The sequence below is a fragment of the Oenanthe melanoleuca genome, chromosome 23, assembly GCF_029582105.1.
Source record: "Oenanthe melanoleuca isolate GR-GAL-2019-014 chromosome 23, OMel1.0, whole genome shotgun sequence".
In the NCBI taxonomy this organism is placed as follows: domain Eukaryota; kingdom Metazoa; phylum Chordata; class Aves; order Passeriformes; family Muscicapidae; genus Oenanthe; species Oenanthe melanoleuca.
In genome coordinates this window covers 2,588,739-2,725,530 of record NC_079356.1, presented here as the reverse complement: position 1 = coordinate 2,725,530, position 136,792 = coordinate 2,588,739, and the positions used below count along the sequence as shown (strand labels likewise).

General features: G+C 52.3%; 8 protein-coding genes across 14 annotated transcripts; 2 read left to right on the top strand and 6 right to left on the bottom strand.

Annotated features, from left to right (window-relative positions):
• Nucleotides 1-45,078: 45,078 nt before the first annotated feature.
• LOC130262106 (uncharacterized) lies at nucleotides 45,079-50,789 on the bottom strand. Its single transcript, XM_056508907.1, has 3 exons — nucleotides 50,727-50,789; nucleotides 48,574-48,710; nucleotides 45,079-46,483 (listed from the first exon to the last, which is right to left on the bottom strand). Exons 1-3 carry the CDS (start codon nucleotides 50,787-50,789, stop codon nucleotides 45,778-45,780), a joined length of 906 nt encoding a protein of 301 aa, XP_056364882.1. The 3' UTR covers nucleotides 45,079-45,777.
• ZC3H12A (zinc finger CCCH-type containing 12A) lies at nucleotides 50,527-60,162 on the top strand. The gene is made up of 6 exons (XM_056509360.1): nucleotides 50,527-50,612; nucleotides 50,745-51,179; nucleotides 54,039-54,178; nucleotides 56,117-56,351; nucleotides 57,173-57,279; nucleotides 57,384-60,162. Exons 2-6 carry the CDS (start codon nucleotides 50,788-50,790, stop codon nucleotides 58,376-58,378), a joined length of 1,869 nt encoding a protein of 622 aa, XP_056365335.1. The 5' UTR covers nucleotides 50,527-50,612; nucleotides 50,745-50,787; the 3' UTR covers nucleotides 58,379-60,162.
• A 3,121-nt stretch (nucleotides 60,163-63,283) lies between these two features.
• Nucleotides 63,284-67,602, bottom strand: LOC130262331 (uncharacterized). 2 transcript variants are annotated; one of them, XR_008842096.1, is made up of 8 exons: nucleotides 66,081-67,602; nucleotides 65,020-65,150; nucleotides 64,863-64,919; nucleotides 64,635-64,722; nucleotides 64,401-64,558; nucleotides 64,133-64,235; nucleotides 63,689-63,925; nucleotides 63,284-63,599 (listed from the first exon to the last, which is right to left on the bottom strand). XR_008842096.1 is itself a non-coding variant. In XM_056509369.1 (7 exons), the coding sequence occupies exons 2-7, from the start codon at nucleotides 65,143-65,145 to the stop codon at nucleotides 63,855-63,857; spliced, it is 603 nt and encodes a 200-aa protein (XP_056365344.1). In that variant the 5' UTR covers nucleotides 65,146-65,150; nucleotides 66,081-67,602; the 3' UTR covers nucleotides 63,284-63,854. The 2 variants fall into 2 exon arrangements, 1 of the variants encoding a protein (XP_056365344.1); XM_056509369.1 differs by having other exon boundaries at nucleotides 63,284-63,925.
• A 92-nt stretch (nucleotides 67,603-67,694) lies between these two features.
• Nucleotides 67,695-74,126, bottom strand: MEAF6 (MYST/Esa1 associated factor 6). 6 transcript variants are annotated; one of them, XM_056509363.1, is made up of 8 exons: nucleotides 73,981-74,126; nucleotides 73,752-73,867; nucleotides 73,581-73,668; nucleotides 73,107-73,152; nucleotides 72,397-72,589; nucleotides 69,698-69,727; nucleotides 68,907-68,940; nucleotides 67,695-68,454 (listed from the first exon to the last, which is right to left on the bottom strand). In XM_056509363.1, the coding sequence occupies exons 1-8, from the start codon at nucleotides 74,074-74,076 to the stop codon at nucleotides 68,446-68,448; spliced, it is 612 nt and encodes a 203-aa protein (XP_056365338.1). In that variant the 5' UTR covers nucleotides 74,077-74,126; the 3' UTR covers nucleotides 67,695-68,445. The 6 variants fall into 6 exon arrangements, with proteins under 6 accessions (XP_056365338.1, XP_056365339.1, XP_056365341.1 ...); XM_056509365.1 differs by lacking the exon at nucleotides 67,695-68,454 and adding an exon at nucleotides 69,537-69,594 and having other exon boundaries at nucleotides 68,923-68,940; nucleotides 73,981-74,120; XM_056509364.1 differs by lacking the exon at nucleotides 69,698-69,727 and having other exon boundaries at nucleotides 73,981-74,120.
• A 1,011-nt stretch (nucleotides 74,127-75,137) lies between these two features.
• SNIP1 (Smad nuclear interacting protein 1) lies at nucleotides 75,138-78,952 on the bottom strand. Its single transcript, XM_056509361.1, has 4 exons — nucleotides 78,788-78,952; nucleotides 78,613-78,715; nucleotides 77,582-78,171; nucleotides 75,138-77,019 (listed from the first exon to the last, which is right to left on the bottom strand). Exons 1-4 carry the CDS (start codon nucleotides 78,931-78,933, stop codon nucleotides 76,755-76,757), a joined length of 1,104 nt encoding a protein of 367 aa, XP_056365336.1. The 5' UTR covers nucleotides 78,934-78,952; the 3' UTR covers nucleotides 75,138-76,754.
• A 38-nt stretch (nucleotides 78,953-78,990) lies between these two features.
• DNALI1 (dynein axonemal light intermediate chain 1) lies at nucleotides 78,991-84,866 on the top strand. Its single transcript, XM_056509362.1, has 6 exons — nucleotides 78,991-79,186; nucleotides 79,269-79,363; nucleotides 79,443-79,612; nucleotides 81,356-81,534; nucleotides 82,860-83,024; nucleotides 83,944-84,866. Exons 1-6 carry the CDS (start codon nucleotides 79,106-79,108, stop codon nucleotides 83,977-83,979), a joined length of 726 nt encoding a protein of 241 aa, XP_056365337.1. The 5' UTR covers nucleotides 78,991-79,105; the 3' UTR covers nucleotides 83,980-84,866.
• A 64-nt stretch (nucleotides 84,867-84,930) lies between these two features.
• Nucleotides 84,931-94,913, bottom strand: GNL2 (G protein nucleolar 2). Its single transcript, XM_056509359.1, has 16 exons — nucleotides 94,769-94,913; nucleotides 94,597-94,681; nucleotides 93,582-93,676; nucleotides 92,527-92,666; nucleotides 91,155-91,339; nucleotides 90,828-90,894; nucleotides 89,598-89,756; nucleotides 88,958-89,071; nucleotides 88,685-88,813; nucleotides 88,249-88,353; nucleotides 88,003-88,161; nucleotides 87,740-87,856; nucleotides 86,980-87,416; nucleotides 86,270-86,349; nucleotides 85,501-85,595; nucleotides 84,931-85,111 (listed from the first exon to the last, which is right to left on the bottom strand). Exons 1-16 carry the CDS (start codon nucleotides 94,830-94,832, stop codon nucleotides 84,962-84,964), a joined length of 2,181 nt encoding a protein of 726 aa, XP_056365334.1. The 5' UTR covers nucleotides 94,833-94,913; the 3' UTR covers nucleotides 84,931-84,961.
• Nucleotides 94,914-100,953: 6,040 nt separating this feature from the next.
• RSPO1 (R-spondin 1) lies at nucleotides 100,954-106,966 on the bottom strand. Its single transcript, XM_056509339.1, has 5 exons — nucleotides 106,727-106,966; nucleotides 104,258-104,449; nucleotides 103,384-103,533; nucleotides 102,218-102,406; nucleotides 100,954-101,587 (listed from the first exon to the last, which is right to left on the bottom strand). Exons 1-5 carry the CDS (start codon nucleotides 106,818-106,820, stop codon nucleotides 101,436-101,438), a joined length of 777 nt encoding a protein of 258 aa, XP_056365314.1. The 5' UTR covers nucleotides 106,821-106,966; the 3' UTR covers nucleotides 100,954-101,435.
• Nucleotides 106,967-136,792: the final 29,826 nt, after the last annotated feature.

Sequence of the window (136,792 nt, the reverse complement as noted above, 5' to 3'; positions counted from 1 at the left end):
CTCTCTTCTCTCCCCAGTATCTCTTCCCAGCAGCAGGAATGGCACAAACACAAGGCTGCAGCTGGTGTGAGCTGGACTCTTCCCTGCAGAGGGTTTGCTGTCCCAGCTGAGCCCCTCACCTCCTGCAGGAGCTCTGTGTGTGCCCAGGTGTGAGCAGGCCTGGCACAGGGAGCAGTAGGTGTTGTGGCAGCTCATCCAGAAGAAAACACTCCATCCATTCCAAAATAGGAAACATCTCTCCCCCTGTGCTGCTGCATTAAGAGCACAGACAGCAAACAGGACATGAACTGTTCTGGCTGTGGCTGCAGTGATGGGGCAGCAGGAGGAAGAGGAAGGAGCCCAGGCTGCTCCTTGTGAGATTAATGTTGGATTTGTCTTTACAAACAAGCTGTGGGTCTGATGGTAGAGAAAACCAGCACTGAGAGATAAAAGAAACAATGGGATGGATTCCACTGACTGATGAATGGAAAACTATGTTTGCCTTTACAAACAAACTGTAGGTTTGCTGATAAATAAAATTACATATTGGAAGATGAAAGAAGCAATGGGGAAAAAAAACATGAGTTCTATAAGAATTAAAAACTAAAAAGGAGGGTTGTACATTAGGGGGGAATCTCAGGTATCAAGTGTTCTGGGAAGTCTGTACCTCTCAAATACCTCAGCAATGGGGAAAGAGAGAGGGAAATTGGGATAAAAAGTGGCTGCAATTTGAGATATCCCAGGGGATGCCCCATGGCCTCTCCCTTTACTCAAATAAAGCAAAAAGGACTCCTCTGTCTCCTTTTTGGACATAAACCTCAGGTGTTTGTGGATTAATTTATCTGACAATTTGCTGGGAGGCTGAGGTGGAGCAGGATGCTGAGGGTGCTCCTGAGGATGAGGATGAGGTGCTGAGGATGCACCTGCCAGCCTGGAAGTGTTTCATCCCAAGGCAGCCCCCAAGGGCTCCTGAATGAAGGGCTCAGTGGCTGCTGGAGCCACCCTGCTGGCTCTGCCCTCTGGGCTTCCAAACCCAGCTCAGGAAGGGGCAGACAGGGTTGGCTGTACAAACACCTGGAGCCATAAGCAAGGCAGGTAACAGATGTGATTATTTTTATGAATGATGGGCAGGAGCCTTGATTTCCATGGGTGAAACCACAGTCTGCCAGCTCCTTGCCAACCCACCAAATAAATCTGCGTTTTGTGTACAACTTAATTTCAACTTTCCCAGCTCCAATGTCTGTGTTTACTCCTGGCAGTAAGCACTAGTTGTAGTTTCCATACAATGCAGCTCATAATTTTTTCACACCTCTCAACACAGGTGACAGCTGGCGTGCAGAGTGGAATTCATTTCCACACCGAGCACTAAGTTGCAGTTTTTAATGCATCACAAACAGCACATCCAAACAATCCCCCAGACAGATCATTCCCAATCCCTGTGTCCAGCAGCAGGGCAGGTGTGTGTGGCACTGAGGCTGCAGCCAGCCCAGCACTCTGGGGACTCACTGTAATTCCTCTCCTGCCAGGATCCTTTTTGCTGAGTCCCAGGAGGCCTTGTCGTGCTAATTGTTGTTTTGTGCTGAGCTAATTTCACGGTGTTGGGCTCTAAATGAATGTCCCCAGGCCATGAGACACCAGCAGGATGGTTTTTTGGCTCCTGTGACCCCATGGCCTTGGATGCTGCCTCTGAGCATCACCAAGCTTCTCTGTCCCACTGAGGAAGGTGATTTCTCTCCCTCCAAACCAAGGATTCAGGATCCTTGCTGAGAAGTCTTTGAAGCCCCTTAAGCTGTAACATTCTTTGATGTGCCATAATTGTATTTAGTCAAGTTTTAGGTGTATTGTAATGGTAGTGATTGTTAATAATAAAGCTGTGGCTGCTTAATGCCAAAAGATGATTCATTTTCAGTGGGAGCAGAAAGTCCGGGGGCAAAGTATTATTTTTGACATACAGTAATTTCTTCTAGCAGGATTATTTTTCACCTTTTTTTTTTTTGCCTGTGGGGTCCCACTGGTCCCCCATGGGGATTTAACCCTCCAGCTCTAGAAAAGAATTTGTAGCCAGGTGGGGGATCAGTCTCCCCCCAGGCAACCAGCAAGAGGATGTGAGGAAACTGCCTCAAGCTGCTCCAGGTCAGACATCAGGAGGAATTTTTTCATGGAAATGGTGGTCAGGCATTGGAAGGGGCTGCTCAGGGAGGTTTGGAGTCCCCATCCCTGGAGGTGTCCAAGGAACAACTGGACATGGCACTCAAATATTCTGGTCTGGTTGGCAAGGTGGGCTTTGGTCAAAGCTTGGACTTGATGGTCTTGGAGAACTTTTCCAGCCTCAGTGATTCTGGAATTCTGTGAATGGGAAAACATTGCAGAACATGGGTTGTGATGGGAAGGAGAACAGGACAAGCTGCTCCCACCTGGAAAGGGCCTTTGCACATTTTTTGGAAAGCCCCAGGGAGATTTTCTCCATTTCCAAGGGTAGCCCTTGGTTGGGATGCTGGGATGTTGGGGAGGATGTTGGGCTGTGGAGCAGCTTTCAGCCCTTGATGAACTTGGGAGCTCAAGCCTGTGCACCTGTACATCCACAGATGAGAGAGGCCTCGTGGGGACTGTCACATGAATAATAGAGGTGAAAACCCAGTAGTTTCCTCATTCTGAAATTCCCCATGCACAAGTCCTTTATTGGTTAATCCTTGCAGTTAACAAAATAGAAGCTGCTGATTAGCTTTTAGCTCCCAGATTACTTATGTGCAATGCAAAGTGTATTAAAATGTAGTATACTTTTTAAAATTAGATTTTTTTTGGTGATAATCCATTCAGCTGTAAATGCATTTCAGTCACACCAAGAAGATGAAAGAGCCTGAGCCACAGCATTACTGTAAGTAATCAGGCTGGAGGCTAAGGGGAGCTTTCTTTTAGCTGAAAAATGGAAGGAATAAATAACCTGGACACTAAAAGTTGCATTAGGCAAATAAACATTTCCACAAGAATTATGTGTGACATTCAAGGGAAGGCAAATAAACCTTGACTTATGGAAAGCTATCAAACCTCTCAGAGAATTAAATAATGGGATATCATTATGTAGCATTTACAGCAGCTATTGGGGACTGTCTTTTCTTTGGGTACCACTGGAAATTTGGGGTGTTTGTAACCATGGTCGTGGTTCTGAGCAGAATGAATGATTTGGTTTCAACTGAAACACTTCTAATTTGTGAGAAAAGTGGTTTCCTGTACCTGTCTGTGATGTTGGTGCCAGGGGGCACCTGTCCCTGTGGGACCATTACAGGTGTGGAGATTTTCCTGCAGGGCTTGGCACACAGACAGGGCTGATGGCAATGACAATGCTCAGCCCTGCTCTGGGGTGGGAACAGCCTCATTAGGGATTGCATGGGCACAGTGAAAACAGCTTCAGCTTGGAGCTGAGCCCTGCTTCTGAGACCAGCACGAGGAGCTCTGCCAGAGATGCAGCAGCCAACAAGGCAGGAATAGCACCAGCACTGCAGCCAAGCAGACACTGGGGCTCTCAGAGCAAAACCCTCTGTTACACCATGCTCAAACTTTTCTTCAAATGCCCTAGGAGTAAAAACTTGGAAAACCTGTATGCAAAACCTTGGTAGAGGTGGCAGGAGGTTGGGCAGGTGTGGCAGGAGGTTGGGCAGGTGTGTTGGGCAGGTATAGAAGGGTGGGCAGGTGGAACAGGAGGCTGGACAGGTGCAGGGGAGGTTAGGCAGGTGCAGCAGGAGCTGTGCCAAGCTGCAAGTCCACAGGGTCTCACAGAGCACTCCATCACTATCACACTTGATCCAAGAGCCAGTGCAGCTGATGGTTTTTAGCCAGCCTGGTTTGGGGCTGTTTTGTAATACCTGAGTCCTTCCTAGTTAAGCAGCCCCACCTCCCACCAGGAGATGCCCCAGGATCCAGAGGATCCTGCTACAACATCTTGTCAGCATCTCCTGAGCAACAAAGACTTGTTTCAAGGCCTGGGTTTGTTGTTTTTTTCTTTTCTGTGACTTCACTATTTAGAAAAAAAAACCTCCTTGCTTAGTTCAGAATATAAGAAGCTAATCAAATAACTTGGGCACATTAAAAACACTCAGTGCTATGAGCCCTACTAGGTTCAGCTGTGGCTGAAGGCCACAGGAATATTTGGTTCCAGCAGTAAACACTCTGGTTTTCAATTTGGCTGATGCTACTTGTGGTTAGCTGTGTATGGTGTCTGCTGCATGCACTGGGCAGTTGCTCTCACAGCGTTTTGCCAGTTCTAAGAAAAGACCATTTTTCTCTGAGTGTGCTTTCTATTTACTGATCCAGTGAAGCATGTTGGGATCAAACCCATGTTCTGAGAAGTAATTGATATAATCAGCTAGACAGAGCTCTGTGTTTGTGATAGAAGTGTGCTGCAGTGAGAAGCATGAAGTGGTGTTCAGTGAACGGGAGTTTAGCCCCAAATGGGAGGAATTTCCTCTCCACTGCCTTGTCCTGGGGATGATTTTTCCTCTGGCATCTCCAGCTGACATCAGTGCCCTGCAGCCTGTGAGAGTGGTGAAGGAAATCATCCCCTCCTGTGAAGGAGACAGCTCTTTGTGTTCCCAGCATCCCTGAGCTCCAGCCCTGGGCTTGGCAGAACCAGGGCAGCATCCCAAGACCTGGACATGCAGCCCCTTCTCCCTGCTGCCCTGTGGCATGGGCACAAATCCCCCTTTGCTCTGCCAGCCCTGCACAGGCTGTGGTGGCCACAGGCAGGAGCGTCCTGCCGAGTGCCCAGGGACAGAGTGGGACAGCAGGGTGGCTCATCCATCTGCTGGGATACTCTGGAAAAGTTTCACTCTGGATGTGCTTCACTCCTCACACGGCTGGCAAATGATAAACTGAGGCAGTGCTGGGTTCCCTGACACGAAGCAAAGAGGAACATGAGAGCCTGAATCCCAGCAGCACCCAGCAGTGCCCAGAGCCCCAGGCAGGTGGGGTCCCAGGGGTGCTGCAGGCTGCCAGGACCTTCCCTGACCTGGCAGGAAAGAACAAGCAGTTCGCTGAGGATGTCATGGATATGGAGGAGCAAGGAGTGCTGCAGAGCTGCCACCGGTGAGAGCTGCCACCTCTGCCTCCTCCTCAGCACAGCTCAGCTGCGCTGTGTCTGAAGCTGATTTTCCTTCCTCTCCAGAGGTGCCTGGGAAAGGGCAGAGGTCAGCAGGGAGGGTACTTAAAGCGCTATTTTGGTTTTGAAATCCTGCAGGAAAGCACCAGGGGATGGGACAGAGCTGCAGGATGGAAGGAGGGGGCTGCTGCTCCGAGCTGTCCTTGAGCACTGCAGGCTCAGGATCCTCAACATCTTTCCTCCACTCCACACAGCCGTGCTCCTGCTCTGCTCTGCCAGGACCTGAGGAATGTGGAATAGCTGCTGGCTATTTATTTTTCCCCGTGTGTGGGGTGGAGAGGTTCTGTGCCACAGAACTGTGGCTCTGGAGATCGCTTTAAATTAATCAATTAGGGGAAAACGAGCTGTGCGATGTAAAACGTCCTTGCTCCGTGTGAGTCTTTTGAACTCTTCGTTCTCTCGAGGAGATTAATTACGAGCTAATGCCCTCTTAATGGAATCAGTTATTCAGTTTAAGGAGTCCTGTACTGAGCATGCAGGCATTAGATATTCATTGTGTAAGTTCCAGATCAAACAGGAGAGGATCAAGCTGATCAGGGCTCTTTGCTCTGAGCCCCACGTGCTGATCTGAGCCGAGTCACAGACTGGGAGTTGCTCTAATTGTCTCCTCTGGATGTAATTCCAGAAACTGGCTTTTAACCTGCAGTAAAAGGGCTGTTTACAAAGTGCATACATTTGCATCTCAACTACCTCCCCTCGACTTAATGGAAGTTGGAGATGAGCTCTTGGCTTCTCCTGGCTGCTGAGTTGCAGACAAATTCCTCCCCATATCCTGCTCAGCTTTCTCTGCTTCTCATTCTGACCTGAATTATCCATTTTTAGCGTTCCTGCTTTTAGGTGCCCATTTTAAGGTAGCAGAAGCCTGAGCTCACATGGCTCCCAGCAGCCTCGTTAGTAATTGGAACAATTAAGGATGCAATGTGCAGACACTCCAAATTGCAACACCAAGAGCAAATTCACTTACTCAGCAGCAAATTGCAAATGGGGAATTGAAAGCAGCAATTTTTGACAGAATTCTAGAGGAAAAAAGATCTTTCAGAATACCTGAAGTCCCTCTAAGACTCTTTCAGAAAGGCATCTCTGGGACAAAAAGGGTTTGTTAGCTGGGGTGAGGGTGTGAGAGGGCAAGAAGGGATGTGAGCCTGGCAATCTGATTAAAGTGCCATGTTTTTTTAATATCTTCAACCCAGAAAGTTTGTTTGCAGTCTGGCCCCAAACACAGGCTTCCTAGGGAGGCAATATCTATTTTTTGTAGGCCAGTCTTCTCAGACATATCAATTATGGATCTGACTGGTGATGCAGCTCGCTCTCTGTGGCAGCCAGATCCATCTCCAGTGTTATTCCATTTCCATGGTAGAAACAAAACATTTGCTAAACGGAAGAACATTCATTAGCACACAATGGAAACGACCCAGTATTTTGGTTTCCCACTTGTCTAATTAGTTTTTTGCAGATTAGCAACTAGAACAGCTGAACAATCAATTGGACATATTAATCAGGCCTATTTTGGAAGCTTTAAATAGAGAATATGTTTCATCTCTTCTTTCATTTAGGATATAATGGCTGGTAAATGGACACACACAACATAAATTACACCCTCTAACAAGATGAGAGAGAAAATAGTGAAGTTGAAATACAGAAAGCTGGAGCATTTATTGTCAACTCATTGAGTTGCAGCCTCTCAATCTGATGAGCAAGGGGAATAATGAGCCCCAACCCCACCACATGCCCCAGCTCCATCCTCTCTCTTTCCTGCTTGGACCCACCAGTGAGGGCAGTTTTGATGGACCATCCAAGAGCTCCATCCTCCTCCCAGGGCATGTGACAAATACCAGGGAAAAGACTCAGCAGGGACCTGGAGATACCTGATGGATGGGATGGGATGGGGTCCTGGTTTGAGGACAGGTATCTGCCAATAAAGGCAGGAACTTCTCTTTGAAATGGAGAATGTAAACCCCCTCCCTCGAAATTATTATTATAATTTTGAAATTAAGGGGCTTTCAGGCAAAGATATGGGAATTAGGAATAACAGTTCTTTACTAGGAAAATTAAAATAGAAATGCAGTATTACACAGAACAATCCCAAACCCTGCCAGAGTCAGAATCCAAGCTGACACCCGTCAGTCAGTCAGGGTGTTGGCACAGTCCCATTCAATGGTGGCTGCATCCTCCTGCAGGGGCAGATGTGGTTCAGCTGGAGCAGTGCTCCTGGAGAAGGTGCAGTTTCCTCTGAAGCTCCAGGGATGATGTGGAAAGGTCTGGTTTTCCTCTGGGATCCAGTGGAAAGATGGATAACTTGCTGTCCAAAATCTCAGTTTTTCTCTGGGTAGGAAATGTTTGGCTCCTCCCCTGGCTGGAGCATCTCCCAGTGGGATGATGGAATTTTATCAGTCATGCCCTGGGACTCAGTGGCCATGAACAGGAGATATCTCCTGGAGGGAGGATGGGCTGTGGGAAGATAAAGATGATTGCCCAGCTGGTTTAAAGATGGCCCATGAGCAGAGGATATCTCCATGGAGATCAGGGTCACTGCCCCAGCTGGTTTAACAGATGGGGACAGAATCCACATTTCTGGATTGCAACCTAGCAGAGATAGGATGGGAGGCTTGAAAAACCACACCAGGAACCATCCCAGCCAGTGCCTCTAGGAATGAATTTCTGTGTGGAATGCCAGCTAGAGCTACTCCCACCTCCTTCCTTGGATGCTGAGGAATAGGCAGCCATGGCTTAGATTTCTTTGATGCATTCCTTAGCAAAAAGAGGCTGTATCCAGCTGGGATTGCAGGCAGGTACAAGTGGGGAGGAGGTTTGAGGTGCTTTGTTCTCCAGGTGGTCGTGACACTGGCAGAGCCTTCTCTAAGCAGCAGAATGGCTGAGCAGGGTGGCCTGGTGGTCATTGTGCAGGTCAAAGTTAAACTTAAGAGTGAGGTGGGAGGGAGGGAAGCAGACGGTGTCTGTGTGCCCACAGCTGCTGGGAGAGCTCTGGCTATCAAAGGAACAAGGTCAGATGAGAGAGGAATCTTTTGTATCTGCAAACCTCTGCTATCAGATCCTGAACGCTGCAGCTGACTCATACGTGAGCAGTGCTGCTACTGTAGGTGTGAGGCAGACACAGAGATATGTTTGATACATTATTCCTATTTGCAAAGGTTCAATAAAAAAAAATGTGTGGGTTGTTGCAAATTATTTCTCCCATCCTTCTTGCAATGAAGTTAACAGCTGAGTGCATTCAAATGCATCAGTTGTATAAATTCATAGGGCACTTTCATGTTTCAATCTAGTTATGTATTTCTAGTTGACCAAACATGTTCAAATTACCATTAACTGCAATCCTATCACTTGGTTCACTGAGCAGAAAGGCAATATCTGTGTTTTAACCCTTGCAGAGCTGAGGCTGGAGATGGAGACAAAAGAGGGGAAGGAGGAAGGGGAGAGGTACACAAGTGTGATTTCCCCCAGCACAGTGAACTCGTGTTTTGAGACCTGCCTGACTCACCTTGTCCTGTGTCACACCCACGAGCCTGTCCCTTCTCCCTGCCCCACAGGGACTGTTCTCCCACTTCAGTGGAGCCATCCCTGATCCCTGGTGTGACAGGGAAGGTCCCTGGTGTGTTGGGTTGATGTGGCCAGAAATGTATATTCTATTTAGTTATACACTAAAGAATTGCACGGTTACAAACAGATGGAAAATATAAAAGCAAAAATCCTAAGGCATCAGGGTCAGTGCCATGTGCAGCTCCAGAGATTTGGGGACGTCTCCCTGTATTCCCCCAGCTGTGCTGCTGCCTGGATCCCTCCCTGCTGAAGGGCTGTAAGTGCTTTTAGGAGTGGCCTCGTTTCCTAAGGTCCTTCCAAGGGGTCTCACTGCACTGCTGGGTGCTCTGTGAATTATTTAATGTCCCACTTAGGTTTTTAAAGCTGCTGAATCCTGCACGGGGCACAAGCTAAGCTTAAATTGGGCTGTCCCATGAATAAACAGCTCTGCAGAGCCAGGGCTGACCATCAGACTGGTCTAACCCCACCCTCTGCCATCCTGCAGTGTTGTCCTGTGCTCTCCAGCATCCCAATGGATCTGACCAACACCAGGTGTTTAATCTGCCTGTACCCCCACGTCAGCACAGCATGTCAGGCTCCTCACTCAGAATGTCCCTCACAGGGACAGATTAGGCAGGGACTAAATCTCAGGACAGATTGGGTGCAGGAGTTGTGATGTTGCCTCCCTTGGTGCTGCAGCAGCAGCAGCCTGACCCATGTAGGTGTTTCCCAGGGCTGGGATCCAAGTGTCTGTGCTGGTGGAGCCACTGTGGGGGTGTGCACTGCAGCCTGAGACACAGAATAGACATTCCTGGCTCTTTCTAAGCCCCACAAGGCAGAAGAAAAGAAAGAGAAATGGATGGAAATGAATGCTAAAATCCCAGCATGTAGCACATTGGAGATCTGTCTGAATACTGCTGCAAGGAAAATGAGATGTGGCCTGAAGTCAGCATGAATGACACTGGAATTACCTTAAAAATTCCCCATATTTTAATGACTGTGATGCAGGAGAAGTGTTTTTCACCTGCAGTTTGGCACTGCTGCCCTGCTCTGCAGGAGGAGCTCAGTTCTGTTGCTGACAGTGGGGTTCTGTTCTGATGCATGGTGCATCATTCACTCCAGCGAGCAATTTCCGGGCAGATTATAAGTCAAAATTCTCTTTCCATTGATGATGCCATTTGATGCCAAGCAGAAGTGGTCTGCTCCAGCTCGGCCAGGGCTCCCTCAGTGCAAAACAAGCCCCGTTCTTGCAGCATGAGGAACGTGCAGTGTCCAGAGTCTGGCTCTGGCAGAAGAGACAAGAGGGAGCCAGGCTGGGGACAGGAGGGACATCCCTGCTTGCTGAGGGAGGTGCTGGGAGATTTTGGGTGTGGATGACACTGAAGATGATAGCAAAGGTGAGGCAAGGCAGTCATGGCTAAAAGCTTGGGGTATGGGAAACATCAGCAGCCAGGAGCAGGCAGCAGGAACTGATAACAGCCCTGACTACTGCCTGTGTCAGCTGGGACTCTAAAAGCTGGAGCAATAAAAAATAGATAAAGGAGCCATTCCAGGCTGCTGCAAACCCCCCAGATTGCATCCCTGACTTTTAACACCCATCTGCCAGGTGCTAAAAAATCAATTTCGTGCAGGTGGTGACAGGAGGTGAGGCTGGAGGAGCCACTCATGGCTCAGCCCTGCCAGGACACCACGGTCAGGGGGGGCACAGCAGGGCTGCCAAGGGGGCAGGTCTGAGCTGCCAAGCTGCTGGAATCAGGCCAGCCCCACAGCTTGTTCCAGCTACTTTGGAGGAGCAGGAGCAGGCTGATGAGCTCTGGAACAAAACTCATTGTTTGATGTGAGACTTAACCCAGGGTCAGCTGGAAGCTTTCCTGCACCTGGCTGAGACTCTGCAGCACGAAAGATGCTCATCAGAAAGTATTTCACCTTGATGATATTCTCTTGTCTCTCTTCTGGCAACCAGCTAAGACACACCATTATGGTTATTTTGAGAAGTCAGTTTAGCACAGGCTTTTCTCTCACTTGGTGTATTCCTCCCACGAGACACTGCCTGGCTCGCAGGGACCAGCCTCAGACTCTTCATGTATTAGTCATTACCCAGGAAGAAGCCATAAATCTAATAAACATGCCAATGTTTCCTCAAGGTACCTGTAGGTACTTTCAGAAAAAATTAATTCTCTGTAAAAATCAAATCAAATAAATAACATTCACCTGAAATGTCTGATACAATTCATCATTTCAGAGCTTAGGACTGGGGAGGATCACTGGATTATGTCTCTCACCTCATTTATAATGTGAGCCATCACACACTGTGTGTCTGTGAGGATGTGGCCCTTGTCAGCTTGACTAAAGCCAGGTGGGGTTGAGCTGGGCTGGGCTGGGCTGGGCTGGGCTGGGCTGGGTTGGGTTGGGTTGGGTTTGGTTTGGTTGAGCTGGGTTGGATTGGGCTGGGCTGGGTTGGGCTCCTCTCCCAGCCATGGAGGGCACATCCCTTCCCTGGCAGAACACTCATCTGCCATAGGGATGTCTATCTCTTTTCTGCCTGATGTGAACATTTCCTCCAATCCTCCTTCCATCTGTCCACTTGTTTTGCAGTGCTTCCCAGGAGCCCCTGGCCTCATCAGGTGAGTGCTAAACCCAGAGAACAGGTGGAAAAAGCCACTGGGTAGCAGGTGCTCGTAGTGGTCACTGCTCCAGAGTCTCACCTTTGGAGAAAGGGGGAAAAGGCCTCACAGCTTTTTCCTTAATTAGTGTCTAGTCTCTGTGCAACTTGACATCTCCATTTAATTTTGTTTGCAATATACACGCAGAGGAGAATGATAATGTAATACTGTAATGATCGTTCCTGAGACAGTCACTTATTCAAAATATTACTCCTGTTTAATCAGTGCAGCCAAGTGATTTATTGACTTGCATAACCAATCTTGCCTGGCGTCTCGCTGTAATTAAAACAGCGACGTTCCCCGAGTCCATCACACGCAGTAAATTGTAAAGAACCATGTCAGGGCAACATTAACACTGATGATTCACATGGGTGACAGTCCAGTCCCTCTGAGCTGGGCTCATCCTCTTCCCTCTGCCAGGGATGGGAGGTCAGGCAGGAGCTGGAGCTCAGGAATGGAGTCCTGGGAGGGACAAACTGGACACTTTGGGCAGCTGAGCCAGAGAAGGGGCATTCAGGGCTTTTCCCAGGAGAGCTGTGGGGGAATAAATCTGTTTTTATCAGGTGGAGATGTGTGATACCTTCATTTATGGAGGGAGCTCAGTGATGCTTTGTCTGGACCAGAGGAGACCCCAAAGCTGAGGCAGAAAGTGAACTCTGAGTGAGCTGCTTGCTTCTTCCCAGGCCTTGGCAAAGTCAATGAATTTGCAGCCTTGGAGGCAGAAGGCAATGGTGACACAAGTGTTTGAAATGCCATGAGTAAGTCTGCTGCTCCTGGCTGTGAAGAATGGGAAGGTCATGCCCTGTTCCCCATTCCCCTTCCCCTGCCTGAGCTCTCCCACCAGCTCCCAGTGGCCCAACACATTGGCTTGTCCTGACCACTGATAATTTCAGTTCTGGAGAGTTTTTGAAAATCAGTGTCTTTTTTTTCTAACAATCAAAACTCAGATTTTCTTTTAAAAAAATGGTAGTGGAAGATGTCAGCTTATCATTGAGAAAAGAACAACTGTCAAAACCCAAAGATTTTCTGCCAAAACCCACTGAAAAATGTTGGCTGAAAACTGCAGAGCATGAGAAGCCAGTCCAAAAGAGTCAGTCTGGGTGTTGTCAGCCTTTTTTTGACAAAAATTCTAAATATTTTGAAGAAAGGGGCAGCTCCCAGGAATTTCTGTTTTCAGCAGCTCCATATTCTGTAGGTTCTGACCCAGAATTCCCCAATGGGATGTTGCATTTTGGCTGTAGGAGAGCGGCAAAAAGCATAATGCAACATTTTTCTTTTGTAATGAAGTAAGAGAGAGAATTTTTTTAAAGAAACACTGCACATACATAGGGTAGTACATGCAGAACAGAATAGAAAAGACTCATTGGTCCAAGAAGGCAACACCTCTCTGAAAACATGCTTTATGCAAAATATCACCAGACACTCACCTGGCTCTCACACACCCTGAGGTGCATAATCATTGTGATAATTTCTTGTCTTTGTGCAGCCTGAGGAACTCAAGGCTTCAAGGCTGCTTTTCCCCTGGTTCCCAACAACAATGGGAGGCACACTGGTGCCCCCAGCCTGCCACAGCACTGACCACAGAGGTCATGGGGGAGATGACCACGGTTCCAGTGGGGTTTGGTGGCTCCTCACTGCCCCAAGACCCTCCTTCAGAAGGAACAGGTCAGGTGGGGAGCTGGAGAAGAGAAAGTGCCTTCAGTCCTGCTTCTATTGCTGGATTTTGATGGTATGACAATGCCCTGCTCGGGAAGGATGCTCAGAGCTGTACCAGCATTAGCCCCTCGCTCCTGGGCAGGGAGGAGAGATCCGGGAGAGGCAAAGGAATTCCTGTGGTGGAAATGGGAAGCAGAGAGCAGCTGCCTGCAGCGATAGCATTAGCCCGAGGCACTCAGCTCGGAGAGGGCTGGGGGCGAGGCAGGGAAAGGACACGAGGTGCTACAGGGCAGAGAAAACCATCTGGATGACACTTGACTCTCACCCGAGGCTCTTATCCATGTGCTGGATGTTATTAACATCCCAGAAAAGGACTTAACGCTGCCTCCTGCCTTGGCTGCTTCACACTGGGCTCGTCGAGCTGTGGCAGCCTGGGGAGTGAGATCCCCAATTCCAGCACGGACCAGCCCCACGCCATGGCACAGCCCCACGGGGGGGTGTGGGTGTCACACAGAGGGGTGCAGGTGTCACACAGCCCCCATAAAATGTGTGGGTGTCACACAGAGGGGTGCAGGTGTCACACAGACCCCTCAAAACTGTGTGGGTGGCACACAGAGGGGTGCAGGTGTCACACAGACCCCTCAAAACTGTGTGGGTGGCACACAGAGGGGTGCAGGTGTCACACAGACCCCTCAAAACTGTGTGGGTGGCACACAGAGGGGTGCAGGTGTCACACAGACCCCTCAAAAATGTGTGGGTGTCACACAGAGGGGGGAACAGGTGTTACACAGCCCCCATAAAAGTATGTAGGTGTCACACAGCCCCATGGAGGGGTGTGGGTGTCACAAAGACCCCACAAAATTGTGTGGGTGTCACACAGCCAGGGTGCAGCCCCTGGCAGGAGCTGTCACCTGTGCCCCTGGGGCTGCCTCAGCTCCTCTCCAGGGAATTCAGAAGCCGCCCCAGGACAGATTTTAGTGCCCAAATGCCTCCGCAGATCGGGGCTGCTCCAGCTCATCCCTTCTGCAGTTGCTGTCACTCCTGCTCTGCCCCTTCCAGCATTCCTGTCCCTTCCTGAGCAGCTCAGTGCTTGGTGCTCATGGAACGTTTTCCCTTGGAGCTTTTTCAAGCCAATGTTTTCCTTCGCAGCTTCCTCATCTCAGAGATACAGGCTCGAGTGTTTGCTTTTCCCTCGGGTTTGGTGTCAGGTCTTCCTCAGGGTAAGGGAAAGGGGATAAAAAAATTCAGGAAATTTTGCAGGAAATCCTTTCTCCCATTGGGTAGAGGAATGGCATGGGAACCAAAGCTGCTTCCCCAGAGGCAAACCCGGCCTGAGCACAGCAGAGCCAGGTCTGGCTGTGGCAGGAGCTGCCTTTGGCTGCCGGCACAGGCAGAGCCACATCCCACAGCGCCGAGCCTGGCAGCCCTTGGAGCAGCTGAGAGGCTATTTCATGCTTGGGCAGCCTGGCAAGCAGGAGTGATTTATAGCTCTTGTGGCTGGATTTCATCCCTGCCCAGGGCAGTGTGTGCTGCTCCAGCGGTGGGATGACTCAGTGTAAGCCGTGCTCGGAAACACCTGGGGTTTCCTTCTTTAAATTAAAGGTGTGGCTGATGAACTGTGAGGTGAGGGGTGGGAACAGGTGGTTGAAGGGGAGAGAAAGGTGTCAAACCCTGGACGTTGCCCCACAGTGTCTGTCAGGAGCAGCACACGTGCCTGTGCCAGAGCAGAACAGCACCGGTGCCACATGGAGATAAGCAGAGGTGTGAGAGCAGACAGAAATCATCCCCAGGGGCTCTCTGAGCCCTGCTGGGCCAGTGCGTGGCTGCTGGGGGAAGGGGATCACGCTGGGGCACCCAGAGCCGCGGCATGCAGGCTCGGAGGGAAGTGTCACTAAAGCCTGTCACAGCCGGCCGGCTCGCAGGACAGCCCTGACTGCCAGAGCTGCCACGGTGAGGGGGTGGAGATGGCACATCAGCACCAGCCGAGGGTCACTGCAGGAGCACTCAGGCAGAAACAGCCACGGACACGCGTGAGCAGGTCGGGGACAGAGCTGGTGGCACCAAGGCTGTGCTGGAGCCGTGTCAGGCACTGCTCGCACAGCCCTGAGTGTCCTGAGTGTCCCCAGCACTGAGATGCCCTGGCTGTCCCCAGCCCTGAGTGTCCTGAGTGTCCCCAGCCCTGAGATGCCCTGGCTGTCCCCAGCCCTGAGTGTCCTGGCTGTCCCCAGCCCTGAGTGTCCTGAGTGTCCCCAGCACTGAGATGCCCTGGCTGTCCCCAGCCCTGAGTGTCCCGAGTGTCCCCAGCCCTGAGTGTCCTGGCTGTCCCCAGCCCTGCCCAGGCAGGGCACTGAGGTGGCACCTGCTGGGAGGTGGCAGCGAGTGATGCTTCCAGCAGCGCCTGGTGACAGAGAGTTGCCGAAAACTTTGTCACCTCTTCTATGTCCCCTGCACGTGTGTGCACGGCCCCGAGACCAGTCTGCCGCTGGAAAATGGAATCTGCAAGGGCTCAGCAGCCGGAGGGAAAGGTTTTGAAGCCTGGAAATTGTGCCCTGCTCAGAAAGTAACATCGTCTCTTTGTTTGAGCGCAGCAAGCGTGTAGCGATATGAGACCCTTTCCCAGGTGAATGGGGGGCTCTGGGGGCTGTGCAGCCCCTTCCCCAGCTCGCAGTCCTCGGGCAGAGCCTGCGGACGGAGCTCTCGCCTCCCTCATCGCAAGGTGCTATTGCCACCTACAGTTCTGCCAACACCGGCAGCTCCTCAGCTCCGCAGTACCGGCAGTACCGGCAGCTCCGGCAGTACAGGCAGTACCGGCAGTACCGGCAGTACCGGCAGTACCGGCAGTACCGGCAGTACCGGCAGCTCCACAGCTCCGGCAGTACCGGCAGTACCGGCAGTACCGGCAGCTCCTCAGCTCCGCAGTACCGGCAGTACCGGCAGTACCGGCAGCTCCACAGCTCCGGCAGTACCGGCAGTACCGGCAGTACCGGCAGCTCCGGCAGTACCGGCAGTACCGGCATTACCGGCAGCTCCACAGCTCCGGCAGCTCCGGCAGCTCCGGCAGTACCGGCGGCTCCGGCGGCTCCGGCAGTACCGGCAGTACCGGCAGTACCGACAGTACCGGCAGTACCGGCAGTACCGACAGTACCAGCAGCTCCGGCAGTACCGGCAGCTCCGCAGCTCCGGCAGTACCGGCAATACCGGCAGTACCTGCAGTACCTGCAGTACCGGCAGTACCGGCAGTACCGGCAGCTCCACAGCTCCGGCAGTACCGGCAGTACCGGCAGTACCGGCAGCTCCGGCAGTACCGACACTACCGGCAGTACCGGCAGTACCTGCAGTACCGGCAGTACCGGCAGTACCGGCAGCTCCACAGCTCCGGCGGTACCGGCAGTACCGGCAGCACCGACAGTACCGGCAGCTCCACAGCTCCGGCGGTACCGGCAGTACCGGCAGTACCGGCAGCTCCGGCAGTACCGACAGTACCGGCAGTACCGGCAGCTCCACAGCTCCGGCAGTACCGGCAGTACCGGCAGCACCGGCAGTACCGGCAGTACCGGCAGTACCGGCAGTACCGGCAGCTCCGCAGCTCGCCCGCCGGCCTGGGAGCCGCGCACTGCTGCTCTATGCAGCACTTCGGGCAGTATTTCGGCTCCTCCCAAAAGAACCCCCTTCGCCCGGGCTTTGGAATTTTCCTTCCCCCAGCCATGGGAATTTTCCTTCCCCCAGCCATGGGAATTTTCCTTTCCCCGGGCATGGGAATTTTCCTTTCCCCGGGAATAGGAATTTTCCTTCCCTCGGGAATGGGAATTTTCCTCCTGGCGCAATCCCCCGCTCGAGGCTCCGCACGCAGCGCCTGTGCTCCTCCTCCAGCCGCTGTACACTGCCTGACAGCGCAGCCCCATCCCCGTCTGTGATTACAAATTAGCAGCCTAATCCTAAATATCGTTTTTTGCCTGGAGAGCTTGTCTGAATCTGATTTTTAATCTGTCTTTGCCAGCTGCTCCTGCTGCCGCCCTTTTGCAATTTATTTTGCACGTGACTTACGCTGGATAAAGAATATCTGCCTAATTTTCTCCGATGTCAAACATGCTTTTGGCTGGAGATGCTGCTTTATATGTTCTACTGTGCAAGGGGAACTCTGCCAGCGTAGCAGTCTCGGCTTTTCCTTGGGATTTATTGACTACAGAGAGGTCCTACTCTAATCTTCTCCTCTCACACCCTGTTTCTTTCCCTAAGTACCCCTAAGCTCCTTGGGTCTCCCGTATCATCTCTGTGATGGGCAGAGCTCCTCGCTGGCTCATCCCCTGCTCAATCCCATTGAAGTGCAAGGCAGCGCTCCGCATCCCAATCACCACGGATTTTTTTTTTTTTTTTTTTTTTTTTTTTTTTTTTTTTTTTTTTTTTTTTTTTTTTTTTTTCCTTGAATAGCCTGGTTTATACACGCTCTGGGGGAGAGAACCAGCCTCCTAAAGACTAAAATCCTTCCAAAAGGGATTTTAAGTACTTCAGATAAATCTTACTAATGGTAAATGTAGCTATTCACTCCCAGCTCTTCATACGGAGGATTTGACCCTTTTTTATGTTAATACCGCGCTGCGTGGAAGCTGCTGACGATCCCGCTGCCTCTCCCTTTCCCTGCTTCTGCCATCATCCTGAGCTGGAGCTTCCCAAACCCCCAGCCCTGCCTCATACTGGGAAGGGGCGGCCCCCTCGCCTTTTCCTCCGGGATCTCCGGAGGTTTTGAGTGACGGGCAGGAGGTACCTGCAGCACCCGCTCCAGGGGCACAGGCTTTGCTTCACCCATCTGTCGCTGCGGGGATAGGAAGTGGTAAAAGAATACAGCAACACCATTTATTAAATCAGCGATTTATTGAAAAGCCATGGCATTTATATAAGGGAGATCACAAAAAAACAAAGTAGAAAAGACTCATTGGTCAGAGAAGGCAACACCTCTCTGAAAACATGCTTTGTGCAAAATATCACCAGACACTCACACAGCTCTGTGGTCAACACCAGGTGTCTGTCTGTGTTTTCTTTCTACCTTCCCTTGTTTTGTCTCTGAGAAAGATTCCCCAGCCTGGGAAAGATCCAGGCTGGAGCTGAGAAAAGTCAACAACCTGGGAAAAACCAGATTAGGTTCCCCACGAGCCTCCAGCAGTGTCCACAACCATCGAGCATCAATTCCAGCTCACGGGGGGAGCAGGAGGATGCGGCTCCTTTGGGAATGGTTTTGTTGGTGCATTTTTCTCTCCCCCAGCCCCGGGGGCTGTGCCCGGGGTGTGTGTCAGACACTCACACACCTCAGCCCCACAACCTGAGCAAACCGCTGTGCAGCGATACCCTGGGATCCCGAAACGAGCAGAAAATTACACCAGGCTCTTACTAAAGACAGAAAAGGAGGAATGTAAGAAGGCTTCTGAAAATGTTCTGGAGGGATTTCTTGGCACGGCTCCCCCGTGCCTGTCTGGGGCTCGTCAGGAGCTGACGAGCAGTAAATGGATCGGGCACCGCTGTCAGATGCTGGCGGGAGCGCTGGGCTCCTTCTCCCTCTGTCACTCAGTTCTGCCAGCCCGATAAAAGCTGCGAAGTGACAATCTCCAAGCTGCTGCCTGGCCTCCCCTCCCCTCCCCGCAGCTGCAGGTGAGCCCAGGGGAGCACCTGGACACCAATTATTTCCTCTGCCTCGCTCTGCCCGGGGCAGCTGCTGGCAGTGTGAGTCTTGCCTCGGGATGGTCCCGTAGCCACAGCAAAGCCCAGGGACCCTGCGGGGCTCACGGATTTCCCGGAGGAGCCAAGCGCTGAGGATCCTGAGGGAATTCTGCCTCTCTCTGTAGGAAGCGCGTTCCTGCGCAGATGCTGCCCTGGGAGCAGGTCCGGGCCCCAAAAGGACAAAACTTCCCCGAGGCTCAGCAGCGAGCCAGGTGTTTGCAGCTGGTCCCTCCGAGCCAGGGGAGCCCTTGCAATCCCAGCCCCGGCCGTCCCCCGGGCTGGAGCAGCTCGCACTGGAGCAGGGCTGCCTTCCCTGATTGCTAATTTAGATTTTCCTGCCATCCCACACGGTGGAATCAGGGGAAATAAAATTACAGACTTATTCACTCTTTTCGTACAGCTGATGTGCTGATTACCTGTCAATCACAGAATTGCATTAACATCTGACAGTGTGTGCATAACAATTACCCCCATCAAATTAAGGAAACCTTTCACACTCAGAGACACAGAGAGGGAGGAAATTCAATCAGCGTAATTAGTTCAATCAGAAAAGATCTTCTTTTCATCAAGAAGGGGAAGAACGTACAGTGAGAGCAGAGTGGGAGCCAGGTACAGCTCTGGGATGAGACAGTGGCTCACCCACTGCAGCAGTGGCAGAGCTTGGATTCCCGGGGTGCTGAGGGTTTGTCGGGCTCCATGTTCCTTCCCCACCTAAGTTCCTCCTCTCCTGGCTCCCAAAATCTTTTTCTCTGGTTTCTGAGCTCCTTCCCAAAGGCTCTGCTGCCCCAGTTCCTGCAGGGAGGTGAGGCAGGGCTGGTTACCATCACCCCTGCAGCCATCCCTCCTCTCTGCACCCCAAAACTGCAGCTGCAGGAGGGGCTGCAGGGACCAGAGGTTCCCCTGTGGGACTGGAGCAGGGCTCAGTGCACTGGAGGTGGCATGTGCTGGCAGGAGTTTTGGTTTGTATTCCCCCTGTAGGGGACAGACATAATTAATGTTAATTTATAACAGCAAAAGAGAGAGGAGGAAAAGCTCCATCAGCAGCTGGAGTGGGAAGGGCAGGGGAAACCCAGAGTGCTGGAGCCATCCCTTCTGCCATCTCCCTCTGCTCACCCTGAGACTAAAGGTGCCAGGTCAGCCCAGGATGGGAAGGATGTGAAGCTCTGTGACATCTCAGCACAGCCACTGGAGGGACAAAAGGACACTGGCAGCAGTGCATGAGACAGGCACATGTGCCAAGGAACTCCTGAGCTTTTGTTGAGTTAATTACTTTGTAATTCAACTCAAGTTGAAAGGCAGAAGTGTTCGTGCCTCAGCCAGCAGCTCTGGGGGAGTGAGATGGAGCAAGGGCAGGTACTTGGAGAGGTTCCCTCTCTCATCAGCTCTGTGTGGAGGTTTACCCCAACAAGACCCCTGTGGTCTCATGTGAGCAGGTCCTTTTGACACCCACCACGAGCTGTTTGGGGTCACTGCCAGGGCAAACTGCCTGAGAGCCCCTGGGCTGCTCTGGGCTTGGTCCAGCAGCTCCTGCTCTTTTAGGAATACTCCAGTGTTGGAGGGGAGGTTTAAAGTACTTGGGGGTGGGACAGGATTTCCTGTCACTGGGGATGTTTTTGAGGCAGAGAGGAGTTGTGGGATGAGACAGAAGGGTCTCTCATGAGGGCACAAGCAGAGAGGGATGTGAAGATGGGAGAGAGCAGGATCCTCACTCTGAGCACTTGTGTTGGAAGAGGTTGTCAGCCAGGGACAGTGGTGGAGAGCAGGCTGCTGGAGAGGGTGTGGGATTCCTGGTTCCCCACAGGGACAGGAACATCCCTGGGACTGCTGGAGGCAGGCAAGCCCCTCTCTGTGCACGTTGCTGTAGTTCTGATGTGCTCAGTTTTAGTTTTCATATCCCAGCTCTGCACTCAGATAAGCCCAGCCTTGCAGGACTGTGCTGGAGATGAAGCCACTCCCCATCCAGCTGCAGATAAACCTGGAGAGCAGGAGGGGGGCAGGAGGGTGCCCAGGCCTCTCCTCTTTGAGTGCAGATGTACAAAGCCACATTCATTTTCTTTCTCCAAAATATGGTCTATAAATGAATAAGCAAGTAAATAAACCCATCCTCTCTCAGCAGCCTTCTGCCATCTGCTTACCATTACCACCTGGCACCCACCCAGGGGTTTGTATCTGCCTTTTGCTCCAGAGGATACGAAGCATTCTGCAAACTTGGGGCAGTGTTTGGCTCTCACTTGCACCTGTGTACTTGCAGAACAGCTCAGGGCTGGCTTTGCCATTTCAGAAGTTGACATTAAGGTTATTTAATGCCCACTGATATGAGCCAAGCCTGGGCAGCCACACAGCAGCTGCCACCTTGGTGGGCTGGGGTAGGAATTTAGAGGGACCTGTCTTCCCATCCAAGTGCCCTGGTGTCTCACAGGGCACCTGTGATCCCTGATTCACCTTCCAAAAAAATCCACTGGCCCCATGCTGGGCACAGGGGATGGAGTGGGCACCTTCTCCAGCTCCATTGCCCCAGGTCTGTACAAGAATTTAACTCTACATCCAGAGTCAGGCAAGGAGGAGCAGAGAGAGGAATTAGAAACAAATTGTGAACAGATGTTGGGCAGAGTAATCAGGAATGTGTGGGAGGCCTACCAGGATGTATGGATGAAGCAAAACAAGCCCAGGGCTCGCTGCTGGCCTGGAGGGAGCACTGGGGAGGAGAAACTGGAGCTGTGCAGGTTCTGCTCCCCCAGGCACCTCTCCCAGCAGCTCCTGCTCTGCTCTGGTTGCACAGCAACACCGCATTAGGATGCAGGATCTCAGCATCTCTGCTCCCATGCTTCCCTTATCCTGTGAGCTGGAGGATGGAGAAGGCTTTCCCTGCATTCCAGTCTGTGGCTGCAGATGGAGGGAGGGGAGCAAAGTCTGTGAGCAGGACAGCTCAGAAAAGGCACGAAAAAAGCCTTGCATGGTGATAAAATCAGTGATTTGGTTTTCTTGCTTGGCTTGTGTCCCTGACCTAGCTGGAGTGAAAACTTTATTTCAGGAACAGCTTGGGTGAGTCTTGCTTGTATCTGTGTAAAAACTTTTGCAGAGCAGAACAGAGGGACTCCTTGGACATGGGGTGCGAAGAAAAAAAATCCTTTTCAAATACCCAGAAGGGGATTCTCTCTATTTACTCACAAGAGTAAAGATCAAAACATATTTTTTTGTCATTAGCACATTCTAAAATAGCTTGCAATGAGTGAGTCAGAGGAATGCTGGGGAGAGAGCAGGTCCTGTCATTCAGCACATGAAAGGCTGGAAAAGCTCTTTGTCTGTTTTGCAGATTAAAGTATAAATGTTGGAGATTGCTACAGGCTGCAGGTGATGCTGGAGCAGCTACAGCCTTGGAGCAGTGGAAGGATGGGCTCTGGGCTGCTTCCCTTGGGCTGGAACAATATTGGCAGAGGGGCCACAGCCCTGACCCTGTCTGTCTGTCCTGGCTGCCATCTCTGCTCTGAAAATGCAATTTTTTTTTTTTCAAGTAAATACTTAAGTGCTAATATTGATATCCAGGAGTATTTATTTTTAAGCAAAATTGAGTTTTATCTGTGATTCAGCCCAACTTGCCCATCAGGCACAGAGGTGTGTGTGTGTACAAACCACAGGCAGCCATGGCTGTGGCTGCTGGAACTGGAAATCAGTCGATGCTGGGATGTGACAACTGCTCATCACACACCTTTGCTCACCAGGTTGGTTAATTGCTGCACTAACGACACCTCGTGCAGGAGAAAAGCAGGAGAAAATTTTTGAAAAGCTTAACAAATTAAAATGACAATAAATGCAAATTCTGTCTGGACATCTCAGGATGGTTTTAAAAACAGCAGCTGAATTACAGACGAGGAGGCACCAAAAGGAACTTCATTTCCAATTGGAACTTCGTTTCCAGTTCTGTTCTCTTTTTGAGCAGGTCTGAAAATTCAGTAATTTTGTGTCATGAAGAAACTTTCCCAGCAGCTGCTGCCTGGCACTTCTCTGCTCCACCCTCAGTGGCTCAGGGACCCTGTTCAGAAGAAAATTTCATTTTCACTGCTGTGGGTCATGGGAGGGATGGGACCAGGGAAAGGACCTTGGGAACGGGGGGCTCTCCCCAAGGTGGGCAGGGGAACATCTCAGGAAGGATTGGGGTCAGGGCATGGGTGACAGTGAAGGCTGGGGCTGCACTTTTTGGGGTTTTAGGGGCTGGGTGTGTGCAGGAGGTGAGGAGGGAGCTCCTCTGGCCCCTCTCCACCACTAAAGCTGGGGGTGTTCAGCCTGGAGAAAAGGAGACTCAGGGGTGACCTGATCACTCTCTGTAACTCCCTGAAAGGTGACTGTGGTCAGGTGGGGTTGGTCTCTTTCTCCAGGCAGCACTGACAGAATGAGAGGACACAGCCTAAAGCTGCACCAGAGGAAATACAAGTTGGATATTAGGAAAAAGCTTTTCATGTAAAGAGTGATAAAGTACTGGAATGGTCTGCCTGGGGAGATGGTGGGGTCACCATCCCTGGATGTGTTTACAAAAAGTCTGGATGTGGCACTGGGTGCCATGGTCTAGCTGAGGTGTAAGGGCTGGGCTGGACTCCAGGATCTTGAAGGTCTCTTCCAACCTGATGATTCTGTGAGATTAAAGGGTTAATTTCTGCATCATCAAGAGCAGCAGGGCCAGGCTGGAGTCAGGACCTGACTCACCCCACTTGCCACAGGAAGGTTTGGGGTGCAGACCTGGGGCTGTGACTCCTGGTGCTGCCAAGAGTGCAGACAAAGCTCACCAGGACCCAGGTGATTTGATTAGAAATGAGTTAGCCTGAAAAATCCAACAGATCTGCTGCTGATAAAATTAAAATTAGAAACTGAATTGATTAGCCTGTGCCAGCAAACGAACCAAAATGTCAGAGGCACCAGCTGCACATTTGCATTTGGTACTTAACAAAGTTCTCACCAAAGCAAGTGAGAGATGTTTGACATTTCCATGATTTCTGCAACTCTAATGTATGTTTTATTGATATTGATTTCAAAATGCAAGGGAATAATGAAGTGAGGGTGGCAGGAGGGAGATTGGCCATCCCAGCTCAGTGTTTCACACCAGAGTGTGTGTGTGGTTCCTTCTCTGTCATTTTTGGGAGCAATTGGTGCTGGACTGGGCATGTGTCATTTTTATGCTTATCATGCTGGAAAAAAGAAAAGTTGGGGAGTGTAAACCCTGGTGAAGTTTTAATTTGGAACAGTTATTTTGAAACATTTTCTTCTCTGATGTATTTTACCTTGGGGACTTATTACAGTGGGAAAATCTTATCATGTTTATGCAAAGGTTTCTGCCAGAGTCTATTGGGATATTTTAATTTCAGTTTCACTATGAGATATTCAGGAATACTGTGAATAAATTGGAATGATTTTACAATGAGAAATTACGAACATTTTCACCAAAGGGGGAAATCTTTGGTTGTGTTTTTAAAACAAAAAGCTCCAAAAGTGAGTTGTCCCCTCCTCAAATCCAGGGGCATTTCCAGTGTGAAACTGAGCCCATGGAATTCACCAGCTGCCCATTGCTGCCCTGTCACTGCCCACAGGACTCCCCATCCCTCACTCTGCTTGGCTTCCCTTCTGTCCCTGCAGACTGAAATTATAAATATATCAGATGAAAAGCTTTGTGCTCTTAGAGTCAAGGTGAAGGAAAGCCTATAAATTTTGTAGAATCTGAAGGACAGCTAAAAATCCCCTTTTTAAGAATAATCCCTCCTGCTTTATAATTAATTGTAAGTCAGTGGTAATGAGAGACACCAGATCTGCCTGTGATCTGTGATTGTTTGGCTAACACAAGCAACAGTTTAAACATGACAGTTATTTGATATGTCACTAAATTAGAAGTTCCACACTTCATATTAAAGGCTGGTTTATTGAGAGCAGGAGGAATGGGATTCTGCAGGTCAGGGTGATGCTCAGCAGATCTGGACATTAAATTATTGCGTGGGTCAGCAAGGTGCCACCAGGGTGAGGTCCCTGAGCTGTCCCCAGGGAGGAGCAAGGCTGTGCTGGTGCCTTTTCTGGCTACCTAAAAACAGAGGCCAGACAGAATTAAAGGAATAAAAAGCAGTTATATTTATTGAAGTGCCTTCAGGTACATTTCAGGCAGACAAAGCCCCTCCAGGGGCTGCACCCAAAATGGATGATGGATAATGAGTTTACACATTTTTATAAGTTTGGTCCATTTGCATATTGGGGGTTAATCTTCCAATTCCAGCTTCAGGTAATGAATCAATTTACCCCAAGTTTGCTCCCCCAACTCACTTTTGTTTCCATCTCTGAGGCAGTGAGGTGTCCTTGGTTCCCAGCCTGGAGAGGAATTGTTGTGTCTGAAAAAATGGGAAACCAGCAGTGACACTGGATATGGAGTTTGGAGTTACACACTGAAGAATTGCAGGGTTACAAATAGATGAAAAACACAAAAACTAAAATCCTAAGGCATCAGTGCCAGAGCACCCACCCTCTCCAGGAACAGAACTGCCCCTAAATCATGTAACAAGGCACTGAAAATGTGGGAAATGGAATTTCCTTAGGGACTGGGGTCTGTGCAGTGAAGCCTCAGGGGAGGAGCTCAGGGAAGGAGCAGGATGCTGGTCCTTGACTCTCCCTGAGAGCTCCTGTGGCAGCACAGCCAAAAGCAGGTCAGGGTCTGCACAGACCCTCGAGGGGAGGGTGGGCACAGAACCTGGACATTTGGATGATCCAGGCAGAGCTGGAATTCATCCTCTGGTGCATTAACTGGGCAGTACTTGTACCCACCTGCATCACAGGCTTTGGGGAATATGTTTCTTTTTTGTGCCAGCAATTCTCTCAGCTGCTGTTTGTGAGGTGGGTTCAGGTGATGGGTGAGCTGGCAGCTTCCTGCAGTCACACCAACACCACAAACAGCACCAGTCCCAAAGCCTGCCTGGGTGTGAACAGAGTGCTGTGGATCCCTTGGGAACAGCAGTACAAGGAAAAAGCTCAGGATAAACAGAAAAACCTTCCCTGGGCTGCAGGACCTGCTCACATCACTCCCAACTCAAAGCCAGAGCGACCCTGGGTGACTGGGACCATTTGAAGTCTGTGCTATAATGCTGCTAAAATTACCAAAGCTCACAGCACTTAGGAAATGGCCATTATCAGAAGCTACTTTTATTGCCATGGAAACTGAAATAGAGCAGAGTCTGGCCACATCTCCCAGCTGAAGGTGGATGTGTGTGATGTTTATGGATGAGCTGCTGGCCTGGGGGGCACTGCCAGGGACCAGGAGCTGGGGGGTTCATGTGCACATCTGTGTGAGTGCTGGTATCAAAATGGACCTGGGAATATTTGTATCAGACCTCCAGGATTCTCCATTTGTGGCCAAACTCTGAATTCCATTTTTTCTGGACTTGTAGAAGGTTTAAGGCTGATCCAGGCAAAAGCCAGAGTGGGAAAGCCACCACAAAGGGAAGGAAGGTCACCTTGCCAGCCCCTGCCCCTTCTGCACCCCAGATTCCTCCTTGTCCCTCAGATTTGGGGTGTGGAGCAGAGCATGGAGGGATGTGGGGCTGGTCCACAGGAGCAGCTGCTCCTCCAGGGCTCTGGAGGCAGGGCAGTGCCAGCCCCTGCTCTGAGGAAGGAAGAGGTGATGAAATTTTAATCAGAGCTTCCCCAAAGTGCCCAGAGCTGTGAATGAGGGTCTCCATGTGCTGTTCCACCTCCATCTTCCTCCTCCTCCTCTCATCTCAGGCATCATCACCAGCAGAGCCACCTTGGAGTGTTTTGTGCTCAGACTTTCCCCAGGACTTCAAGCCACCCAATTTACGTTCCTTTGAAGCAGGAGACCTGCTCAATCTCTAATTTATATTTTTTAATTAGGACGCCAAAGTCTGAGAGAGCTCAGGGGAGCCATGTCCCTTTTAAAAACAAAGTTATTGCTTTAATAAACATGTGAGGAAGGCAGTAATGGACATGGGAACTTCCCCTGGTTAAAAATTCAGTAATCCAGCCCAGCTCTTAATGAGACTGAGGATTAGTTGCAGGGAACAGGAACCTTTTTCTTGGCAGTGTGGTAAGGATGGATGATGTGACTGTGGGGAATGGGAGTGGCATGGCAGAGTCCCTCTGGCAGGGGCTTTGGAGCTTCCTCACCTGCCAGCATTGTTTGGGGCTCTCCATAAGGGAATTCCTGGCCAGGGAAGTGAAATTCCTGGCACCCAGCTCTGCAGAGAGGGGTCACCCTGATTGCTGGAGATGCTGTGCCCTGTCTAGCTGTGATCTAGGTAATGACTCTGAGCTCCCATTAAATCCCATTTCGTGCCTTTCATTATCCCTGTCATCTTCTTTATTCCCCTGCTCACTTTGAAGAAGCCACAGCTCTGCCCGTGGCCCTGGCTGGCTCTGAGCTGCGGGGCCATTATTTCTGAGCAGCACATTTGCAGAATGACAGCAGAACAAAGGAGCCCAAAACAGCCCGAGGAGCGCCAGGGCAGTGGTGGGAGCTGGGGGGGATCAGCAGAGCCTCGGTGCTGGGGCAGCCCCACAGTGACAGTGACAGTGACAGTGACAGTGACAGTGCCAGCACTGGGGACACCCAGCCTGTGTCACTCTGTGCAGCCCTGGTGACTGGGCTGTGTGTGGGGCAAGTCACCTAAAACCAGCCAAAACACCTTTCTGGAGACAGAATCAGACACAAAGATCCTCCCATCCCTGTCTGTGCTCGGGGCAGCAGTCTGAGTCATTGGAACAGCCCAGTCAGGCAATAGGAGTGTGGCTGCCCCTTTATTCTGCTTTTCAGCTTCTGCCTCCTCTGTTAATAGTTAAAGGCATAATTCTCTGTCATATCTTGCTTGGCAGCCTGTCAGGAGCCAGTGCCAGGCAAAGCTGGAAGTGAGACTAAAGGATTTCCTTTACACATTCACTGAATGGAAAATTTCCTCGGTGTTCACCAGATTGTTTTGTGTTTGCCCTTCAAAATGCCTCTTGTGCAGAAAACTCTCACCCTGTCCACCTGGCCTGAACCTCCTTGAGGCTGGGCAATGTCTGGCTGTTCTCTGCATGGCTCCAGCTCTGTTCCAGTGGAACACTGGAAACCTGAGGGCAGCATCCCATGGAGCACACAAACAATGAGACAAATGAAGGAGGATGTTTTTTTGCAAGGCAAGCCAGTATAAAAGGCATTTATTCCTTCTTAATTCTTCATTACAGATGAAAGAAGATTTTTCTGCTCAGAATTCAGGTGCTTGGGATCCTTCCTAAAAGTGCTGTGAGCTCTTCCATCTAATTTTGGGCGAGATATGTTCATATTGCTCCTGATCTTTGTTGTGTCCCCAAAGGCTGAGAAGCTGCTGGCAGAAACTGCAGGAAAATGCAGATAAACCCAGATATTGGTGATTTCAGTGAGGCAGTGCCCACCACAGACCAAGGCCAGGTGAGCAGTCACTAACCTCTGGCTCTGTGGCTGTGGCACATGCTGAGAGCTGGAGCAGCCCAGGGATGGGGATTCCCACTGCAGAATGTCCCCCCTGCACTGTGAGCCCCTGCTGGTCCCCAGTGCCCTTCACAGGGAGTCCTGGCAAGGCTGGTGCACTCTCTCCTCCACTATTCAGGGATGTTTGCACTCAGGACATCCTTTACCCCAGCTGTAGGGCAGTGTGACACCGCCCTGCCCTGCCAGGGGACAGGAGTTGCCTGATGCTGTCATTGGGGTCGTTCTGGGGGGTGGCTGTGTGTCCTTCTGACATCTGCACTGTGCAGCATCCTCCTGATGCCCTGTGCTCCCTGCTCTGGGGCTCTGATCCCCATGCTCACTGTTCTGGGGTTCTGATCTTTATTATGGGGTTCTGATCCTTATTATGGAGTTCTGATCCCTGTTTTGGGGTTCTGATCCCCTGTGCTCCCTGCTCTGGGGCTCTGATCCCCATGCACACTGTTCTGGGGTTCTGATTCTGTTCTGGGGTTCTGATCCCTGTTCTGGGGTTCTGATCCCCATGCTCACTTTTCTGGAGTTCTGATCCCCTGTGCTCCCTGTTCTGGGGTTCTAATTCCTGTTCTGGGGTTCTGACCTTTATTATGGGGTTCTGATCCTTATTATGGAGTTCTGATCCCTGTTTTGGGGTTCTGATGCCCTGTGCTCCCTTCTCTGGGGCTCTGATCCCCATGCACACTGTTCTGGGGTTCTGATTCTGTTCTGGGGTTCTGATCCCTGTTCTGGGGTTCTGATCCCCATGCTCACTTTTCTGGAGTTCTGATCCCCTGTGCTCCCTGTTCTGGGGTTCTAATTCCTGTTCTGGGGTTCTGATCCCTGTTCTGGGGTTCTGATCCCCTGTGTTTCCTGCTCTGGAGTTCTGATCTGTATTATGGCGTTCTGATCTTTATTATGGGGTTCTGATCTTTATTATGGGGTTCTGATTCCTGTTCTGGGGTTCTGATCCCCTGTGTTTCCTGCTCTGGGGTTCTGATCTTTATTATGGGGTTCTGATTCCTGTTTTGGGGTTCTGATCCCCTGTGCTCCCTGTTATGGGGTTCTGATCCCTAGTATGGCGTTCTGATCCCTCTTTTGGTGTTCTGATCATGCTCTGGGGTTCTGGTACCCTGTTCTCTCTGATTTGGGGTTCTGATTCCTGTTCTGGAGTTCTGATCTCCTGTGCTTCCTGCTCTGGGTTTCTGATGCCTTGTGCTCCCTGTTCTGGGGTTCTGGCCCCTGTTCTGGGGTTCTCATCTCTGTTCTGGGGTTCTGATCCCTTTTTTGGGGTTTTGATCCCTGTTCTGGAGTTCTGATCCCCATGCACACAGCTCTGGGGTTCTGCCTTAATGCCTTTGCACAATATATATGCATTTATTAGTCCTGTGTTAAGCAGTTTAATGAATCCAGGCCTTTGGGGAGAATTAACAGTGAATTAACACTGCATCTGAAAAATTAAAGGAATAGTCAAGCAAATTTCTTTTTATTGACTTTTAGTGAGCCATTTAATCCAAACATCTCGTTAACTGCAGTATAACGATGCACTGTAATGGGTTCTGCAGTAAGAACAATTAGCTTTGCAATTAGCAGAAGAGTGAGCACTCTGCAACCGGCTGCACTTGGCAGGAGCATCCCGTGGAGAGCAAACTGCATTTCCATGGGCAGAGCCAAACCTGCTCCTGACTTCAAACCCCAATATTTCTGACTTTAAACCCCAATATTTCTGACTTTAAACCCCAGTATTTCTGACTTTAAACCCCAGTATTTCTGACACTAACCCCCAATATTTCTGACTTTAAACCCCAGTATTTCCGACTTTAAACCCCAATATTTCTGACTTTAAACCCCAGTATTTCTGACACTAACCCCCAATATTTCTGACTTTAAACCTCAGTATTTCTGACTTTAAACCCCAGTATTTCTGACATTAACCTCCAATATTTCTGACTTTAAACCACAATATTTCTGACTTTAAACCCCAGTATTTCTGACACTAACCCCCAATATTTCTGACTTTAAACCCCAGTATTTCTGACTTAAACCCCAGTATTTCTGACTTAAACCCCAGTATTTCTCCTATTGAGCCAATGACCAGGCTGTGGGGTGGCTGCTCAGGATCATCTTATTTCTCTTCTCCTCTCTCACTGGCATGGCATTGATCACTTATTTTGCAGGGAGACCTGCAGCCATCAGCCTGTTCTGCAGTGCCCAAAGTGGCTACAGGATGGATTTTTGGGAAGCCTGGGCAGGCATGGAGCACCCACTGCTGGATCCCTGCCCACCCCAGGGATGCTCCAGGGCCAGGCAAGCTGCACACTCAGATATTTCTGCTCCAGGAATTCTCTCTGTCAAAGGCAGAGTGTCTCTGTGGCTGCCCTCAAGCCTGTTTCTGGGAGAATATCCACCTGGGATTCTGCTGAGGTGTGGGATGTCACATCTATCCATCACTCCTGCTCTGTCTGGAGCTCCTCTTCCTTGGAAAGCTGAAGACAACAAGGTTTGACATCTCAGGCTATTGAATAAATAATAACCATCAAAATGTCAGCATTTAGGTTTTATTTAAATCTCCTCACCAACACTAAGTTAAACTTTATGATGCACCATTACAGCCTGGGAGAGCGTTCTGCCTGCTGAACAATATGTTCCATGGAAACTGATATAATCTGCTTGTTATCTGCAGCACTGCCTTGTAGTGGGGCTTTATTGATTTTCTGCACAATCACAGTAAAAAGCCTTTTTCACCCTCCCCACTCTGGTATCTTTTCATGATTCTGGAGGATTTGTTTCCGCTCATCTGTCATTTTTCACCCACTCTTATCTTGGCTGGTTTATAATGGTGAAAAGCCACAACTCACTGTTTATTTGCTGAGCCACGTTAACAAACAGAGGCTGGAGTGGAGATGAGGAGGCAGACAGACAGACAGACAGACAGACAGCAGGCAGGGAGCAGCAGACAGCAGCTCACAGAAGCTCTGCCACCCTGGGGATGCTGGTGGTGTCCTGCCCATTCTGGGGGCACCTCAGTGAGGAGGAGAGTGCTGGCACAGGTCTGTGCCTCAGGCACGTGTCCTGGGCAGGGACAGCTCTGCCTGGCACCAGGGAAAGGTGACAATTCTCTCAGGGACCAGGGAAGGGTGACAGCTCTGCCAGGGACCAGGGAAGGGTCACAGCTCTGCCTGGCACCAGGGAAAGGTGACAATTCTCTCAGGGACCAGGGAAGGGTGACAGCTCTGCCAGGCACCAGGGAAGGGTGACAGCTCTGCCAGGGACCAGGGAAGGGTCACAGCTCTGCCAGGGACCAGGGAAGGGTGACAGCTCTGCCAGGGACCAGGGAAAGGTGACAATTCTCTCAGGGACCAGGGAAAGGTCACAGCTCTCCCAGGCACCAGGGAAGGGTCACAGCTCTCCCAAGGACCAGGGAGGGGTGACAGCTCTCTCAGGCACCAGGGAAGGGTCACAGCTCCCTCAGGGATCAGGAAAGGGTCACAGCTCTCCCAGGGACCAGGGAGGGGTGACAGCTCTGTCAGGGGTGTAAGGGAAGCTGTTAAGTCACAGAGGTGTCACTGCAGTGGCTCTGATTTGGCCATCAATGTCTGCAGCCATCCCTCCTGCCAGGTGCATGTCCCCTTGCTCACACCCTGCTCAGGGAGCTGCTGCCCTGTCCTCACTCCATCTCCAGCAATAATCTAAAGTCAATTTGCTATAACAATTGAGACTGTTCCCTTTGATGAATTCCTGTTTGCCTTTAATTTGTTACAAGATGATGAGACTTGGAGGAAATGTTCAGCTGTCAGGGAAGTGCACTCTCAGACACTTAAATTTGTGAACTTTGATATCATCAACTGAATCATTTTCCAGGGACTCTCTTCTAACTCCCAGCATTGTCAGTGCTGGGTTTTCTGTCCTCCTCACATTTTCTATGGCACCAGGCTGAATAATTTATATTAGGAAGCCTACCTGTGCCTTGGTGAGATTTAGATGCTTTGAAATGTCACTTGCCATATGTTGCCATGATTATTATGAATTATGTTCAGATGAAGAGCAGCTTCTCCTGGGTCTGTAGAGCCAGACCTTTGCACTTCACAGGATGCCAAAGAGCCCCTCACAAAATGCCACTAATAAACAAATTTCATCTCTGCCCAACCAAGCACTTGCTTCATTTTAAGCTTTTGAGTTGATTGCCTTTGAGCTGAGGCCCTGGGCTTGCAGGGCTCAGCAGGGACATTCACCCCAGTGGCACCAGGGGCTCTGGATGGTGCCATCAGCTCAGCCCAAGGCACTGTCAGCTCAAGCAAGGGGTGCTGCAGCTCAATGCCAAAACTGGGATGGTTTTCCTGCTCTTCCTGCAGCTTCCCTTTAAAGCAGGCAGGGACACAAATGGGAAAAAAACCCTCTTTGCATTTCTGAGAGTTATGAAATAATCAGGTGGCATTTCCCTTCGTCGCTGCTAATCACAAGAACAAGCTCTCACAAGGAATTAGTTTGCACTAAACCTTCTGGAAATCTTCGAAGGCACAGATGAGAGATTGCAGAACTGGAAATTATGACTTTTAAGTTTAATTCATTACCTCAAATTAGCATCAAACTCCACAGCCCTGCTAGCAGAGCTGATGGCACAGCCCCTGCCCTGAGCTGAGCTGCACAAACCCAGCTGGGTGAGGCAGAGCAGACCTGAGAGCAAGGCTGGAGAGGAGCAGTTCATGCTGCTGTGAGCTCCAAACAGGGTTTTCTCTTGCTGGAAAAAATTATTGCATTATTAGTGCAGAATAGATTTTAGCATTGATTTATTACCCCCTTTGGAGACACCTTTGCTACACTGCTCTGTGTAATCTGAGCTGTTTAATCTGAGTTTAATCTGAGCCTGGCCATGGGAGCTGTGCCCCTGCAGCAGTGAGAGGTGAGGGATGAAGAATCCTGCTCTGAGAACCCCAGCTGGATGAGCTCCCATCTCCCTGGCAGGAACAGAAAAGGGGCAGCAGGTTCTGGGGGGGTGTTAGTGATATTTGTACCTATAAGTCTGAAGACAGGAGATGAGGGAGCTGCTGCTGGGGATGGTGGCTCTGCTCCTCTGCTCCTGGAGGAAAATTAGGGATAAATTATTGCAGCTGCAAGAGCAGTGAAAATTTCAGAAATAGTTTTTGAAACTGATGAGTGTGAAATGTCAATAAATGACTGAGGGGTGCTGGAAGGACCTGGGCAGTGGGAAAGCCAAAGCTGAGCCAGGAGCAGCATGGTCTCCCTGGCCCTTCTCAAGGGTGAGAGAGGAGCAGGCAGGGCACAGGTCTGGCTCCAGAGTCCTGGGAACATGGCCAGAGTGCAGCTGTCCCCTCCCTGTGCCCAGAGCCACCTGTGGAGGCAGCTCATTGCTCAACACCAATCCAGGTTCGTTTATATGTGCACAATGGAGGGAAATGGCTTTGCTGCTGGGATCAATCCTTCAATCTAATGCCTCTCACTCCACTGTAACTGTATTTCATGACCTGCTCGAGGATTTTCAGGCTTTTCACTTGACAGAACAAGAGCTGTGGAGAGAAGGACGTCAGGATAAAGAGCTCTCTGGTTTCCATTCAATGCAGAATGACCTGGGCAGGAAAGGAAAACTCATGAGCTAGGATGATACACTGCTTCTGTCTGTGCAGCACTTGTGATGCTCTGTGTTATGGCTCTGTGGGGTGTTAAAGCAGGGCTCACCACCTACCTGAGCATCTTCTGCTGCTCATGAAAAGTTCCTGCCAGCTCGTGGCACGGGGAGCTGGGCTGGCCAGGCACAGCCAGAGCACCTCTGCCAACCCAAAGGGGCTTTGGCAGTGGCAGAGTGTCACTGTGGGGCTAGGAAGTGATAAAAGAATACAGCAACACCACTCCTATTCCAAGCAGCAGGAAGGAGTGATTTATTGAAAAGCCATGGCATTTATATGAGGGAGGTCACAAAAACAAAGTAGAAAAGACTCATTGGTCAGAGAAGGCAACAACTCTCTGAAAACATGCTTTGTGCAAAATACCACAAAACTCTCACACAGCTCTGTGGTCAACACCAGGTGTCTGTCTGTGTTTTCTTTCTACCTTCCCTTGTTTTGTCTCTGAGAAAAATCCAGGCTGGAGCTGAGAAAAGTCAACAAGCTGGGAAAACCCAGATTAGGTTCCCCAGGAGCCTTCAGCAGAGGGGCACCATGAGGGTGCAGGGGGCTGGGGAGGGACCCTGGTCCCTGCAGCCCACAGCCCCTGGAAGGTTTTTCCAGGGGTTTTTCCTGCCTGGCAGCTGCTGCAGACCCCCAGGCAGCCTCATCACTGCTCACTCTGAGTGCTCACTCAGCCTGAACCGAAGGCTGGGGCAGCGTGGGGATGGCCCAGCCCTTCCTCTGTGCCTTCACTCAGGTGATGCTCCAGTGAGCCAGAAACTGAACTGCAAAATCCATTAGATCCAGCAGCAGCAGAGCCAGGCTCATGCTCACAGCCACGGCGAGCTGTGTCCCTGAACCAACCCACCACTTCTCCTCCCAGGCTTGTTTTCTTTCATTTTTCATCACCCTGGCAGTGCTGGGCAGCAGCTGCACCCTGGTGTCCCAGGAGCAGGGCTGGGGTGGGTTTTCCATCATGGTTTTGGGGCAGATTGGTGTGGGGAGGGCACGACCTGGAGCCCTGGGCACAAGCCAGCAGCTCCTGGCTGTGTCCTGGGGAGAGGACCAGGGGCTCCAAGGGCACCTCACCCCAGAGCTTGTTCCTCCAGCTGTGCCTGGAGCACTGACCCTGTGCCAGGGGGGCAGCAGGGCTCAGGACCTGCCTGCACAAACCCCCACGGCAGCAGCCTGTTAATTACACATTTAATTAGATGACAAATATTCACGTTTCAGTTGTGACTCTGCTCCTGCTGCATTTAGCTCCTTGTGCTGCAGTGACGCAGCTCCCACCCGTTCCTCACTCCTAATGAACAACCACTTAGAATTTTAAAAAGTGGAGAATATCTTTCTGAGTTAATTAGCTTGAAATTAGCTTAATCACAGCTCATTTAAACTTATCTAAACAACAGCATGAGGAACTCTAGGAAAACTTGGGCTCAGCCTTACTCAGCTCTGCACCCAGTGAGCTGGGGGTTTTACACCTCTGTTTCAGGCTGATTTGAATATTAATTGTGTGTGACCTGTTGCATTCAGCTCATGCAGATCCAGTCCACAATTTCTTTATTCACCTGCTCTGCCTCCTGCAATGGCTGTCAGGAGTAATGAATAAACCCTGAATTTGATCCTGAACAGAGAAATGTCATGCTGGAACAAGTTTATTATTTCATGTGCTTTTCAGGGTTCCTGAACATGATGTTAAGATCTGATCAATTGAACATCTGGGTTTCCTGGAGGCTGAGGCAGGATCATGCAATATTTACATCAATATTCTGAGATCAAAGAAGGCTGTGAGCCTTCAAAATAAAACCTCCACGCAGAGGAATAAAATGGAGTGCAAAAAGCACAGCTGAAATGCAAGTCAAGCCCTGTCCTGTGCAGACAGAACCTGGCAGAGAAGGACACAGAAGGTCCCTCAGTGCCATGGGGAACTTTGGGACTTGGCACCACCAGAAGGAAGGGCTCCATGTGATCCTGGGATGCACTTGGCCCAGTGCAGAGAGTGGCAGCACACCTTGAGAGTTTGCTCTCATGTGCTTCTACCCAAACTGACAGGTTTTTAACCTGCTCTTAACTTCAAAGAAGGACCCTTTAATGCTGAATTTCGGTTTCCAGAGCAAATTCTACAGCAGCTGGGAGCTGCCTGGTGGCAGGAGAGGCTGTGGCAGTGCCAGCCCTGCTGCTGCTGCAAATTTGGAGGAGAGCAGAGAAGGGTGGAGGCAGAAACCCTCTGAGATCTCATTAGTGGGAAGCATCCTCCAACTGCTGCCAGATGGTTGTCAAACAGCTCAGGGTTTAACCACAGCCCAGAGAACCATGTCCTGGGCACAGAAGGGAGCAAGGGCTGATGCTGTTACCTCTGGCCACAGAGGAGTGGGCTGGGGGTTGTTCCTGGGCTGTGTCACAGCCAACTGTCCATCTCCTCACTGCAGAGACAGAGACACCCACCCATCTCCTCTGCAGAGCAGTCACTGATGGAATCAGAGGTGGAAGGTGGGAGGCTCCTGTTCAGTTCCACTACACCAGGCTGAGGCTTGTTCTGCTGAGGATGAGGAGCAGAACATTGTGCTGAGGATGAGGAGCTCACACAGAACATTGTGCTGAGGATGAGGAGCAGCTCAGCTCACACAGAACATTGTGCTGAGGATGAGGAGCTCACACAGAACATTGTGTTGAGGATGAGGAGCTCACACAGAACATTGTGCTGAGGATGAGGAGCAGCTCAGCTCACCCAGAACATTGTGTTGAGGATGAGGAGTTCAGCCCAGAACATTGTGATGAGGATGAGCAGCTCACCCAGAACATTGTGATGAGGATGAGGAGCAGAACATTGTGATGAGGATGAGGAGCTCAGCCCAGAACATTGTGCTGAGGATGAGAAGCAGCTCACACAGAACATTGTGCTGAGGATGAGGAGCAGAACATTGTGATGAGGATGAGGAGCTCAGCCAGAACATTGTGATGAGGATGAGGAGCTCAGCCCAGAACATTGTGCTGAGGATGAGCAGCTCACCCAGAACATTGTGCTGAGGATGAGGAGCAGCTCAGCCTGGCATGTTCTGCTGGGGATGGCAGGCAACTCACCCAGGTACCTCTCTAACTGCAGGTTTTCTGCAAGAGCAGATTATTTTCACTGTTGGCACTGCCCAGAAGGAGCTCCCTTCAGGGACACTCCTATTTCCCAGATCATGGGAAATGTAAGCACTATTTAGGGCCTTTCCCCCACTCTGGTCTTTGTGCCACTCTCAGCTGTGTGAGGCAGTGCTGTGCTGCACCACGAGTGGACCAACTCCTGTGTTCTCAAATCAGACACAAAATCAAAATACTTCAAGGCTCCTTCAGCAGAGAAACAAACACCCTCTGCCCACTGCAGTGATACCTGGTCCCTCTGGCTTAGTCATTTACTCTGCAGTTAGCAACAAGGTGAATTTTAATTCCAGGCCATTTTTTCAGTCCTGCTGCTCCTTGTGTGTGTTGTGTCTAATAACAATGTGAGCCATATGGTGCCTCCAGCACTGGGACTGCAGCCATGGGGTAACAGATGCAAAATGGCCCAAGATAATAGATGCAAAAGTTTTTCTTCTCACTTTTGAGGAGTTTGAAGAGCTACCAAAAACAGCAACATGAAATATTCAGCAAATTAAACATGGCTGGAGTACATAAAGTCCATCCCAGCTGGAAATTAGTTCTTCTGGGGACCCTTTCTAGGACACTTTTGAGGCACAGCTCCAGAACCTCTCAGGCAGCATTGTCTGCAGGATGTGCTGCCTGAGAGCTGCTAAAATGTCTCCTTCACTAATCATTTTAGGAACTACCCAAAAAATGTCCGTCAGAGCTGGCTGGGCAGGGCTTGGAGCAGGGAGAGGGATGAGATGTCACCCTGAGGTCCTTCCCTTGCTGGCCTTGCCTACACACACAGCTGAGCTCTGCAAAGTCCTGCCTTACCCATTGTTCAAGAATTTCCAAACTCATGGGTACAAAATAATAGAAGCAAACTGAAAATTAGATTCTAAGGGATAACTTTCACAGCCCCTGCAAAGAGCAGAACTGGTAGAGGACAAGTCAAAGCAGTTCCCAGCCCATGTCAACACTGGGCTGAGACCCCACTGGGGCTTGGCTTTGCTGCCAGCTCTTCCCAGCCCCTCAGCTGCTCTGACAGAGGGAAAGGAGCAGACTGGAAGGCTGGAGTGTATTGAACACCAAGGAAAGCTCCTGATATTGGTGTATTTGTGTTCATTGCTCTCAGTGCACAGCCTGAGTGGTGAGCAGCTGGTGTTGCTCATTAGAAAGGCATTAAAACACTCTTACAAATGACTGTGGAGTTCCACAACTGCCACCTCCCCATCAAACAGTTATTCAGTTATTGATTTGCATTAAACAAGGAGATAAATACTTAATCTGAGTAGCAGCAGCACTCTCATCATAAAGTGAATTAGTGCCTAAAATGTGTCTGGCTCGTTGGCAGACTCAGAGCTGTGTCACTGCTCCCAGGTCAGTTCCCAGAGCTGTTCATGACCTGAATCCCCCCAGACCCCAGGGCTGAGCCTGCCAGGCTGCAGGACAGAAAGTGAACTGAAGAAAGATTCTTTTTCAGGAGTGGTAAACTGGCTGATAATCCCAGGTTTTGTCTCTTTACGCTGTCAGTGGGAAGGAAAGAAGGGCTGGAGGGAGAAAGATGCTCCAAAAGTTTTACTTCTTATCATTCTTCTTTTTATTCTGCTAATGAAGTTTTCTTTATGCCCTTTAAAGTTTTGAGCCTGTTGCCCCTAAAGCATTTTCTCCTAATCCTTATATCAACCCCATGAGCTTTATTTTAACTAGTTTTTTCCCCTCCTCTGCTCCAATTACAGCAGAAGAAGATGAGGAAATTATTTTTGTGAGTGCACTGGCGTTTGGCCAGTGATCAACCCTCTCCATGGAGACACAACCTGCTTTGTCCAGCCCGTCCAGCAGAGCATCCATGGGCAGCAGGAGCAGCTTGGGGGGACACAGTGGGAACTGAGGCACCTCCCAAACTGCCTTTCCTCAGCACCCTGGCCCTGTGGCAGAAATGAGCAGTGATGGAGTGTGGAGTTCCCGTGCAAAGGAACAGCCAGAATCCATCTCCCTGCACAGGGAACCTGCAGCTGCTCCTGCAGCACAGGCTGTGCAGGGGCTGTGCCGGGCACAGGGACCACCCCACTCCCCTCAGTGGCTTGCAGAGGGTGCACTGAGCTCCCCCCAGGGTCACATCCTGCTGGCAGAGGCAGTGTGATATCAGGGCTGCCAGAAAGGCCACAGATGTAGGCAGGACAATTGTAACTAGTTTTAAAAGGTAATTAAGACTTTGGACAACTTTCTTATTACAGGTGGGAATTAATACTGATAACCTTCTTCCTTAGCTATCCTCCTGTGGAAGGATTTGCTGCAGAAAAGCAACTGAGCAACATATTTAAAAAAAAAAAAAAAATCCATTCTCATCATCCCTTTCCCCATCCCGTCTTGCTTCCCAGGGCGCCTCCTCTCCTCCTGTCACCTCTCAGCAAACAAAGAGTTTGGCTCTAATTGCGAAGGACACGCTGCAGAGTCGGACGCAGGGATGGATGGGCGGGATGGGATGTTCTCGGCGCTGACACCGTGTCCCGGCACGGGGCGGGAGCAGTCGGCGCTGATTTACTTCAGATCGGAGCTGCGGGTAAATTGGAAAGCATGAATCATCTTGACGCAGACGCTCCGGAGATGGATTACCTGGTTTGGCAGCTTGCTCCTCTTTTTCCTCAGACACGCTTTTCTCCTCTCACTGAGGTTTCATTTCCCAAACACAGAAGTTTCCTGCTCCATGCCCATGCCCGGGGAACCCTGTGTCACTCTCCAGGTGAGCCATGGGTGATTCCTGCTGGTTGGAGACTGGTGTCCCCTCCAGACCCAGACCTGGAGCTCCTTCCTTTCACCTGGCACCTCCAGACTGTCAGCCACAAACAGAATAGAGCTGAAATAGTGCCACATCAGCTCTGTCTGCTACGTAAAAAAAGCACGATCTCCTTCTGCCCAGGCTGCTACAGATGTTCAGCACATCCCATTCCCACTTTTTACCTCCAAGAATTGTATTTTTAAATTGTATCTTTGTATTTTTAATTGTATCTTTGTAATTTTTTATTGTATCTTTGTAATTTTTTATTGTATCTTTGTAATTTTTATTGTATCTTTTAAATTTTTAATTGTATCTTTGTGTTTTAATTGTATCTTCGTGATTTTTAATTGTATCTTTGTGATTTTTAATTGGATCTCCTTACATATCATTTAAGACACGATGCTGAGCACGTGCAAGGGCTGGTCTGCTGCTGCCCCTCATTGGAAATTGATTTTTGCCTTCTCCATCAGCCACTCTGTGGAAATCAGAGCACAGGGAATAGTGCTGCTCCACATTTCACTCACCAGGCAGATGGACTCTCTGATTTCTGGGGCTCCAGCAAAGGGCAGCACAGCAAAGAGAAATCTCGACTCACTTGTGTGATGAGGCAAGACTCAGCCTTGCTCTGGTCCAGCGGTCCAAATTCCCGGTTAAATATGATCCCAACACCTTCTCACCTTACAGAATTCAGCACTTCACACCACAAATTACGAGCTAAACAGGCAAATAAGCCCCAGCCCCGTTCTGCAGTGATTGCAGCAATCAGAGCCCAGCTCAGGTTGGCTCCCAGGGACTGTAAATTTTGAACTCTGCCGGCACAGCCCCAGTTGATGGTTGATACCAAGTGATTAGCCTTAATTCCACTCTTCCTCTCTTTTAAGATGGTTCATCTGGAGCCCCCGCGGTGTTCCTCTGATCACGGCCCTGCACAGGGGGCTGAGGCTGCCTCTGCTGCTGCTCGGACACCTCCAGCCTCCACTTCGTGGTTTCCTTCTTGTCTCCAGCTTAACTCCTCCTGGAACTGATTTTTCCTTGGTGGGAGAGGATCTGGGAGCAGAGGGAAATGTGGGGATGAAAGCAGCGCTCTCCTAAGGGTCCTTAGAGCAGCCCTGCACCTGGCACAAGCTGCTGCTCCGGGGCAGGTTCATTTTGGGAACCAATTTCTGCTACTCACCGCATCCAAGCCCTGACTTGGGACATCCCCAGCTCTCCCCAAAGCTGACTTTCCCAGACTTTGCCATTCCCCAGTGTGTCCACCTGGCCTGTGGGGCTCTGGAGCCAGTCTGAGCAGCAGGAATTAAGAAGCAAGTTGTCTGCATCTATTTTTAAGAGGTGGTGGATTTTTGATCACAGCCTTGCTTCCACCCTCCTCTCCATCCCCTTCTCCAGCTCTCTTTGAACAAATCATTCCATTTGCAGAGTCCTGTTGTTTAATTTTGCCAATTGCTGAGTCTCAACCTCCCGTTAATTGGTTTTGCCCGTCTTTGTGCATTCCGTTAAATGAGAAAATGCCACACATAAAATTTTAATTTTAAAAGCCGCCTTGTTTGTTTTATATTGAAATTACCCACGCCACGTCGGCCCGCAGAAACAGACGCTTTCTCATTTCATTAAAAACTCTTTGTGATGATAAAAAGCAGCAGAAACGAGATAAAAAAGTGGTGTTTCCTTAAAGGCACATGAAAGTGAGAGAGATAAATCCCATGTATTGTGGGGATCAAATCCCGTGCAAGGCTGCGAAGTGGCGATACCGGGAAGGGGCTGTGCCAGCAGCAGCGCGGCAACAGCTCCTCTCCCAGGACACTGCAGGCTCTGCTGGCCTGGCCTCTGTCACATTAGTGCTCCTGTCCCCTCTGTCACCTGCCAGTGCTCCTGTCCCCTCTGTCACCCTTAGTGCTCCTGTCCCCTCTGTCACCCATTAGTGCTTCTGTCCCCTCTGTACCCACCAGTGCTCCTGTCCCTCTGTACCCACCAGTGCTTCTGTCCCCTCTGTCACCTGCCAGTGCTCCTGTCCCTCTGTACCCACCAGTGCTCCTGTCCCTCTGTACCCACCAGTGCTTCTGTCCCTCAGTCACCCATTAGTGCTTCTGTCCCCTCTGTCACCTGCCAGTGCTCCTGTCCCCTCTGTCACCCACCACTGCTTCTGTCCCTTTTTTACCCACCAGTGTTTCTGTCCCCTCTGTCACCTGCCAGTGCTCCTGTCCCCTCTGTCACCCATTAGTGCTCCTGTCCCCTCTGTACCCACCAGTGCTCCTGTCCCCTCTGTCACCTGCCAGTGCTTCTGTCCCTCTGTTACCCACCAGTGTTTCTGTCCCTCTGTCACCCATTAGTGCTTCTGTCCCCTTTGTCACCTGCCAGTGCTCCTGTCCCCTCTGTCACCTGCCAGTGCTCCTGTCCCCTCTGTACCCACCAGTGCTCCTGTCCCCTCTGTCACCTGCCAGTGCTCCTGTCCCTCTGTCACCCACCACTGTTTCTGTCCCCTCTGTCACCCCTTAGTGTTTCTGTCCCTCTGTCACCCACCAGTGTTTCTGTCCCTTTGTTACCCACCAGTGTTTCTGTCCCCTCTGTCACCCACCAGTGTTTCTGTCCCCTCTGTCACCCATTAGTGTTTCTGTCCCTTTGTCACCCACCAGTGTTTCTGTCCCTCTGTCACCCACCACTGCTTGCTCTGGCTGTAGTGGTGAGGCCCCCAGCCCTGTGTGTCCCCAGCCCTGCTGATGGCTGCACTGTGAAACCAGCAGCACCCAAACAACAAGGGCAGAGGGGCTCTTTGCTGCCTGGCAGGTGGGTACAGGACAGAGGGACCAGCTCCTTCCTCCCCAGCCTTGTCTTTCAGCACACACAGGGATTTAACCAGCTCCTCGTGGGGGATCCTCAGAGGGACCAAAGACCTCAGCAGCTTCAACCACTCTCCAACAGCTGCTGGCAAAGCAAACTTGTCACACTCTGCTGTCCCTTGCTCTGGAGCAGATTTAATCACTGAGCACAGAGGGAGCTGAGGCCTGTGCTCAGTGGGTGCTCAGTGATCCCATATTTGTTCTGCCCAAAATCAGCACAAATGAAGAACAAACTTCCAGCTTCAGACTTGATTGCTTCACTTCCCTTTACATCAAAGTGAGGTTTTTTCTACTTGATTTTCAATGTTCTTCAGCAGTTGCTGAATTGCTATTCAGTTTTGCACAATTTTTCCACCCACTGCAATTTTAAAGGTCATTTAATTATTATTACAGAGAACTACAAAAAACATAGAGAATTTTTTAAATGCTTTAAGCTGCAACAGGTTATTGGCATGGAACTTTTATAGTCATGTTAAATGGATCAGTATTCACTGCTCAGGAGTCTTTCACTGCACTGTCACCTGGTGATGCTCAGAGCACTGCAATGGGAAGTGCTCAACTACTCCCTTCAGAAATAGCCAAAGACACTTGTTTGGAAATTTCAGACCCCCAGTCCCCACAGCATTCCTCTCTGGGGAGCACTGGGCAGCTGTGCAGGACTGTGGGGATATGGCTGTGCAGGAGAAGCCTGAAGCAAAACCCAGAACCTGAGGCTGCTGGTGAGGCACGGCACCTCCTGAGGGGTGAGAACAGGCTGCAGGGTCACTGCTGCTCCAGGTTCTTAGGGAGCTGCTGCATGCACAGGTTTTTCCCTTTATTTCATCAGCACATTAATGTGTCCGTTAAAGCAAACCAAAATGAGAGCCAAAAGCCAGCCTCTCGTTTTCATGAAAACATTTTTTCTACCAAAATGCAATTATTGCTGGTAAATGGGCAACTGTCCACCTTCACAGAATCTCTGCATGGAGAAAAGAAGGAGAGAAGGATGTGCTGCTCTTCCAGGTTTGCAAAGAGGCAGGATTGGAAACAGGGGCAGGGGTGAGGTACACCAGATCCATCTCCTGCTCTGAGCAATTGGAATTTGCTGGTAGTACTGTAGAGGGAATTTTTAATTGTAAACCAAAGGACAAGCTTTAATCTCTGCACATCAAATTGGACAGACAAACCCAGAAAAGAACATGTGTTTATCAGCAGGACTGGAAGTGGCATTAACCAGCCTTGGCCAATTATTAACCTGCTTTCTGCATCTCGTCATCCTTCTCATCCCAAATGCTCGTTCCACAAAGCTGGGAGAGTAAATCAGAACATTTACACTAAACTGTAAAGCCTCCCTTAGGCCTCTAGGTGGGAGGCTGAGAAAGCAAATCTGATCCTCAGGAAAAGGGGTAGCTGTCCCGAAGAGGAAAACAAGCGTGCAATCACTTCTTTGCCCCTTTCCTTGATGTCAGCCGTGAATCAGGTGTGTGGGCTTGGGAGGATGTTAAGACTGGCGAGGTCTTGACTGAAACCGTCTGACAAACAGACCTCGGATCCCACACACCGGGTATTGTGTCTCTTGAGTCTCCACTCCAGAAGCTGTTTTGCAATAAATGCATCACTCCTGCACAGGGTTGTGTAAAAGTGGAAAGACAGGCTGGGGCCGAGCTGGGCTGTCCCGCTGCGGCTCGGGCTGGGGGCAGCGGTGGCCCAGGTGGCAGGCACAGCATCCTGAGTGTCCTGCTGTGCCAGGGGAGCTGCCGTGCCCCAGCGCAAACCCGCAGCGTGTGCCCCGCTCCAGCGGCGCTCAGCACGGCACGGCACGGCACGGGGAAATCCCCAGCCCCGGGCAGCGAAAGCGCGGTCTTGCCTCACTCCGCTGGGCTGTTCCCGGAGCAGAGCCGAGGGGGGGCCGCCGCTGCTCGCTCCTTGCACAACCAGGGATGCGGGAGCGCACAGCTCAGCCCTCGCCCCCGGTCTGCCCACGCCGGGCACTGCGAGCGACCTCTGCCCTGCTTCGTGGGCGGCCAACACCATCTCCAGGGGCAGCCTGAGCAGGTGGGAGCCTCCTCCCAACATCATCTCCAGGAGCAGCCTGAGCAGGTGGGAGCCTCCTCCCAACACCATCTCCAGGGGCAGCCTGAGCAGGTGGGAGCCTCCTCCCAACACCGTCTCCAGGAGCAGCCTGAGAAGGTGGGAGCCACCTCCCAACACCGTCTCCAGGTGCAGCCTGAGCAGGTGGGAGCCTCCTCCCGGCCCCTGCTGCCACCGCGCTGGCACCTCCTGAGTCTCATCGGGGCGGCCGCTGGCGCTGACATCACGGGAGCGGCGAGCGGAGCTGCGGCTGTGTGTGTGTGTGTGTCTGTCTGTCTGTCTGTCTGTGTGTCTGTGTGTGTGTTGCTGACACACATCCGTCCCGTGGGACGGCCGGCACTGCCCCGCATTGCGCAGGCAGGTGGGTGGGGCACGGCCCCATGGCCACACGGACCCCATGGCCACACAGCCCCAGTGACCCCCATGGCCACACAGACCCCATGATCCCAGGGCCCCCATGGCCACACATTCCATGACCACACGACCCCAATGACCAAATGGCCCCCATGACCACTCGTCCCCAATGATCACACGTCCCCAGTGACCCCATGATCTCTGTGACCACACAAACCCATGGCCTGGGTCCGTGCTGACACCACTGGCCCGGTCCCAGAAAGGAGGAAATGAGTTTCCTGACAGGCAATGTGTGATTAGAGCCAGGACCTCCCATTCCTAGCAAAACTGGGGAAACCCAGCCTGTGTCCCCAGAGATTCACAAGCCCACTTTGCAGAGAATGTCCCGAAGTTGTCCAGGAGTTAATCATTGGGACTTCAGAGGGGCTGCCACATCCTTCCCTGACTTCTGGGTGCCCAGAGGAGACACTGCTGCTCTGCTTGCAGCTCCTTGGAACACAAACCACTTCCCAGGGGGATGTGACTTCTTAGGAGGTATTTGCTTAGCAATAGGCATAAATCTTCTGCTCTTCACATCAGTCTGGGCGGGATAAAATATTCTGTGACTTTAATTTTTTTTTTATTTAAACATCTTATGTTAATACCACGAAGTGTTTGTTCAACTTTTATTATTCTTTTAGTTCTGAAGTAGGAAGTGCTCCCAGGCACGTCAGAGTACAGCAAATCCAGAGCTGCAGACACTGCACCCAAACTACACTGGGGCTGAGCAGGCAGGGATATTCCTGGATAAGGGGAGCACTGCCATTTTCTGGCAGAGAGGCCACAGCTGGGAAGAGCTGAGCAAACCAGTAAATGCTGCTGTCACAGCCACTTGCGCAACTGCTGGTTTTCCCCAGCATTACTTGTTACTTGAATCTGTTGCTTCTCTCTGCTCTTGACCCAGCTGCTGGAAACCCGAGGTTGCCTGATGAGCCAGGAGTGCTGCTTCAGAATGGAGAGGGTGCTGCTGGAGTGCAGATGTTCTGATGTTCTGGTGCTGCTGGAGTGCAGATGTTCTGATGTTCTAGTGCTGCTGGAGTGCAGATGCTCTGGGTGCTGCTGGAGTGCAGAGATTCTGGTGCTGCTGGAGTGCAGATGCTCTGGGTGCTGCTGGAGTGCAGATGCTCTGATGTTCTGGGTGCTGCTGGAGTGCAGAGATTCTGGTGCTGCTGGAGTGCAGATGCTCTGGGTGCTGCTGGAGTGCAGATGTTCTGGTGCTGCTGGAGTGCAGATGTTCTGGTGCTGCTGGAGTGCAGATGCTCTGGTGCTGCTGGAGTGCAGATGTTCTGATGTTCTGGTGCTGCTGGAGTGCAGATGCTCTGGGTGCTGCTGCAGTGCAGATGTTCTGATATTCTGGTGCTGCTGGAGTGCAGATGTTCTGGTGCTGCTGGAGTGCAGATGTTCTGGTGCTGCTGGAGTGCAGAGATTCTGGTGCTGCTGGAGTGCAGATGTTCTGGTGCTGCTGGAGTGCAGAGATTCTGGTGCTGCTGGAGTGCAGATGCTCTGGGTGCTGCTGCTAGACACGATGCTGGGATGAGGAGATCAAAAAGGGGAGTATCAGCAGATATTGGATCCCTGATGCATCCTGGGCAGGGACAGTGGGACTGCTTTCCCAGGTCCAGGTAAAAAGCATAATGATGGTGAGGCTTCTGCTGCCTCTGCCACTTCAGCCCTCCACAATGACAGACTTACAGCCCAAAAGCCCCTTGAAGGATGTCTCTTTTCCTTGACAACACTGCATGACAAAAAAATTGTCAGGGTGTGCCCAGTCCATCTGTCATTGAGGAGATAGGCTCATCCTATAACTTCATGCCATCAATCACTAAGACCAAAGGCAGAGATCAAGGCTGCTTACTCAGAGGAGTACCTAAGGCCATGTCTAGTCAGGCACAAAGTGACAGCCAAATAAATTTCTTTGGTGTGGTCCGTTGGGAGCATGCACTCTCCTCCAGAGCTCAGAAACATGCCTGCTCTGCAAGGAGCCCTCAGGCTACTCAGAGAGTAATTACTCTGCAGAGTGCTTATGAGGATCTCCTTAAAGCCCATGGAATAAGTTCAAAATGGAATGTTTCAGAGAAAACCCATCTGTTTGTTTGCAGCTGCATAGGAATCCCATACTTGTGGGTGAAGCAGCACTGAGAGGACCACAAGCAGTGTGACAAGGACTGCAGGTGTACAGGCTCCAAACATGAGTTCTGCACACTCTTCATAAGCTTCTCTTCTAGTCCTCCCTTGCTACATTTTCCTTTTTTTCTGAGAAGACCTGAGCTTCATTTCTCCTCTGGAATCACTACAGCACACAGCACTGGGGTCTGGAGGCCAGGAGCTCTTGCCCAACATACAAGTGGGAGCAACCTTCCCTTGCTGGGAGTGTGTCCAGAAAGGGCTTTGCTCAGCTGGTGGGCTGTCACTCCAGCAACCCATGAGGTGCTGCCATCAGAGACTTCTTTATCAAGGCCAATCAGAGCATCATCTAATCTCTCAAGTAGCATCTCCATGAACTTGAGTGTTGCACTGTAAAAGCAGCCCTAAAGGGATATTTTTCAGCTTTGCTTCCAGCATTACTGCTCAGCTTTCCTCATGAGGCATGGTGACCCTCTTCCAGAGAAAGGGCATAAATCTTCATTTGTTTTTACTTTAATTCCAGAATGTGCTAAGAAAATCCAGAGGCAGCTCTGTGAGCCTCTTGAGTCCCTGAGTTGCAGGTGATGGGAGATACAGTTCATCACCAGAAGCACATGGAGATGAGTGCAGTGAGATGAGCCACCAGGTCACTCCACAGATGAGCAAGGCATTTAGGACACCAAAGCTGTTGGAAACACTTAGATCCCAAGGCAGCCAGTCCCAGCCCTGTCACTTCTCACAAAAGCTCAGGAATGGGATCAGATTGGAGCAGGTGCCTTAGTAGGTACCTCATTGCTCAGGGTTTGTCTATACAGGGTTCTTAAGAAAATTAAATTGAATTAACTAAGTCTAAAGTAGAACATTAAAATTCTGCATAAAATTCTTAGTCAGAATTAAAGTGGCCTTAATCTATTCTAACTTACTCCCAAATGCTACTAAATAAGGCCATTTAAATCGTCTTTAATTAACATAATGGTCCCACATAGGCTTTTATAAATGAGATTTAATTAGGCCTTTTTTAGAAGTGAGTTAGCTGCCTTGAGCTTCCATAGGGAGGCAGCAGGTCCAGGGCCATTTTGCTGACAGGGTCCAGGTTGTGGCTGGTTAGCAGGAGTGGCAAAGTGCTGGCATCACTTCCCAAGGAAATGGCACAAGGCCAGCTGCTTCCCCACCAGCAATAATGGGAGCCTTGAATCTCACCTGCTTTGACTGTGTTAAATGCATGAGTGGGAGATGCCAGAGGATGAGCTCTTCCTTTAAAATCTGGGACATGGGGGTGGGAATGCCTAGAAAAATGTGACATCAGGATTTCATGAGACTTGCTGATGAGCAAGGAACCAGGCTGGAGGAAAGCTTCCACTGAGTCAGCAGAGAAGGGGATAGAGGGGGAGGACATGGAAGGACTGAGCCCATCCATGGGACAGGGCTCCTGATGTCACAGAGCACTTTGGGGTCCCTGCTGCCCCTGGATGCTTTAGTTCCTTTTTTGCATACCACAATTCCCAGCTCTGCAGGGTGAGATGCTGCTGGCTGCTCTTAATGACCACCCTGATGACATCTGCCCTTGCCAGCCCCTGTCCTCCCTTCAGTCTCACAAGTTCCTCCTTGGAACAGCCCAGTGCTCTCTTGTGCTATGATGGGGACTTCCAGCTCTTTTCTGTGGCCACAGATGTGTCACAGAGGGACAGAGGAATGAGCCCTGCTCAGCAGTGGCAGCTGACAGCCCTGACAGCATGTCCCACCACAGAAAGGGGATGATGCTGCCCTGCTCTGGGCATGGCACTGGCCAGAAGAAGCAGAGTCTCTTGCCTTGAGGTGAAGAGCCTTAGTGCATCCATGATCCCAGCAAAGGCTTTGTTCTGTGAATCCTCATATCCTCAGAAGCTGCAGCCTCCACCATAGCCCTTGCAGTATCAAAAAAAAATATATAAGTACTGTTCAAAGCAGTTTGCAAATGTGAAAAAAAAAAAAAAAAAGAAACAGTCAAAATCACCCATGAGGAGCTCTGAGGTGTGGTCAACATGTGACTCCCTCTGAATTTTTGGGTGGAGAAGCCAACAGCCTCCCCCTCTCCTGGCTTCTCTCTCACCAAATTAGAGCCATGAGGCTGCTGCCACTGCTTTGCATCAATCAGGAGATTCAGATTTGTGCCTCTTCCTTGGGGTATGTCCTATAGGAAGTACATCTGTGGCCATCCCTTCTGGTGCAATACACTCTAGCCTGGAAGCAAAAGCACACAAACAATGCTAAATTCGTGCTGACTGGAGTAGATTCCAAGGGAAAGAAGTGTTGGGAAAGCACCTACTTAAGAACTGAGTAAGGATTATCTCTGATCTGAATCTCACTCTGTGTGTGTGTGTTACTGTTGAGCACACAGTGTGGTTTCAGACATGGCCAGAGACAAGGAAAAATGATTGTTTCGGGGTAACCACAAGGAAGATGAATGCAAATGTATTCCTGTAACTGGGAGAGTTCCTTGCTCCTGAGTTAGGCTCTGGTACATGGCCTCGGGGAAGCAAATTTGCAACCACCTTCATTAAATTGTTTAGGCATGATTAATCAGAAGTCAGAGATGTGAAGTTTTTGCACATTTCACAATGCAGATTTTAACCCTTCTAGTTCCACACAGTCCACAGGTGAGGCACAGGTACGGGTGGGTGACAGCTGCTCCCTGCCAGCCTGTACCTGCTCTGCACGGGCTGATAATCCACCACGGGCTGAAATCCCGGCTGCCTGCATCACCGGGACCCAGGAGGCACAAGGGACAGGTGTCAGTCAGTCTGTCCTGTCCGTGTGGCAGGGACAGAACAGGAGAACCAGGGTCCAGGAGGCACAAGGGACAGGTGTCAGTCAGTCTGTCCCTGTCTGTTTGACGGGGACAGAACAGGAGAACCAGGATCCAGGTGGCACAAGGGACAGGTGTCAGTCAGTCTGTCCCTGTCCGTGTGGCAGGGACAGAACAGGAGAACCAGGGTCCAGGTGGCACAAGGGACAGGTGTCAGTCAGTCTGTCCCTGTCTGTGTGACGGGGACAGCACAGGAACATCAGGATCCAGGTGGCACAAGGGACAGGTGTCAGTCAGTCTGTCCTGTCCGTGTGGCAGGGACAGCCCAGGAGCACCAGGATCCAGGAGGCACAAGGGACAGGTGTCAGTCTGTCCCTGTCTGTGTGACAGGGACAGCCCAGGAGCACCAGGATCCAGGTGAATGCACAAGGGACAGGTGTCAGTCAGTCTGTCCCTGTCCGTGTGGCAGGGACAGCCCAGGATCTCCGCGATCCAGGTGAATGCACAAGGGACAGGTGTCGCTCAGTCCGTCCCCCCGCTGTCCCGGTCCGTACCGCGGGGCCAGCCCAGCAGCTCCGCGGGCCGGGCCGGGCCGGGCCGGGCTGGGCGGGCCGGGAAGCGGCGGCCGCTCCACCCCTCGCTCTGCCCTTCCGCCCCGCGCCGCTCTCCGGTATAAATGGGCGGCCGCCGCCCGCCCTGCTCCGGCCCCATGGAGAGGCAGCGGCAGCCCGGCGGCGGCAGCGGCCCGGTGAGCGCGGGGGGGAGCGGGGGCTCGGTTCGGACTGGAGGGCTCGGCCGGGCTGCGGGGGGCACCGGGGGTTCGGATCGCGGGGCTCGGCCGGGCTGCGGGAGCGCTGCTAACGCCGCTGTCGCCCCGCAGGTCCCGGCGGCGAGCGGAGGCCGCGGGTGCCCCGTCGGGAGCCATGAGCGCGGGCAGCGTCGCCCCGGGCCGGCCTGAGGCGCTGGCCCGGCCCGCAGCGGGGATGAGCGGCGCCGAGAGCCCCGAGCGGCCCGGCGACGGCCCCGAGCTGCAGCTCAAGGTGGATTTTTTCCGCAAGCTCGGCTACTCCTCGGAGGAGGTCCGCGTGGTGCTGCAGAAGCTGGGCCTGGGCGCCGACACCAACACGGTGCTGGGGGAGCTGGTGAAGCACGGCCCGGCCGAGCGCGACGGGCCCGAGGCCCCGCCCGAGCCCGGCGAGGCCCCGCTGGTCCCTCGGGGCGGCGCCGCCAACAAACCCCCCGCGCCCGGCCCCGAGGAGACGGAGAGCGACAACCTGAAGCCCATCGTCATCGATGGCAGCAACGTGGCCATGAGGTGTGTGCGCGGGGCTGAGGGTGTGCGGGCTCTGACGCGGAAAGCTGAGGGCGCCTCGCTGCGAGCAGCGCTTCTGGCTGCTTGAAAAGGAATTAGTGATGTTTGCCAGTGCGGGTCTGTGTTGGCACCGCTCTGCCCGCCCAGAGCCGCCACTCACGGGCAGTGATGAGAGCAGCAGTGTTTCCTTTCGAACAGGAATTTCCTCCTGTGCTCTAGCGCTGAGGGGATAACTGCAGAGACGTTGTCCTCTCAGCTAGTGGCTTTGTGTAAGTTTCCGTAGCAGGAAGTTGCTCAATAAATAATTACAGGGTTAATTAGAGTAGGCTTTGCAATATTGGTGACTTGTCTCCAAATTGTGCCTCCTGTGTTTTGGTGAATTTCTGTACGAGGAAGAGAACAATGAGATGTCGCAGGTGTCATCAAGGCAGGGCTGTGCTGTGGCTCATCCTCAGCATTTCGTGTGTCCCGGTGCTGCTGGAGCAGGTCCTGTTGGGCACTGTCACCAGAGCCCCCAATATCCATGAAGCTTCCAGAATCTCAGGGCTGGATGTTTATTGGTGTGATGCCAGTTTTCACCCTGGCTTTTGCTCCCACGATGGTGAGCATTGCTTACCCTCACCCCAACCCCAGCAGTGTGTTCCCCACCTCTGCATAGCAGGGATTCTGGGCTCTTGAAATTTAACACACCAGTTTCTGAACTGGGTTTTGAAATCTTTTTTTATGTTGCAGCTCAGAAGCTGTCTCCTTTGTTGTTTATGTTTGTGAATGCAGATTTTATAGAAAACAACCCTGGGTGCGGGTGGAGCTGCCGTGAGTTGCAGTGGGTTTGTCTGAGGTGAAAGTGCTGTGTGGAGGTTTGTTTGCAGGTGTGGTTTTTGCCAAGCCCTGGCTGACAGTTCTGAGAACAGAACTGAAAAAGATGAGGCACAGGCAAGTCCCAGGGTGAATGAGGAGTGGTGGTGGCAGTGGAGCAGGGCTGGAGAGTGAAAGCTGTGCCTGGTGTTCCTGGAGTGAGCCTGTTCCAGTTCCTACTCCCTCCACAGCTCTGGGAGCACTATTGGCCTGTTGTGAGCCATGGCTGATAAGTGACTCTGGCAGCAAAGTTTGCCTTGGATAAAATGTTTGGGCTCTAACAGCAGGATTGGCTGTGTTTGTTAATGAGGAGCCTCTTACTGGTGAAAGTTACCCCAAAATGCAGAGGGGAAAGCACAGCAGCTGTGAGTCAGGGCAGGCCAGAACACAGGGTCTGACACAAGAGAAGTAGTCTGGCTTTTTTTAAGCAATTTGCTAGAAGGGGAATTCCATTCTGAAACTTCCTGTATTGATGGTGTGATGTTCCCTGCTGATTCATTTGCCGTGTGTACAGCGGCCTCCCTCAACAGCACTTGACAAACTTATGCAAATCATAGTGGAAATTAGCTTTTACTTCCTTCTAAGGGAATTTTTCTTTGGCTGCTGCCAAATCAGATCAGCCCAATTAGCTGCCCTCTGGAGGTTTGAGGTTGGTAGCAGGGACTCAAAAAATAAAGAGCGACCAACAGCTCAAAAGCAAAAAAAAATCCACCAAAAAGGATATGGTTTTCACATTTATCTCTAAAAATTTGTTGTAACCTGTGCCTGGCTACTTATAGCTAAATCTATCTGATATTGGAGAAAACTTTTAGAGCATCTTCTAATGGTGATTGTCAGCCTTCTGTAATTTAGGATTCTTATTGGAAGTATGTTAGGGGTCTCTTTAGGTGTTATTTCTGTTGCCAGGAGTTTAGTTCTTCTAGAATAAATACTTTTGTATAGCTCTTCACCTTTCTTTGTAGTTTCAGAGAAAGGGTGAGGCTGGGAGGGGAAGTGAAACTTCTCTGTAGTGGTGCTGCAGCAGTGCCAGTGCAGGAATGGCTCTGGTGAGGGGCTGCTGAGGGGTGGTGGGAGCTGAAATGTCATTCAGGTACAGATGGAAGGAGTGAGACTGGGACAGGTGGTGCCCAGGAGGGAAAATCTTCCTGAATTTTGGTGTAGTGCATCTTCCCAGAATGCTGCCACAGAACCTGGGCAGTTGGATCCCCACAGTGACATATCAAGCTGGAATAGAAGTGTTGAAAGCTTGCCAAAACCACTATCAGAAGAGCTGATTGCACTGTAAATACTAGTGCTTGTAAAACAGGAGGGGTAGTTTCCTCCTAGAAGTTCTGGAAACTTATCGATATGACCTAATGAATAATTAAGAAGCTTTTTGCATCAGTACATGGCTTCTGACAATATTGTCAAACTTTGTTCTCCAGCTGCCATGAGCTGTTCACTCATGCAGCACTGATCACAGGAGGTGTTGCCATTTTGTGCAAATAGTGCATTTGTGGTTTTGAGCCATCATGGAATGAATCATCTTTCCTTGAGGTGAGAGTGCATATTAAATATCTCGTTTTCCTGAAGTGATCAGAACAAGTTTACAAGCAAACCCCCAGAGAGGGGACAGTGCACCCTGGCAGGAGACAGCCTTAGCATTAGCTGGCAGAGTAGCACAAAGGGGTTTCAGGTCACATTGTGCTCTGGGCTAAAAATAACCATCAGAAGTTCCAGGGTTGAAGCAGAGGCAGTTTCAGAGCAGCTGCAACAGTTCCAGCTGCTGTCTCCCTCCCAGTGAGTATTTGGGTGTTTACTGGTATCTTGAGGTGCTGCAATGAGCAGGGGTGCTGGGCAGGTCTGAGTGAGGGTGTTGTTACACAAGACAAGCATCTGTGTTTGCTGCCTGTTCTCAGCACTTCACTGAAGTGTGTCCTGGTTGCCAGCTCCCTTTGCTCTGTGCATTGCCTGCCTAGCATGTACTGAATCATGAAGGAATTAAAGTCTTAATTTTCTCCTTTGCAGCCATGGAAATAAAGAGGTGTTCTCCTGCCGAGGTATCCTTCTGGCTGTCCAGTGGTTCTGGGACAGGGGACACAAGGATATTACAGTCTTTGTGCCCTCCTGGAGGAAGGAGCAGCCCCGACCAGATGTGCTCATAACAGGTATGAAAACTGAAAGTAGCTTTTCAGGCTGGCTGCTCTGTCACTTAGTGAGCTTGCAGAGTTTTGGCTAAGTCAGTAATTAACTTCAGAACGGAAAGTCTGAGTAGTAGGAGCTGCAATGAGCAGAACTGACCAGGAAGAATTAGTCATTAACTTCTCCCTTAAGCCAGCTTTTGCCTGAATCAGTTGGAATAATTCAGAAAACAAGAAATAAAATACAAAAAGTTAGGAAGCAGAGCAGTATTTTTTTTTTCTTGAATTTTTTCCTCTGTACTTTGTATTTAACTGGAGCCTATTTAGCCAGAATTATTCAAACTGAGGGGAGCTTGCAGAGAGCTGAGATCTGAGTAACTCAGAGCAAGGCTGGCAGCACTCTGGGCTGCAGAGAACCAGAATGCTGTTATGAGAACCTTAGCTGTGAGGGATGTACTGACAGCTGTGCTTGCTCCAGACCAGCACTCAGGGCTAAAGAGAACCAGAGTTACATTATGAGAATTTTACCTGTGAGGGTGTGCTGACAGCTGTGCTTGCTCCAGACCAGCACTCAGGGCTAAAGAGAACCAGAGTTACATTATGAGAATTTTACCTGAGAGGGTGTGCTGACAGCTGTGCTTGCTCCAGACCAGCACATCCTGCACTCTGGGCTGCAGAGAACCAGAGTTACATTATGAGAATTTTACCTGAGAGGGTGTGCTGACAGCTGTGCTTGCTCCAGACCAGCACTCAGGGCTGCAGAGAACCAGAGTTACATTATGAGAATTTTACCTGAGAGGGTGTGCTGACAGCTGTGCTTGCTCCAGACCAGCACATCCTGCACTCTGGGCTGCAGAGAACCAGAATGACATTGAGAATTTTACCTGAGAGGGGTGTGCTGACAGCTGTGCTTGCTCCAGACCAGCACTCAGGGCTAAAGAGAACCAGAGTTACATTATGAGAACCTTAGCTGTGAGAGGGGTGTGCTGACAGACCAGCACATCCTGCACTCTGGGCTGCAGAGAACCAGAGTGACATTATGAGAACCTCACCTGTGAGGTTGTGCTGACAGCTGTGCTTGCTCCAGACCAGCACTCAGGGCTAAAGAGAACCAGAGTTACATTATGAGAATTTTACCTGTGAGGGTGTGCTGACAGCTGTGCTTGCTCCAGACCAGCACATCCTGCACTCTGGGCTGCAGAGAACCAGAGTTACATTATGAGAATTTTACCTGTGAGGGTGTACTGACAGCTGTGCTTGCTCCAGACCAGCACTCAGGGCTAAAGAGAACCAGAGTTACATTATGAGAATTTTACCTGTGAGGGTGTGCTGACAGCTGTGCTTGCTCCAGACCAGCACATCCTGCACTCTGGGCTGCAGAGAACCAGAGTTACATTATGAGAATTTTACCTGTGAGGGGTGTGCTGACAGCTGTGCTTGCTCCAGACCAGCACATCCTGCACTCTGGGCTGCAGAGAACCAGAATGACATTGAGAATTTTACCTGTGAGGGTGTGCTGACAGCTGTGCTTGCTCCAGACCAGCACTCAGGGCTGCAGAGAACCAGAGTTACATTATGAGAACCTTAGCTGTGAGAGGGGTGTGCTGACAGACCAGCACATCCTGCACTCTGGGCTGCAGAGAACCAGAATGACATTGAGAATTTTACCTGTGAGGGTGTGCTGACAGCTGTGCTTGCTCCAGACCAGCACTCAGGGCTAAAGAGAACCAGAGTTACATTGAGAATTTTACCTGTGAGGGTGTGCTGACAGCTGTGCTTGCTCCAGACCAGCACATCCTGCACTCAGGGCTGCAGAGAACCAGAGTTACATTATGAGAATTTTACCTGTGAGGGTGTGCTGACAGCTGTGCTTGCTCCAGACCAGCACTCAGGGCTGCAGAGAACCAGAGTTACATTATGAAAATTTTACCTGTGAGGGTGTGCTGACAGCTGTGCTTGCTCCAGACCAGCACATCCTGCGCGAGCTGGAGAAGAAGAAGATCGTGGTGTTCACGCCGTCGCGGCGCGTGGGCGGCAAGCGCGTGGTGTGCTACGACGATCGCTTCATCGTGAAGCTGGCGCACGAGTCCGACGGCGTGGTGGTGTCCAACGACACCTACCGTGACCTGCAGAGCGAGCGGCCCGAGTGGAAGAAGTTCATCGAGGAGCGCCTGCTGATGTATTCCTTCGTCAATGACAAGTATGGCTCTGCGTGCTGTTTTTAGATCCTCTGCTGGGATCCATACAGAGTGTTAGTAAGCTGTTGGCACAGACAAAACAATCCTTCCAGGCCTGACAGCCGAGGACACCCTCTGCCTCAGACCCTGAGAAACAGCAACAAAAATGAATTAAGGGGAGTGGAGCTTCATTACCTGACTAGACCAAACTTACATCTGCCTGAAAAGCTCGTGACCACCACCCATCATGGGTGTAGCCTCTGGAAAGCTTTTAACTGCCCAAGATGTATCTATTGAAGCCTTTAATAATACCCACTTTACTCTCCTAACTCTGGCCTCTGTTCTAGGTAGCCCCTCCAAGGTATCATGGTCACATTTTCCTGGGCTTTTAAGAAAGATGTGTGTGAACACACTGGCTTGTTCTAAGGAAGTGATAGCAAGTGATGCATGAGAAGAGTAAAATGCTAGTGAAAAAATAAAGAAAAGCTGTAGAATACAAAGGCAAAAGAAGTTGGTGGCATCCCAGTAGTTGCTCCTAATTTGGAGCTAGGAGCTTCAAGGTGAGCTTCAGGGTGCAATTTCCTCACAGGACAATTGTTAGCAGGCTCAGCAGCAGGGATTAATCCTGGTCAGCAACCAAGTGTTGAACCTTTTCTGTGCCTGAAGGGAAGTATTTTGTGCTGCTGTGGACTAGGTAGCAGGAGGGTTATCTCCTCAGGAAATGAGAGAGCTTTGTAAGGCTCAGATAGCTTTTGATCTTCAGTGAAATAGGAGGCTTTGAGAGGAAACCAAACCTCAACTCAAAAAAGTGAGCTGCTTCTGACTGAGATTTGTTTTTCTGTAGGTTTATGCCTCCAGATGATCCCTTAGGGCGTCATGGCCCCAGCCTGGATAATTTCCTCAGGAAGAAACCTGTAGTTCCAGAACACAAGAAACAGCAGTGCCCTTATGGTAAGATCTGCCTTATTTATGTGAAGAACAAGGTGTCTGTGCAAGTGTCATTCATAATCTAGTCAAATCCAACTGGTCATTCCATGCTCTGGCTTTCCTTACAGGGAAAAAATGCACTTATGGCATTAAGTGTAAGTTCTACCATCCTGAAAGGATCAACCAGCCCCAGCGCTCGTTAGCTGATGAGCTCCGTGCCAATGCAAGGCTGTCTCCAACCAGAAGCAGCTGTGCCAAGGAGGAGAAAAAGGGGAAACGGGGTTCCCAGGCAGAGCTCTTGTGCTCTGTGCCCACAGAGAGCGACAAAAGCTCCTTACAGAAGGTCTGTGCAGAGAGGAAGAGCTTGGCCCACAAAGGCAAGCCCAGTGACGTTGTGCTGCAGGCCAAAGGCTGTGTGTCAGGCAGTGTTTCCCCTGACAGGTACCAGCAGCCTCCCATGGACTCTCTGGCTTACACCTCCCAGGAGCGTCTCGACTCGGGCATCGGCTCTCTGGAGAACCAGCTGTCTGACATGTGGCCTCACAGGTGTGCCAGTCACTGTGACCATGCCCATGCAGAGCAGGTGGCTGTCTGCACCTGTGGCAGGCAGAGACCTGTCTACCCACATTCCCCCAGCTTGGAGCAGAACGGTCTGGTCTCTTACAAGCACGCATCCCATAAATCCTCTTCCTCTGGTGCTCGCTTCTTGCAGTACAGCCCTGAGCTGTCTCACTCAGGAGCACCCCACTCTTTCTCAGGCTATGGGGTGCCTGTGCATGCAGGTCCTGCAGGGCAGTACAGCCTGCCTGGTGAGTTCAGTGCTGCCCTGCCCCACTCGAGGGAGTTCTGGTCCGAGCCATACCCGCTGCCACAGGTGAGATCCCCAGGTGTGCCCAGCCCCCACACGGTGCAGAGAGCCCCAGGCCCAGCCTATGGGGACTCGGGGCCCTGGGCTGGCTCAGAGCAGTTTGCTGAGGAGAGGGCCAGCGTGCACGTCAAGCTGTGCGGCATCTTCCACCCGCACCTGGTGGATGCTGTGATGAGCCGCTTCCCCCGGCTGCTGGACCCCCAGCGGCTGGCAGCAGAGATCCTCACCTACAAGGCCCAGAACCCAGGGGTGTGAGGCAGCTGCCAAGGGCAGCCAGGCACTGGGAGAGCTTGAGGGGCTGGTTTTGCCTCTGCTGCTGCCACAGATGCCTTCTGAGTGCTCCTTCTGATTCCTGTGGAAGTACTGGGCTCCAGCTGGAGGCTGGATGCCAGATGTGCTGTTCCCACAGAGATTCTGCTCCAGCTATGACTGCATGCCTGTGGGAGAGGTGAGAACACCCCAGCATCACACCTTCCCCAGGGGCTGCTAAGCAGGAAGGGAGGCTGCAGCTCTAGAGCAGGACTGTTCCTTCAGGGTTCATGGCAGTCTGGCACACCCTGAATCCTGCAGTTATCCTGCCTTTGTAGTGGCCTAGGGCTAGTTTCTGAGGACCCAAATGCCTTGTCAATGCTTTTGTTAGGTCCTGACTAAGCCTCTTTACTAAATCCCACCATTGAGATCTGTGGCAAATGTTGGGTTATTAATGTAATCTGAAGCTGGATTTAGCTGACTGGTTTTACTGGTGTACTTCTTGAATGATGCTTTCCACACCCCTCCCACATCAGCTTATCTTCCTGAGGTGAGGTAATCGTGCCACATGGACCACAAGTGCTCAGTGAGCTGCTCAGCTCCCAGGAGCCCAGCCCTTGCTCAGGAGGAGCAGCTGGACACTGCTCAGAGCTCTGTGAGTTGTGTGGGGCATGTGCTGCCAGCTGCAGTGTCCCAGCAGGTGGGTGAGCTGAACATGCTGTGAGTGCTGCTCTGGAGCTGTCCCTGTCCCAGGCTGGCTCTGTGCAGCACTGACAAGGATTTATTTTGTGCCTTTTGCCTTCAAAGAGCAATAGAACAGCTGCAGTCACATCTGGACTGCTGCCAGGGGCCTTCCTGAGGAGTCTTTAATATTTTGTGCTGTAAAGCTGTTGCTTCATCTTCTTCCTCACCAATATTCCCCTGTCCTTTGGCTGTGCCCAACTACAGCAGCATCCAGAATTGTAGAATGACTTATTTGGCAAGACTGTTCCTGTTTCATTTCCTCTTACTCTGTAAGACACTTTCTATTGTAGGTACTGTAAGAGACTTTAAATATGCAAACCCAATTGCTGTAGTAATTGGTTCTGGCCATGGAATTTTGCTGTGCAAGGGATGCAGAGGTGTTCCTGGCACTTGCAGGCCAGAAGCAGTTGATTTGTTGATACACATTGTATCTGTGTGTGTTGTTGTTTTCTAAATACAATACGCCCTTCTGTGGTTAAACCAAGGTTATTAAGTGGCAAATTGGGAAGGGGAGAGTGGAAGGCAGCTGGTCCTGAAACTCTCCTGGAAGCAGTGTTGTCTATTCCTGCTCTTCCCTCTGATGTCCAAGGAATGACCTGTCCAGACTGGCACCATGTGCCATGAGACCACAGGGACACAGAAACCTGTATACCTGGTTAATAATGATACATTACAAATTAGTAATGTTTCATGTTAGTAAGCAAAATGCTTCTTAATTTTAAGTAACCTGATACTTTGCATATTTGTAAATTACAGGGAAAAAAAAAAGGTTTTTAATGTTATTGTTCAGCACCTTGCTGCTTGCAGTTGTAATCAATGCTGTTCTCACCTCAGCCATATGTTACTTGGTAAGGTGGGTTTGGGTTTCTGGTAGAATGCTGGTATCTGCTGCCTCTCTTGCAGTGAGAAAATTAACATTTTGTACTCCCCAGCTGATACTTGCTGAACTTTCTGTATCACTATGCAGTATAGTCTTGTACTGAATAGCCATGTGACAGCCCTGGCAAAGAAGAACTGTGTTATATAAATAAAAACTGCTGAGTTGACATATTTGGTCTCTGGTGGCTTTGTGGAGGAACAGCCAACATTTTGGTTGGCTTTCCAGGGAAGTCAGAGAAATTATCCTTCTTCCCTGGGGTTCTCTGACAGGCTTTGATGTCTGTGTGCAGTCAGGGCTGGTTATTGACTGGCTGTTAATCGATGGAGTGAGACCAAAACATCCATGTGCCCTGGCAGATAAGGGCATGTGCAGTTCTGCTGTTTGTTTGGCTCCACTGGGCTTGCTCAGTGCCTGGGGCAGGCACTGGCAGGGCAGGTGGGACGAGCAGCAGTGTGGGTGTCACAGGAGCTAAAGCACAGCACACTCCTGGCAGTTCTGGAATCTGTGTGGACTGTGGCTTTAAGGGGCAATTCCACAGTACAGCTTGGAAATAAAGACCTATTTTATCCACTTACAGTGTACATCTGTGTCAGATGTTGAGTGTGGGATATATGAATGGTAACATGTCCCTATTTTGCTCTGAAGATTTGTTATGGCCTGGAAGTGCAGCAGGAGTATCATTGCTCACATTGTGGTGTCAGGATCTTCCCCTCCCATCTGCTCCACTAGCACAGCATGTTCTTATCTCACTGGTTAAATAACTTTATGGTCTGTATTGAAACTTGTGCTCTTCATTTACCACAGGGCAATGACTCTAGTTAATCAGAAACCAGGGAAGCAAGTGCTCCCAGAGACCAGCTGCATTTCAAAACAAACCTGCACCCTCACAGTCTGAAGTCTTTATTGACTGTGGGAGAGGAAGCCTCTGAGGACGTCACTGCAGTGACAGAGCTCGTGTGTGTGTGGTGGGAGGGGATGGAGTGTCAGGGATCTGAGCACACCTGTAACCACGTGAGCACTTTGCTGTCTGTAATGGATCTGCAGTTGAAAAATGCTGCAGGGTTTTACAGGTGTTGCTGTAAAAGACAATAGGTAATTCTAGTTGTACAGGTTGTGTAGAGGGGGTAAGTGTTTGTTTTTGCATCTCTCAAAGCTGCACTGGGACACAATTAAAGGAATCTGTGCAGAGGTTCTTAACCACAACCAGGAGAGGAAGGGCTGGAGCAGGCTGACTTTGGTTGTGATGTTTCTGTTGCAGTGACAGTCCTGGGGACACATGGAGTAGTGTGGGAGGGTCAGGCCCTGGCACAGATCTGGTTGAAGTTACTGCCCCAAGCTGCTGTGTGTGCTGCTGGGGCAGCCAGCAAGCCCAGCCACAGTCCCACTGCTGTGCTCTGAATTTTCTCCTTCATTCACACTAAGTTCTGTGTGCCCATGTGGTACCAGAGGTTTGGGAAATGGAAATGCTGATTGGAACTGTTGCTGCTGCACTTTTTTTCCCCTACACTCCTCAGTGCCAGGGGTGGTGGGGCTGCCTGCCTGCACTCCTTGGCAGCCCTGCTGAGGCTGTTAAGGTGGGGGTTTTGGGGTGCATCACTTGACTCAGAACTTCCTGGGGCTTGGGGGTACAGCCTGCTATGACTGCTGGGTGTTTGCTTTGTGTTCCTGGCGGAGCCAAACTGGGTCAGCTGTCTCAGCTCACTGTGCTGTTGGAGGGAAGGAGGTCACACATGGGCCTGTTGGAGGTTTCCTGTGCTCAGGGGCTTCCCAGCCCTCATCCTGTCAGCTGTGTGCCTCTGCAGCCTCGTGCAGAGCTGGAGGAGAGGCTGGTTCCTCCAGGCAGCCCAGGCTGCTCCCCAGGGCTTGCTTGCCTCTCCCTGGTCCTGCTGCCCTTGCTCCCTGAACTTCCATTTGAACTCAGCTGGTTCTTCCCACTGGGGGTTTCCAGGATGTGGCTAGCTCAGTTCTAACATTTGAAAGCATTTTCAGAGGCAGGAATGGGAAAGGTTCCTGTGGAGGCTGTGGGATGGGGCTGGGGTGTGGTGATGTAGGTGCTATAAATGGGAGCAGATTCAGCATCAACCCCGTGTTCCCCCAGTGCTGAGGCTGCTGGGCTGCTGCTCTCCCCATGAAGAGGAATGGATGTACAGAGCATGGCAGCAGCTCTGCACCCTGCATCCCAAATTGCTGCTGCAGCACAGCCTCCTGAGCCAGGACTGCAGGAGGCAGTCAGTATTACACACAAGAGAAGGGAAAGGAGCTGGGTGCTGCCCCAGAGCAGTGGGGGGAGGCTGGGATGGGATGGGATGGGGTTGTGATGGTGGTGCCACCTGTGCAGATGCTGTCAGCACTTGCCCTCCAGCCAGATGCTTTTCAGTTCCCTCACACACTTTCCTAAGGGCCCTGAATACCCCAGTGCTCCCCAAGGCCAGGGGTGCCCCTGGAAGCCAAAGCCCTTCTGACAAAGCCACTGAGGCTCCTGGCCAGGACTGAGGAGCAGTGTTGCACAAGCTTGTTGGAGTAAATACAGCCTCAGGTTAAGCAATAGGTCAGGAGGCTTTGGCTGGGGTGGTGGCTGGAGAAAGGTTTCTGTGCCTGTGTGGTGGCTCTTGCCTTGCTGCAGGTGCTGTGGTCAGGGGCTGCTCCAGTGGGGGTGCAGAGCTGGTGGCTGCAGCTAATGCTGCTTGAAGTCACCCTCCACTTCCCTGTGGGCTGGCTGGGGATTTCCAGCCCAAGGATTGCCAGGAGAGGTGGATGGTGGCTGCAGCAGGAGCAGGACCTTGTGACATCATTGTCTGGCACTCCCTTGGTCTCAGCAGGGACACTCTGTGGTTCCTGCAGGGAAGGGGGTGCATCATGGGGCTGGGTTTCACTGCAGCAGGGCCCCTGCCCTGAGAGCAGCTCCTTTGCAGACCTGCTTTCCTTTGCTCTTTGTGAGCAGCACGGGGCTGTCCCACCCCCAGCACACCGGGGCCAGGTGGGTCAGGGTGAGTCAGGCTGCTGCTATTCCCATTGCATCAGTTCCCTGCATGTGGGAGCTGCATGGGCACGTCGGGAGGACAGATCCCTGCCTGTCCTGCCTGCTGCTGGAGCCTGGTCTCTGCTCTGCTTCAGCAAGAGCTCACCCTGTCCCCCCACCCCAGAAAGCTGGGGGCTGCTGCAGGGCACTGGTGCAGCTGTGCCAGCTCTGCTGGGAAAGACCAGGCAGACACAGGAGATGAAGAGCAGCTGCCTGTATTAACAGTGGGAGCAGCCCCTGTGCTGGGCCAGGGCTGGGCACGGGGCAGCCCCTCAGCCCAGCTCCCTGTGGGCTGCTGCTCCCAGCCCCAGCCCCTCTGGCCAGCCAGGGGCTGTCAGCCATGCCTGGGGAGCTGCTTGCCCTTGGCCACTGTCTCAAGGAGCTGCCCAGGGTTGCGACATGTGCAGGAGCAGCTCGTGAGAGGATGGATGTGGCCAATCAGGAAGTCAGTGGGTGAGTTTTGCAATCTGTCGCCCCAGTGCAAGGTGATGAAGCCAGTGCTGACCAGACTCCTTGTTCCTGGAGCATCCCAACAACAGCAGAGCAGGAGGATGCTCCTCTGTGGGCTTCATCAGAGCCAGCCCCTGTGGGGCACAGAAACCCGGGGGCAGCCCTGGCAGGGAGGGCTGTGACGTGTCCTGGGGCAGACCCAGGGCCAGTGGCTTGTCCTGACCTGCCTCCAGCTGGTTCCTGCTCCTGGCAAACGGTGCAGTTCTGCTGGATTGGGCTGGGATGGAGGGATACAGCTGGCACTGCAGCAGCCTTGCCTGTGTCCTGCAGGGCCTGGGCAGGAGGAATGTGTGGATCCTTCCTGAACTGCTGAGGCCTTGCTCACACCTTCACTTACTTTTTCTGCCATCAGGCTGGATGGAGCCACGTGGTTGCCGAGGTGCCTCCATCCACTGGCGTCCTGGGAAAGAGCAAAGGAGAGAGAGGGGGCACCATTGGGAGCAGCCAGCCAGGCTCCTGTGGGAACAGATGCAGAGACCTGGGAACCTTTCCCAGCAGTCAGAGGCCAGGTGTAGCTGCTGGATTACCCATTAGCAGAGGTCAGCACATTGCCCTGGTCCCAGCTCTGGTGGCAGGTCCCCCCTCCCCAGCAATTCCCAGCCCTTACCTTCTGGGCTCTCTCCCTCACTCCCACTGGCACTTTGCTCCTCTGCCTCCCCCAGCAGCTCGGGGCTGTCACCACCATTCCAGTGCCAGGGCAGCTCCTGCAGCTGGAGCAGGGTGTGAGGGTGGGGCTGGCAGAGGGGCTGTGGGGCTGGGCTATCAGAGGGGCTGTGGGGCTGGGGTGGCAGATGGGGCTGTGGGTCTGTCAGAGGAGGCTGTGGGGCTGGGGTATCAGAGGGGCCGTGGGGCTGGCACCCCCAGGGCACACTCACCCTTTGCCGCAGGCTTTGCTGCTCCCGCAGCAGCTCCAGGAACCGGCTGCTCCACAGCAGCTTCTCAGCCCCCAGCTCGGTGCAGAGGAAGCGAACATCGGCCTCCAGAGCCTCCAGCCTCCCCAGCACGGCCTCGCTGGCATCGCCACGCCGCTGCCCTGGCACCACAGCTCAGCTCCTGCCACCCCCCATGGCACCTGCAGCCCCAGGGCCACCCCTGGGCCAGGTACCCACCTGTCTGTCCAGGCTGCCATGCAGAATCTGAGTCCGCTTCCTCCTCCTCCTCACTCCTCCCTAGCCTAAGCTGCAGGGCTGTGCCGAGCTGGAAGCCAACAGGACACTGGGGACTCGCAGCTCCATGGGCAGCTCAGCCCAGACGGTCCCTGGCACCAACCCTGTGCGGGGAGCCCCTCCGTGCCCCCCAGCCGGCCGTGTCCCCGCTCTGCCCCACTGAGGCGTTACCTCCTCGGTGACCTGGAAGGCGCCATCCCAGCAGCTCTTGTAGCACAGCAGCAGGACCTGCGGGAGGGCACGGTGACACTGCCCTGCGGAGCGCAGAGCCTGCCCCGGCTCCGGCCGCTTCTGGAGCGCCCTGGGGAAGGGGTTCTGTGGTACCGACCCACGTCAGGCTCCAGAGCCCCCGCAGCCCCCGCAGCGCCGTCCCGCAGAGCCACAGCAGCCAGCAGCCCCCGGCGCGGAGGAGCCGCGTCCAGCAGCGCTCGGGCGGAGCGCGCAGCCGGCCCATGGCACCTGCGGGGTGGAACACGGGGCTGAGAGCCGGGGCTGAGAGCCGGGGCTGCCCCACGGCACCTGCGGACAGGAACACGGGGCTGAGAGCCGGGGCTGAGAGCCGGGGCTGAGAGCCGGGGCTGCCGGCCCATGGCACCTGCGGGGTGGAACACGGGGCTGAGAGCCGGGGCTACCCCACGGCACCTGCGGACAGGAACACGGGGCTGAGAGCCGGGGCTGAGAGCCGGGACTGCCCCATGGCACCTGCGGGGTGGAACACGGGGCTGAGAACCGGGGCTGAGAGCCGGGACTGCCCCACGGCACCTGTGGGGTGGAACACGGGGCTGAGAACCGGGGCTGCCGGCCCATGGCACCAGTGGGGCGGGGAACACGGGGCTGAGAGCCGGGGCTGAGAGCCGGGACTGCCCCATGGCACCTGATGAAAGGAACACGGGGCTGAGAGCCGGGGCTGAGAGCCGGGGCTGCCCCACGGCACCTGCGGACAGGAACACGGGGCTGAGAGCCGGGGCTGAGAGCCGGGACTGCCCCACGGCACCTGTGGGGTGGAACACGGGGCTGAGAGCCGGGGCTGAGAGCCGGGACTGCCCCACGGCACCTGCGGACAGGAACACGGGGCTGAGAGCCGGGGCTGCCCCACGGCACCTGCGGACAGGAACACGGGGCTGAGAGCCGGGGCTGAGAGCCGGGACTGCCCCACGGCACCTGTGGGGTGGAACACGGGGCTGAGAGCCGGGGCTGAGAGCCGGGACTGCCCCACGGCACCTGCGGACAGGAACACGGGGCTGAGAGCCGGGGCTGCCCCACGGCACCTGCGGACAGGAACACGGGGCTGAGAGCCGGGGCTGCCCCGCTCCGCACTGATGCCCGGCGTGCAGGGTCTGTCCCGGCTCGCCATGAAGGGACCCGCTGCCCTCCCCGCTGCCCCCTTACCCCGCCATGCAGCGGCCGCTCCTGCCCCTCGGTGACCGGATGAACTCCTCCCTAATCCTCTTGGTGATGAGGCTCTGCGAGATTAGCGTTTCCCTATCGCTCCACCTTTGGGGTCCATAAGCTCTTCTATGCTTTTCTTTGCTGTGGATTCATCTTTCACAAGCAAAAGATTCAGGATGTATTTGTAACCACTACTTTTAACTTTAATTAGCATGCAGGTAATGTCGGTGCAGCTCCCTATGCCATCCGGGGGTCTTGAGTCACTCAGGCTCTTTAGGAATTAAAACAGAAGTGTTCAGAAGTCAAATGGAAGCTTTAGGCACAACTGCTGGAGTCAGGATCCTTTGACTGCATCAAGTGTTTGCCATTTCTCTTTCTGTCCTGATCAATGTACCCCTCAAGGCTGCTGCCATCAGCCACCGAGCTGGGCAGGACAGGCTGTCCCCTCCTTCGGGGACAGACACAGCCCGAGGCAGGAATGGCTGCATTGCCCCACGGTCCCTGCAGCACCCAGAGTGCCACAGGGGGCACAGAGCCAACCCTGCCACACAACCTGCCAGCACACGGGCTCTGAGCAACAGCAGCTCGTTGCTGCCTCTCCAAAATGTTCTGCCCAAAAACGTCTGAGTTTTCCTTGAGGTCAAAGTGCAGCACACTTCAGCCTCTGGAATCCATCCACAGCCATCCCTGCTTGGAGCAGCAACAGCAGGAGGAATGTTTTCATTCTGAGGCCAGGGAATCAAAACCATCAGCTGACAATTCTTTATTCCAGAACTAAGGAGGAGCAAGGCCCTGTACTTTGTGCTGTTTCCTAGATCTTCCACTCCCCTGTACTTAAACTCTGTCACTTAAAACACAGAAGTAGGCCAGCTTTGCAGCTTGGCCTTTAAGCTGCTCTATCCCGACCCACCCCCGTGGAGAAGCAGCCGCCAGTCCCCGAGCAGACACAGCTCCCTGCAGGATAAGCCAGCTCCTCCAGGGAACAAACACAGATCCCCTTGATCCCCTCAGACTCAGATCAGGCTCAGCCCAAAGGAGAATTCTGCTCCTGCACACTCCTGGTGCCCAGAGAGCTGAGGAAAGGCCCAAAGCCCAAGGAGCAGAGGTGCAGCAGAACACGTGAACTCTCTGCTGTTCCAAGGGCTGGGCACACCCTGGGGACTCAGTGGGACCCTGACCCACAGCCCCTTTCCCACATCTCCCTCCAGCAGCAGGGGTTACACAAACACACCCCAGCACTGATAAAGAAGGCAGCTCCCTGTGCTGAGTGAAGCAAAGCTCAGTTCAACAGCAACACCAAGGTTCTGACCTGGCCCTCACTGTTGTCCTGCTCCAGGGACAATCCAGCCAGCTGCAAGCAATATACCCTCAGCAGCAGAACCACGGACATCTCAAACATGCCTTGCAGCAGGATCAGCCAAACACAGCTGGAGCTCAGAGCCTGGCACTCTCTGCAGAACTTAGTTACAGCCACCCTGAGGAGAGAAAGCACCAAGTGAACCTCCAAGGGCCAAAGGACAAGCTACAGCTCCAGAGACAAAGGAGAATTCCAGCAAAGTCCCCATAAAGCAGGGGAGCACCAGGAGTCAAAGTTTGGACTGAATAAACCATGAGAAGAGATGAACATGGAACTTTTATTGTTTATGTACAAATGACAGAAGTTTGTATTAAAAAGAGAATCCACCCAAAGTCAGCGACAGCAAAGAGCTGGCTCTGAGCTCTGCCCTTCCTGCACCTAACACACTGAGGAATATTGGGAGATGGTGTTTAAAATGAAAGTAAGAGAAAAGGGTTAAACCACCCTCTTCTCTGCTTGAGTAAGAATCAGAAGAGCTGCTCCACAAAATGAAGAACCTTCCACTACATGGACTAAACAAAGAAACCCGAAGTCAACTTGTAACTATACAATTCAGCTTTAAAAAAAGCACAACAAAACCAACAAAATAAAAACAAAAACAGAAAAAAACAAACCTGCAAAGCTAAATATCAGCAACAAAAGTAATCTAAGTCTCACAACATGGATGGGACACACTGAATCCTAGCCCAGTTCCAGTGGAAAAGGAAATGCCTCTCTGTGGGTTTGCAGGTGACAGGGGAGCAGCAGTATCAGTTTTTTCAGGAAGTTCCCGACCAAGGTGGAAGCACAGAACAGTCAGGAATTCAGAACTACTACAACTACTACACCACCTTTGTCTTCCTGCAACTCAGGTGATTTGAAAATGATGCAAAGTACATGGTCCAGGATTTCCTCCCCCCATCCAAGTCCCTTAGAGTGAGTCACTCCTGCTGCAGCTGCCATCCTGCTTCAGGGCTTCTCAGTGGGGAGTCACAGACCTAAATCCCAGGAGCATCAGCACTGATGGCTCTAGTAGTCCTGCAGAGAAAGGACAGCACATGCAAGGTTAACATCTTCCCACCTCTGATTCATCTCTGGAGCAGGGCAGTCTCAGTCCTCTCTCATCTCACACACCACTAGCTGCAGGCAAAACAGATCTTTTTCTTGTAGCTAAACACAGAAAAAGCTGGACCCTTCCAATCTTGAGTATCAACTCAAACCAGATGCTTTTGATGCTCCAGATTATGACAAGATAACAGGATGCAAGGCAGCTTTTTCCATGAGAAGCACACGGGAGTTATCTGTGATCTGAGCCCACCTGGGCTCAGCTGCTGTCACAGCCAGGGGACAATGCTGATCTCACACTGTGACTCCTCAACCACGACAGTAAGAACTCAAATGACAGCAGCAGCAGGAGGGTTTTTAAAGCTTGGGAGTCAGCCAGCCCCTCCAGTGAGCAATGAAAACACACACAGAGCACGGATACTTACAGCTCTTGGCTTTTTGTTTAACTTGAGATCAATCCTGTGGTTGGAAAGACAAGAGAAACGTCCATGTCAATACCTGACCCAGCACCAGAGTTACTGCACAGGGCACAGCTACAACAGAGACTATGGTTAATCCATCCACTCCCAACTGGCTGAGCCAGGGCTGTTCCCAGGGTTACTGGGCATGAGAGCAGAGAGGAGACTGGAGTTATTATTTGCCAAAAAAGCAGATTCCATCCACTCCCAGACAGAGTTAATCAAGGAGCACAATCAATCACAGGGCACTTAGGCAGGTCAACAAGGGGAACTAGGCATGCTCTATGTTAATTTGATCTGCCAGAGGTGTAACTATGCCACAGGTAATTAGCCAGACATAGTGTGAGTTATTTACTTGGATAAAGAGAAGAGTTAGGATGACAGGGATTATATGAGCAAAGTTACTGAGTTTAGTACATTTTTCCAAAAGGAAATATCCAAGTCTATACTTATCTCCTTAAGCAGCAAAGCCAAAAGAATCAGTTTTTAAACTAAGCTTTAAAGTTAAAAAGTTTTATCTATTTAAATATGAAACAGAAAGGTAAAGAAGAGTGAAGTTAATTTACAATTTGCTGAAGTTATTAAATAAAATGTTACCTCCATCACGCTTTTCTGTTTTTAAAAAAAACTTCCCAGCCTAACCTAATATACATACCTACAATTAAACAGATAAACTAGGGGTTAGCAAGGTCTCAAAAGGCACATTGGTGTCTACACACTAACAACACAGCACAAGTACTAATTCAAGTCAAACTTACTCAAAGTCATAATCAAACATGCCAGACGGGCTGAGGGGCAGCATTTGAAAGGAAGAAAGCAATAGAAATTAATATACTAATGAATTAAATCAATTAATTGATTAGCCACCCTAGAGAGATTGCTAAAAAATAAAATAAAATAAAATAAGTAATAAAGCCAGTGTTCAAACACCATCAAGTTTTTCAGATATCTTAACCAGGACTGGACACAAAAAGCACTCTGGGCTGGCAATGCAGAGTCCCCCTCCCCACTGGATTTCTGGGAACAGGAGGTGTTAGCAGAGTGGGTTTGCTTTGTGCAGGGGGTTTAGGAGCTGAAAGAGGGGCAGCTCCAGACCCAGAGAGGGCAGGAGAAGAACCCAAGGGCTTGGAACAGCAAAGTGAGGGGTCAGGAAGCAGGGTGGGATTGGGGAGCTGGGAGGGGCTGGGCTGCCAGGGCAAGGCAAAGCAGGTTCAGGCAGAACTTGGTGCCCAGCCCTGCACTGGGCTGTCCCCCCACACCCCCAGCAGTGGTGGCCCAGGGACATTTGGGCAGAGCTGAGCAGTTTAGTGACTGTCCCACCAGCACAGCCTCCAGACACAGCTCTGCCACAGCTGCCACCAGGGGGGAAGGACTGACCATGGAATCCATTCCAGGACTGCACTAAGAGGAAACAGCACTGGGTTCCCCAAACACTTGTCAGCTGTGCCAACAGCACACAGAAAACACCCACTCTGGCCTTGCTGTGGTGTGGCAGGGAGGGAGCAGAGGGACACACAGCTCTGGCCACACCTGAGGCTCTGTGTGCACCTGCAGCCAGAGCTCCCCATGCTGACACAGCTCCCCAGGAACCCCAGTGAGTGCCCTGCAAGTCCCTTCCCAGCACCTCCCAGTCCTCCAGAACCGGGCAGTGAAACCCAGAGTCGTGCTGGCAAATGGAGGAGCTTCTGAATAAAGAGAGAAGCCAACATTCCTTTTTATTTTTCTCTTTTTCATGCCCCCTCAGGGGACAGACCCAAGCACCTGTGGGGTTGTGGGGCCTGGAACACCCTCCATGCATTATCAGGGACTGGGTTGTTGCTGGGGCTTTTTAGCCTAAATATACCTGAGAATTGTTTGGTCTTGTCTGCCAAAATTTAGGGGATAGTCAGTAACACCAATCACAATTTTAAAAGAGCTTTTATTACAGACAAATTGAATTATCTTTTTATCTTTCTTTATCTATCTGGCTCTGCTAAGCATTACAAACAGTTGGTTCCTGCCTCACTGAGCCCTTCGGAGTGTCTGACCCTGGGAACAGAAGCTGCCACAGTTGAGCAGGGCAGGGCTCCTCTGTCCAACAGCTCAGCCTGGCAGCAGCAGCCAAAGCTGCAGAGGGGGGATGTGAAGGAAGCCAGAGCCACAGAACCTGCTGGGGGGCAGCTTCCCCCAGCTCTGTCCCTAAAGTCCAGGTCAAGGACTGGACCAAAGGGATTTATGTCAGTTCCAGCACCTGCCCTGAACCCCACCATGTTGTTGGCCATGGTTTGTCCAGGGAGAATATTTTATAATTTGTTTGAAATGGCAGTTTTCTTAAGCTGTACTTCAGTTTTACAGGTAGTTTCTCTGGACTTGCTCACGGATGTAGTTTCTTGTGTTATTCCTGAACTTCTTCCAAATATCTACAGGCAAAAAAAGAGATTTGAACTTTTTGGGATTCCCAGCTCATGAGGAACCAAAGGGATATCCAGTCCTTTCTGACATTTGCCCAATTCAGGCTGCTGTAGGAAGGAAATTCTGACCTAAGAATTAAAGACATGCTAATGACTCAACACTTAATAAAGGCAAAAAAAGGAGTTAAGCATTTTTCAACCATTGTACCTACCTCATGTCCCCACCCCAACTGTCCCCAGCCCCCCTTGTAAACTTTTACCACTTTAAACCCTTTCTCTAATTGGATGGCAGGTCCCTTAAAGAGAACAGCCTGTCCCTAGGCACAGCCAACAGACACTAGGGAGTTTTAAAAGCTCCATTATTTCTGTGAAATCCTTAGGCCCCAGCTTCAGCAATCCTTCCAGAGGGGCACAGCTCTGCAGTGTCTCCTCTCCATGGTCTTCCTCCCTCAGGGTCTGACTCACAGGCAATGCCAGCAGCCTGGGCTGAGGGCACAGGGACCAGCTCATCACCCTCATTATGCCTTAGGGGCAGAGCTGGACAGGTAAATCCAACCAGAAAAGAGTTCAAGGCATCTGTTTCACTTGAATTTCAGGTCAGTTTAATAACAAACACTCTGAGGTGAAGGTGACACAGAAACTCCCCTGTGCCAGCACAGAGACTTGGCTGGGATGTGAGAGCTGGAATGGAAATCCAGATACTGGGAGTGTCCCATTTGCTTTCCACCCCCCTTCAAAGAAAGCACTAACATTCCTGTCCTACTGGGCTCTGCAGAAACCAAGCAGCAAGCTCAGGAGGTGCTGGAAGCAATAAGCTTTATCCTGGAGAGATGGGAGAGCTGGAGAAGCTGCCCAGAAGCACAGCTGTGCCACAGCTGGAGTGAGCACCCTGTGCTGCTTGTTTAACTTCCTCAGCACTTTCCCCTCCTCTTCCAAAACCAGGAAAACCACCCAACTGACCCCAGCTATATTATTCCAATGTGTTACTGGTTCCCCTCAGGCAGTAAACTCAATCCATCCCCAGCCAACTGTCCAGGTGTGGCGAGCAGGCTGCTGGTCCCACTGACCTGTGTCTGTTTTTGTTCTTTCTCTTTTTGTGGCTGCTGTGGTGGCTCCCAGAGGAGGTGGAGGAAGCAGCTTTCTGGGGCTTCACACCCTGCATGGAGCCATCCAGCTCTTCAGCATCCTCCTGGTTGGGCTCATTCTCCTGGTTGTGGAAGTCTGGAGAAGTGTCACTCTCTGTGCCACTGCCTGGCTCCCCTAGAGCAGGACAAACCCAGGTGAGCTCCTGGCTGCCCTGGCACAGCCCTGAGTGGGAGAAAAACCCCAGAACAGCAGCAGAGACACCTGAGCCCTGCAGCACCAGCAGCAGAATCACAGAACCTAGGAAACAACTCTGCAGGATGGACAAGAAGATGCTGCTCAGCACTGAGGAAACATTTCCTATTTGGTGCTGAACACAAAAATATTTAGTATTTTGGAGGTGAGTGGTCCCTCCTCATGTCTCCTGTGCCACATCTACAGTGATGCAGTGCTTCAGCTCGTCCAGCCTCTTCCTCCAAAGAGCACCAAACCAATTTCAATCCCTTTCACAAACAACATACTCCTGCTGAGCATGGAAGGAACTTGGGAAGCCAACAGCCAGGAGCAGCCTGAGGGCAGCAACACAGGGACTGGGAGCCCAAGTCCAGCCCACATCTGGGAGGCTGAGACAGGGCTGAATGGTGGGGAGGGTGTAATTCTTCCCAAATTCAAAGAAAATGACAGAGAGACTTACGTTTCTCAATGAGCTGGTCCTGGACTCCAGCTAACGCACTGACAGCCTGGAAAACCAAACGGGATGTCAAGGCAAGCAGGGGTTCAATCCCCAGTGCTCAAAGCATGGAGCCAGGTCACACAGACACCTCCCTCTGAAGTGTCTGTGGCTGCATGTGGCACCAGGTCTGGGGCAGAGACAAACCAGGGGACAGCAGGGACAGCAGGGACAGCAGTGACAGCAGGGACAGGGATCCTCCCACCCCCCAGGAACCGGGGAAAGAGGCTCTGGAAGAGGATGCAGGGTGGGATGGGGATGCTTAGAACAGAGAACCAGGGCAGGATTTCAAATGGGGAAGTCATTCTGTAAGTGATCCCAGCAGGACTGAGGCACCGAGGGACAGGGATGGGATGGGGATAAAACAGGAACAGGAATGGAGACAGGGATGGGGACAGAGATCCGGGTCAGGATGAGCCCTGTGCCCATGGCACTCACCGCTGCTGAGGTGACCGAGGACTTGCTGAAGAGCCTCTCGGCCTCCTTGAACTTGCGGTTCCTGCGGTCGTTTTTGCTGTTGGAGTTCCTGAAACAGAGACAGGCGCGATGGCGGGGCCGGGCGGGCGGTGTGAGGGGCGCGGGCAGGGGGGCAACGCCTCCAGCACTCACTTCTGGTTGGTGAGATAGCGATCCCAGCCGCGGATGATGTTCCCGTACATCTGCGTGTCCTCCAGGTAGCTGCCCTCGAAGGCGTAGATCTGCCGCTCCAGGTTAGCCAGCGTCTCCTGCCGGGAACACCGCGGCGCATGGAGCAGGCCGGGCCGCGCCGCTCCCTCAGCCGCCCCCTCAGCCGCTCAGCCGCCCCCCGCACCGCCACCAGCCCGTCCCCGGGGCTCACCGCCAGCTCCTGTTTGCGTTTCACCAGCTCGGCCAGCTCCCGGCGGGTGTCGGGGATCTGCGGGGGCCCGCCGGCCTTGGCGTGCAGCGCGGCCATGGCGGCGCGGCCTGCGCGGGGCGGGGCGGGCGGGCGGGGAGCGGCCGCTGGGGGCGCTGCGGAGCGGCGGGCGGGGCGGGGCGGGGCGGCACCGGGATGGACAGCCTCGGAAATTGAAATATTCCCTGATTTTACCGGCCTCGGAAATTGAAATATTCCCTGATTTTACTGGAATAAATAATTTAAATATTCCGTGATTTTACTGGCTTTAATAACTTAAATATTCCGTGATTTTACCGGCTTTAATAATTTAAATATTCCGTGATTTTACCGGCCTCAATAATCTAAATATCCTGTGATTTTACTGGCCTCAATAATCTAAATATCCTGTGATTTTACCAGCCTTAATAATTTAAATATTCTGTGATTTTACCAGCCTCAATAATATAAATATCCTGTGTTTTACCAGCTTTAGCAATCTAAATATCCTGTGATTTTACCAGCCTTAATAATTTAAATATTCTGTGATTTTACCAGCCTCAATAATCTAAATATCCTGTGATTTTACTGGCCTCAATAATCTAAATATCCTGTGATTTTACTGGCCCCAATAATTGAGATACCCTGTGACTTTACCAGCCTTAATAATTTAAATATTCTGTGATTTTACCAGCCTCAATAATCTAAATATCCTGTGATTTTACCGGCCTTAATAACTGTGATATTCCATGATTCTGTGGTCTTTGGGGTCCCTCTGAAATGAATGAGGGATTTGTCTTTACAAACAAATTGTGGGTCTGCTAGTAGATAAAAGAAGAATTGAGAGATAAAAAAACAATGGATTCCACTGATTGATAAATAGAATGAGAGATCTGTCTTTACACATCTACTGTATGTCTGCTGATAAATAAAACTGGATACTGAGAGATGAAAGAAACAATGGAGAAAACTATAAATTTCATAGGAAATCCACTGATTGACACAAGGAAAAGATAATGGGGGTTGGGGAGTATAAATTCAAAGGGAATCTGTATTAGGTGTTTGGGAAGTCTGTACCTCTAAAGTATCTCAGCCAATGGAGACAGAGAGAGGGAAATTGGGATAAAAAGGAGTCTGTGCTCTCCAACAACTTGAGAGACCCCATGGGGAATGCCCCATGGCCTCTCCCTTTATTCCAATAAAGTTACAGGGCTCCTCTGTAACATACAACTCAGGTGGCTGTGGAATAATTTTCCTGACACCTCCAACCCAAACCTTTCTACAGTCCTATTAAACGTGACACTGGGGGGCCAGTTTGCACTTTTGCAGTACAGCAATTCTGTCATTTCACATTTCTGTGTGACTGTGACAGGGGACACAGAATGAGCCACCCTGGGCACACCCAGGTGAGAAAGGCCAGGCCAAGGGGAGCAATACAAACCTGCTGTGCTCACAGCCTCTCCAGGATACAACTTGTGCAGTTTTTAACTCATTTGGTTCCTTCACTACAGAAACAAGTACTGAAACTTCATTTCTTTTGAGGGGAGAAAAAAATAAGGACACTAGAAAAATATTACAGCTGAAAGCAATCATGGCTAAATTTACAAATTGTATATTTAAAAACCCTTGGAGTTGATATAAAGGAGCTCCTCCTCCTCAAACCCCACCCTACCCATCTGAAACCCCACAGCAATGCCCCATATTTACACTGTCAATGTGTACAACAAGCACCTTTGTGTACAGTCCATACACAGCAGGGACAAACAGGTGAGACCACAAACACCCAGATGAAGTGTGGGACACACACACTGAACACAAAGCAACGTGGAGGAGACACCAAAGACTCTGCAGCTCCCAGTGAGTGGGACTGGTGCCTCTCTCCCTAAACACTGACTTCTTTACTGTGTTAAACAAGGGACTTGGGTATGTTTTTATAAAAAGAGAACTTAAATAGTGCAAACTGGTTAAAACATGTCACCTTATCAAAGGTGTTTCTGTGTGACACAAACAAATCCTGGGGTGGGGTCAAGAATAACAGCTCCAGCTTTCATAGCAGACACTCCACATCCAGAACAGTTTCAGCATCATGTGTGGGAACAGGAAACTTAGGTCACAGTCTCATCATCTGAAATTCCAGGAACTGTTCAACTTCTGTTTCACATTCCCTTGTGATTTCGAGGGGGAATTCCAGTGAAATGCCTGTCCCTCAGTCAACATGAGGCAAGTGAAACATCCAGAACATACAAATACATGAGGGTCTTTGCCACATTTCTGCCATTTTAGCAGTGATACAGGTAAATTCTCCTGTCAGAACTCCCAACAGGCAGAGGAATTTGGCAAACTAGGGAACAGGATGTGCATCTAACTAACCTTTCAGTCTGTAGCATTTTCAATAGACAAACAAAACAAGTCATAAAAATCATTTTCCAGATGCTGTGTTTGACATGGTTTGCTGGAAGAGTCTGGCAACATCTGTGCAGGGTTTCCAGCATCAGAGCTTTCACGTCCAGGTGCTCTTCAGCTTCTTGGGAAAAAAATAAAATAAAAGTAAAGCTGTATTTCCTGATATGCAAAACTATCAAAAATGAATAACGAGCAAAGCCCCCACAAAACAAACTATGGGAACAGACCAGCAACAGAGAAAGGACTTTAAGGCAACAAGAGGCATCAGTGCTGCAATGCTCCATGTCCACATCCCAGTCCAATTCAACTGCAAGGAGTTTCTCTCCTCTGCCTCTCCCCAGCTTCCTCCTCATCCGTTAACTGTCAGACTCTTCCTCCTTCTCCTCATCCTCATCATCATCCTTTGCATTGGCCTCAGATTTATCTGAGGATTCGTGGAGCAGGACATACTCCCTGCTGCTGAAGCCAAACTTGAGCACGTCCTTCTCCTTGAGTTCGTAGTAGCGCTGGGGCTCGATGCGCTGGTTGTTGAGGAAGGTGCCGTTCCCCGAGCCCAGGTCGATGATGTAGGGCCTCACCCTGCGGCCCACGCTGCCGTCAGCTCGGGTGTACTCCACCAGCCTGCAAAACAGAAACACTGCCTCAACCATCAGAGAGACAGCAAACGTGCTCCAAGAGCAGTGAGACAGAAATTGTGCTCCACAAACAGGTGGGTTTGTGCAGTCAACTTTTATCTGCCCCAAGAGTGGAACAGCCTTATGGGAGTAACAAGAAACTGTGAGACAGAGTGGATTCTGACAGAAGCTGCATCATTCCCTAAACTTCTGGCGATGTACCACAGCAACTCCTGCATTGGGACAGATATTCTCCAAGAGAGCACTGCTGGCAGCAGCAGCAGGAGCCCCTTATGCATCAGAGCACACTGTGAGAGACCAAACCAACAAACCTCTCTTTGAAATGGTTTTTACTGTCAATCACACCTGGTGGGTTATTCCAGCCCAGTGGGTTATTCCAGCCTGGATTCACACCCCATGCTGTGTCTAACCCCACTACGTGATTTCTCTGTGGCTAAGTTACAGGAATCTCAGATATATTTGTCCACCCTGGGATGATGTGCAGCAGGCACACACAGATCCCATTTCTGAGGCGCTGCCAGCACGCTGGCCCCTCCCAGGCTGCTCACCGGTACTGGAAGACGGCGTGCTGCTTGGAGCAGGAGGGGTGGTCGATGGGGATGTCGGCGATGCGGCGGTGCCGGCCCAGCAGGTAGGCGCTCTGCCTGTGGATGTACATCACGGGCAGGAACTCGTCGTTCTTGAAGGGGTAGAGGCGCCAGCGCGTCTTGGGGATGCGCGCCTCGGGGGGCTCGCTGTACTTGATCACCACCCCCCGGAAGGTGTTGGTGTCCTCCAGCAGCGCCCCCGACAGCTCAAAGCTCGGCTTCTCCTTGTTGGCAGCTGCTTTGTCTTTGGCTTTGCTCTCTGGCTGCCAGGGCTCTGCGTTCTGCTCGCCGCTGCCCTGGCGCTGCTCTCGCCGCCTCTCGTTGTAGAACTCCCTCTCTGCCTGCTGCTCCCGCAGGTTCTGTGTGTCCCGCTCGTGGCCCCGAGCTCCCGGCCTCTCACTGGGGTTCTTCCTTCTGTCTGAGTGCTCCTTGTGCCTGTCCCTGTCACCGTTCCTGTCCCTGTCACCGCTCCTGTCCCTGCGCTGCTCCTGCTCTGCCGGGTGCCTCTGCTTCCTCTCCTCGTTCCCCCTGCGACAGTGATCCTCTCGCTCCTGGGAGGGACAATCAGAATCACAGAGCAGCACATCTACCTCGGGCTTTCAGGAAATCCCAATCCCACACACTGAGAAAACACATACTAGGATGTGTGTGCTGCTCTGACACGACATGGAACAGATTTTCTTGCCAAATTACCTGGGTTCCCATAATCGAATAAAGCACCAGAAACAGGCAGTGTGACCTGCTCTTGGCAAAGGACACAGCTCACAAGGACGCCTGTGCTGTGGCACAGGCTGGGCTCGACTAGGAGCTCCAGTCACTGGTGGCACAGCCTGAGCGAGGCATTGAGAGCTCCTGACTCGCCCAGATCCTCCCTCTGCTCATGGGATACGATGCAGGGCCCAGTCTGAACTGACAAGTGAAGAGGCGCCTTCTGTATCCGGCACAGCCGACTGTCCGGGAACTGCGTCCGCTGCACCGCCAGCACCACTCACCTGCTTTACCCTCACGGCGCCGTGGTGCGGGCTGTGGCTGCGGCTCCTCCTGCCTCGCGGGGAGCGGCTCCTCCGCCCGGACCGGCTCCTCCGCCGGGGCGACCTGGGGAACAACGGGAGGGGTTGAGCGGCGGGGCCGGGCCGAGCGTGGGGCCGAGCGGCTGGGCCTCCCTACCTGCTGCCGCGGCTGCCCGCGCGCGGTCCCCGCCGCTCCTCGCCTGGAGGCGACGCGCTGCGCCGGGGACTTCGCCTCTCGGTCTTCACGGCCACCTCCCGCCGCCGCCGCCGCTCTCGCCGCCGCTCCTCCGCCGATACCTCCATGGCGCCCGTCCCGACAGGAAGTGCCGCCACTTCCGGCCCGCGGCCACTTCCGCCCGCGGCTCTTCCGCGCGGGCGTTGCTGCGCCTGCGCGGGGCCGCGCGCGGGGCCGCCATCGCCATGGTGACAGGGCCGCCATCGCCATGGTGACAGGGGCGCCGGGGCCGCGGCCGCCATGGCGGCGCCGCCGGAGTCGCTGCTGCGCTACTGCCCGCCCGTGTTGGTGTCCCGGCGAGGAGACAAGGCCTCCCCGGGGGTGAGCGGGGACGGGGGGCACGCAGGGGGGTACCGCGGTCCCCCGCCCGCTCCTACGGCGCTGTCCTCTCCTGTTCCCGCAGGGTCACCCGCTGAAGGGAACCCCCCCGGGAGCCCCCGGCAGCTTCTCCGCCACGCAGCAGCCGCAGGAGCTCCTGAACGCCATCCTGCCGCCGCGGTGAGCGGGGCCGGGCCGGGGCCGGCAGCGCCCGGGGGGCGCCCGGCGCCTCCGGTAACGGCCCGTGCTTGTCTGGCAGGGAGTGGGAGGAGGCGCACAAGCTCTGGGTGCAGGAGGTGTCCACCGCGCCCAGCACCCGCCGCGATGTCGTGATGCTGCAGGAGCAGCTGGACCGGCAGCTGCAGCAGCGGCAGGCGCGGGAGACCGGGCTGTGCCCCGTGCGCAGGGAGCTCTACACGCAGTGCTTCGGTCAGTGCCCGAGGGACAGGCTGCCGCGGGACCCTGCGCGTAAAAACAGCTCTAAATCATCTTAGTTATCCCCTCAGCTGCACTTAAACCAAGTTTATTTAAAGTGATTTAAAGCTGTGTGTGTCTTACACACTGTAATGACACAGTGCTGGTCTCCCAAAGGTGAGGGGTGGCCCTGGGTTGGAGAGCAGGATCCTCTGAAGGCTCCCCACAACTGCAACACACTTTTAAGTGTTTGCTGTTACAGCTTTAGGGGATCAGCGTCACTGGCATTACTGTGTTTTAACCTGCTGCACTCAATGGTACAGCTGCAATGTAACAAAACAAATCAATTATTATTATCTCTAGTACATGTCATGTCCTAAGTGTGGGCCCATTTACCCCAAAAGCCTGCATTTACCTTTCCAGGACCCTCTTTATTCCCTCAGAACCCTCTTTACCCTTCTACATAAAAGCTAAAGCATCACTTCCAGGACTTCCTTTTCCCCTCAGGGCCCCATTTACCCTTCCAGGACCCCATTTATTCTTTGAAAACCATCTTTATCCTTCCAGGACCCCACTTATTCTCTGACCCTCTTTACTCTTCCAGGACCCCATTTACACCTCAGGACCCCACTGACCCTTTATGGCCACATTTACCTTGCCAGGACCCTATTTTATACCATGTCATAGGACAGAATGATTATCTGTTTTTGGCTGTGTGGTGCAAGGGATGGGTGAGGAGCAGCTGTGGCTCTGTGCCTGTCCCCAGCAGGCTCTGCAGCCTGTGCTGTCCCCAGGCAGGCTCTGCAGCCTGTGTGTGCCTGTCCCCAGCAGGCTCTGCAGCCTGTGCTGTCCCCATCCGGCTCTGCAGCCTGTCCTGTCCCCAGCAGGCTCTGTGCCTGTCCTGTCCCCATCAGGCTCTGCAGCCTGTGCTGTCCCCAGCAGGCTCTGCAGCCTGTCCTGTCCCCAGCAGGCTCTGCAGCCTGTGTGTGCCTGTCCCCAGCAGGTTCTGCAGCCTGTCCTGTCCCCAGCAGGCTCTGCAGCCTGTCCTGTCCCCATCAGGCTCTGCAGCCTGTGCTGTCCCCATCCGGCTCTGCAGCCTGTCCTGTCCCCAGCAGGCTCTGCAGCCTGTCCTGTCCCCAGCAGGCTCTGCAGCCTGTGTGTGCCTGTCCCCAGCAGGCTCTGTGCCTGTCCTGTCCCCATCAGGCTCTGCAGCCTGTCCTGTCCCCAGCAGGCTCTGCAGCCTGTCCTGTCCCCAGCAGGCTCTGCAGCCTGTGTGTGCCTGTCCCCAGCAGGTTCTGCAGCCTGTGCTGTCCCCATCCGGCTCTGCAGCCTGTCCTGTCCCCAGCAGGCTCTGCAGCCTGTGTGTGCCTGTCCCCAGCAGGCTCTGTGCCTGTCCTGTCCCCATCCGGCTCTGCAGCCTGTGCTGTCCCCATCAGGCTCTGCAGCCTGTCCTGTCCCCAGCAGGCTCTGCAGCCTGTGCTGTCCCCATCAGGCTCTGCAGCCTGTGTGTGCCTGTCCCCAGCAGGCTCTGCAGCCTGTCCTGTCCTCAGCAGGCTCTGCAGCCTGTGTGTGCCTGTCCCCAGCAGGCTCTGCAGCCTGTGCTGTCCCCAGCAGGCTCTGCAGTCTGTGTGTGCCTGTCCCCATCCGGCTCTGCAGCCTGTCCTGTCCCCATCCGGCTCTGCAGCCTGTCCTGTCCCCATCAGGCTCTGCAGCCTGTGCTGTCCCCATCCGGCTCTGCAGCCTGTGCTCCCTTTGCAGACGAGCTGATCAGGCAGACCACGGTGAGCTGTGCGGAGCGGGGGCTGCTGCTGCTGCGCGTGCGGGACGAGCTGCAGCTCACCCTCTCTGCCTACCAGGCGCTCTACGAGAGCAGCGTGGCCTTCGGCGTGCGCAAGGCGCTGCAGGCAGAGCAGGGCAAGGCTCACTTGGAGAAAAGGGTGAGTGAGGGAGGGAGGGAGGGAGACCTGTGGCAGTCTGTGAGGTCTCCTGAGCCTGAGATCCCCACAGCAGGACATGTAGGTGGTTTAAAGTTCAGGTTTTCCCAGCTGGTCACTGAAGAAGATTCAGGAGGCTGTTTTCTGAGGTTTTCAAGGTTGTTTATTGTTTCTTAACTAAGAAATTCTTTCTCTAGCTAACAGCAGTCTGTTCAGCTTGAGACCTGAGGCACACTGCCTGTCCTTGGGGCAGGACTTATCCTTTATACTCTAAATTACATACCTAATATTTACAATTACTTTCCAATACATGACAACTTTATTACACTGTCCAACTCTGTCTCAGACCAATCCAATAATGCCAGCCTGGCACTTAACATGGATGGCATGAAGAAGAAGGAAAAGACATACCCCACCCAAAATCCTCCATATAGCTTCAAACCCCCTAATATAAACATTTCTAAAAATTCACTTTTCTATCTTCTAAAAATCTAATTCATAGTCTACTTATTTTTTGTGACTTGTAATTCTTCCTGCAATGACAGTAATTTTTCCCAGGGGCTTCAGTCCAGTCCCCAGGAGTCCTGGGCACCATGCCAGGGCCTCTGAGACCCCTGCTAGGGGGGTCTAGAGGCATCCAGGGGATCACCCTGGACTCCCACAACCTGTGCTACATGTGAGAATAGCAATTTTTATATCCTTAAATCCATTGTTTTCATTTCCACGGGATGGCAGCAGAGACCATTAAATACTCAGCTCGCTGTCCTCAGGCTTAGCTGCACTTCTGAAACTTCTTCTACAGCTTTAAACACTGTACCACACACCACTTGGTCCTGATGCTTTAAATTTTAGCTCTCATATTTTTCAGATTCTGTACTGCATTAGTATATAACTCTGAACTTGATATAAAGTGTTAGCAATTTCTCTTCACAGTTTAGTCAGACAAAACAATCCTTTTCCAGCCCCAGAACCAAGGACACCAGTGCAGCTTCAGGCCCAAAAAGTGCAAACAGCAGTGAATTGAGGAGAGCAATCTGGGAGGATGGGACTGCATAACCTGAAGCTGTTAATTAATCCCAATATGTAAATGGACCAACTTATAAAAGTGTAAAAACTCATCACCTGTAGTGCACCTTGGGTGTAGCCTCAGCCAGGCTCATGTACTGCCCAAGGTGTATCCTTTGAAGGTCTTTTTAATAAATACCTGCTCTATTCCTTTAACTCTGTCTAGCCTCTGTTCTAGGTAGCCTCTCAAGGCATCAGTCCCATCTTAACTGAAAATTGACTATTTGCCAACAAAACCTGAGACATCCATACTGTTTTCCAAGATTTCAGAGCTGGAAGAAGAAAAGAAGGAACTGGAAAAACAAGTGAGCGAAGAGAAAGCGAAATGTGAGGCTATTGAAAAGCAAGAAACAGAACGGCGAGAAATAGAAGAGAAGAAACACAGTGAAGAGGTTCTGTTCCTAAAACGGACAAACCAGCAGCTGAAGGTCAGTAAAAATCCAGAACTGGAAATACTAGTGGTAAAATTCTCATTAAAGCCCTAGTAACACAACACACCATTTAACATTAAATATTACCCAAGAACAAATGTGCAAGGACTGGATAATTATTTGTGCATGTAGCTTTGGGGAGAACTGAACTTCTGTTCTGGACTTTGTTTTTAAAAGGAAAAAAATCCCACATCTTTTAAGTAAGGAAAGAATGTCACCCAGAACAACTTCAAATGTTTCTGGCTACAGGTAAAACCATTTCTCTTAGAATAAGCTGATTTTCCTGCAGATCCTACTTTCTAACTCAACATTTTCAGGCCCTGGAATGTTTTAGGACACAAAATCTTAGATCAGATGTGTGTTGCCCCTGAATCCTTGAAGTACCTGTACTTGACCAGCTGTGTGTGCCACTGCTGTGGGTTATTGTAGTGGCTGCTCCCATCCATCCACTAACTGGCATCAAATTTTCTCAGTAATGACAAAACTTGCTGTTCCCAGGTACTCTTGTCCCAGAGCCAGTTCATGTTCCAAATGCTAGAGAGCCAAATATTTAATTTAGCTCACATAGACCAGCCTGAAATAAGAGACTTCAGACCACTGTTTCAACAGCTTTTATTTAATTTCCCCCTCAATGCTTCAGATTCTAAACCGAGTCTCATCGTACAGAGCCAAGGCCAGCTCTGTTCTCCTCAGAATGCAACAAGTGTGCATGCCAGGAATGACAAACTAATTTATAAAATATGTAGAAATGGAATTGCTGGGGAACAAACCTGGCCTGGCTCTCCTGGCAGCAGCACAGTGTCCCTCAGCTCCTTGCTCTGAACATCAAAGAGAAAATTTAGCCCTTCACAACACTGAAGGTTAATTTTTTAGGTTAGGGAACCTAATTTGTTTCACTGTCTCATTTGTTTTTCAGGCCCAACTTGAAAGCCTCATTGCAGCAAAGAGTTAATTGTTTTGTTGTCCTCAAGGCAGGCTCAGAAGAGCTGTCAGAGCAAGAAGTTTACAATTAGTGACAAAGATTTGTCTTCCTAAAACAATCTTGAGTTTTCACTTACCAGTAACAGCAGGCAGTGTAACTGTGTTCTTTCTTTCTCTCTTGAAGAGTTGAAATTCAAGAGCTTCATTAATTACTGCTCTCTCCTTCAAAGCCATCTCAGCAGTCAGCTCTTTGAACAGTGAACTTGTCTGGGACTTGTCTGTTGGTAATGTGCTAATGACCTTCAAAGCAGTAACTAATAAACATTTTTAAATGCAAACATCTCTCTGACATTATTAATTTGAAAATGTTGCAGAAGATTCAGAAACAATATCAAAGTGCCTACAAGAGAAGTAAGTCACATGCACCAAGAAATGGTAGCTCACTCTTGGACAGGTGTCTCGGGGGTATTTCCTTGAGTACCTGCAAGCTGGGCTCAGCTGTGCACAGAAATCCCTTGTCAGAACCATCAGCTGTAACTGAGCTCACACCAAACTCTGGGTGTGATTGCTTCTAGTGAAATGAAGGGCCACAATGGCAGTCACAGATTCACTTCTCAATGGAAGCCAATGAAATAAATCCCTGCTTGAGGCACCTCTGTGAGCAGCTGGTTACACAGCAAGTTAACATGGGAAAGAGAATTCCCTGTAGTCTGTGAAAACCCCATAAAGCCAGTTTGCAGAAAAAAACCCACCCAAACCCCAGCACTGAGCAACTCTGGAATAGCTGTTTGGCTACTGCAGTGTTTGCTGGCCTGGGACAGAGATGTGGAAATACCATCAACTCCAACTGCACAAAGAACTTTCAGATGATGCAGAAACAAAGGAAGAGATGCTGCTCCTGGGGCCAGGACAGACCGGTCACACTGGGCTTTGAACAGGAACCGCAAGTTTTATAGTAAAAAAAGCCGCCACATACTAGAGCTGTTTTATGTAAAATTTAATAGAATAAGCAGCTATTGCTTATGTTTGTATTTTTTGTGCTTTGATCTTTGTCCCTCCAAGCCAGTTTTTTTCTTGTTCTTATTCTTATTTTTCACGTTGTGAGTTTCATAATACCGGACTCCGACTTTCTTGGAGCGCTGCTGCCTCTCGGCTCGTCTCCTCTGCAAACACAAAACACATTAGCACAGCCCCAGCATCCAGAGCCTCAGTGTCTGCAACTCTCCAATGCTGCTCACTCTGCATTCCACAGGCCTTAAGTAAAAGAAATAATTTCAAACAAAATGTACTGACTCCATACAGAACCCACCCCCCTGCTCTTATGAGAGTAAGCTCCACTTCAGTCTTTACAGAAAGATCAAGATGCAATCTGTGTGCATAGTCATGTAAGAGGGGGGATGACAGAAGTTGTCACAGAACATTCATAACAGAATTCAGTTTTCATTCCCCTTCTGTCCATGCCCAAAGTCTCAAAGCTCTTTAGTGATATCACCAAGGATAAAAAAGCCAGCTTATTTTCCCATTCAGTGGTATTATAGGAAAGCACACTTACTTCTTTGGATGTGAGTTTCTTACAAGGCTGTTTATCCAACTGGTCATCATCATCATCTTCCTCATCTTTCCTCTTCCTTTTCTTCTCTGTGCTGCCTGTGGACAGCAGAAATCATGCACTTGGTATCTTCCAGAACACTCATTTGTTTGAAGAACTTCAGGCTGTTACCATCTCAACTCCTTGAGCAACACATTCCCTTGGCTGTATTTAAGAGCTTCTACCAAAACATGAATGTTGCTCACAAGAGAATCACAGCTATTACTGTGAAAACTGCTCTCAAGAAGCAGGTTGCTTCAGCACCATTCAAGTCCAGGAGAATTCCACAGTCCTGTCAGGACAGGGCTCTCCTACCTGATTGTGCCTTTACTCAAACTGACTACAACAACTGAAGCTGCAGTAAAAACCAATAGCCTGAAGTATCTCTGCTTTTATAACATCCCAAATCCATCCACTCCTTCCTGTAACACCCTAGGGAGCTGCTCTGGCTGTAGCCTGCCCAGAGCCCAGGCTGCTGGAACTCAACATTTGCCTTCCCTGTATCCTCCCTCACGTGTCAGAGGGACATCTCCCATCACACAGCTGCTCTACAGGAAGGCAACACCAGGGTAGCAGCAGCCCTTGGGGCAGCTAAAGGGAGATTTAAGTAGTTTTAGGGGAAAAGAACTTGCACACAGGATCAAGTGGATGCTGCTCCCCTTAACACCATCTTTTTCTCTGGCTCATAGGATTCCCAAATGTAGATTAAGAACATCTACTAATCTTGTTTTACCTCTGTCTTCAGTTTCTTTGGGTTCTTCAGCCTTCTGCATGGATTTTGCAAACACTTTGTCACTCAGTCCCTTGGGGATTCTATGGAAGATAAAACCAGCAATAAAATAGTGTTGTTACACAAACAGTGACCACCTCTGAGAAGCCATCAGACTCCAGCAGATATCAACCCCCTGTCAGCATCAAAGCCAGTCTTTGCACCAGAATACTGCAATACCCTTTCTGCCGGAGTTACTGTGCTTGTGCACCACATGAGAGAAAATGTAGCACTTAAACCTTGAAATCTCAGTCCTCCCAAGGCTAGTGGGTGAGCTTTGCTAAAACTGGGCCTGCTGTGAGGGCCAGGATTCACTGCACATGCACAAAGACCCAGGCATATCCAGCCTTGGCATTACCCAACATCAAGGAGAGATCCAAGGATGCAGTATTGCTGCCCAGAAAACCAAGATAATGGGAACTCTAACCCATAGTTTAAGAGGCAGCTTTCCAAAAGTGAGAACATTTTTAATTTGCTGGTAAATAGCAGCTCTTGAAATAATCTTTCAAAAACTTCATCCAATTTCCAACCCTTATAGCTAAGTCAGATAAGCTGTGGTAACTTGTGTGTGGGAGCATGGGGGAACTTGTCAATCAAGTCAGAAATGGAGTCAAACTACAGCAGAGCCTCATCAATCCTTTCCCCCCTGCAATGTATTGGACAGATTCAGGCACCTTATTGCTGAGAATCTCTTGGCCTTGGCTTTATCCAAAAATTTTTTGTATTTTGCAATCTTGTCCTCCAAAGCCTTAAGAACGGCTTTAGAGCTCTCCTGGGCACCTGGTGCAGCCACCTGCAATTCCTCCTCTCCCAGATCCTGATGTTGCTCATTCTCTTCTTTTTCCTCCTCCTCCTGCTCCTCCTCTCCAGAGGAATCATTGTCTGTGTCATCAAAACCTGGCACATCCACAGGAACCAGGTCTTCTTCTGAGAACTGAGGTGCCACATTAATCCTGCCAAAGTTCTGCCGAACGTGGGACATGAGCTGCCTGATTTCAGTGTTTGTGCTGTTCCCCTCCTCTGCTGGCTCCACATCTGATGCCACCAACTCAGAGACCTTCTCCTCAGTATTATTTTGGCTGGATGTCACAGATTCTTCCAACACAGGAGGCTGCAAGGAAGAGGAGGATACATTAATCCCAAAGTCTGTCCCACCATCTCCAGCAATAACTTCCATTTTCTCCTGTCAGAAAGAGCCTAAGATGACAACATGATTCCTGACATTTCTGGTAGTCAGTAATGACTCAGACATCTCTGTAAAGAGCACTGCTACCTGGGCCTCACCAAATTCAGGTGTTATCTGAAGGACTATGCTTGGGCAGAGCCCAGGACATGCACTGCCCAAGTCTCATGGCACTCTGGGAAAAGCAGCAGTGAATAGCATTAAGAAAATCAAGAATGTGGGAAGAGGAGGCACAAGCATCACATTCTTACCTGGGGACCAGGCTGACCTGGTTCTGCATTTGGTGGCTTCACAAAGAAAGGGATTCTCCCCCTCTGCCAGTCATTGAGAACCATCTTGCTCACAGTCTGCAAGTCAGGCTCACCACCCTGAGAAACAACAGGAACAGTTTATGTCCATGTTTGCAGGGCACACATCCCTCCTATGTCCTGTGAGCAACAGAAACATTGCCAGTTCCCATGTTCACAACAGGACACATGCTCTTCCAGCCCACAAATGCAGGAGGCTGTTGGACCTTTAGCAGTTTTCCAGTCCTAGCAGCAAGTTTCTCCAGGAAGTCTTCTGCATCTGTCCAGGAATCAATTTTGTAAGTCTTCCTGATGTACTCTGCTTTGGCTCTTTCCAGCACAGCACCAATATGGTCCTGGGGGCTCTTAATCTTTTCAACTTGAACCTGAAAAAACACAGCAGAGGATCAACCCTCTGAGACCATCAGAATGACAACAAGCAAAGCCTTCCAGCACCCAGTGCAGACACATACCACTCCCTTCAGCACAATGTCTGTCTCTGAGTCTCCTGATGGATAAACCACCCCAGGGCAGTCGATGAGGAAAATCCGCCGCATCAAGGTGATGTACTGCCACACCTGGAAGAGATCAGCAGTGCCCCATCAGCACCTTCCACACAGCCCTTGTTTCACTCTTGAAGACCAGAGTCAGGGAAACACAGCCTGACCCAGCATCTGGATGAGCAGAGCACAGACAGGGAGTGAGGACAGCTGAGCATTCCCATCCCAGCCCTGCAGTACCGCAGAGTGGGAATTTGGGAATGCTGCCAGAGCAGTGCCTCAGAGCAGGGGCTGGCCATGAGCCCCTCCTGAGTGTCACACAACCTGTGCAGGTCCGTGCAGAACCTGACTAGGTCATTGGGCTGATTTCACATGAACTCATTTGTATCTTTAACAGGCATGTTCCTACCTTTGTTTCCCCTGCAATGGGGGCCACGCTGCAGACCTTCTTGGACCGTAGGGTATTGATCACTGAGCTCTTGCCAACATTGGGGTAACCAATGAACCCCACACTGATCTGCTTCTTGTCAGAATGTAACTGGTGAGAAATAACACATCCTTTTACATCTTGGAGTGAGGGACAGAACTAACACTGCAGTCCTGAACCCCAAATGCTAACAGAGCACAAGACCACACACAGTAAACCCCCAATCAACCACAGATCCCCAAAATTGTTTTGTACCTTTCCAAACTGCCTTAGGAGCTGTATGAATGCACCTTTGCCAAATGGGTTTGTGAGGCTGGCATGGAAAGCCAGTGTTGGATACTCCTGGGACAGGACAGCAACCCAGCGCTTCTGGAGAGGCAAAAGGGACTGGGTTAGAGACCCAGGCTGGACAGTGACACTCTGTGCTCAGAGTGTCACTGGGCTCAAAACTGAAATCAGCCATGAACATTGCTAGGGAAGAACCTTTGATGCACTTCCCCAACCCAACAGCTAAAAGCCCTGAGTATTGTTTGTATAAAAGACAAACAATTTCCCAAAAACGCCTTCACTGCTAGCTAAAACTCATTAGTTTAATGACATAAAGCAAACCAGCTGGGGTGGATATGGATCCTAGGCAGACTAACATTTAGCACACTCTGGAGACAACAGCTGAACTGTTAAATCCAGACAGAGGAAGTAGGGAATTTGTGGCTGGCGTGTGTTGCTCAACTTGGCCAAACTTGGCCAGATTTACATGGTAATTGTTACTTTTACTGCAGGCAAGCAGAGAACTCCCAGTGCCCCAGCTGCAGTACAGCCTTCCAGAGCAGCATGGGGACTGGCACAGAGCTACAGCACAGGAACAAAGAAGAATAACAGGCAGGACTGTGCTTACTGTGGCCCAGGTAGGAACGAGATCACATTTGTTCAGGACAAAAATGAGATGTTTCCAGTGTTTCTCCTTTTTAAGGTAGGATTCCACATGAGGGGAGCGAGTGCCTATGGGATCCCGGGCATCCAGAACTTGAACAACAACATCTGATGAGTCAATCACCTGAAAAATAAAAAAATTCACACAGAAGTAAAGGGTTTTGCAGAAAGCAAGGTATCTGTGCCTCCCAAATGAAAACTAGTCATATTTGAAACTACATCATTAATTTAAAAACCTTTTATCTTTCACAAAGTGCTATTTCCCCACAGACTAGTGAAGTTCAGACTAACATCCATTGATGCTCTACTCTCTCCTCTCCTAAATCCCCTCCAAATTCAGCCAGGACAGCTGAACAACTTTTACCTGTTCTTATGCACCAGAAAAAGAAAACACTACATCCAAATGGGAAAATAAAGTGCTGCAGCACACAAACCCCCACTGTTCCTCATCCATTCAGCAACAACTCCTTTCTACCATTTCATAATGGATCAGGGTATAAAGGATGTTTTCTGGACCAATATGAAACACACAACCAAGCAGGAACCTGCTGTTAGTCCATGAAGCAGCTACAGCAGGGAGCTGTCATTTTATGACTTGCTTCAAGCCAAGTAAATTTGTTTCACAGCTTTTTCCTGCAGTTTTGGCAGCCTCTTACTGAAATCTGTTTTGCTCAACCATTCCCAATGCTTTTAGATCCAAATGAAAAGGTTTTAAGCAACATTCAGAAATTCAGAGGAAAAAGTCAAGCAATTTCACACCTAAGAGTCACTGAGAGCACACAAACTGTTCATGCCACCCCAATTCACTCAGTCTCCATTTCTCTGGCAGTGATGGTGGCTCATGGAGAACTGAGAGTCAGAGCTCTCCCAAGATGACCCCATCACCACGCCAGATGTTTTTACCCTAAAGGAACTTAAGGGAACATGACTCTTTTACTTGTGGTGAAGACCCAGGAATCCAAGAGAAATTTATACCTTCACTCTGCCACTCTTCTTCTACATCAAGTATTTTAACAATTTTTTTTCCTCTAGGACAAGAGCTTAAGAATCAACCTCAGTCAGGCAGAGATTTGGAAATGAAAATCTACTCTTTTTGAGTTTTTCTCATTGTTACAGGATTTCAATGCTGTGCTGAAGCCCCTAATTGGGTAAGGGCTGACAGATGTGACTGCTGCAAATTCCAAGTGCCATTTACCTTGTAGAGCTCACCCCAGATTCTTTTGGACTGTCCTTTCTTAAAGATTTCCTCTTGTGCTTCATCCCTAGAAGACATCACCAGAAACATCAGCAACCACAGACACAGGGTCAGGATCTTCTTCTCTTCTTTTAAGCCATTTACAGACAAAAGGGGGACAAAGCCCAAGTTACACCTGGTATTTAGCCAAAATCCCAAATTCAACTAATGTCTTTTTCCTTCCTCCTCACACAATAACAGCATTGATAGAGGTACCAGATACTTATTTAAAAACAAGGCTGGCTTTTCATCCATGTAAACAATGAATCATTTTTCCTTTCCAGTCACCTTACACCAGTGTCCTCTGTCACCAGGTCTCGGTCCTTGCCCTGGTCATAAGACTCAGACGAGGCCTCAGCATTCTCCACTAGAGACTGCACATCACTTGCAGACAGAGTTGGTCTTTTCCTCTGTGATTTGGGGCCAAACGTGGTTTCAAATGTTTCTGTGTCAAGAATGTGAACTCTGGAGGTCTGAGGAAAAACAGGTTGGTTTAAAACAACAAACCCCAAGCACTGGGTTGTTTTTTGCCATCTCTCCTGACACGCAGGGAAGGAGCCCCAAGCTCTGTAACAAGTGACAGGCACTTCCCTAATGATGTTTGAGTTTTTGAGAAACACAAGAGTGGATACTTAACAAGCAACAAAACATTCTGCACTCACCAACAAACCATGCTTCAGTTCTTCCACCATAAATGGTGTCAAATGCAATTACAACCACCGTGATGAAAATTCAGCTGCTATCTTTGATCATTTCTTGTTTTTCTAACATGAACACAAATCTTGCCAAATTCTCAGATTTTTGTCAGGAATAATTACAACCAAAACTGCAGATTTTAAAGCTTGCAGTGAACTTGGAACAGCAAACAATCCATTGCTGAGAGCAGCAATTTGTTTTTATAATGCACGTTTTAACAGAACTTCTTCCCTAATTTAAATAACATTCTTATGACATGAACTTAGAAAGTTTCCATATGACAAAACAGCTACCAATAATCCAAAACAATGATTTAAAAAATGGCAATAACTAAAACTTGATGTACTAGAAATGAAGGCTGAATGAACAAGAATTTCTGACACAGGATAAAAGTATTTTAGTTCAAATTCATCATATTTGAGCTCAAATTCATCACTTGAGTGTCTGCATGGTGAAGCAGCCTCAAGAAAGGGCCAGGAGGTGTTAGAGGCAGTAGAACATCAGCTGGCACACTAAGCTATCAGAAATCAGACCATAATATAGAATCAGAGAAGGCTTTGGGCTGGAAGGGCCCTCAAAGCCCATCTTGTTCCACACCCTGTCCCCTTCCACTATCCCAGGCTGCTCCATGCCCTGTCCAGCTTGGCCTTGGACACTTCCAGGGATGGGGCAGCCACAGCTTCTCTGGACAGCCTGTGCCAGGCCTCCCCACCCTCACAGAAAAGAATTTTTGGGTTAATTTCCTATTGGAAAATGAGAATTTTTATTAAATAATATATCCTTCTTTGCCCTCACACTTGACACCCACAGTGACAGGCAATCAGAATCATCCTTCCCCCAAGGAATCCACTACAGCTGCCCCTCCCAAGGCTTCCAGAACCAGTATTTCCCCAGGCTGAGCAGAGACAGCACAACTGCTCACAGGTAAATCACTGTGCACACACCTGCACAGAGTGATACCCACGTGTGGTTTGATCCGGTCGTGGAAAAGGGACATGGGCAGCTTCTTCTGCTTCATGATCACCCTGTAAGGATCCTTCATCACTGTCTCCATCTCCTCCTGGAATTTCTGGAGAGATGATTGCTTGATCACACGAGTATTTCCTGAGTGTAAAAAACAAACATCACACCTGGCCATTCCTTATCTTAACTGCTCCAGCTGGGGTCACTAATAAAACATGAACTTCCCATCTAGGAACAAAAATACCAGTGACAAACCCAAAGGGTTTTACTTGAGACCAAGCCCAAATAGGCAGCCAATCCCTTTCTTTCCCACCATCTATGGGAAATTTTAAAAGTATCTCTAGGAAACTTAACTTACACATGGGCAAACCATGGGGAAAAGCCACAGGAGCCAAATAACCACCCTTAGGGGAGAGTGTGGAAAGCAAAGCCCCCAAGCACAGGTACAGGCAAGGGGTGACATTGATGCCTTAGGATTTTAGCTTTTATATTCTTCATCTAGTTTTAATCCTGTAATTCTTTAGTGTGTAACTCCAAACTCCATATCCAGTGTGAGCTGCTGCTCTCCCATTTTGGGCAGACTCAACAATTCCTCTCCAGGCTGGGAATTAAGGACACCTCACTGCCTCAGGCCTGAGAGATGGAAACAAAAGTGAGTTGGGGGGGAGCAAACTTGGGGTAAATGACTTCATTACCTGAAGTTCTAATTGGAAGATTAACCCCCAATATGCAAATTGACCAAACTTATAAAAATATGAAAACTTGTGACCCTTTGTCCATTTTGGGTGTAGCCCCTGGGGAGGCTTCGTCTGCCCAAAATGTACTTGAAGTCCTTTCAATTTCCCTTTTTATTCCCTTAGTTTTTATTCCCTTAGTTTTGTCTGGCCTCTGTTTTTAGGTAGCCCCACAAGATACCAACAACAGCAGGGGTCCCTCACCTTCCTTTCCAGCACCTGTCCCACACAGCTCTGATCACCATTCTGAAAAAAGCACCTTCAACACACAAAGTTCAATAGTTTTGAAGCTTGCTGAGTCTGGAAGTTGGGCAAAACTCACCAAACCATTTAATATTTGGTTCCACTCTTGCAACAGTGCCTGGTGCCACAGTTGACTGATACTGCAGAGGTTTGATCACTTTGCCATGTTTGTTCCTAAAGGACAAATGAAGACATGTCAGTGCAGAGGGGCAGCACTGAGCCCTCCAGCCTTTCTGTGTATCAGGCCAGAAGCAGAGACACAAAATACAGAGAGACCCTTCACCTGCAGCTGGTACTGCTGCACATTCCATGAGGGTGAGTTAATCCAACCCTGAGCAGCAGTCACAGCCCCTGGTCTCCAGCTTGGCCAGACCCTCCCTGCAGCTGCTTGTGTCAGCCCAGGAAGGGCTCAGGGGGCTGCAAAAGGCATCAAGTACCATGTTCCAGCAAATCCCACTGTGTTCTCTCATGAAGCCTTTTAACCAGCTCTGCAGGACTCACCCACACAGGATTCATGAGACCTGGTTTGAATTCAGCAATATTTCTAAATCCCTCCTCCCCATCTGCTCTCCAAACAGTGGGAAATTTGGCTGATGTGAAATAGGATTCTCAGAAGTGCCATGGCACAGACAAGGTGGGTGCTGCTCCCCTGCCAGCAATCCCTGAGTGTGGCACGGGGGGAGCAGGGGGACCCTCCGTGAAGGTGCTGAGGGGAGCTGAGGCTCTTCGGGGGGAGTTCTGAGCTATGCTGCTGTGGGAAATTCGGGAATTCTGTGTGCTTTGGGTCTCGTGACACTCCACATAGACACATCAAGTGTTTCCCAGCTGTATCCCTGGTACACGGCTGGGCTGCTGAGAGCTCGGGATCAGGTTTGGGATCAGGTTTGGCATCAGGCTCGGGATCAGGTTTGGGATCAGGTTTGGCATCAGGCTCGGGATCAGGTTTGGGATAAGGCTCCCCAGCTCACGGGTCACAGAGCACACGATGGAGCCACCCCGTGCCAGTACCGAGGCGTTTTGCCGCCTGTCCCCGGCGCGGTCGGTACCGGGAACCGGACGCAGCTCCCCCGCGGGCAGGGCCGGGCCGCGCTCACCTGCGCTCCTTTTGCCGGTACATGTTGAGGCGCCGGATGGTCGCTCGGTCCCGCATGTTGTTCCCTCCCTCGCCCCCGATGCGATCTGCGGAGACAAGAGAACATCAGCCTCGCTCCGCTCCGCACCGCTCCGCTCCGATCCCACCCATCCCGGGCCGCGGTCCCGCCGTACCGGGGTTGGTGCTGGCGCGGGAGGGGTTGATGGAGCAGCGGCCCTTGTAGCGCGGTTTCACCATGGTGCCGGTGCGTGTGGCGGGACAGGCCCTCAGCGCTCGGGACACGCGCGCGGCACTTCCGGCGCGCGGCGGCGTCTGACGCACTTCCGGGAACCCCCGCGCGGCGGCGCAGGCGCAGTCGGCATCTCCGGGCGCTGTTGCCTTGGCAACGCGTGGGCTCGGCCCGGCCCGGCCCCGGGAGTCACTCGTGTCCCCCGTGTCCCCCGTGTCCCCCCGTGCTCCCTGCCAATGCCCGCCCCGGAGCGCCGCGGTCTGCCCGGCTCCGGCCCCGGGCTGCGGGGAGGTTCGGAGCCCGGCGGGGGCGCTGGCACGGGTGCCCCCATTGTTTGGGAATGGTGTTTGTTCGCTGACACATAATGGAAATGCGTCTCGCTGATGGATGGGGGCTGCTGGTGGGACACTGCGGCAGCAGAGACTGCAGCACAGGGCAGTGCTGGTGGGTGTTTACAGGCGTACGGGGCTGTTCTTTCTGCCTTCCTGGCAAAGAATTTTAAAACTTAGCAATAACAGCACTGAGTGTTTTTATGTGCGTGTAAAGAACTGCACGGATGGTGCGCTAACAAATCAAATCTGTGCGAGTTCTGTGTCCAAAGCTGAGCCCACATTCAGTTCCTGCCAGATTGTAAGAGCGATTTGAAAGCTCCTCACCTTGGGGAAATGAAGAAAGCTGAACTGAAACCGTGTTAATTGATAGCAGAGCTTGGGCCGGGGCCAAGCTCAGCACCTTGGGGGATACTTGCCTAAAACACAGCTCTGGCCCATCCTTCTAAACACTCATTAGCAGCAGAGCGTTCCCAGCCAGTGCAATGTCTTTCTGCTGCTAATGCTCCTTTAAACCCAGAACAATAACAGAGCTGCTGGAATTTTCTTCTTTTAATGATTTTCAGCGTTTTGCTGTGAGGTGTAGAGTCCCTGCTGCACAAAGGGAGCCACGATGAGTCAGGCCTTGGGACATGTTTTGTAAGACTGAGTCTGGAGTTGGAGGCTGTTTGGCTTAAGCCTACACGTTCTGGTTTTTCTCTTAATAGAATTATCTGTGCCTTGGGCATTGAAAAAGTACACATTGATGTGGGCATAAAAAAATCAATTCCAAATTGTAGATAATTGTTTAAGCTATCAGACTCGAGGCTCATGTAGAAGAGTTTTCCCGGGACAAGTGTGTTTTCTATTAGAGTCGATATCAATCTGTCAGAAGAGCCTTTTGATTTTCAAAATTGTAGACTAAATAGTTGAGTAATACTTTTGCTCTGCTCTCCCCAAGTCTTTCTTCCTTTTTTTTTAAGAAAACTCCCTCTTTATTGTTAGCAAGAGATCTTGGGGTGCAGCCAGAAAGTCACAGCCCCAGCCAGCTTTGGGCAGGAGGTTGTGGCAGGGAGAACTTGTCTTGGGGATGCCCCAGAGTTGGGTGCTGAATTCCCAGTTGGAAGCATTTACCCAGCCATGCCTCACCCCACCTTTGGGGTGGGCTAAGAGCCTGGATTTTCTGTCATAAGAAAAGATCCTACTGATAATACATTCAAACTGGCATCTTCCTGCAGCACTTTCCTCACCCTCACATATTCCCTGACCCAAATTCCATCACTGGGACCAGCAGTTTGTGTTGAACTTGCAGCATCCCTGAGGCTGCAGCTGCTTTTGTGTGTCTGATAACGTGCAAGTCAGACATTTTGCTCCACTAAACTGATGTTTTTCTTGCTCTGTGACTCACAGCCTTTCCTTTGCTGTTGATGCATCCCCCCATTTCAATCTTTGGATTTTTCTCGTGCTGTTACCATTGGCTGCAGCAGGACACTGTGTGTGCCACAAGCAGCCAGGACAACAGGAACAGAGATCATTGTCCATTGTCTCTGCCATGTAGCCTCAGCTCCTCAGCACACTGCCCTGACCAGGGCTGAAATGAAACAATTTTGAGTTTTATGTGGCCTCATCTTTGTGAAATCCCAGTGAATGTGGTTACGTGATGCCATGGGAATGACTCATTCCCATAATTACATATGTTCTGAGGGGGTCATTCCCATTGTGTTATTAAAAACTAGTGATGTTGGATTTTTGGCAGGGACTGTCTTCCTCGTATGATCTACAGATTTTGTCAATTAAGTGAAGGAAAAGTAGAGTTCCAAGAGTTCAGAACAAGACCAGACTTGCACTCAGAGCTCTTTCTCAGTGTGGTGATTGAGCTCCTCTGTTTTATTTAACAGGATAAAGCAGCATCAGCCATCTCTCTCTATTGCAGCAGTTCCCTGCAGAGCACAAGGGTGCAAGTGGATTTTGTAGCTCATTTTCACAATCACAGCAGAAGATATTGTAGGCTGTTTATCACCACAGCAGCTGTCCCAGCTCAGTTGCTCAGGCATGGCTTCCCAAGGATCCTGGGATGAGCAGGAGCTTGGGCTCCTTGGCAAAAGGCTCCAGGTGTGACAGCTCTTGATCAGGAAAAACAAAGTGATCCTAGATTGTTGCCTTGGATATGGAGCTCCCAAAATGGTGACTGAAAGCAACAGGGGAATTTGGGAGGGAGGAGAAAACTGAAGTCAAGAAAAAAGGCAAAAAAAGGTGTGAGAGGACTTTGAGAGCCCAGGCTGAGCTGTGCCAGTGGGGTTGAGCCCTTGGGGCTGTGCAGGCTGCAGAGCCCTGGGCTTCACTCTGGGAGCCTCTGCCAGCACCGTGGATCTGGCACCCACCAGCACTCTGGAAGCTAAACCAGTTAAATAGGAATGTTTTGCTGTGGTTTGATTTGAACAGTCATGGAAAGTAACTTCTGCTCTTATGGACTGGGCTCCTGTGGCACAGGAGGGGCTGTGGCTGCTGAGGCCCTGTCAGTGCCTCCAAACCAGTGCTTTACCTCAGGCTGTAAATAACAATACACAACCTTCCTGGCTGCCTCTTCTCATGTTCTTCAAAAATCTGGAAATTCCAGCAAGTAGCTCCATCCAAACTATGGTTTGGCATTCAGTTGGTTGTGATGTATTACCGTGGGCATTAATGCCATCAAGGTGATTTATTTATGGTGACTGATTAAATACACTGGTATTTCTGTAATTTTAATATAGATGTTTTAAATGTGATACCTATCATCTCTCTCTGTGAAGTCTACTGACTTCATAAAATCTGTAAATACATATCTGAATTATCCCTTTTAGTGTTCTCACACTATGTAATCCAAACAAGTTTTGGAGATAACCTGTTTCACTATCCTACTTTGTTTCCTTTAATCAAAGCTAAGATTTCTCCTGAGAGAGAAATCATTTAAACATAAACATGGGCTAAGGAGTATATACATTACCTCCACCTCTCTGGGGGTGGAAAGTCAGTGAATTACTGTCTGAGGAGTGTGTGTGCACACAGTTCATTGACTGTAGATGATGAAAAATACAGATTTATATTACCCAGAGAGGGTTAAGAATGTGATAGAACCAATTTGGTTTTGGTGACATTCATGTGCTTTAGGTTCCAAATAAGAGAGAAATTAAACAGTTCCAAACCCACGACTGCAAGCTGTCCTTTATTCCAGGCCCTTTGCTCCCTCCATGGCATGGGATGTATTGTAGGATGAGGAAACCATCCTGCAGATTCTGAGTTGACAGAATTCCATCCAGTGAATAACACAGGTTTTTCAGCAGGGAAAATGAAGCTGTTTCCTATGCAGTGGTGTTCCTGACAAAGGATCTCTGTCTGTGCATCCAGCAGTTGTTCTCCAGTTCAGCATCAAGCTGATAAAAGCACAGCATAGGAATGCTTGCAGGAGTCAGAGCAGTGATGTTCCCATCCATGATCCATTGGCTCCTTTGGCTCTCAGGGGGAGGCAGAAGGCTCTCAGGAAAGGCTCACTATGTCTGTGGACATTTTTGATTAGTTGGGTTTGATTCCAGTTTTGGTGAATAAACAAATGAAGCTGGTTCAGCAAACCCATTTATTGATTTATTTGTTTAAAGACATGTATTTTACAGTGATGCCATGGAGACAATACCACAACATGGTTATTTAGTGCATGGAAAGAGAGCATTCACATGTGTGTGAATTGAGGTGACATCACCCAGCTAAGGACATCTCAGCTTGGACTGGAGAGCTCAGTGTGCAGTTCATGTTGGTCAAAAGCAAAATGTTCCTAAATTCATAACTGAACCAGCTCTCTAGGAGTGGAAGTAAGCACAATTCTTGAGCTGACTCAAAAAAAAAAAAAAAAAAAAAAAAAAAAAAGAAAAGAAATTGGATTTATTTTTTATACTTTTTCTCCTAATTGCTCTAAAACAATTTAATTTTAAAATCACCCTTCCTGAAAAATCTTGGATATTCTTAATATGCATCTTAAACTTCCTGTTGCCTTTGTCCCTTTTTCTTCCCATTTTGCTCTGAAAAAAGGAAGAAAGTAGGGGAAAGGCTACAACAGAAAGAAGTTTGTCAGTTTTTCTAATAATCCCTAGAGTTCTCTAAAATAGGTTCTTTTGATTTATTACATGCAATTTAGTTTTGAAATAGTTGTGCTAATAGTGCCAGGAGTTACTGTAGGGAATCAAGTCATTACCAGAGCCTCATGCAGAAAACTTTGCTAATGCATTCTCTTAATCTTCACTGAGAACTCGGTGGGGACACGGCACCAGGAGGGAGGCACAGCGAGTGCCAATGGCTCACTGGTGGGTGCTGGTAAAAGTGGAAGGGAAAATGGTTCTGCTTGTGAGCAATGCCATGGCACGAAGAAAATACTTCTCTCACAGGCTAGAAAATAGAGCAAGGTTGGATCATTCCGCTGGAAGGTTTCAGAAATCATATGAACATGATCCCTAAACAACTTAAAGGATGATTTTTAAGAACCTCTTTCTCCCCCTGCTTGGTATGCTGGTCATTTATCATTGTGCTGGAATGGAATCCCCTTTCAAAGATGTAACAGCTTCTTGTTTACTTAACACAAAGTGGACGATAGGCTGAAAGGTTTTTCTGTCAGCAGAGCAGTCACGGAGGGTTTGGTGCAGCTCAGGAGCCAAAACAACTGTGCAGCCTCCAGGTCCTGCAGCGAGCCAAGGCAGCCCTGTGGTGGCTGGGGAAGGGAGTCAGGTCCTGTGCCACAGCTGAGTCTTCAGTGGGCAGCATGAGGCACAGGAGACAGGCAGGGCTGTGGGTGTGGGCAGGTGACCCCTCGGGTGGACAGGGAGCTCTCTCCACGCCTGTTGGCTCGCTCTGCCCTCCAAAACCACAGAGCAGAGGGTGCTATGGAAGCGAGTACAGTGAAGATTGGATTCACCAGGGTTAGTCTGGGGTGAGATTTCCCCTGCCCTTCGCCCCACCAGGGGAGTTGGAGCTCCAGCAGCACATCCCTGCTCCACCCAGGCACATCTCTGTGAGCCATATCACAGAACTCACAGAATGGCCATCACCATCCCTCGGGACCAGAGAGCTTCTGCTGAGCTTTTGAGAAATGAAACGTGTCTCTAAACATATTTATACAGAGAAAGCACATTTGACAATCCCAGGGCAGTGAGTGGTGAGACACCCTGTGGCTCTGCTGAAGGAAGAGCTCCCTGAGCAGAGCAGTCAGAAAGCTGCACATCCCACGCAGGGCTCGCCAGCTCCTGCACAGTCCTTGTCCCAGCTCCTCTGCTCGGTGTCAGCTCTCACAGAGCAGGAGAATCCATCAAATTCCAGCCACTGGGATGCAGACAAGTAGTTTCTACCCAATTAAAAAATTTCTTTCTCTTCTGCAGGACCTGAGCTGTGCCTTCCCTCTCCCACCTGCCTCCCTCCTGCCACACACTGGGGCGGTGGCCAGCAGCAGGACTGGCTGTCCCCAGCTCGGGATTGTCCCACAGCTGAGTCACAATGTTTCAGCAACCTGTGGTTTGTTTTAACCTCTCATTTCCTCAATTTGCTGTGTGTTAAGTGGATCCTTCAGTGGGGAATTCCTCGGGGCTCAGCGGGGTGCAGCTGGGGTCCCTCACAGGAGGGCTGGCAGCATTTCCTGGGATTTTCTTAAAGCTTTGGTGAGTTTCCCTTCCACAAGTGAGTCTCTGTCCTGTGGGACACCAGCCTCCATAGGGGCCAAGGTATGAACCACACACTCAGGAAGCTGGTTGTCATTTTGATTTTGGGTTTTTTTTTTTTTTAATTTGAAATAATTCTTTGAAGCAGATTCAGGGCTGATACCACTGACCTCTTACCACAAACTTTTAACATGTATTCGCAGTGATAAAGTCATACAGCTTAAAACACAAAATAAGGGGTGAGGGAAGAGAAAGAGGCCACTGCTGTGTGTGTCTGGGTGCCAGGTCAGGGAGAGTGGCCATGTGGGTTCAGTCTCATCCCCTGCAGAGTGGGGATGTGCTGGGGCCACGTGCTTGGGCTCCAGTTGAGGCCTCTGATCATGAAATCAATCCCATGTTTGGGTCCTTCACTGGGTTATGCTCCACCTCTCCTCCCTGCAGTGTCCCTGCCAGCCCTGGGGCTGGGGGCTTTGCCTCCATAAGCATGGTGTGCCTCTGTCAGTCGTGGGTCAGCCTGGAGTATATGTCTGTCTCTGGACACGTGTACATGGTGTAGCAGTGCTCTGTTCAGTAAAGCTTTCATATACATAGCAGCAATGGAGTCTTGCCATCAGGTGACACACAGGGCCAGCTACTGGGCAGGGCTAGCGGCTGTCACGGCCACGGTGGCCCCTCTCTGTTTGTTCTTCCTCTTCTTGGTGCCAGACTTAGTGTCTTTGGTGTCTTTCCGATTTCTATTCCCATTATCTTGCTTTCCTTGCTCTTCTTTTTTCTTCCTTTTCCCTGCAGTGAAGCAAAGGGGCAGCGTGAGGTGGAGCAAGGCACTGGGGAACAGACCCTGTCCCCCTCCCCTGCCCTGCTGGTCATTTCCTGGGCATTTAGTCACTGCTCAGAGCCCTTTCCCTTCACAACACTCTGCACAGCTGCAGTCCTTGTCCATTCTGTAACAAGATACCAAACCACCATTCATCCTGAATACACTCTAATTCCTGGGAAAAACAGACCTTCTGGAGGAGAGGGAGAGGGAGAGGGAGAGGGAGAAGGAGAGGGAGAGGGAGAGGGAGAGGGAGAGGGAGAGGGAGAGGGAGAGGGAGAGGGAGAGGGAGAGGGAGAGGGAGAGGGAGAGGGAGAGGGAGAGGGAGAGGGAGAGGGAGAGAAGAACTCCCATCACAGCAGCACACAGGCATGCACCCTTGGCTGCTCTCTGGCCAGGGGATAAATAAATCCATGGCACACATGGCAAGCTGTGCCAAGCATCACCCCCCTGGGGGCTGCGCCATCACATCTGTATCCCCTGCAGCCAGAGGAGGCAGGAGCTGCACAGCACATTTGTGACCCTGGACAATTGGCTGGCTGCTTGTGCCTGACCTCTCTGGGGTGTGGGGGTGCCGTGGTGAGACCCCCCCCGCTCACCTTCGGGGCACTGGCTCTTCTGCACCGTGCAGCGCCGCACCTCTGTGGCTGGAGGACACAGAGACACGTCCCCAGAGGGAGCCTGCAGAATCCGCCGGCTCCGCTCCTCGTTGCCCTTCTTGAAGCCACAGAGCTTCCTTTTCTTGGAGCAGGGCCCCCAGGGCCCCCACTCGCTCATTTCACATTGTGCTGCCAGAAAACGAGAGAGCCCAGCTGTAACTGCTGCTCCTGGGAGCCCAGCACTGCATCTCCCCCCGCCTGAGGCTGCAAGGGAGGGCGTGTTTCCCCAGCAGGTTCCTGAGTCCCCAAGGATCCCTTTCCTTGCCACACCACAGCTCTGGGTCACAGCTCACAAACACCAGGGGCTGCTCCCCGTTCAGAGGTTGTCACCCCCTCGACACGGGCACAATGAGGGGTCCATCACCTAACCCCTGTGTTGGGCTGATGTGGCCAGAAATGTGGATTCTGTCCCCATCTGCTGCAGCCGGGTGGGGCAGTGACCCTGATCTCCATGGAGATATCCTCTGCTCATGGGCCATCTTTAAACCAGCTGGGCAATCATCTTTATCTTCCCACAGCCCATCCTCCCTCCAGGAGATATCTCCTGTTCATGGCCAGTGAGTCCCAGGGCATGACTGATAAAATTCCATCATCCCACTGGGAGATGCTCCAGCCAGGGGAGGAGCCAAGCCTTTCCTACCCAGATAAAAACTGAGATTTGGAACAGCAAGTTATCCATCTTTCCACTGGATTCCAGAGGAAAACCAGACCTTTGCACATCATCCCTGGAGCTTCAGAGGAAACTGCACCTTCTCCAGGAGCACTGCTCCAGCTGAACCACATCTGCCCCTGCAGGAGGATGCAGCCACCATTGAATGGGACTGTGCCAACACCCTGACTGACTGACGGGTGTCAGCTTGGATTCTGACTCTGGCAGGGTTTGGGATTGTTCTGTGTAATACTGTATTTCTATTTTAGTTTTCCTAGTAAAGAACTGTTATTCCTAATTCCCATATCTTTGCCTGAGAGCCCCTTAATTTCAAAATGATGATAATTTGGAGGGAGGGAGTTTACATTCTCCATTTAAAAAAGAGTCTTCTGCCTTTAATGGCAGATATCTGTCCTTCAAAGCAGGACACCCCCTGCAGACATGCAGTGACCCTTACCAGGACTGCTGCACTCCATGGTGCCGTTGGCAGCAGTGAAGCCTTCGGGGCACGTGACGTAACATCTCCCTTTGTGCAAATACAAACCTTCCTTACATTTTGTGCAAAAGTTTCGACTGAAACAGGACTCACAGTTCTCAATTTTGCATTCTGGGAGGGAAAAAACAAACAAACAAACCAAACACCAAAGCCATCATGTAGTCTGATGTGAACAAAAGACTCAAGAAGTTCCACACTGCCAACCAGAGCCCAGCCCTGGCTCCCAGGGCATGCAGCAGCCAGGGCATGTCTCTAGCATCCTGCCAGGCCTGGCTGTGCCACTCACAAGTGACATTTCTTTGCACCATTCCCTGTGCTGCAGCTCTCATGGCCAGCAACAGCCACTGCCAGGACAGAATCAGGTGGGGTGGGAAGGTTTTGGGCTGGTGTTCAGGTGAGCATCAGCCAGCCAGAGGGGACAGTGCAAAGGATAGTCCCAGCTGCAGCTGCAGGACAGGCTGGAAAGGGAGTGAGATGGAAACCTGGCCATGAGGGTGCTGTGCATGGACCTGCCAGGGGAGTGATCGTGTGTTTCCACATCCAGCTCTGGTGCTCTGGCTGCATGATGCAAGCCAAGAATGTCACTCAGAGCTGCCTGAGTCTGCAGAGCAGTAGAGCAGGGAAAGAGGCACTAAATGCCTGAAAGAATTTCCCTTGACCCAAAGGCTGCCAGTCTGGCAACCCATCTAACAAAACTGGCGAGAAGCCCTGCAAGATCCTACATCCAGAGGACGCCCATGCAGTGCTGAGCAGCCGTGCAGGAAGAGCAGGGCTCTTTCCTCTGCCTCACCCCTTCCATGCAGCCACAGCCCCTTCCCTCCCAGCCCACACTCACTGATGCACTTGTTCATGTCCGTGTTGCGAAGGCCGAAGTATCCCAGCGGACAAGAGGGCAGGCAGATCCCGATCTGCCGGATGTCGTTCCGCTCCAGCAGGATGAAGAGTTTGGGGGAGCACCTCAGGCACCCATTGAACTCAGAGCACAGGTCACAGCCCCTGGCACAGCCCTGACTCAGCTCTGTGCTGACTGGAAGAGCAGGACAGAGGCAGTGGTTAGTGCTGGGCTCTGCAGGCACCAGCTGTGACCCCAAACCACTGGGGAAAGGGCAGGAACTGGGACCAGAGCAAGGGCCAGGGTCCTGCAGCACTGACACACTCACAGCACAGCTCTGACCATGACCACATCCCCAAAGGCCACAGGAGCCAGAGCTGTGCCAAGCACAGGCACAAAGTCCCAGCATGGCCATGCTGAGGAGCAGCACCCAGAAGCAGCCACCAAGTGTGCCCAGAGCCCCAGCACTGTGCAGCCAGTGTGCCTGCCAGCCCTGGTGCCTGTGTGGGGCAGCACTAACCATGGGCATGTGCCCAGCACCTCCTGCTGCCTCCCTGCTGGCAGCTGGCACTGCCTCCATGCCAAGGACCAGAGCACATGGCCCTGAGTGAAACTGTTCCACTAATTCCATCCGTGCTGCATGCCAGGCTGGACCTCACTCTGACTCTGCCTATGTTAAATTCTCTCTGGCAGTCGGGAGATGTCACTGCCCCCAAAATAGAGATGTGTTCTCAGCCCCTACACTCAGTCCAAGAAAAATACTCAATCCCATGTCTTGAGAGTTTTCTGCTTTTAATTATCATATAAAATGCTGCTTGTTTTGAAACCAATCGCATTCTTTGCAGACTAGAATGCAGGTTATTTTTATTAGTTTATTATGCAAGCCATGTCCTTGTTTATAGGAAAGCTGTGTATTTAAAAGATGCATTCTTTTAAATACCATGTTTACTACACTTCAAAAGCAAGTGTAGAGCAGCATAGTGCTCACGTGTCAGGACTAGAGGTGAGAAAGCTGCCCTGCCCCCTGCCATGACCCAACAGCTGCCCTGTCCCCCTGCCATGACCCAAGAGCTGTCCTGTCCCCTGCCATGATCCAAGAGCTGCCCTGTCCCCTGCCATGACCCAACAGCTGCCCTGTCCCCCTGCCATGACCCAAGAGCTGTCCTGTCCCCTGCCATGACCCAAGAACTGCCCTGTCCTCCTGCCATGACCCAACAGCTGCCCTGTCCCCCTGCCATGATCCAAGAGCTGCCCTGTCCCCTGCCATGACCCAACAGCTGCCCTGCCCCCTGCCATGACCCAAGAACTGCCCTGTCCCCCTGCCATGATCCAAGAACTTCTGTGTCTTCCTGCCATGACCCAAGAACTGCCCTGCCCCCTGCCATGACCCAAGAACTGCCCTGTCCTCCTGCCATGACCCAACAGCTGCCCTGTCCCCTGCCATGACCCAGGAGCTGCCCTGTCCCCCTGCCATGACCCAGGAGCTGCCCTGTCCCCCTGCCATGACCCAGGAGCTGCCCTGTGCCCTGCCATGACCCAAGAGCTGCCCTGTCCCCTGCCATGACCCAAGAGCTGCCCTGTGCCCTGCCATGACCCAAGAGCTGCCCTGTCCCCCTGCCATGACCCAGGAGCTGCCCTGTCCCCCTGCCATGACCCAAGAGCTGCCCTGTCCCCCTGCCATGACCCAGGAGCTGCCCTGTCCCCTGCCATGACCCAAGAGCTGCCCTGTCCCCTGCCATGACCCAAGAGCTGCCCTGTCCCTCTGCCATGACCCAAGATCCTGGCAGCCCCTGCTGCCTGCCCCAGCCCCGTTGCCATCCCCAGGTCTGTGGGCACAGGTGCTGCCTCAGCCTTGGGAAGAGGCACTGAAGGCAGGGGGGTTCCTCAGCCCCCCAGCTGCCAGGAGGGTTCACTGGTCTGGACTGGGACCCCCCTGGCACTGTGGGTCCTGGCCCCACTGCACAGACACCCCCGGGGATCCAGCCCCATCCCTCCCACAGCGCTGGGCCCTGGTGCCAAGCTCTGCATCCATGACAAAGGTATAAACTGGGCCCTCACTGGAAATTGCCTTTATAGCATTAGCCATTACGTCAGGTTTTCCTTGTTCTCCCAGGGCTCAGCAGTCCCAGTTTCAATATAAAATCAATTTTATATAATTTAATTTGAAGCAGTTTTAATGCAAAACAGTTCTAACATGCACTTACATAAAGGAGGGCAAACTGTGGCTGCTCTGGTGCCAATTCTGCCTGGCTGCCCTGCACAAGCCCCACCAGGGACACCCGGGGCTGGAGGCATGACTGACCCCCACTGTGACCTGCAGCTGGGGTCAGGGGACATGGGGAGTGGAACAGGGGGATCTCTGGTTTTTGGGGCACCACAGGCTCAGCTCCCTGTGTTGCAAACACATTCACACCAGCATGACCTTCATGGCATCACGAGAGGAAGCAGAGAAGAAAAGCATTTCATACATACTTCGTCTTTGCCTCTTGCCCTTCACCACTTTGCTGCTGCCTGTTAGATCCATGGAGCTTAGAAAAACCACCACCACAAGCAGTCCAAGCTGCATAGTAACTCTCCAGCGCTGCAGCCCCTCCGTCCTGGGGTGGTTGGGGGCGTGTGCTCCACAGCTGGGGTCTCTGCTGCTGCTAAATCGTCTCGGGTGGGATCAGAGCTGAGAGTCTGTGCACAGGTCTCGGACCATATCCACCAACCACATCAGCACCAGCCAGGTTAGGTAGCAGGTAACATGGCTCTACCTTCATCCCTGTCAGGAGTGCAGGAGCTCGGCCCCAGTCCCATCGGGGGCTCGGCTGTGGGCGTTAGCTGCTCCCAGTTTCCACATAGGCTGGCAGGAACTGCAAAGGAAAAGGAGAATGGGTTAACCCCACAATGGCTGGGGGTGAGCACGGGGGTTGTGGGGTGCACTGGGGTGCTGGCAGAGAGTGGCACCCAAAATGATGTGGGGAGAACTGTGCTCCAGCCTCATCCATAAGTCCCCGTTGCTAAAAACTCAGCACCCGTCAAAATGCTCAGAGCATCTTTGCCATCTGCCAGTGCTGCAAACAGTAGTTATAGCTGGAATTTGTTTAAAATAGAGCCAGACCCTTCGGCCACCCTCCCCAAGTGGCAGATGGCTGCTGAGGGTGCCAGGCACACAAGATGTTTCCCATCGAGTGGGCACCTCTGGGGCTGGTAGCAGAGTGAGCCTGCAGTGCCCAGCCAGGGCTGGGGCTGTCTGGGGACGGGGTGGATCCTCCACGAGCTGCCCAAAACGCTGCGTTTCTGCTCTGAGGGAATTTCCAAACCTCCCATCTCCCGTTCCCCGGAGCACAGGGCAGGGTCAGCGCTGTCTGCACAGGGCTGAGCGCGGGAGCTGCCGGGCTGTCTGTGCCCCAGGAGCACCGGCAGGGACAGCCCGGGGTGGGGCAGCGAGCCCGGGGTGGGACAATGAGCCCGGAGTGGGACAGCGAGCCCAGGGAGGGACAATGAGCCCGGAGTGGGACAGCGAGCCCGGGGTGGGACAATGAGCCTGGCTGCAATGGGGCACTGAGCTCAGGGTGGGACAGTGAGCTCAGAGTGGGGCAGAGTGCCCAGAGTGGAACAATGAGCCCAGAGAGGGGCAGTGAGCCCGGAGTGGGGAAATGAGCCCAGAGTGGGGAAATGAGCCCGGAGTGGGACAGCCAGCCCAGAGTGGGACAGCGAGCCCGGAGTGGGACAGTGAGCCCGGCTGCATTGGGGCACTGAGCCTAGCATGGGTCAGTGAGCTCAGCTCTCAGTGCTGCACTGCCCTCACCAAGCCCCGGTGCAGAGTGGCCCAATGTGGACGGCAGGACGGAGCAATGAGATGGCAACACCAGCCAGACAGGCTGGGCAGCAAACCAATGTCTCTGCATGAACTCCATGAGGAGAGAGAAGGGAAGCCCAGCTGCCCAAGGGCCAGCCAGCACCCAGGACTCCACATGCACCATCCTTTCCTGAGATGCCCAAGCCCTGCTCCAGCTGGCTGCTGCCAGGGCATTTTCCCTGTCGTTTTCGAGTGCTTTTCCCTGTTCCCGGTGTGAAAGGAGGGCAAGTTCCACACTGCACCAGAGATCTGGCACTGCCAGGCCAGGCCCCCTCCTCTCTGCAGCTGGCAGAGCAAAGCCCTGCCAACGGCGGACATTGTGCTGGAATAAAGGCGACAACATTTGTTCTGTGAAGTCAAATGAAACAGAAAATTGTTTTAATCCCTTTATAATAACTGCGCAATCACCAATGCCCCAAACAACTGGTGGCGACAGTGCTGGAAGTGAGCCCGGGCTCAGCTGGGATGGGCCAGACCCCTCCCTGGCCCACCCTGGGTGGCGACCTGCTGAAGGGCCACTGGCCCTAGCAGCCCCTTGCCCCAGCCCACCTGCGGCCGCACCTGGAGGGAGGGGCAGCCCCAGCAGGGCGATGTGCCCGGTTCCGCCGAGCCTTGCACTGAGCTGTGTTGGTGCACTGTGCACAAACTGGGACCCCCTGACCCGACCCGCTGTCCCCCCGCCCTGGGGGCTCTGAACTTTTCACCGCGTCCCTGCTGCGACTGCCGGGGCAGGAGCGCAGCGCTCCCCATGTGCTTGTCGTTACAGCCCACGGGCCGTCCGCAGGATTTTCAAATAAATAATTAGTCACTTGTGTAAACACCAACTTGTTCTGCACTTCCAAGCCTGTTTGCTGCGAGCTGCTTTATAAACACTGTCAAGTGCTTAAGCCGGGCAGCGGGAGTGTTTAGGGAGCTGCGCAGAGCGGGGATCCCGCAGCTCCTCGGCACGGAGCTGGGCACAGCAGGTCGGGCCAGGGGGTCCCTCCAGGTGCTGGGGGACAGTCCGGCCATGCCCAGCTCGGCCACAGAGCCCTGGGGATGCGAGCGGCTGTGAGCAGCTCAGCACAGCCCAAACCGCGCTGCCGGCTCCCGGTTTTTAATGACGGCGGCTTTGCGGGTGAAGCGCGTTCGCAGGAAGCACACGCCGTGTTTGCACAACACTCGCAGATTGGGCACAGTCCTCCGGCGTGGGGACAGCAGCAGGGATGGATGTCCGGAGGGAGCAAACACAGCCCCGTGTGCCAAGAGCCAGCGCGAAGCTCGTGCCGCCCCGCACACCCCATTTCTGAGGGCAGGGAAGTGCCGTGGAAAACCTTGGGACCGTAGCACAAACCAAGGCAGCACACGCTTTTTTCCTCCTTGCTTTCTAAAGCAGAGCCCGGGCTTGGCACAGCTGCTGCCTCAGCACAGAAAGGCCACCGGCACTTTGGTGCTGCAGGGTCAGTGTCTTGGCAGGTCACACATGATCCACAGGTCCCCAAATCCCCCCAGGAGCACCTGGGGGTCTGTGGGGAGCTGGCTGGATGGACTCCCAGCTCTTCCCACCCTCACTGCAGGACACGAGTTATGATTCTTTCTGTTACTGCAGCCATCAGTCAAGCTCAGGTTGCTACAAACAATTTCCAGTCTAAACATTAGCAGGATTTATGCCATTATCCCATCTACAGGAAGAATTTGGGGTAACCTGAATTGCTCTGAATTCATTTATGGAGAGACCTGGCCCCTGAATCTGAGATGGCACTAAGCCTTGTTTGCAATTCAATCAGGATAAATTGGTCCTTGGGAGCTCCAATACAAACCAGAAAATGTAAACCATCCAGATAATTTGCCATTAGTCCTCCTACACACAAGGTGAGAAAGACCAACATTATATCCCAAGGATATTTGAGACCTAATCCACAATAACTAAATTGCTGATATATTGCCTCTTGCTGAATGTACCAGGGTTCTGAAATGTAAACAGGCTCTCCAAAGGTTTACTGAGCCTTGGAGAGAAGGACCAGATGCTAGAGGCAGGACAAATCTGGTTAGAGCAGCAGTAGGAATGAACCCCTGGGAACTGCCAGGTCACTGCCAACAGCCAGCTGGGCACCAGCTGGGAGGGGGAGAATTTGGGTTTCCAGGTCCTAGAGCTGGATAGAGAATTTGAATTTCCTCTTGGTAGTCAGTGAGGGGTGTAAATATGCACAAACTGGTTTCCTGCAGGAGGAGTCATGGTTTCAGGCTCCCACATCTCCCAGCCCTGCACCAGGGCACAGCACCCAGGACAGAGTCCAGCTCCAGAAGGTTGTGGGTGGCAGCAGCAGCTCCACACTCTCAGCTCATTCCCCAGAGCTTTGGGAAGCTTTCAACAGGCCCCTCAAACAGCAAAGATGGCACCTGGTTATGCATTGTCCCTGTTCCTCTGCACACAGGGACGTGCCCAGGCTGCTGCTGCTCCCTGAGCCAGTGTCTGCTCTGCTGGGCCCCACTTCCACGAGCTGCTGACCCCATGGCAGAGCTCCCTGCCTTCCTCCCATGGGAGGGAAGGGCTGAGGGAGCGGGTTTGGGCCCTTGTTCTCCTTGGGAAAGTCCCTCAGCTGTGCTGTGCTCCCGAGGGCTGTTTCCCTGGTGCCCCAGCAGCAGCACTGTGGAAGGTCCCACCACGCCTGGCTCGGCCATCACAGCTGCCACAGGGTGTCTCACGTGCCTCTGGCAAACATTTCTGCACACGCACAGGCAGGGCCACTTTGTTCTGCTTAATCCTTGAAGCAATAAAAGGCGGCTGCATTAAGTCAAATTTCCGAACCAGAAGGTCTTCATTTGATATTAAATCCCAGAGCCAAGTCCTGCAAAATCCCCAACCCATAAACTTCACTGAAAAAAATAAAATAATAAAGCCCAATCTGGCAGCAGAGCCATCCACAGCATTGTTGAGGTCTGACTTCTGCCACCAGCTCCTGCCCTGCATTGCCTGGATCTGCAGAGCTGTGCTGTGATGGGGATACACTGGGGAGAGGCTGCTGCTCACAGCCACCCCTGTGCCCTGGGAGCTGTTCTGGGGGTCAGCAGCACCTCAGCTCCTGCCCTGCATTCCCTGGATCTGCAGAGCTGTGCTGTGATGGGGATACACTGGGGAGAGGCTGCTGCTCACGGCCACCCCTGTGCCCTGGGAGCTGTTCTGGGGGTCAGCAGCACCTCAGCTCCTGCAGCCCCAGCTCCAGCCCTGGCTCCCACTGTGCCCCACAGTAGCTGCCCCAAGAAAGGCTGTGATCCACAGTGCCACAGGCCTCCCTCCAGGAGTGCCTGTGCTTCAGCACTGTAAAACATCAGGAAATGTTTTACTGGGGGATTCCCATGGCCCTCATGCCAACGCAGAGGCAGCACACTGCTCTGGAGAAGGAGGAGGAGGCAGAACCCTGAGGCAGGCTGCAGGATCCATGCCTGCTGCTTCTCCAGAGAACCAGAGCAGCATCTGGGGCTGCACTGGAATCATCCTGGCAGGCACAGCTCTGTGCCTGGGGCTCTGACTGCAGCCATGTGTTAAGGATGACTCCAGTGGGTTTGAGCCTCCTACAGATCAGCACAACCAAGTTTCACACCAGGAAACACAACAGCCAGTTCAGGGTAGCACAGATCAGGACACTGAAAATCTGACTCTTCCCCCAAAAGGGCTCCCTAAAGGCCCATTGCTGAGCTGGGCCATGCTCAGCAGGTGCCCCAGGAGGTGTGGGGTGGGCACACACTGGGTATAGCCCTGGGGGTGGGGAGCAGGGGGGTCTGACCCACACTGGGAAGTACAATCAGGGGTGCTGAGGCTCATCCTACAAGTGCACACATTCAGCTCAATACACAGTTCCCTTCTTATTTCTGTGGAAATGCCTGCAAACAAGGGCTTACAGCTCCTTCCACCACAGACCCTGCCTGCCAGCTTTGTAAACACAAATTTCCAGGCTCACAGGGCCCTGCTGAGCCATGAGCTGCTGTGCTGAGCTGCAAAGGCAGAGCCAAAGCCTGAAGCACAGGGCAAAGCCCTGAGCAGCACCTGGGGCTTTCTGCTTGGCCATGTGCACAGGAACCATCTGCCAAGCAGAGCTTCCTGAAGGGATTCCCAGTGCTCAGACATCACTGCCTGGGAAACCTGAGCCCTGCAGAGCCAGGAGTAGCACCAGCTCCAGCAGCAGAGGAAAACAAACTGGGAAAAATATCCCAGAGGCTCAGCCCTGGGCGTGTGGCAGGACAGCAGGAGGGAGTGAGCAGGCAGCCAGGGTGTCCTGCAGACCAGCTGAGCCCATCCAAACCCTGCCTTTCTGTACCTCCAGGACAGGGAGGGCACGTTCTGAGCTCTGCAGGCTCAGTGCTCAGGGTGGTTTGCAGTGAAGGACATCCTGCATCCAGCCCACGGTTCTGAGAGCTGAGGAAGCTGCAGTGCCACAGGGTCGTCCTGGGGGCACATTGGTGGTGGGTTTGACAGGAAATCTGTGGGTATTTGCCGGGTCTTAGGCAAGGACAGGCACTTCCATCCTTGCCAAGATGACAGGGGAAGGCTCTCCGCTGCCAGTGCCACCTGTCTCAGCTGCACGGTCCCCTCTGTCCCACTCCAGGGCTGTCCCCAGAGGCCAGGAGGGGTGACCCGGCAGTCCCAGCCTCAGGGCTGATGAAGACGTGGGGTTTTTGGCCGCACAGGGCTCTGGCTGTGCCCAGGGGATGTGATGCCCCGGCTCCTCCCCGCCGCGTCCCTCAGGGTGGTGCTGCTGCTCTCGCAGCGGCCGCGCAGGGACGGGGAGCTGATCCAGCTCAGTTCTGCCTTTTTTTTTTTTTTTTTTTTTTCCAGCGTGGTTTCCAGGCGTGTTGCAGCGCTGGCATTGCCAGGCCCGCGGTGCTGCTGCCCCACAGCCCCGGCCCCACGGCGGGGAGAGGGGATGGAGTCAGGAGCTCATTCACCCGCTCCAGGGTCACCCATGGGCTTCAGACAAAATCACTGCAAACGGAGAACCCTCCAGGGAGATGTCTCACTGCAAGTGCCCAGTCCCTGTGGGATCTCAGCACAGACCTGCCCACCCCAAACAGCACTGCGAGCACTGCCCCAAGTTCACAGACTTTCAGGACTTTTTGGGTGGATACCTGCTGACCCCTGCAGCAGGGTGGAGGCTCCATGCGTGCCTTGCCGTGCAGCATTTTCTTCTGCCACTATCACCCTATTTTAATGTTTTTTACTGTAAGGTGCCTCTTTAAACCCAAACAGCATCACCTGAACACCCCTCCTCTGTACCCAGGGACACACACACCTGAGCCTACGGAATACTCCAGCAGCCCAGAGGTGACCAAGCCCCGTCACCCCCACCCACGTCTCGCAGCACTTGGCTCCATCAGCACAGAGCACCGAGGATGAAGTCGCCTTGAGCCGTGCCCTCGCTGGGGATCCGTGTCCCAGACTGGCTGCAGGAGCCCTGGCTGACCCAGCAGCACTTCCCCTGCACATCCCCACCACGTCTAATTACTGCCTTAATCCCAATTAGCTGTTTCTCCGCTGATCCCCCATTCGGAGCTGCGCGGAGCCCGTACTCACCCCGCGCTCTCCCAGCGCCTGCCGTGCCCCCATGGGTGCGGGCAGGAGGCTTGGCTTGGGAGCAGCCCCAGCAGGACTGAGCCAGCAGCAAGCTAACTGCGCTGTCCTGCCTTTGCTCCCGTCCCTGGGATCAGGGGAGGGCAGCAGGGCACGGCGGGACCCCGCAGCATCAGCTCCGAGCTGCGGCCAGCTGATCAATATCCCCACCAGCTCCCCAAAAAGAAAGGTAACACGGTGGCAGGGGACACACGCAGCAGCCCAGCTTCCCTGCAAGCCCCACGCACCTTGGGGAGGGGTGGCAGAAAGGGGATCCCACAGACCGTGCTGTGATTTCGCCCAGCTCTCATTGTCTGAACTCATTATCCACGTTGCACAAGGCAAGCCCGCAGTCAGATGCTGACACGGCTCGCGTTCTTCGTTACCAGCCCGCATTGCAAAAGCTCCATTGACACAAAACAAGCATGCTGAAGCCCTTACCTTCAACTTGTCACTCCCTCATCACTGCAGAAAAGACTAGTGGGTTCTCAGATTTAAAATACTATAAGAACAACTACAAAATTCCTCAGTTCCTCCAGAGAAAGGTACACACAGGTTTCTGTCAAAAAAAATGAAAAATATATTCATGGCGAGTTCATGGAGAAGTCTGGTGCATTTGGATATTTTGGTCACTCGTTTTTTAAAGCAGGTTTCTAACGGGGTCCCAGGGTTTGCACAGAGAAACAAACCCTTCTGCGATGTGCAGGATCTCAGCTCGTAAAGATCGCTCAGGCTAATTCCTACTCCATCAGCCCACGCTGCTCCTGCGTATGCAAAGCAGAAAGTATGTGATCATATCAGAGCTATTTGCACATTAATAAATCCTGGTCTCCATCCGTAGACTCCGTCCCCATCCACCGGGCAGGGGCTTTTTATTATTATTATTACCAGAGTATCCAGCTTTGTAAAGGCATCCAGTGCAAACTCCTGCATGAGGGAATTCCACCCCACTAGTACCACCTCCTAAGACAATATCCAGCCAAAATATTGTGACTGTTGCAAAACCCGGACTGGAGCTCCACAAAGGACCTTCCAGCCTCGCATCCAGAGCCAGCAGGGTCTCAGTAAATTACTGCAGAGTGACACACCATCGAGTTGTCTTTGTAGTCTTTTTTATTTATGACAGTTAATTCCGAGTTATTACTAACATTTTAGTGGTAAGTGGCATATGAAGTCATCAGCTGTCACAACTGCATCTGTTAATAAACATGTCAGATATTAAAAGCAGCTTATTATCCTCTGGAGGGGGGAAGGCAGGAAGGCGAGGAGCTCAGAGCCTGCTTGTTTTTCCATTGCTGGCTGTGCAGCAGGAGGAAACACTCCTGCTCAGGAGAGCAGCGTGGCTGTGGTGGGACTGCCTGGGACACCCGCCCTCCAGGAGCTCTGCTCCCTGTGCTGGCACCCCCTTTCCCTCCTCCACCTGCACTCCAGGGTGGGCACGACAGACCCTGCTCTGTGCAGGTGAACGGGGCACAGCAGTGTTCAGCACCTTCCCTGACCCCACCGTGCCTGGTGGGAGGAGCAGGTCCTGCTCCAGGGCTCAGGTGGCAGCCAGGTGCTCCCAGGAGCCACGCTGGACCCTGGCCCAGTGCTCCTGTACGAGCCACACAGAGGAGTTGGTGGCCACCAGCCTCCTGAGGGCCAGCAGGGCTGGTGCCCAGCCGTGACTGACCCTCACCTCTGGTTCTCACAGAGCTGGTGTGATGCTCAGGGCCATGGGGCTCTGCTGAGCTGTCCCAGGGGTGTATGACAACTGCCAGCATGACATGGCCATGGAGCCTGGCAGTCTCCTGGGGGAGATTCCCCAGGCTCACAGGGCTCTGAGCTGGAAGCCAGAGGGCACAGGTTCCTTCAAACAATGTGATGAGCCCGTGGTGGCTCCTGAATCCCTCCTGGATCCCCTGCTGGGGCTGGGGCTGGGGCAGGTCCCCTTCTGCCCCCACTGAAGAGAGGTCCCTGGGTATCCCTGGCAGCTGCTCCTGGGCCCTGGAGTGCTCAGAATGGACCCCACAGCCCTGAGGGAGGTAAGGATACAGAACATGGCATCAGGCAGCCCCAGACACAGAGATCCAGACAGCCTCCAGAACTCCTCACACACCTGCCATCCTCTCTGCTGTACACAGCCCTTGTGTGGGGGCAGCTGTGGACACAGAGGTGCAAAATAACCCAAACACAGGCAAGAGAGAAAACTCACCCCTTCTGCAGCTTTCCCTTTGTGCTGTGTGTGTTAGTGCTCACGTACAGAGAAGTTTTATTCATCCTGAACTTTGGCACCTCGATAAATGTCCCTCGTTTCCTATTTGTAAATTATGTCACTGAGATCTTTGTATCTCACAGGAGTGTTGTGAATGAGCTCTGCTTGTTGGCAGATGCTGACCAGTCACTGCTGCAACTCTCCATATTGAAGACCTTTTTCTATTTATATTTAGAGCTTTTTTTTTTTTCACTTTCTATTCTAGGAAATTCTCAAGTACCATCAAATGTTGTCAGGGACAGCATCACTCCGTTGACTGTATGAATAAAAAATCTGATGAACTCAAGATCTGTATTTCATGCACATTGAACAGCCAAACCTCCTTCTGATACTGGAGTGCTGCAGCCTCAGCTGACAGCTGTAGATCAAGTTTCTAACTGAGCAATAAACCCCAAAGTCAGAGCTCTGTGCTGGCAGTGCTGACAGACCCAGATGCAGCAGCAATCAGCCAGCAGAGCAGTGGGTCTGCCTGGGGGCAAAGGGACATTCCCACAGTGCCAGAGGTGTCACTGCAGAGGGTGGTAAATCAAACTAAAACCTGCCTTAACACCCTGCACAATAAATCCAGCACCAAGTCTGACATTTCTTTCCCCTCTGACAGGAGCTCATTTACAGGCTTGGTTTTCTTTAGCTGATGGCTGTTGAGGCTGATCCTAAATTAATCCCAAACAGGTTGTTTCTCTCCTGTACAAAAGGACATGAAATCCCCTGTTTTAGCAGGATAAGATGCCAAGCCACTCCAGATTGAAAGCAGATGGTTCCTTGACACCCACAGGGGGTTCCCCAGGCTCCTCTGGCTGGGACTTGGGCACAGTGGCTTTGCACAAAGCTGAGGGGAGAGCCCCACTCTGTTTCTGCACATGCCTTAGCCCACCCTTAAAGTATATGGTTCTTCTCTACATTAAAAAACTGCAATATTTTGGTCCTGTAGTTCCTGCTTTACAAAACCCTCTGCCTCTCTTGAAGAGGGGGAAGGTGTTTCCATGAAAGGCTGGCCCTGCCCAGGGGCTGCATGGACAGCCAGGAAATGTGTCCCTTGTCCCTGGTGCAGCTGAGGAAGGGGCTGTGGGTGTACCCAGGTCTGCACCAGGCAGATCCAGCCCTGAGCACCACAGCTTCTTTCAGACCCACATTAACCCTACAAATTCCCAGCTGGCACACAAGGTGCATTACTCATCCCTGGTGCCTCATCAGCCTTTGATAATATCTCAGCATAAGCAAAATGCAGAAAAGACACTCACAGAGAGAGCAGAAGGAAGGAGAGTATGTCCTGAAGAGTGTCTGTGACACTCCCAGACTGCACACAAGGTGTTTTTTGGTCTGCTGCTCTGAGGGCTCTCTGCTGCAGTTTGTAATGACAGCTGAACATCACAGCCCAAGTGTCAGGAGCACAGTCCTGCCAGTGCCTGCCCACTGCCTGACCCCTGCTCTGGCTGCAAGGACACTGCAGGGGCTGCCCAGCCTGTGTGGGGGTCAGGCACAGGGCACTGGGATCACACCCTCTGTGGGAGGTGTGAGAGCCAGAGGATGTGGAGCTGGCTCCTGACAGGATCACCGGGCATGCCTCTGCCTCCTGAGCACGCCTGGGCTCTCATCCAGCCCCTGCTGCTCCTGGGCTGTGCTCCTGTGGCACTGCCAGCCTGGCCCTGCTGCAGTGTCTGCATCTGGGATTGTCCCAGATCCTCAGCCCAGACTGGGGCTGGGAGCCACAGGCTGCAGAGCCAGGGAAATTCCTTCAGTGCAGAAGTGTCTGAGGGTGACAGGAGGGTGAGGCTCTGTCATCCCAGAGGTGGAGGGGACCAGATGCCCCATCCCAGCCCAGCTGGTGCCTGCCTGCACCCCACAGCCTGTGGGCTGCTCAGGAGGGGTCCAGCAGGACTGACTGCTCCAGGCTTGCCATGCCCAGGGCAGGGGCAGCTCCTTGTGCCCCACCAGTGCCCTGCTATTCAAACCCTTTCCTTGGCACCTCATCCATGCAGTCTGGGCATTTCCCCTCTCCCCAAGGAGCAGCATTATGTGCATGTTGGGAAATGCTCTTTTCCCATTTGCTCCCAAGGCCCTTCCCCTGTTGTTTGAGGAATGCTGTTTGAATTAGCTGCAGGGATTGCAAACAGACCCCCTTGTTTTCCTTTCCCAATGCAGGGAGGCTTCTGTTCTCTCTGGCCTGCTGTATTAACCAGGGGCCTTACACACTGACCTCTCTGCAGCTCAGGGAAGCTAATTTAATCCCAATATTGTTACAGATCACAGCAGGACGGATGTCACAGATTCCTTGAGGCAAAGCAGCATGGAGTGCTGGCAGGGACAGCAGCATGCTGTGTTTGTGGAGGCAGGAGCTGCTGCAATCTTTCTGTTAAATTCCCTACACAAAACTCTTGCAGCTGGGGAGGACAGCAGCACTGGGGGACACCCTGAGCACAGAGATCCAACTGAGGAGATGCTCTGCCTGCACCCCCAGTACCCCTGGCACAACAGAGGGTGGATGGTGGCTCTGAGTCCTGGCAGGAGATGCAGACTCACATCTCCTTGCTGTTTCTTTCTCATTATTATTCTTTTCCCCTTGCTACCCGCTCCTGACAGTGGCCTGTGATGTGATGCTGAGCCTGAAAAAGGCATCAGCACCCTCACAGCAGGGCAATCCACACCCATCTCACTGGTATTTCCTTCTCATCTTGTCCCAGCTCTGCTGCCCTGGCCCCACAGCCCCACCTGAAACAATCCCTCTCCCTGGCACAGGGAGGGTGTCCAGCCCCCCAGGCAGGGCAGAGGGTGCAGGAGCCACTGGGCTTTGGGGGAAGCCCTGCCTCTCCCAGCACTGCTCGGGGGTCTTTGATGTTTGGGAGAAAATGAATTACTTTGGGATGCTATTAAAGAGAAGTTTGAATGATGACACATCACAGGGCTGGGACTTGCAGCGTTTCTTGTAAGCTCCATCCAGAGCTGGAAGAGGCCACTGGCACAGCCAAGAGTACATGAAACCAAGAGCCCCAGCAGCAGGAGTGGCTTTGTGAGCAGCTTGTCCCTCTCCAGGCATCTGCTCCTCCCTCCTGCTCTGCTGCAGATGTCCCTCAGGACCACAGGGCAGAGTTTGAGGAGCACAGATGGGGCACCCATGGGAGCCCCAGCCCTGTGAGCCAGTCCTGGGGGACTGGGACAGGGATGGGAGCTGGGCATGCAGCCCCTGCTCGAGCCCATCCTTCTCTCAGCCATGATCAGCTCTTGGGAACATTCCTGCTGGATGACATTTCCCAAGGCATAGAGGAAAAAAAAAAAAAAAAAAAAAAGCAAAAAAAAAAAAGCACTTTTTTCCCAATATAAATTCTTGCAACATTAAAAACCCCACACAATAGTTGTAAGCCCTGGAACGGCTGGGGGTAAAAAAGTTACAGTTCAACATGGAAATAGCACTGCCATCTCCAACTGGTGAGTCCCAGATGTGGGACATCATGTGTGACAAAACCCCACAGGCAGGACATGCAGGAAGCCTGTAATTTGTTGTGGGCTCCCATCAGTGTGTGGGGACAGCCTTGGGAGTCCTGAGCCCCCCGTGGGTCACCTGCCACAGAGAGCACAGCCCTGCAGTGACACAGAGCTCCTGGCTGGCCCAGCAGTGCCACGGAGAACAGGCTGCAGCAGAAGTGGCAGTTTTGGGAGCCTGGGGTGATTTTGGGATGCTGGGGTGGTTTGGGAATGCCCCAGGCATGTGCTGGAGGTTCCTGCCTACCCACAGAATGGATGCTGGTTGTACTGACACAACACCAGTGGGTGGGAGGTGCCTGTCCGTGTGTCCTCACCAGCAGTGGACGTGTGTCCCTGGGCAGGGAGCCATTCAGGAGCAGAACAGATCAGCAGCACACACGTGGGGGGGAACCCTGTGCAGCAAAAGCAGCAGTGATGTGCTCGTTCTGCTGGTTCTGAGGCACTTGCAGAACACGTGTAATTAGTGTAATTACAGCCTGGCACTCTGCCATGCCCTGCCTAGGGCTCATGTCTGTGCCCAGCCACCTTCTGCCATCTGCAGGACTTCCCAGCAGAGCCAAGAGCTTTGCTGGTGTGGATGGGAAACGTCTCCATATTGTGTCTTACACTTCCTAATTAATTGGATGCAGCAAGGAGCTAATTCTGCCCGGGGGCTTTGGTCATTGTACAGACAGGGAGAGGAGAGAGGCCCAGCCCAGCCCTGCAGGATGAGGCCAGGATGGAGGAGCTGGGCAGGGAGCAAGGTTCAGGCTCCCAGAGCCAGGGCAAGGGGAGGCCAGGATGGGGAGGATGAGGTGGGGCAGACTAGCAGTACAGCCATGGCAGCTCTGTCCTTTTTCTACCTTTGTTCCTTTCAGTTTTCGGATTCATTCACTATGTGGGACCTCAGGGTGAGGCTGGCCCAGCCTGCACCCCCAGCAGCACCCTGAATCACCCCACACCACCCTGTACCACCAACCCCACTACTGCCCATCATCCCCTGTCCCCCTGCACCCCAGTAACCCCACACCCTTCAGACACCCCAGCTGCATTTGTCTGTGTTTTAAATATCTACAGGACATGAGGAAGAGACGGGTCAAGCCTGGCTTTTCACCAATCCTAGCACAGAACAAGCAAGAACAAAGCCAGAGCAGGAGGTGGGGTGGTCTCTCATGGTGCCTCTGTCCTGGGAGCTTTGGGGTTTCATTTCCAATTAAGTTTTTCATATGGTAACATTCAGAATTTTGATGGGAGATGAAGCTGCTTTTGCCTAAGAGAGAACATACTTTCACTGCTGAGCCTGGCCCAGGAATGAATTCTCCACTATTAAAATGTAATTTAATTTATCTCCATGGGTTTTGTGATGACTGGGATTTGTTCTAAGGAGACCTTTAAAGGCGAATTTTTGCATTATTGAATGTATGTGCTAGGATGTTGAGTTCTGGCATCCTCTGATAACCAAGTTTCTTTTCTATCCTCCACTATATCAATCATGATAAAAGCCCCTGCCAAAGCCCTAACTCAAGCCATGCTTTTGGCATATTGTGAAACAACTCAGAAGGGGAAAAAGGCAAAACCCACAAGATGCTCTGGTATAGTATTTTTTAATGTAAGTTTCAAGGATATTGATGGTTTACCTCATCAGGTAAATATTTGTAGCACCGTTGCTTTCCCAGGGTTAAACCAGGACCAAGTGGCTGCTGAAACTGCAACTCATCTGCTCTGACAGACCCCAGGTAGCTTAAAAATGAGTTTTCCTGAAATCTGATTTTTCCTGAAATGTGAGAACCTTGTACATGCCAAGCAATGGCACTGGTGCCTTCCCAGTGAGGCTGCAGGGTGATCCCGTTTTCCAGGGACTGATGGACACACCCAGCTCCCACCGTTCCCCCCAAACACAGAAGACCCCACTGGGCTGTGGGTGACCTCTGTGCATGGGACAGTGAGCGAGGAGCCCTTGGCCCTTTGCCTCTGTGACATTTCCCACGTGCAAAGAGGAAGGTGTCTTTTTTAGAGCCTTAATTTTATCATTTCCCTGGCGCATCGGCTTGTGGGGCGCAGCAAGAACAAACCACGTGCAGAAAGAGCTCTTTCCCTGGGAGCATCTCCAGGGCTCAGCAGAGGCTGGGGGCAGTGGAGAGGAGAGGCAGGGTGAGTTCAGCACCAAGGCTGGCATCCCTGGCAGGACCACACCTCGCTGTGCCCGCTCACCCAGCACAAGGTGCCTGTGTGGTCCTGGCTGCCAAAGCGGCTGCTCTGCTTTGCATACAAGTCAAAACCTGCGAGCTGCTGGTTGCAGCCACTCTCTGCTGCAGCAGGAGGAAGTGGGAGAAGGGAGAGATCTGCCAGATCCAGCTGGTCTCCGCTCCAGGAGCTGATGGAGGATTAGCCCAGCAGCGTGTCTTTACAAATTGTCAGTTCCCAGAGTACAGAAAACAAAGCTCTGAGGATTGAGTGTCTCAGCACAGAGGCAAAGGCAAAGACTTTGGGAACTTGATATTGCTTTCCACCCTGACACGGAGACAGACCCCGGCCTCCTGCAGCCCCCACAGAGTGTCCCACAGCAGCTCAGCCTTGGCAAACTGGGGCTGATGGAGCAGAGCAGGCTCTGCCTGCAGCCCCGCCGAGCCTCTCCCTCTCCGACTGGTGCCCCACGAGCCAGAGAAGGTTTTGTAAAGCCACCACAGGTCCCTGCTGGGATGTCCTGGAATACAGAAACCCATTCTCTGCTCTGCAGTGCCCACTGCCACCCTTCTGCAGTAGTCTGGGGCCTCCACACCAGCCACCCTGTCAGGCACGGTGGCAGAGCTGGAAGCTCTCACTACTTGTTTCACGGGGAACTTCCGACATTTCAAAAATTGTTTTCATTCTGGCTTGGAATGAAGACAAATATTTCAGAAATTTCCTGGATAACATAAAGTTTAAAATATCCTTCATACTAAAATAGAAGCGTTGGGCTATCTCAGCTCTTGCATTATGTCATATCATGCCAGCTCACAGAACACTACGCAGAGTCACAGATGACTTCTCACGAGGAGATGTAAACAAAAATACAAATAATGTCAGCAAGGGAGGAGAAACGAAACGCTGAAATGACAAATTCTCTAAAACTACTTTTCCCCCCCCACCTTGTGCAAATTAATTCTCCATGGGAAATCGCTCGGATTTTTTAAAAAGAGCACAGTCTGGCCAAAGCAGCTCTGCTGCTGTCTGGAGCAGGAGGACGCCGACGCTCCCCTCCAGCCCGTCCGGCCGCAGTCCAGCAGCGCTGGATGTCCCGCTGTCCCTACCCCTGTCTCCCTTGACCTCTCATCGCGTTTCTCCCGGGGCAGGACGCATCGCGCCGGGGACAACGCGGGGCAGCGGAGCAGCGCCTGCGGCGGGAGCGCAGAGGTCGCTGCGAGCTCTCGCTCTGCCCGCTGCCGCGGCACGGCGCTTACCTGGCTCAGCTCGGCTCGGCCGGGATCGCTCCTGCCCGCCCTGCGCCCCGCGCATCGCCCGCCCGGGGCCGCTCAGCGCCGCGGCGGCCGCCCCGAGCCGGGGCTCGGCGCCGGGCAGACCTGCGGGCGCCGGCTGGCACCCATCCCCCTGCCTGCCCCGCGCCTCTCCGCAGCGGCACTGCTGGGAAGGAGTGCCGGGGCTCATGTCTCCGGTACTGTATCCACCCCTTCCCACCCTCTTGGGGTTCGGTCCTGCCAGTTCCACTTGTGGGCTGTCCTCACCACTTTGGGCCTTTCTACCGCTCCCCTTCTTGTGGCTCTGGATGTCACCACAGACACGCTTTTATGAGAGTGGGCTTGTGCAAGGCTTGTATAAAGTGTTCTCAGAAATACGAGGTCCTGTCATTTGTAAAACTAATAAAAATGTCCAATAATTTTTACAAGGGAAAAATGAGTCATTGGATGGCACATTTCTCATTACTGGCATTTTACAATTAAAATGAGCATCTATTGAATCAATCCAAAGCTCTTATTGTTAGCAGACACTAATAACTTCCTGAGCTATTGAAGATACTTTTTTTCTGAAGAAACATGACCCTTTGCCACGGCATTTCTCGTTGAGAGTGGTATCCAGCTGAGACCAGCTCTGCTCAGCTCCTGCTGGAGAGTTTTCAAACACATCCTGATGAGACTGGTGGCTATAACTGGGTGGGAAATTGTTTTTAAGCCCTCAAAAATGTTCAAGATTTCAAAATTTTTCCCGCTCCACATGGGGACGAAACCAGAATTGTTCAACATTTTTACCAAAAAAAAAAAAAAAAAAAAAAAAAAAAAAAAAAAAAAAAAAAAGTCCTCATGGAAACCATCTCCGGAATAGCCAATAGTCACGGGTCACGCTGAGCCAGCGAAGGGGGGACTGCAGTGGCTTGGACCGCCGTGATGGTGGCTGTGCTGCCATCAGCCGACTTTTGTTCCCAGGGTGGGACACCCATCTCAGCCCTCATGACCTTTCCTGGTGAAAAATTAATTCATTGAAGCTTTCCCGGTTTCACTGCAGCCACTGCGGGTGCGTGGCCACGACCTGCCCCACGCAGGACAAGCCAGGCCAGAAAAGTGGAGGCATCACCCACCTCCTACCTTTGGAAAAACAAGAGTTTTGCAGCTGCTTGTGTTTTAAGGACAGTATATACAGCCAGAGCTTAATTTTCAGCAGGCACTGCTGCTGCTTTCTGAAGATCAGCCTCCCTCCAGATGTCTCAGGATGGATCCTGGTCACCATAGTTACCACCAGCTTTTTGGTAATGGACACTCTAATGGAACAGAAGGTGTGGTCTGAGGAGGATTCCATTAGAAGAAGCCCCACAGAGGCACAGGGAGCCTCTGAGTATCCTCAACAGTCCTTCCTTGTCCATGGGGGCTCATTTCAGCCTCAGGAGATGAGACCAAGAAGAGCCAGCTTGACTGCAGGAGTTGATTCTCAGAGTTACACCAGATGAAGCAAAAGAGATCAAAATGCAAAACTCATTTATTGCCTTCAGCAGAAGTGTCCAGGGAAAGTTCCCACTGCAGGATTTAGCAGAGGAGCTCCAGGTTGCTGTCTGCTTTTAGGAGGGCTGTTTTTCCATGTGCAGCTGCCTGTACACCCTCAAGGCAGAGTGGGAAGCCCTTTCCCCTGCCACAGTGCCAGAGAAGAGAAGCCAAATTGTCCCATGTGCCCAGTGAATACAGAGATTTTCTGAATGTGAATGGACATCTTTCCTCTCAAGCCCCAGCGGGCCCCAGGCAGCCAGGCTGCTGTCACTTGTGGGGAGATTCAGTTCCTATTTGTACTATCAAACACGTGCAAAGCTTATGAAAAACTGCCATGAAATCCCACTGCACAGCAGTAACAATCCTGGCTTCTAAACACTGAGTGCCCTGCCAAAGGGCTGGCAAATCCAGATCCTGCTGGGTGGAGGCATCCAGATGCCACATCTGCCACAACAGATCCTCTTGGTGCAGATCTGCAGGAGACCAGCCCCAGCCCAGCCTCCCCACAAACCAGCTCTGCTCCAGAAATGAGCACCTGCAGGATTCAGAGACATCCATGGTGGAGGCTTCACCCTGTCTTGGTTGGAAGGGTCCCTGTTTGCATGGAGCACAGGGCTGGAGCTTGGTTTTTCTGGCTGAGCAATCCAAACTGGGCACAGCAGAGGACACCAAGCTCTGCTCCCTGAGCACCACACTCAGGACTCTCCTGTCCCCATCCTCCCCATGGCTCTCTGGAAGGGTTCTGTGTCTTGGGGAGGTGCCATGGGAGTAGGGATGCTGATGCAGGGCCCAGATGCTGGGGAGAAGCAGATGAGGTTGTTTTCCATTCTCTGTTGTTGTGCAATGGCCCCAGCGCTGGAGACACTTCCCACTCCTTTTCCTTTGCTACTGAGGGGTTGGAACGACAATATGTATTGTCATTTATAAGCTCTGTAGGACCCTCCTGGGACCTATGTGCATAAATCTTGGGTTTGCTTTAGCATTCCTTTTTCCTCTTGCATCCTTGCAACACAGCTTCTGCCTGTCCTGCCCGTCTGCAAGCCCGAGCTTTGCAGAATCTGGAGTCCTGCTCCCGAGAGCAGCGCTCTGTGCTGCTGCCATGCTCATCTGCTCCTGCTCCAAGGAATGGCCTCGGGAACGAGCTGCTAATGCAGCTTGGCCTGGCCGCACTTCTGCTGTGGTTTCCAGGTGCCTGAGCACAGCACACGCAGCGGGCGCTGCCGGCAGCTGACAAAAATGCCAAGAACTCCCCTTTATGGCTCTATATTTCCTGTTAAATTTTTACGGGATTTCCTTAGCACCCAAAAGCCCGGTGGCTGGCAAAGCTGAGCGGGAAGATTTGCTGCCCGGAGGGGACAGGGCTGGGGACTGCCCGGCTCCCTGGTGCCCGTGCTCAGCCCATCAGCCCGGCCACGTCCCCGGCCACCCACCCGCCGCAGGGACAGCGCCCAGGTGCCACCGCAGGCGGTCAGCCCTGGGCTCCCCGGCAGTGAATTTGGCGTCCCCGCCGCAGGGACCCATCGGCTGATGTCGCAGGATTTCCTCCCCCCGCCGGGAGCGCACAATAGCGGGGACAGGCTGCTCCGCAGACACCCTAATCCCTTGGCGATTGTGCCGCGTTTCGGGGGGTGACAATGGCTCAATGAAGGTTTGCAAGGTTAGCAGGAACGTTAATCCTTACAGAAGAAAAATGTGACAATTACTTAATGCCGTGGCTGAGAGCTTTTGTGCAGCCCCTGTGGGCAGTGTCTCATCGGCAGGCGCTGCCAAGAACAGGCGCTGCGCGGGTACCAGCGACAGGAGGGGACGGCAGCCGGGGCTACCAAATATCTGCCCAGCCTGGCTCGGCTTCTGCTCGTCCCTTGGAATCCCCATTCGAGTTTCTGCCACCACCCAGTGACAGCACAAACTTGTCCATGGCCAGAGCACAGGCGGCTCTGGGGAGCTTTTTGTTTCTTCAGCTTAATTTCCAGAAAATCGGGTGTCTCTTACAATTCAGAAATGCGGCTGAGGAGCTGCTGCGAGAAGAGCGTGGAGGGCACACGCTGCTCTGGGGGCAGGGTGGGGAACGCGCTCCGAGCAGGGCCCGGGACTTGCTGAGGAGGGGGCAAGTGGAGGGAGGGGGGCTTGGAGGGGCTGGCAGGAAGAGGGAACAGCAGAACCTTGGTCACTGATCCCAAGGGTTTGTGATGACACCATCCAGGAGGAGGGGATGGAGCCTCACCCTGCAGAGCAGACCTGCCCCACGGTCCCGGTGTGCCGGGATGCGGGCTCGGTGCGGTGGGGAGAACCCTCAGCTGGGAGCCTGCGACAGCTGCCGAGGGCTGGGAGAGATGTGCGAGTGCAATTGTGTCAGTGCAGAGCCTCGGCCGCTTCCGCAAGACGCTTCTTCTGGCATCGGGGAGTCGCCGGGAGGTGGAGGAATGAAACACCCTCGGCGCTGCCAGCCCAGCCTGTGCGCGGAGAGCCGTGACAGCCATCCGGGGATTTCTCTGGCTGCAGCGGCTGAGGCGAGGGAAGGAAGGGATAAAGCACTGAGGTCACAGACGAGATCCCGCCTGCTCGCCCGGAGGCAGGCGGAACCGCACAGCCCGCCCGCCAACCTGCTGCCGGCGGCGCGGGAGAAAGTGCTGTCCCCGCCTGACCCCGCAGCGTCCCCGCGGGCACGGCCCGGCCAGGGGGACAGCCGGGCACCGCAGGGCACCCCGCAGCCCTGCTGGAGCGCCTCTCAGCCCGGACAGAGGTGGACACCTCTCCAGGTGTTACCTGCTGCAGCCCGTGCCGGCTCCCCTGGGACAGCATCAGACCAAGCCCCTCGGGGAGAGGGGAGCTGCCAGAGGGCAGAGCCAGGTCCCCGTCGGGCTCCCGAGCCTTTCCTCACCTGTTCCTTCCCTCCAGACCCGCTGCTGGCCGTGGGCACCCCCCCTGCTCGCCCCCGAGCCGCCCCACGGCCCGATCTCACGGCAAAGCGCGTGTGTGCGCTCCGTGGGTGTGTCGGGGCCAGCGCTGCAGCCGGAGAGCGCAAATCTGCCTCTGATTAAATCGGCCCTTTGTAATATAACCTATATGAGCCTGCACTTAACACCCATCATCGTGAGGAAAGCCCAGGCTCTCTTCCAGCCGCTTGGGCTGCGTGCCTCCGGGGCAGATCTCCCAGGGACATGAAACTGCCGGGGCAGGAACTTGGATGCGTTTCTGTGCAGATTCTTCCCCTTTCTAGAGAGGCACAATGGGGCTTTGCATGAGTGATACAAACATGCCAGTTGTACTTAAGGTTGACAAATAATGTAAACCACACAATCTGGTTTGAGGGAAACGACTTCACCACAATTTATTTTAGTGCTTTAAACATCACGCCAAACTCTGTAGTGAATTGCTAAATTAATGCCGGGCTGCCATCTAAATAGACATCTTCAGATCACAAGCATGTTATAGGGGGAATGGTTTCCTTTGAAATGGTTCCCACAGCTTAAAGGCTGCACAGAGAAAAAATGTGCCCAGGATTCAATTGCTGCCAACATGTGGTGGCCACATTTCTCCACTGCTATTGGCCAAGATGCACAGTAAAGCTGAGGAAGCATCATCTGAGGTGGAGAGATAAACTGGTGATTGCAGAGAGACAGGGAATGCCATAAGCAGCTCACTCTGAGGAAACGGGTGAAGCAAAATATCCTCCCTTCCAAGCTTTTAGCCTGGAAAATGTGCCCTGCCCAGGAAGGCATCTGGCTGTCCCCACCACACATTTTGTCAGCTGCTTGGGATGCAGCAGAGCCCAACAAAAGCACAGTGGATGTGTCCTCCACTCTTGGTTTGACATTGGTGCCTTGGCTGATGTTCTCAGCGCTGCTGCACTCTGCTCCCTGGGCTGCTGGCACCAATGGCAGCTTCCATGTGCTTACAGCCACGTCCTACATTTCCTGACACAGAAGCCTTCCAGATCCCCTTGGCATGGGGAGCTGGAATTCTGGGCTGATGCTGCCCAGAGGTGTCAGGGAAGGGGACAAACCAGACCATGACATCTTCCTTCCAGCTGAAGGAGCTGGGGAGGTTCATGATGGGTGCCCAAACCCCACGTGGGCTCCACATCTGCACTTCAAAGTGCAGACACCCCAGCACCCATTGACCAAGTGTGGACAAAGGATGAGGAGACAAAGGAGAGGGAAGGGAACAGTCCCTGTTCCCACCCTGGCAAGTTGGGGCTGGTTTCCCCACAACCAGCCTGAAGTCCATCTTCCATGATTTTGTGGCTCAGTCGCTCTTTCCCCTTATGGTTTCCTTCAGCTGAGCTGGAGGAAGAATAAAGAAATGTCTCTCTGGGCCCCAGCCTCTTACAGGGCTCATAAATATGTCTCTGCTTAAAAACTCAAGGATTAATTAACTCATGAGTATCTCCTAACCAAAGTTCTGGGAAAGAGCACCCTCCTGTGTGGGAGGCAGCACATCTGTGGGAGGTTTCCCTGGGGCCTCTCCCCTTTCCACAGATGCCTGACCGGGATGGACCCGGAGCCAGGCAGTGCCCACCAAGAGGGACCCTGGCCTGGCACTGCCCCTGCATGCCAGCCGTGCCACAGGGCACCTGGGTGGCCACCAGCCTCGGCTCTCAGGCCATGCTGCCGTGTTCCCTTCACAGTGTTTTCAATTAGGTGCTTGACAATGCCCAGGCTTGGTGGTCCCTCGTAAATTCGGAGCGCTGACGGTGCCATGGGAAAGTTGGGACCAAGGGGGGTGGTGCCTGGGGGTGCATCACGGGGTTAGGCTCTCCAGACACACCAGCCCTGCTGAGCCCCTTGCCAGAGCAGCCACCCCCACTGCTGCTGGGGCTGGACAGCCCTGCCAAAGCTCCCACCTTGTCCCCGTGCCCTGTCCCACCTGGGGAGCTGCCAGCTGCAGTGGGTGCCTCTTCTCCCCAGAGGTACTGGACAGGCACAGCCCCTCTTTGTCCCTGCCTGCTCTGGAGGCAGCAGGCACGGGGCAGAGCAGCTCAGGGCACTGCTGGGTGGTGGGCAGGACGTGCTGGAGCTCTGCCTGGCTGCCAGCTGTGCAGCACGGTGCTGCTGGTAGCCCCCATGGTCACGGGCACCCTGGGCAGGCAGTGCCTGGTGCAGCCCCCAGGGAGGGAGGGTGTCTCCAGCAGTGTCTGCCCCTTGGCACAGCTGCCAGCCCAGCAATCACCGGTCTCTGAAGAGCTGAGCTGCCAGAACCACTCCTTCTGCAGCCAGCCTGTGCAGAGCTGCTCCGAAACAAACAACTTTTGCAACATGTTTTGTTTTCCACCATTGCATTTAAAAAGTAAATAAATTAAATTCATTTTGCTGCCGCTTCACTATGTCAAGTGTAACCTGAGCGCTGCTGGCAGGGGAAGCAGCTCATGGTGCAAGGCCTCCCCAGCTCGTGGCAAGGCTTGCTGGCTGAGCTGGGAGGGACTCAGGGGAGCTGGGCTGGACCTGGGCCAGGGACTCCTTCTGTCCTGCTCAATCCCAGCAGGAATGGCCCCACACCACCTGCAAACTGGGCCTGAAGGACTGGTGCTGCAGGGAACTGAGGTACCCAAGCTGAGCGGGGACCATCCATGACAGAAGTGTAGCTGAGGCCAGTGTGTCCCCCAGGCTGTCCCCAAATCTCTCTTCACTCTGCTGTATCACTTCAGCTTCTCCACAGTCTGCAGGGGTGGTTGCTGTGTCAGAGTGGGAAGGAGCAGGCTGCACACACCCATCCTGGGCTGCTGCACAGGCTGCACACACAGTGACACCCAGCAGCACTGACCCCAGCAGGAGCTGTGCCCAGGGGCTGCTGCTGGAGTCAAATGATCTCCCTCAGTGAAGGTCCTGTCCTCTCACTGATCTGGGAGGATGAGAGGCCCTGGGGACACCTCTCTGCCCAGTCTGCAGGGCTGAAAACATCTCCCATGGCCACGTTCACCCTCCTCCAAGGGCAAAGGGGCTTTGCACACAGTCACCACCACCCCCAAGGCACCCCCTTGTTTTCCCTGGCCCCTTGGGGCTGCCACCGGTAGCCAGCATCAGAAGAGGCAGGGGGATGCCCAGTCCCAAAGCAGCTCCTCTCTGCTGGGCTGCACAGCCTGGTGGGTCCCGCTGTCCCCTCAGCCTGGGCACAGAGCAGCCTGCACTGTGGCTCAGGGCAGTGCACTCCGAGCCCCACAGCTGAGCAGCAGGGAGGGAACTGTCTGCACTGGGAGCACCATCCAGAGGCCTGGATTTCCTCCTCCCTGTGAAGGCAGCTGTCTGCACCCGGGGCAGACCTTGGTCCCTCTGGCATGGCAGCCAAAGCACCCAGTGCTGTGATGGGAAATGGAACTTGGCCCTGGGTGCCAGAGCTCTCAGGCTGCTTCCAGCTGGCCTCCTTGCTGCTTCTCACACTGCCTTTGGGACATAATTAATTTTCTCTGTTGGAAGGGTAGTTTCCAGCGAAGCAGGGATCCTCTGGGTTTAAAACTCAGTGAAAGTGATTTCCAAAGCACAGGACACTCTTTCCTCTCAAGAGCTGGCTGGGAGAGGCAGTGGCAGCATGCCTAGGTTCATTTTTGGACAAGCCTAACTGTTTGGCTTTATCAAACACCTCTAGACACAACCTGGTTCTCTGCAGCACCTTGGCACACAGCCTTGCTGGCCTGCAGGGACGGCTGTGCCCAGCTGTGCAGGGCTGTGCTGCCAGGTGGGTGACCCTGAGCAGTGGCAGTGCCTGCACACCAATCCAGCCATTGGCCTTCTCCTTCTTCCACAGAATTTCTTCCTTTTGCCTCTGCACTGCCTGCAGCAAGGCTACACTGTGCTGGAAACCCAGAGAGCTCCTGCCCCTTTTCAGCTTCAGCAGGTTGGGCACCCAGAATCAAACACACCTGACAAGATAATAGTGCCCAGGATGCTGCCCCCACCTCCACCCTGGTCACTTGCAGAGGTTTTTGATGAGACAGCTACCTCCATCCCATCCCATCCCATCCCATCCCATCCCATCCCATCCCATCCCATCCCATCCCATCCCATCCCATCCCATCCCAGGCCCCATGTGTGCTCCCATTGGGTTCTCCAAGCGGGAGGAGAAGAGGAAACATTGCAGCAAACTCTTTTACCAGAAAACACACAAGTGACTTTTTTAAAAATGACATCCAAATGAAAAAAACTTTCCATGGGCTTCAAAGCCTGTCCTGGGGATGCTCTGTGGTTCACAGTGACATCAGTGCTCCTTTCCACCCAGGAGCACCAGCCCCTTCCTGAGGTGCCTCTCACCACTGGGCAGGGCCTTGCTGGGACACCAGGGATTCTGTCACTGCCCAAACTGGCCCTTCAGCATCTTCCTCTCTGCTGCCCTTTGCCAGCAGTGCTGGCAGGGACCCGCGTGGCCTCGGCTGTGTCTGCTCCAAAGGCCATCTCCTGCTCCCCAAACGCAAATGTTGATGTTTGAGGAGCAGAGATGCTGATGAAAACGGAGCTGGCTCTGTTTGTTTGTCAAAGCAGCTATTTTAAACAAGTTCTGTTCACACAGCTTGCAGATCGGAAGGAAGTTTTCCCAGCCATAATATCCTAGCTCAGCGCTGGGCAGACAATGGTTCAGCAGCTGCCCGGGATTAGCTGGTGAAATCACCCCGTGCAGCCCGGGAAGGACGTCTGGGAAAGAAAGGGCAGCTTTGGGTTTTGTGCTGGGGGGGCAGGAGCTGCCTGGGGAGCCGGTGTGGCATGGCAGGGGTCAGCCAGAGCAGCTCAGTGCACAGCTGCTCCAGCTCTGCTGGACAAGAGCTCCAGGAGAGCCCTCCCTCCCTCACCATCCCTGTGTCCTGCTGTTTTTCTCAAGGAAAGTGGTTAAATGCAAAGCAGGTTTCTGTTAAGATACTTCCCAAAGCAGCAAACCTGAAAACAGAGCACCTTGTCACCTGCAGTGTGACAGGGAGAGATGTCCTTCTAGCTGAGCAGGGGGAGCAAGAGACCCCATCAGAGCCACATCTGCCTGTGCCCCGACCCTGAGCCCCACACGGCGTGTCCTGTGCCCTGAGCCCTGTGCCCTGTGCCCTGAGCCCTGTGCCCTGAGCAGTGTGTCCTGTGCCCTGTTCCCTCTCCCCTGTCCCCCCTCCCCTCTCCCCTGTCCCCTCTCCCCTGTCCCCTGTCCCCTCTCCCCTGTCCCCTGTCGCCTGTCCCCTGTCCCCTGTCCCCTGTCCCCTCTCCCCTGTCCCCTCTCCCCTGTCCCCTGTCCCCTGTACCCTGTCCCCTGTCCCCTCTCCCCTGTCCCCTGTCCCCTGTCCCCTGTCCCCTCTCCCCTGTCCCCTGTCCCCTCTCCATGTCCCCTGTCCCCTGTCCCATGTCCCCTGTCACCTGTCCCCTCTCCCCTATCCCCTGTTCCCTGTCCCCTGTCCCCTCTGTCCCCTGTCCCCTCTCCCATGTCCCCTGTCCCTGTCCCTGTCCCTGTCCCTGTCCCCTGTCCCCTGTTCCCTGTGCCCTGTTCCCTGTGCCCTGTCCCCTCTCCCCTCTCCCTGTCCCCTGTCCCTGTCCCCTGCACCACATCTGTCCTGGCACCGAGGCTCTGGCGTCACAGCTGCTGGTCCCTGGTGTGCTCCCTTCAGGAGGGCAGACAGGGCTCCTGGAGGGTGGTGGAGGCGGCAGTGCCAGCTCCTTTATTCATTACAGCCTCATATACAAATAAAATCTTTACAAGCTTGCTTTGAGCCTTTAAAAATGCCGTTTAGGATGTGTCATTTGTATTGTCTGACTCGGGCCGCTCTGCACCACGGCTCAGCTCAGTAAAAACTGCTCTCCACGTAAAACCCAAACGAGTTGATTTTATTTACAGGGCAAGGGAAGCTCTCAGCAGCTGTGACACCCCAGTGCAGGGCAGAGCTCCCCTGTGAACGCGGCTCCTTGTGAGCAGCCTGGAGGTCCCACGGGGCAGGGACACGGTGCTGCTGTCACCACCGAGCCTCCTGCTCTTGTGTTCCACTCGGGCCATCCCCGAGAGCGGCTGTGGCAACGCCACAAGCATCAGAGGGAGACTCAGAAGATTAAAGCGAATGAATCCCCTCCAGCCCTTGGGCTGCTCTGCGAATGCCAGGGTGTGAAAGCTCTGACACCGGAGGTGCACATGGAAACTCTCCACCACGGGGAATTAATTGCAGGAGCACTGGCCCGTACTGTGAAGATTTTTTCATTAAATGCTCAGATGAAGCTTTCTGCTTCTTCCTTTTCTTGGTGAATCTTATTGTGATTAAATTAAAGGAATTCTTGTTAAAATGTTAGTATCCTACTAAGACGTTTGTTGTTTTTCTCGGCTGCCTCTGGTCTCTTCAGAGACTTCGCTGCCTGTTCCTAACATTTTCCAGCTCTGCCCTCCCCCCTGTTTCTGAGGCAAACTGGAAAGTTACAGTTGTGGTTGAGCCGTGGCTGCGGGCGGTGAGTCACGGCGAGGATCCCCACTCGCAGCTCGTAAACAGCGCGGAGAAACACGCGCTGCTGCCCGGGGCTGTGCCCGGGGCTGCGCTGGGGAGGGCGGGAGGGATGGGGACCTGGGGATGGGGACAGGGATGGGGATGGGGACGGGGATGGGGATGGGAATGAGATGGGATGGGATGGGATGGGATGGGGATGGGGACGGGGACGGGGATGGGGATGGGGATGGGGATGGGGATGGGGATGGGGATGGGGATGGGGATGGGGATGGGGACAGGGATATGGAGACATGGGGATGGGGATGGGGATGGGGATGGGGATGGGGATGGGGATGGGGATGGGGATGGGGATGGGGATGGGGATGGGGATGGGGACAGGGACAGGAGGGGGCTGGAGACATGGGGATGGTGCAGGAGAGGGATGGAGATATGGGGATAGGGATGGGGATGATGGGGATGGGGATGGGGATGGGGATGGGGATGGGGATGGGGATGGGGATGGGGATGGGGATGGGGATGGGGATGGGGATGGGGATGGGGATGGGGATGGGATGGGGATGGGGATGGGGATGGGGATGGGATGGGGATGGGGACGGATGGGATGGGGATGGGATGGGGATGGGGACCTGGGGATGGGATGGGATGGGGAGGGGATGGGGATGGGGATGGGGATGGGGATGGGGATGGGGATGGGGATGGGGAAGAGATGGGAATGGGATGGGATGGGATGGGATGGGATGGGGATGGGGATGGGATGGGGATGGGGATGGGGATGGGGATGGGGATGGGATGGGGATGGGGATGGGGATGGGATGGGATGGGATGGGATGGGGATGGGGATGGGGATGGGATGGGAGGGGATGGGGATGGGGATATGGGCAGGGATGGGGATGGGGATGGGGATGGGGATGGGGATGGGGATGGGGACGGGGATGGGGATGGGGATGGGGATGGGGATATGGGCAGGGATGGGGATGGGGATGGGATGGGGACGGGGATGGGGATGGGGATGGGGATGGGGATATGGGCAGGGATGGGGATGGGGATGGGGATGGGGATGGGGATGGGGATGGGGAGGGGATGGGGATGGGGATGGGATGGGAGGGGATGGGGATGGGGATGGGGACGGGACGGGGACGGGGATGGGGATGGGGATGGGGATGGGGATGGGGACATGGGGATGGGGATGGGGATGGGGATGGGGATGGGGATGGGGATGGGATGGGGATGGGGACGGGGACGGGGACGGGGATGGGGATGGGGATGGGGATGGGGATGGGGATGGGATGGGGATGGGGATGGGGATGGGGATGGGGACAGGGAGGGGGATGGAGATATGGGGATGGAGATGGGGATGGAGATATGGGGAAAGGGAGGGGAATGGAGACATGGGGAAGGGGTTGGAGACATGGGGATATGGACAGGGAGGGGTTGGAGACATGGGGATATGGACAGGGAGGGGTTGGAGACATGGGGATGGGAATGGGAATGGGAATGGGAGTGGGAGTGGGAATGGGGATGGAGACATGGGGATGGGGACAGGGAGGGGGATGGAGACATGGGGATGGGGATGGGGATGGGGATGGGGATGGGGATGGGGACAGGGACAGGAGGGGGCTGGAGACATGGGGATGGTGCAGGAGAGGGATGGAGATATGGGGATAGGGATGGGGATATGGATATGGACAGGGAGGGGATGGAGACATGGGGATGGGGATGGGGATAGGGAGGGAGATGGAAACATGAGGATGGGGACAGGAGAGAGATGGAGACATGGATAGGGATGGGGAGGGGATGGAGACACGGGGATAGGGAAAGGGAAAGGGATAGGGATAGGGATAGGGATAGGGATAGGGATAGGGATAGGGATAGGGATAGGGATAGGGATAGGGATAGGGATAGGGAAAGGGATAGGGATAGGGATAGGGATAGGGATAGGGATAGGGACAGGGATAGAGACATGGGGATGGGGATGGGGATGGGGATGGAGATGGAGACATGGGGATGGGGACAGGGAGGGGCTGGACCACTGGCCATGCCTCTCCCTGGCATGCAGGGTGACACCAAGGCTGTTTCCTGCTGGCCATCCCTGAGTTGGGGGTCAGGGGAGAGCCCAGCTCCCAGCAGTGCCCCTGGTCCATGCTGCTCCCACTGCTGTGCATTCCTGGCCCGTGCCCCAACCTCCACAGGATGACTGCACAAGGACTCCCCAGTGACATGACAGCAGTGCCCAAAAGCTTGCTAAAAAGTTATGGAAAAGTAGAAGAATGATAGGGTTTTTTTCCACAGCTAAGGAAAAAAATGCTCATTTGTGGGCATTTTCCATTCAGGAGCATCCTGTGCAAATGCATTGTTCCTCTTTGAATTCCTCAGCATATGGCATTCTGTGCTGCTAGAGTTTAATATTCTTTTCATTACCGATATCTAATACAGACAAGTCTTGAGGGTTACACAAAACATATGTGAGCCTAATTTGTTTTTACTGTGCCACATGGTTTTACTCCCTGCATCATTTAGTTTCCTTTTCTTTTTTTTTTAAATCATGTGATCAGCAAAAACTTAATGCTATTTTTAAGCATGGTAAGAAAGTGAAAAACACATTTACTGTGACTGTGGAGGAAGAGGAGTGTGGATTCCCCTCTGCAAAAGTAGCTGTTACAGTGTGATAGCAAAATGACACTGCTGCTGTAAAAATGGCAGTGCAGATTGTCAGAGCAGTGCCCAGATTGTAAGAACTCCTGAGAATTCTGGGCTTGGAGGGATTGATCTGAGACAGATGAGAATGAGCTTTGCAAATATGCAGATCTGTGGTGACAAGCCACCTTTCTGTGGAGGAGCTCACCTCCTTCCTGCCCTTCATCCTTCTCCAACTTTTCCCCATCTGACCCCTCTCTGGAAAGGTGGGCATTAATTTATTTCATAAATCATCTCTAATGCTCCTTTTTACCCCTCAGATTATATTATGGCACCCATACTCACAGGGGGAACACAGAAATATGAGTCCCTGCTGGATGCCAGAAGGAATCTGTGCTTGGTTCT

What these genes read in the sequence shown, in the direction of transcription:
- SNIP1 (XM_056509361.1), bottom strand. Translation starts at nt 78,933, where the DNA reads ATGGAGGTATCGGCGGAGGAGCGGCGGCGAGAGCGGCGGCGGCGGCGG. An exon ending in GCGCCGTGAGGGTAAAGCAG is followed by an intron (nt 78,172 to 78,612) that starts GTGAGTGGTGCT and finishes TGTCCCTCCCAG; the next exon opens with GAGCGAGAGGATCACTGTCG. An exon ending in CACGCCGTCTTCCAGTACCG is followed by an intron (nt 77,020 to 77,581) that starts GTGAGCAGCCTG and finishes TCTGTTTTGCAG; the next exon opens with GCTGGTGGAGTACACCCGAG.
- LOC130262331 (XM_056509369.1), bottom strand. Translation starts at nt 65,145, where the DNA reads ATGGGCCGGCTGCGCGCTCCGCCCGAGCGCTGCTGGACGCGGCTCCTC. An exon ending in GGCTCTGGAGCCTGACGTGG is followed by an intron (nt 64,920 to 65,019) that starts GTCGGTACCACA and finishes GCCCTCCCGCAG; the next exon opens with GTCCTGCTGCTGTGCTACAA. An exon ending in AGCAAAGCCTGCGGCAAAGG is followed by an intron (nt 64,236 to 64,400) that starts GTGAGTGTGCCC and finishes ACCCTGCTCCAG; the next exon opens with CTGCAGGAGCTGCCCTGGCA.
- MEAF6 (XM_056509363.1), bottom strand. Translation starts at nt 74,076, where the DNA reads ATGGCCGCGCTGCACGCCAAGGCCGGCGGGCCCCCGCAGATCCCCGAC. An exon ending in AACGCAAACAGGAGCTGGCG is followed by an intron (nt 73,868 to 73,980) that starts GTGAGCCCCGGG and finishes TGTTCCCGGCAG; the next exon opens with GAGACGCTGGCTAACCTGGA. An exon ending in GGACCAGCTCATTGAGAAAC is followed by an intron (nt 72,590 to 73,106) that starts GTAAGTCTCTCT and finishes GTCCTGCTCTAG; the next exon opens with GGGAGCCAGGCAGTGGCACA.
- LOC130262106 (XM_056508907.1), bottom strand. Translation starts at nt 50,789, where the DNA reads ATGGCTCCCGACGGGGCACCCGCGGCCTCCGCTCGCCGCCGGGACCTG. An exon ending in ACCTGCGGGGCGACAGCGGC is followed by an intron (nt 48,711 to 50,726) that starts GTTAGCAGCGCT and finishes TCCCCATCATAG; the next exon opens with CACAAGAGAGCACTGGGCTG. An exon ending in CTGCAGAGCTGGGAATTGTG is followed by an intron (nt 46,484 to 48,573) that starts GTATGCAAAAAA and finishes TCCTCATCCCAG; the next exon opens with CATCGTGTCTAGCAGCAGCA.
- ZC3H12A (XM_056509360.1), top strand. Translation starts at nt 50,788, where the DNA reads ATGAGCGCGGGCAGCGTCGCCCCGGGCCGGCCTGAGGCGCTGGCCCGG. An exon ending in GGCAGCAACGTGGCCATGAG is followed by an intron (nt 51,180 to 54,038) that starts GTGTGTGCGCGG and finishes TCTCCTTTGCAG; the next exon opens with CCATGGAAATAAAGAGGTGT. An exon ending in GAAACAGCAGTGCCCTTATG is followed by an intron (nt 57,280 to 57,383) that starts GTAAGATCTGCC and finishes CTTTCCTTACAG; the next exon opens with GGAAAAAATGCACTTATGGC.
- DNALI1 (XM_056509362.1), top strand. Translation starts at nt 79,106, where the DNA reads ATGGCGGCGCCGCCGGAGTCGCTGCTGCGCTACTGCCCGCCCGTGTTG. An exon ending in GCTCTACACGCAGTGCTTCG is followed by an intron (nt 79,613 to 81,355) that starts GTCAGTGCCCGA and finishes CTCCCTTTGCAG; the next exon opens with ACGAGCTGATCAGGCAGACC. An exon ending in AGGCTCACTTGGAGAAAAGG is followed by an intron (nt 81,535 to 82,859) that starts GTGAGTGAGGGA and finishes CTGTTTTCCAAG; the next exon opens with ATTTCAGAGCTGGAAGAAGA.
- GNL2 (XM_056509359.1), bottom strand. Translation starts at nt 94,832, where the DNA reads ATGGTGAAACCGCGCTACAAGGGCCGCTGCTCCATCAACCCCTCCCGC. An exon ending in ACCAAATATTAAATGGTTTG is followed by an intron (nt 92,667 to 93,581) that starts GTGAGTTTTGCC and finishes TTTTACACTCAG; the next exon opens with GAAATACTCGTGTGATCAAG. An exon ending in TCGTTCCTACCTGGGCCACA is followed by an intron (nt 89,072 to 89,597) that starts GTAAGCACAGTC and finishes TTGCCTCTCCAG; the next exon opens with AAGCGCTGGGTTGCTGTCCT.
- RSPO1 (XM_056509339.1), bottom strand. Translation starts at nt 106,820, where the DNA reads ATGCAGCTTGGACTGCTTGTGGTGGTGGTTTTTCTAAGCTCCATGGAT. An exon ending in GGGCAAGAGGCAAAGACGAA is followed by an intron (nt 104,450 to 106,726) that starts GTATGTATGAAA and finishes CTGCTCTTCCAG; the next exon opens with TCAGCACAGAGCTGAGTCAG. An exon ending in CATGGAGTGCAGCAGTCCTG is followed by an intron (nt 102,407 to 103,383) that starts GTAAGGGTCACT and finishes GTTTTCTGGCAG; the next exon opens with CACAATGTGAAATGAGCGAG.